This window comes from Mytilus galloprovincialis, chromosome 8 (genome assembly GCF_965363235.1).
Source record: "Mytilus galloprovincialis chromosome 8, xbMytGall1.hap1.1, whole genome shotgun sequence".
In the NCBI taxonomy this organism is placed as follows: domain Eukaryota; kingdom Metazoa; phylum Mollusca; class Bivalvia; order Mytilida; family Mytilidae; genus Mytilus; species Mytilus galloprovincialis.
In genome coordinates this window covers 94,686,967-94,831,145 of record NC_134845.1, presented here as the reverse complement: position 1 = coordinate 94,831,145, position 144,179 = coordinate 94,686,967, and the positions used below count along the sequence as shown (strand labels likewise).

The following is a 144,179-nucleotide window of genomic DNA, read 5'->3' as shown; positions in this document are numbered from 1 at the left end:
TATGTCGCAATTTTTCCTGTATATTTACACCTATACGTAAAAACTATTTTGCTAACATATTTTGTTTTGCCGTGCATATACTTATTTTGTGTCATGGATTAATACTCCATTATTGTTTGTGTTTCTGTGACAATAAACCTAAAGATAAATGTTCTATGTTTGTCTTTTTGTTTTATTTTTACTTCAATAAACGATAACTTTTAAAAAGATAATCATATAAAATGTACTAGGTAAATTCAGTGTCATATCTTTCCAAATATGTTATAGGCACAATTAACTGCATCTAAATTAATAAAGACGGTCAGTTAAAGATTTTTGTTTCGGTTTACATAAAAATTGTGTGTACCAATAGTATAACACTATATGTGCATTCAAGGGTCAAGTATAAGTTTGTTAGGAAAGGGATATTATTTTCAGGATTTTCTAAAGATTTGAAAGATTTATATCAATAATATGCTCTTCAACTTGGTACCTTATTTGGCCTTTTTAACTTTTTTGGATTTGAGCGTCACTGATGAGTCTTTTGTATACGAAACGCGAGTCTGGCATAACTACAAAATTTAATTCTGGTATCTATGATGAGTTTATCTATCCTTTCGAAGTCGTTTAATTGCATTTATATTGTTGCTGAATTGTACATGGTCGCCTATGGAAACTAGTATTATTCTCCGTAACATAGAAATATGAATGATTGAAAAGGTCGGTTATAATTGGACACCGATTATACTGGAAACCATGAACAAGGTCAGAGGTCAGACTATTTTGTTATAATAGACGACGTCCGACTCAGTATTCCATTAGAACTTTCATCGAAAATACTCATCTTAGCGAAACATAGCTTCGAGGATCAAATGAAAACTTTGCTGAGGTTTAGATAGTAAACAAGAGACTATAAATATATAATGGATCAACTAGATTATACATGAACAATAAGCATAAAGAACCAACAGGTCATATTTACTATTGCCACCAATGGGTCTTCAATGCATCGAGAAACTCTCGCACTTGGAGGCGTCCTTTAGCTGACCCCTAAACAAATATGTATAATGGTGTACTTTTTATCAAATTGCTATTTGGATGGAGAGTTGTCTCATTGGCACTCACACCACATCTTCCTATATCTAGTTCAGTGATAATGGTAGTCATATTAAACTCCAAATTATACACAAAAAAATAAAAAAAAAATTTAAAACAAGACTTACAAAGGCCAGAGGCTCCTGACTTGGGACTGGCGCAGCATTGCAGCCAGGTTAAGCATGTTTTATGAGATCTTAAATAATCTAGGTTTCAGCTTCGACTATTTGTCTTTAAGTTATTTGGGATTTGTGCGTCGATCCCATCTAGCTAGTTAATCCTTTATCAACTAGTTTTTACAATTTAATATCATATTGCGCTAATGCACAACTGAACAAGGTCAATCACAAGTATGTTTAACTAAGCCATATTTTTTATGCTCTTACATCAGAGAAGGAGCCTGCAATTTAGTGGTTGGCGTTGATATTGTTTGCTGTAGTTTTTGTCACTGATTATTTTAGTATACATATGATTGCTCAGATTTCTTATTCATATAACTTCACATTTTATAATCCTGGGATATTTAACAGTTAACAAAATGGTTCGGGATTTACCGTGCCTCAATCCTTTTTAAAGATTATAACTTTACTAGGGTTTTGTCATTTCTCCGATAGTGTATATACCGAGTGGGGCCCGGACAACCATAATACTTCAAAATTAGTATCAAAAAGTAAAAGCAAATACTTATTGACTCTAAGTCACAGTCATGTGTACATGTCCTCGTGCTGACTGCTGCATTGTGATCTAACATGTTAAAGACCAGGCTAAACGTGTGGGTCAAGTACAAATGTGGGTAAATATTCATATCACATTTGCATGTTCTTCTTTTAAATATGGATTTAATTTGATGCTCGGCATTAAACAGCCATCCATCATAATCATCATCTGGTGTACTTTTAGATACAGGTGTTTCAACTTTTTTATTATTACCTTGCTTTAAATGAAATATGATTTCAGTTTTCCAATTGAGATTATTTATTTTGATGCAGTAACATTCCAACAGAGACTGCATTTGGAGTATATAACTCCCAGTTGATACGATACTCCATGGTTTGTACGTCCTATCCTTGATATAAGGTTGCTGCAGACAAGGAAGCTAATACACCAAGAGTTTCAATTGTTGAAGTTCAAATCATATCTTCGTAAATTTTACGGATGCTATCACGAGTTGTTTGACCGTTACATAATATCCGTTTCACAGTTAATAGCGGATATATTACTTATGTCGTAACTACACTTATAACGGGTTAATATTAACGTTTACAACACGACAATGTCACATGTGGAGCAGGATCTGCTTACCCTTATGAGTCACATGATATAACTCCTCGGTTATGGTAGTGTTCCTGTTGCTCAATCTTAAGTTTTCTATCGTGTTTTGAGTACAAGTGTTAGGCTGTTTGACTTTTTCTTTTTTTAGCCATGGCGTTGTCAGTTTATTTCCGACCTAAGAATTCGAATGTCTCTTTAATATTTTTTGCCCCTCCCTAACACATATTGTTTGTAGATTCAAAATACAGAAACATATGTTTATCTATAAAAATGTTTATTAAGTATCTACGTATATTGGAAATCAATTTACAATACAATAATACAATAATACTGCCATATGTTTTATATAGTGTTTTGGCTGTCTTAACCACAGAATTGCATATGCATATTTTTGCACAACAAAAAAAAGGAGGAGAGGAATAAATGAAGAAAAAATTCCTCTTAAACAGACATCAAAATCAAATAACAAACAAGTCATTGTTGTTGCACATTAAAGAGTTTGTTTCGAAAAAAATAAAAATAATATTTTTTTTTAAATTTAAAAAAAAAGTTTAAACAAACAGAAAAAGTGGACATCATATAAGTTATCATTTAAACCAATATATATTTATATAGGCATCATTATTAAAACTAATTTGACTATACATTTATTTAATTTCAATGTGAATATTTAAATCAACTTAGTAATAAACACGAGTTACATGTATCTATTTATTATAAATGTGTTACTGAAGTTAAATCATGTTAAAGTGAATTCTCCAAACAATTTCTCAAAACGTATATGTATATCATGTTGTATTTTTCTGTCATATTCTGTTTAAAAAAAAAAAGATAGGTACCCAGTGACAAATAGAGCAATTGAAAATGTTTATGTTATTTATTAGGTTATATACATTGAATACACAAACTGTCTTCTAATTTGAGTTAAACGTATATAAACGAAATCGTTTACACGTTTTTGGAATTGACACATGAGATAAGAAAAGAAAATTTAAGTAAATTTCCTCTTTTCCTAATTAAATAAGTATATTATAACAAAAAAAAAGTACATTTAGTAAATGATGCTATTTTCGAATAACTTTGTATGAATCATACAAAATTTATGACATTATCAAATATTTGTTCTAATCTATAATAATGAACATAGTATGTACGTGAAGAAGACAACTCCTACATGACAATAAGCGAGATAGATCTTACGGTAAACGCTTAGAAATCTAAGTTATGTAGTTATTGCCTTATAATAAAGACACTATCCTTTGATGTTGAAGATTATATTTGAAGAAAATGTTGAAAGTATAAAATGTTGTATGATACATGTATATATCTTTTAAATCAGGATATGCATAACATTTAATAATAGTTTCATACAAAATAAAGTAATAACATTTACGTTACGAATTGTACGACATCTGACTCTCATTTCGACATTCATTTTTCTTTTGTGAACGCAAGACCTCAGTACTTAAAAATACAAAATGTAATACAAACATTGAAGACAAGGCGATAAGACAATATATATATATAACTCCTTGTAATACCTGCAAAGTGATATCTTGTCAAACATTTATAATTGTCATTCTGTATTACAGTTCACCAATCAGAGCATGCCACCGAGAGCATCTAAAATGATAAAAGTACAGAGATATATAAACAGAAATATGTTGTATTGGTGTCAATAATACAACTCTCCATCCAGTTCACAAAGTATAATAAGTTAAATAACAAAAATACTTAACTCGAGGAAAATTCAAACTGAAAGTTCGTAATCAAATGGCAAAATCAAAAGCTCTTACACATTAAACGAATGGATAACAACTGTCATATTCCTGACTTGGTACAGTATTTTCTAATACTTCCACTTGTATGACAGTCGCGTTAAATTCCGTTATATAGACAATGATGTGTGAACAAAACAAGCATACATGCAAAATGAGCATACCGTTGGTGGTCTTCGGCCATTGTCTGCTCTTTGGTCGGGTTGTCGTCTCTGTAATATATTCCCCATCTACATTCTCAATTTCATACACAATAGGAAAAAATGTCAAAAAATGTGGTACAACAGTCAACATTGTGGCATATAGAAAAAGCAAATAAGCAAAGAATAAAGTCAAGAGTACAAAAATATAACCATAGCTAAAAAAGCACATTTACGGAATATATATTACAGAGCCACATCAAAAAGTAAACAATTATAGGTCAAAGTACGGCTTTTAACACGGAGCATTAGCTCAAATCAAAAGAAAACTATAAAATACCCCAACATGACTAGAGTAAACTATTCAACAGGAAAACCAACGGTGTACTTTATATATATAAAAAAAAAGAAACGGGAAACCCATATAAATACCAACAACTGACGACTGAACAACAGGCTTCTGACTTGGAAAATCTCAGTGTGTTTTACGTTTTAACTGGCGCTAACCTTCCCTTAACTTTTAACAGTAGTGTAACATAACAAAATAAAAAGATACTAGGTTTAATTCACTATTTTATACTTACGAAAATGCCTGTGTAAAGTCAGGATTATGACTGTTGTTATCCATTTGTTTGATATGTTTGAGCTTTTGATTTTGTTATTTCGTTACGGACTTTTCGTTTTGAATTTTCCTCGAAGTTCGATATTATGTTTTTTTTTTACACAGGTGGACTTGCTATTATTCTGCATAGAAAATGTCATTGAACAATAGGTACTTACTGTGATGAAATAACATAAGCATTGTGACATAGGAAATGTACCAGAATGTTAACGATAGAGAACGTCGTCTACAGATCGTACGACACGACATTCGTATATATACCAATAGATGTAACGGAATTTAATGGTTGGTTCTGAAATCACTCTTATTTGGAGTTTTTTTTTTTTTTTTTTTTTTTTTTTTTTTTTTTTTTTTTTTCGACGACTCATTGGCACATGTGGAACAAATTCTGATCAACGGTTCGAAGCACCATAGACTACCTGAAGGGGCTCATGTAGTTCAGTCTTTTAACTTCGATGTTTTATAAACTGTTGTTTGTATTATTTATCATTTTCTTTTCTCTTCTTATTGCTAATGCGTAGTCAATTACTTATTTATAGGTTTGAATACCCTTTGGTATCTTTCTGTTCTCTTTCAAACCAGTTTGAAGTAAGATATGCGATATTTATGAAACCAAAATAAAAAAAAATCTCTCAGGTAAAATATACCATTGATGGTTCGGCTATACATGATTATACTTTAAATGCCAATATATTATGTATGTTCTCTACCGGAATATATACTAAGTTCTCCAAATGTTTCGTTGCGAACGTACATTATATACATTTTCCAAAAGTCATATATCAATGTTCTTACATAGTACTAATAATTTGTTAACCTATTTTTGTTGATATTAGTTGCAAAACACGAGGAAAATGAATAACAAAAAATTTCCTTAAATGTGCTTTCATGTCTTACAAGGGGCAGTGCTGTTGATCCAATTGATAAAATTGGGTTTCTACTTTGTATTATTATTTTTCTGTTCATATTGCAACTCTTTTTGTATCATGTTTATATTTGTTGTTAACTTTGAATCCCATTAAATCTGTTACGATTGATGTACAATACCAGACCAGTGTTTATGTTTGTCATATACAAGAAGTAATTTTGTAGAAAGATCCTTTGTTTACCTTTGCTTCAGTACATTTATATGTTATCAATGTTTATTCTGTTAAAAAAGAAGCCATTATGTTAATAGAATGTCTAGTTGAAATATTTTAAAAGGTTGATGTATCACGACTTTAACTAGCTGTAAAACCAGGTATAACCCACACTTTTCTTTTAAAAATACCTGTACCAAGTCAAGATTATTGTGTTGTTTTTCACTTGTTCCGTTGATTGATAGTTTGATTTTGTCAGTTGTTATGGACATCCCCTCTATCACGACTTAACTAGCTGTAAAACTTGTACCACGTCAAGATTATTGTGTTGTGTTTCACTTGTTCCGTTGATTGATAGTTTGATTTTGTCAGTTGTTATGGACATCCCCTCTATCACGACTTAACTAGCTGTAAAACCTGTACCAAGTCAAGATTATTGTGCTGTGTTTCACTTTTTCCGTTGATTGATAGTTTGATTGTGTCGGTTTGTATGGACTTCCTCTTTTAGAATGTTCTTAGGTGTCCAGTATATTGTGATACTTTTTAAACTCATACGATTTTGTTATATTTTCAATTATAGTTTATGACAAATTTTCATATCATTCTACATCTTCATAAAAAGAGCAACAAAAACTTACCCACAATTCTTACAATCACTGAAAATAAAAAATGATTAACAACAACTAATATAACTATACTGCACTGATACTAATATACATGTGCAATGTTTTTTGTGTATTTTAAAAGCAAAAGATATTGCAAGATACAAATATGTATATATATATAACGGTTTGATGAAAGACACCACAGGAAGAAAACATCAGCAGTTAAACAAACTATTTTGTGTTTCCTGAATCTAGTATTATATGTTTATCATTCACTGATTAAGTTATATTTTTTGTTTGCTATCTACATTTGGTGCTTCAATGATTTAAGAAATTTTAAGTTTGATGAACAAATTTGCTATTATTAAAAAGGCCAACATGCTTGATATTGTACAAAAGAAGTAAATAAAACAGTTTCGTTATAACAAATAAGTATAATTGTTTGTTTCAATATTTCAAAATATTTCTAACAGTTTGTCAGCCTGAAATCTATTACTGACGAATAAATAACATAAGTTGTTGGTATGTCCGTTAGTGTAAAGGCCGTTTAGAGAAAGAACACGAGTGTTAGAAAAGATCCGAAACATAACATGAAATACAAATACTTATTATAAATATATGTCATACCATAACAATACTTACAATCTTCCATCTCTGTAAAAGATTATAAGAGATAATAAATGAGTTTATAATTTAACGATTAACTCAATATTAAGAAAGAAGACTATCAATCTTTGATCTTAATTTAATAAAATAGCAGAAATTAAAACTCGACTTATGGTTTTCTATCTTTTTATTTGAATTACACTTTGAAATACATTACAATCACATTAATGTTATTTTTTTCCATGGAAATTCATTAACCTTAAACTTTTATTTAATAAAAACTTTCTGATCTTTAACTACTAATTGATAGTTAGATTTCTGATACATTACATAATAAAAGTATGTAAATATTATCTGATATTCCGCTGTCTATAAACCATTAACTTTAATATGAAGCAGTCTTAGTTACTATCACAACGGATATTTTATCATGTTTGTCTCATTTGTATTAAAAGCATTAATGGTACAAAATCTTTGGCACCATTTCAACATATCGACATTTCATAACGCTTCAGTAATGCTGGATTATTTTAAAAGAATTTAAAACTTTGAAGTGCTGATGAAACCAACAACAACAAGAACAACGTGTAAAAGTTAAACCCATATGGATATGATGTGTAATACTGTTGTCAGACAAACAAATATCCTACGTCACTGTTTATAGATAGAACTATACCAGTAATTCAGAATTAAAAAGTAAGTCTAAGAGAGAGTAAAACCGACAGAATTATTGAAAATAAAGGTTTCGTTGATTTTTCCAATTTCACCTGGAAAATCATGATAAAATTAATAATAATAGCAGGACTGCAAAACTAATTAAAGATACCACACATGATTTCTCAATGTATTATGCATGCCCAGTGGAGCTCAAATAACAATTGACATGACTTGTTTTAACACGAAGTTGAAAAGCATCAACAAAAAAACGAAGAATCATTAAGTTATATGACAACAAGGCTGTAATGTTACTGTACTTATTGTAGAATCGAACACAAAAATATCTTTCTTGTGAAACAGACGTAAACAAATGCGTGGTGATTGAAATAATACCAACCACTATATGCAGAATTCATAAAGTCAAATAAGACAACATAAAAGCATTGATTTTGTTCGGTTGTTGAACTTTGAACCTGAAAGTGATACGGGTTTAGATATATAGAACCTATCTTTGAGAGCCGCACAACATCAACACATTTTAGTGAAAGCGACTCAATAATGTACTGTACCACCTTACAACCATTGATATTTGTATTCAAAACAAGGGTTAAAATCACATCATTTAAAAACCATATACTCGTACTTTTTAATGCTAAGCTATTACACTTATAAGGCAAAGAGAACCATTGGTTTTGCTCTGTTGGATTGTGATATAATTTGTTTTGACGGACCTTATTACACAGTAAGGGATCTGTTCAAGTGTTGGAGTGCTGATAAAACCAACAAGAACAAACTTTAAAAGTTAAACCCAAATTGACACGATGTGTTGTTACTGTTGTCAGACAAACAAAACCCTTACATCACCGTTTATTTGATACAAATATACCAGTTCTTCAGATCCAAAAAGTAAGTTTTAAAAACAGCAAAACAAAAAGGATGATTTCGTTGAGTATTATTTTTTTTACCTGGTAATTCATGATAAAACTTAGTAATAATATCAGGACTGCAAAACTCATTAACGATACCAGACATGCTTTGCCAATGTATTAGGCATGCCGAGTGGAAAATAATTTTGATGTACACATGAATCAAATAATGGCTTTTTATTTTGTTCCGTTGTATGTTGAACTTTGAACCTGAGATTGATAAAGATTAATATTAAAACCTATGTTTGAGATTCGAACGTCATCAACATAATTTAGTGACAGCGACTGATTAATGTATAACAAACACCACCTGATGTTTGTATTTAAAGCAGTTAGTTCAAATAACATGATGGAAACACCATATACTCGTTAATTGTAATGTAAGGTTGAAACACTTATACGGCAAAGATAACCCTTGGTTCTGCTCTTTTGAATTGTATTATAATTTGTTATGACGGGCAGAATTACACAGTAGGGGATTTGCTAATTTACTTAATTAGATATCTGGTGGATAGTTGTCCAATTGTTAATCATACCACATTGTAATATCTATATATTAAGCACTTTCGTCGTTTTTTTGTTTTGTTTTTTTTGTTGTTTTTTTTTGTTAATCGAAAATTTGATGCAATTAAGCTTCATGTATTTTAAAAATCGCCGCGATATATCATGTTTGTGCTTATGCAACGTGAAGCAACCAACAATTAATCAATCTTTTTTTTATTTGTTAGTGTTATGATATTGTAATTTTCACGTTAATCATCTTGACCTAATGTGTTGTGTATGGCCCAAACAGACGTTACATAATTGGGTTGCTCACCATTAATATTTGCTTACAAGACATGTTTACAAATCAGTGGAGCAATTATTGATATTGATGGAATGATAAGAAATTTCTATTTATCTTAGCTTAATTTGTTGTATGCGGCCCAATTCGATTTTTCATGATTGGGCTGTTTATCATTTATACTTGTTCACAAAAGATCATATCAAATCACTAGACCAATCATTGAAATTGATGGAATGGTTACAACTTGATGATAATCTCTGGTTCAAAATTGACACTTTTACTGTGTTCTCAAAGTTTCAGTAGTGACCAGATATACAGACACAAAAGTTATTCAGACATCGATATCTTGGTGTTTATAGATGTTCTTTGGAGTTGTTGTATTCATAGTTTGAATTTATGAACAACATCATATTACTTTGTGAACTAATCTTAAATACTATTCGGTTTGATTTTCGAAACAGTAAGGAGAAAAATCCGGACAAAGAAAAAGACATTTAACAGTCTAGGTGGCATTTCAATTTGTATACTAGTTCTGGTAAAATTGTACAGTAAATCAGGTTAAAATTTATCATTGGTTCTTTTCATTGTTGGCTATAATCTAAAAGTTATTTATGACAATAATTATTGTCATGATGGAAACCTGAAGCAAAGGTCAATGTTGTAATCCAAAAAAAAAGTTGCTGGTAATCGTAGGATAACTAAAAAGACAATAATTAGGCAAAAAAATGGAATCAACCATGGTCAAATAAGGCCAATAGCGCTGACGACATAACTATCAACATGATTATATAAACTGGTCCTTACATGTTAACACTGCGTGGATTGATAATAATTTCTTAAATAGGTAACAGCTCTTTGTTGTATTCCTGCCGTGTAACTCATTAAATTACAGATGACAAAGAGTAACAAAACCTATACATTGATGTGTCAGAATGACACTTATAAACCCGTTTTCAAAAACGGTTGCAAGCTCAATATGGGTAGGACTTTAGAAAATAGTCTTAACAACTGTTATCATAACGAATGTGTTGAAGCTCAAATCATAGTTAAGATTTCGGCAAATATCAGAGGAATGGAACCTAAGGAAAACATGATCTTTAACTCGTTACTATTGACTCACAAACTAAAAATCTATTCAACATATTTAAATGCGTTTAGGAACCAAACGTATATACATGTTATTTTCAAGTTATTTTCCAGGTTTAGCGCTTAATTTCTGCCAAAATTAGCGGAGCGGAACCAAACGTTAATCAATCTGTAGCTTATCATATTAGATTCAAATACTAAAGACCAACAGTCTGTAAATGCGTTTAGGAAACATTCCGTTTGTTTGCACCTGTCCTAAGTCAGGAATCTGATGTACAGTAGTTGTCGTTTGTTTATGTAATATATACGTGTTTCTCGTTTCTCGTTTTGTTTATATAGATTAGACCGTTGGTTTTCCCGTTTGAATGGTTTTACACTAGTAATTTTGGGGCCCTTTATAGCTTGTTGTTAGGTGTGATCCAAGGCTCCGTGTTGAAGGCCGTACTTTAACCTATAATGGTTTACTTTTTAAATTGTTATTTGTATGGAGAGTTGTCTCTTTGGCACTCACACCACATCTTCCTATATCTACGTATATAGTTTGTTGTCGAATGATTGAATGATGGATTGCCAAAAGAAGGTTAAACTACATCGTCCCGATGTTTTTCAGTAGTACATGTATAAAGTAATTTATGATTTTAACATGAACAGTATTATTGAGGAACAATGTTATCCTTTCGGAGTCTGAAAATTATGGTGCCAAACATTTTGTGAAAATAACTTTTTTTCAGACCTAGTTACAAGCAGATAACAAACTAACTCAAATATAATTATATAACGAATGTCTTACGAAAGGCAAATTAAAATGTATACTTACTTATAACCTCTGCAATAAATAGAAAACATTGATTGTTATTAAATGTAAAAGATAATGCAATTACAATTTGGAAAAAGCAATATTTTGTCGAAAACTTCAGCAGGTAGGTTAAAAGTTATTAAACTTTAAATTTCAACATACAAGGTGTTTCCCATTAATGCGAACAAATCATGAAAAATATCTTCTTGTATTTTAATTTCTGTTCTGAACCTTGCGTTTCAACAATTTTTAGCTGTTTTATATAGCAATTATAAGTCGTTTACGCTTCCGATTTTTTACATCTAAAAAGGACTAAAGTTTTCAAAGTTACTGTATTCAATTTTTTTTGAACACGAATAGAACCCTAAAAACCTGTACCCGGACAAATTGTTGATACAGCATATGCATTGCCATATTGGCATATATAATGCTAATGAAATAGCTTCCGTTATGATAAGACAAAATGGCAGTTATGCAAATAAGCAAAATATCCCAAAATTTGCAATATGTTCCGCCTTCTTAAGTCAGTAGTTTACTCGGTAATGACAAAGGCTACAATGCCTCTATAGAATACTTATTTAGAAAAATTCACGTTAATGTCATCAAATTAATATATATTAGTGCAACGCCAGCAATAAAACTATTCTCAGTGATTTAAAGAGCCTTTTCGCTCTTCATTTCCTGTGATATAATATGAACATTTGATGCCTCATTTATTGGGTTTATCATACAATCAATGTGTGGTTACATAGAATTATGAAGATTAAGATATGTAGGACCGACGGGTTTAAGATATAAAGGACCAAGGGGGTTTAAGATATGTAGGACCAACGGGTAAATCTTACTTTGCTGAACATTATTGCTGTTTACAGTTTATCTCTATCTATAATAATATTCAAGATAATAAACAAAACACAAAATTTCCTTAAAATTAAAAACCAATTGTTCAGAGAACAATTGAAAGTCTTTCCACATCAAAGAAATTTGGATAAGAAGATAGTTTCTTCATACTGATGCGATTAATAATTGTTGTTTTTTGAGTGATATAAAGGAGATAATATGCTACCTCCGGTGAAATGAATGTCACTTCCGGTCTCATATGATAGCTTTTTTCACACTTATTCCAAAAAGATATAGTTTCTATGTACTTTTGTCTGTAGAATGGGAGATAATTGGCATTTTTAGTCTTCAGTAATCCGTTTATGTATCTATATGACGAAATACTTGGATTATGAGTACTTTTTTATATGGAAAATTGCAAATAATGCAACTTCGGGTTTTCTCAAGGTCACTTCCGGTAGTCATTTTTTTAAGGTCATTTGTCACCTTATCTTTTGAACAAGGTCAAATGTCTTTCTTCTTCTTCTTCTTTTTATGGTATCCAGTTATCCATAAGATTTTTGATGATTACTAACTGCTGCGTATGCGTAGGATAATAATAAATAAATATTTACAAAAGAAAAGTGCCAAAAATAAACAAATACTAACATGACATGTGGTTAAAACTATTAACATAACTACTAGGTTTACTGTTTTATATTGTAGAGAACAGTAGGTGTCAACTGTTCTCTAAAAATATTTAAGGTCGGAGAAAGTACTACCTTTGGAGGTAGTACATTCCATTGTGTAATAGTAAACGGAAAAAAGGAATATTTGTAACAGTCTTTAAATGTAAGTATGTGTCTGTAAGTTTGTGGATGGAATTGTCTGGTTCTATTGTCTGTTGGTATGAGTAAATCTGATGGTATGGTGACAATATGGTGAACAATTTTATAGAACATTATAAGTCTAGTTTTAAGTCTGCGTTGTTGTAAGGTAGGCCAATTTAAGGTATTGAGCATGTCTGTAACGCTACTGGTGTTGTGGTAACGATTGCAGGCATACCTAGCTGCCCGACGTTGAACCATCTCAAGTTTATTGCATTGTTCAGCAGTATGAGGGTTCCAAACCGAACAAGCATATTCTAGTTTTGGTCGGACAAGTGCTAGGTATGCCTGGGAATTAATGTTTGTGATTGATGTTTTTAGATTTCTTTTTAGAAATCCTAGACTTTTATTTGCATTGCCAATGATGTTGTTTGTATGCTGGTTCCATTTTAGGTCAGATTGCAGTGTTATACCAAGATATTTAGCTGCGGAGACAGATTCTAGGGTATGACTGTGAAGGATGTAGTCTTTTTTAATTGTATTTTTCTTATTTGAAGCTGTGAGAACTGTACATTTGTCTGGATGGAAAGCCATTAGCCAGTCTTCTTCCCACTTTGCAGCAGCATCAAGATCTTCCTGAAGGCTATCACAATCTTCTTTAGATTTGATGGTTTTGTAAATGATGCTGTCGTCGGCGAACAGTCTGAGTTTACTGGTTTTCAAATATTCTGGTAGGTCGTTTATGTAAACCAGAAAAAGAACTGGACCCAGAACTGTTCCCTGTGGGACACCAGAAGTAACCGGAGCAACGTCTGATGACTCTCCATCCAGGACAACTGTTTGTGTGCGGTTTGATAAAAAGGCAGAGATCCAGTTAAGTGTTTCATTTTGTATTCCATAGAAGTGTAGTTTGTATAGGAGTCTTTGATGTGGGACTTTGTCAAAGGCTTTGGCAAAGTCCATAATTACAAGGTCTGTTTGGGTGTTATTGTCTGAATTTGAAGCCAGTTCTTGTATAAAAGATAAAAGTTGTGTTTCACATGATCTAGAGTGTCTGAAGCCGTGCTGGAGGTCGTATAATAAGTTGTTTTTTCCAAGTGATTAATTAAATGTTTTGTTATGACATGTTCCATTAGTTTGCAACTGATACAAGTGAGAGAGATTGGTCTGTAGTTAACTGCGTTGTATTTTTCACCTTTTTTGTATGCTGGTACGACATTTGCATGTTTCCAGTCAGATGGTATACAGCCAGATGTAAGTGATTTCTGGAAAATAATGGTGAGGATAGGTGCCGTTATGTTTTGGAGTTGTTTTAGAACTCTGCCGCTGATGTTATCTGGGCCAGTGGCTTTGTGTGGATTGATGTTGTGTAAGAGTTTTTGTATGCCAAGTGTGGTAATTGTGAGTGATGGAATGACTGGATGGGGACTTGGTCCTTTATCAGGCATATTACTTGCTGTTTCGGTGGTAAAGACTGATTGGAATTGCTCATTTAAAATGTTGGCTTTTTGTTTTATATCAGTTGTTAATTGTCCCTCTTTTTTCAGGGGGGCAACTCCACTATTGTCAGTTCTGATGGATTTAATGTAAGAAAAGAGTTTTTTCGGTTTTGATTGGTTGCTGTAACTTTGGTCTGGGTCATTTGTTGGAAGGTCAAGGATCATTTTTTATATGTATGTACAATAGGCACGTCTCTGTTCTTGTTGGACTTGTTGTTTAAGTTTTTTGTATTTAAGTATATGCTTTTTGTCCTTTTTCATTTTAGAGTACATTTTATTCTTTTTATTTATCATTTTTCTGAGTTTGTTGTGCACCCAGGGAAGTCGGTGTTTATATGTTAACATTTTATGTGGGATGTTTGTATCTATTGATTTTGTGATGTTGTTTTTAAATAAATCCCACATTTCGTTTATAGTACTGTTGTTGTTGTTATTCATAACAGTAAGCTCTTCAAGTGTTTTTTGAAGGTCTGCTTCTATGTTTTCCCAGTTCGCTTTGTCGTATTTGAGTATTTTTCTAGGTTGTTGTCTGATTTTATGAAGCCAAGTGTCAATTTCTATGTAGACGATGTCATGGTCACTTAGTCCTAGTGGTGGAAGTGTGTTTACTTTGTTAACAGTTGTTGGATTGTTAACTAGGATTAAGTCTAATATTCTTTCTTTTCTAGTTGGTGGATTAACTATTTGTTGAAGGTTAAAATTTTCTAGTAATTCTAAAAGTTTATTATGATGTTCAGCATCCGGTTTACCCGGTATGACCTGAGGTATAGACCAGTCAATATGACCTAGGTTAAAGTCACCACCAATCATGATATTAGTATTTGATGATTGGTTGATTCTACTAAGTGATAGTTCTAGTTGTTGTAAAGATGTTCCTTTATCTGATGGTGGTCTGTAATATGCACCTATTAACAAGTTCTTACTACCAGTCATGTTTATTTGAGACCAAACTATTTCACAGTCAGTTTTAAGTTCGCTTACTTCTTTGCTTATAAGTTCTTTATTAATAGCAATAAGTACACCTCCATGACTTTGGTTATTTTTATTTGGTGGTCTGTCTGATCTATAGACATTAAATAGTTCTGATGGAAAGAATTCATATGATGATATATTTTTGTCTAGCCATGTTTCAGTGCCTATGATTATATCAGGTTTAGATGAATCAATTAACTGATTGAGATCTTCTTTTTTATTTCGTATCGAATGAACTTAGTTGAAGTTATAATCAAATAACCTCATATCAAGACATTTCAGGGGCACCAACTCCTATAAGATCCCATTAAATTGTATCAGACTAAATGTAGCATATCTTCATTACAATAAAGCAGAAATTTTGCACTTTTTTCTTTTATATGAATCTTTCAAAGTGTCGGAGAAAATGCAAAAACAAGCAAAAGTCCTAATTGAGAACTTGACCTCATTTTCTAAGTTAGGACCTAGGATCCTCAAATAAAAACATTCAAATGTTATAGGGTTAACTGTTAATGAGTCAAAAAAACATACCGACAAATTTATTTTGTAAAGGTAGATAACTCCTATAAAACATTCATCGAATCGCTTCGATCCAAAGAAGCCAAAAATTCCTGAGGATGGAACAAACAATTTGTAAAAAGAATTTTTTCGATATCTTTTTTTGTTATGAAGGAGATGCACTCTGATGATAAACAGTGAATAGGGAGATAACTCTTACACAGAAACGGTTCGCTTTAGCAGGGTAAAATTTAAAAGCGCATAAACTATACGATACAACATAAAAAATATCTAAGCGATATATTACGAAACAGATATTTACCGCAAGAACAAAATTAGGCGGAAGAAAAAAAAATAATAATCAGAAGAAAAACAATAAGTCTTTCCACAGAAAAGTGGAAAGTCTTAATTACCAATTCAGGGGCAGCGACCTAACAACGGGTTGTCCGATTCATCTCAAAATTACAGGGCAGATAGATCTGGACCTAATAAACAATTTTATCCCGTGTCAGATTTGCTCTAAATGCTTTGGTTTTTGAGTTATGAGCCAAAAACTGCATTTTACCCTCTATGTTCCATTTTTAGTTATGCCGGCCATCTTGATTGGTTGGCCGAGTGACCGGACACATTTTTTTAAACAAGATACCCCAATGATGAATGTGGCTAAGTTTGGATAAATTTGGCGCAGTAGTTTCAGAAGAGAAGATTTTTGTAAAAGTTTACGACGACGGACGACAGACGACGAACGACGACGGATGACGGACACCGGAAGCCGGACGCCGGACGCCGGACGTCAAGTGATGAGAAAAGCTCACTTGGCTCTTCGGGCCAGGTGAGCTAAAAAAAATCCGCTTTGAAACTGCGAACTGCGCGCAACTAGTTTTCTTTGTCTACACGAAAAAATATTAGGGATATTCGAATATCACATTTTGAAAATAGTTTAGACATGAATTTATAAAGTGACTTTTTTCGATATCTTTTCTTCTTCATAGATTGACAGGCATTTTACATATTCATCTATGTTTGCACACAATAAAGCTAGCCAGAGAAAATAAGCATAATCAAGCAAATAAGAGGGCAAAAAAACAATACGATACGACATTACAGATTAAACTATATAAGCATAACATTTTCACTGTTAATCTAGGAATTCCAGTAAATTCTGTGTTCATTTACACACATTATTTTTTTTGGCAAATATGCTTTTTTAAGTCAAATTGTCTTTTATAAAATATTAAGTCCCTCTATATGAGGTCGCATCTTTGATATGTACTTTGCTAGGGAAATGACTATTATAGATAAGTTTTCATATGGGCCAAAAATAACAATATCCATATTTATTGGAATATCAATATGTGTTGCCTAATAAATTCAAATATTGATTTCTACTACAATATGTACACCCACAGTAGGTGTTTTATAGTTCCTGATTGTTTCTTGCAAAATGTTCAGGACCTACACTGTACAAGGTTTATTTTTAAAAGTCAATATGAGAACATAACACCCGGTCAATCATTCGGTATTGAACTGAACAAAGCTTTTTTTGCTTTTGAAAAAAAATAATAATCTGGTTAAATCCATCCTTGGTTCTTGTCATTGTTGGTTGTAATCTAAAGGGGAATTCTAGCAATATTGTAATCTGTTTTAACACCTATGGGTATGAGGATGGAAACATTGTGCAAAGGTCAATGTTGTTGTCCAAAACAACTTGTGACGGCATTGGCAATCGTTGGTTAAATAAAAGGACAATTATAAGACCAAGCAATGAAATCAAACATTGTCAAAAAGCAGCAAATATCGCGGTAGAAATAACCATCTACATGATAAAATAAACTATCCTTCACACGTTAACACTGCGTGGGTTGATTGCGGTTTCTTAGATAGGTACTCCAGCTCAACTTGGTACTCCTGTCTTGTAACTCCTCAAAATGTAGATTACAAAGAGTAAAATGAAACAAAAACAATACCAAGATGTGGTGTCAGACACTTAATTATGGTTGCAAACTCATTATTAGAAGGATTTCACGAAAAGGTCTTTATAGCTGTTATAACTCGGATTTGTTGAAGTTTATTTCCCGTGATTTCTAAAAAAAATAGAGGAATGGAACCTAATGTAATAAATGATTTAAAGCTCATCACAATAGACTCACAAACTAAAAATCAACTCAAAATATTTCAATCCGTTAAGGAACAAAGTGTGTATGCATGTTATTTTCACGAAAAGTCCTAAGTGCCTACTTTCTGCCAAATTCAGCGGAGCGGAACCGAACGTGAACTCAATTTGTATCTCATAATATTAGGTTCACATTCTAAAGACCAACAGTCTGTAAATGCGTATATGAAAAAAAATCCGTACAGAGTTCGTTGTGAAATGATGGAATGATGGAATGACGAACAAGGATAAGTTACATGGTCCTGATGTTTCTCAGTAGTACATGTATCGATTCGTTTATGATTATACCATGAACAGTATTATAGAGGAACACTGTAATCCTTTTCGAGTCTGAAAATTACGGTCCAAAACATTTTGTGAAAATAATGGTTTTTCAGACCTAGTCACAAGTAGATGACCTCAGGTATAATTATACAACAAAAATCTAAAAAAGGCAAATAAAAATATATACTTAGGTTAAAGCCCTAAAGAAAACATTGATATTTAATCTATAGAATAGTTACCATGATTGGTATAAAATGTATAAGATCATGCCAATACAATAAAATGAAATGATACGGAAAAATGTAATGTAATTTGGAAAAAAAAGATGTAGATATAAGAACGTCAAATAATCTTTGAAATACTAAATTAAACAAAATTTCCTCGCACGCTTCAAGAAAAAAACGTTCATCAACGATAATCATTAAATATTTTCAAGAAAAAAATGTCTGTAATAAATCAATGATTGGATCATGTTTAATATTTTGAATACAGATATATAACTGTTTAAAATTTCACAATTGTTGTGATTAAATGAGTGTAGTACTTTGGACCTGTAATACAAATCTAGTCACTGCCATCAGCAGTGAGGTTTGAACCATTACCTTATAACCTGTGAACCTTTAACATGTTAAATTTCGATATTTTCGATACAGTTCACAATTGGACTTTGTTCACATACGATTCAACTAACAAATTAAAAAATGTATAATTCAATAATGACGTGAAATGTGACATTCTGATATTAAAGACTAAGACAACAAATTACGAAAACAAACAGAAGCGATAATACAAATAGACGAAAAAGATATACCATATCTTAACGAATATGATCAGTCTTATTGAACAGTATTCCAAACATAAGTTCAACTCAAGTCAATCGAATCATATGGCAAAATCAAGGGTACGTTATTCCTATGATTTGCACCACGTGAATTTGGCCCTTTTATTTAAATTACTTCCTTTAGTTTAAGATTAGAATTATAAATTATATCAAATTTGCGGATAATATAGTCCTTTTCCGCCATGTATCTAAACTAATGTGTTTTGGAAAACTTCCTTTGTCGGATATTTACAAAACTGTTGTGTATTTCTAAGGAAAAATGCTGAAAATTTAACTTTTTACAAATTATGAAGGTTGAAATAATCATGCTTTAAAAAAAAATTGACGAAAACGTAAGCAGGTAGGTTAAAAGTTATTCAGTTTTAAAATTCAACCTTCATGGTGTTTCCCTATATGCGGGCAAATCATGAACAATATTTTTTTATATCTTGATCTCTGTTATAAACCGTCCGTTTCTACGATTTGTAGCTATTTTATTTAGCAATTATCAATCGATTACGCCGATTTTCAAACAAAAAAGCCGAAAGTTTTTAAATTTGTAAATGTTCTTTTGAACACAAACAGAACCCTAAAAACTGTACAATTCACCTATATGCGGACAACTTGTTGATACAGCATATTAATTGGCATATTGGCAATTTTAATTAAGAGTCATAAAAAATCCTATTGTAATGGCTGCCGTCATGATAAGGCAAAATGGCAACTATACAAATTAGCAAAATACCCCAATTTTTGCCATATGCTCCACCTTATAAAGTCAGTAGTTTACTCGGTTATGACAAAGGATGCAATGCCTCTAAAGAAAGATCATTTAGAAAAATTCACGTTCATGTCATCAAATTAATATATGTCAGTGCATCGTCGACAATAATACTATACTTAGTGATTTGAAGAGCCTTTTCGCCCTTCATTTCCTGTGACATAATATAAAAATTTGATGCCTCATTTACTGTGTTTATCATCCAATCGAATGTGTGGGTTTAAGATATGTAGGACCAACCGGGTTTGTCAAGACATGTAGGACTAACAGGTTTAAGATATGTAGGACCAACGGGGTTTTGTTAAGATATGTAGGACCGACAGGGTTTAAGATATGTATGACCAACGAGGTTTAAGATATGTAGGACCAATAGGGTTTTGTTAAGATATATAGGACCAAAGGGTTTTGTTAATATATGTAGGACCAACAGGGTTTTGTTAAGATATGTAGTACCTACAGGGTTTTGCTAAGATATGTAGGACCAACGGGGTTTTGTTAAGATATGTAGGACCAACGGGGTAATGTTAACATAAGTAGGACCAACAAGGTTTTGTTAATATATGTAGGACCAACAGGGTTTTGTTAAGATATGTAGGACCAACGGGGTTTTGTTAAGATATGTAGTACCAACAGGGTTTTGCTAAGATATGTAGGACCAACGGGGTTTTGTTAAGATATGTAGGACCAACGGGGTGATGTTAACATAAGTAGGACCAACAAGGTTTTGTTAAGATTTGTAACGGGGTTTAAGATATGTAGGACGAACGGGCTTTAAGATATATAGGACCAACGGGGTTTAAGATATGTTGGACCAACAGGGTTTTGTTAACATATGTAGGACCAACGGGGTTTAAGATATGTAGGACCAATGGGGTTTTGTTAAGATATATAGGACCAAAGGGTTTTGTTAAGATATGTAGTACCTACAGGGTTTTGCTAAGATATGTAGGACCAACGGGGTTTTGTTAAGATATGTAGGACCAACGGGGTAATGTTAACATAAGTAGGACCAACAAAGTTTTGTTAAGATGTGTAGGACTAACGGGGTTTTGTTAAGATTTGTAACGGGGTTTAAGATATGTAGGACGAACGGGCTTTAAGATATATAGGACCAACGGGGTTTAAGATATGTTGGACCAACAGGGTTTTGTTAAGATATGTAGGACCAACGGGTTTTTGTTAAGTTATGTAGGACCAACGGGGTTTTGTTAATAAATGTAGGACCAACGGTGTTTTGTTAAGCGAACGTTTTAAATTGTTTAAATCATCCGACGAAAACATAAGAAGCCGCAAACACAATATTCAATTTAGAAATTCAAAATAATCAAACCGTTCACAAAAATCAACCACAATTTATGAAATTAATAAATAAAATAAATAACTTTCAAACTGCGAACAGCACACAACTTTTCACTTGGTCTACACGAAGAAATATTTGGGATATTCGAATATAACATTTTGAAAATAATTTAGAAATGAATAAAGTGGGTTTTTTCTATATTTTTTTCTCCTTTATGGATTGACAGGCGTTATACATATTCATGTATGGTTGCACACAATAAAGCTAGCCAAATGAGAGAGATAAAAACAATACTATACATTACAGAAAAAAATATATAAGTATAACATTTTCACTAAGTAAAGTTTATTATAATCACAATACAAGCATACCGATACATCTATAATTAAATTCATTCTGTGACTTTAACCTTGGAGTTCCAGAATATGATATGTTCATTTACACATTATTTCTTTTTTGGCAAATATGCTTTATAAAGTTAAATTGTCTTTTATAAGTCCCTCTTAATGAGTTTTTTTTTAATTTTGCATCATAAATTCAAACATTCAGATAGAATCAGATTGATTTCTACTAAAATATGAAACACCACCCACAGTAGGTATTGTATAGTCACTGGATCTTCCTCGCAAAAGTTTCATGAACGATACTGAACAAGCATGACAAGGTTCATTTATAAAAGTCAATGTAAGTACATAAAACCCGGTCTGTCATTCGGTATTGAAACGAACAAAACGCTATCTGTTTTTGAAAAACTTAAAATTACAATTTTGTATTTTGTTTTGCAATTTCAAATATTTTTATTTAATATATTCTTCACATTTTGATGTGTTTCACTAAGTTTTAGTTTGTAACCCGGATGTTTTTGTTTCCCTATCATAAAATCTGTCATTGATTCTTTTCATTATTGGCTATGATCTAAAAGTTATTTGTGACAATAACTATTGTTATGATGGAAACCTGATGCAAAGGTCATTGTTGATAATCGTAGGATAAATTAAAATCGCAATTGTAAGGCAAAGCAAAGGAATCACACAAAGTGAAAGTACAGCCAATAGCGCGGAAGACATAACTATCAACATGAATTAATAAACTGGTCCTTACATGTGAACACTGCGTGGATTTATACTTGTTTCATAAATAGATTTTTGGCTCTATTTTGTATTCCTGCTATGTAACTCATTAAACTACAGATGACAAAGGATAACAAAAACAATACATTGGTGTGTCAGCATGACATGTATGGCCTCGTTTTCAAAAACGATTGCAAGCTCAATATGGGAAGGACTTTAACAAATAGTGTTAATAACTGTTATTATATCGAATTTATTTATCTCAAATCATAGCTTTGATTTCGGCAAACATCAGAGGAATGGAGCCTTATGTATACATGATCTGTAACTCATCACAATAGACTCACAAACTAAAAATCAACTCAAAATATTTGAATGCGTTTAGAAACCAAACGTATATACATGCTATTTTCACGATATCTTAAGTATAGCGCTTAATTTCTGCTAAAATTAGCGGAGCGGAACCAAACGTTAATCAATCTGTAGCTTACCATATTAGATTCACATACTAAAGACCAACAGTCTGTAAATGCGTTTAGGAAACATTCCGTCTGTAGTGTGTTGTCGAATGATGGAACGGTGGAATGACGAACAAGGGTTAAACTACATAATCCGAATGTTTCGGAGTAGTAGATGTATCAATTTATCTATTATTATACCATGAACAGTATTATTGAGGAACACTGTAATCCTTTCGGAGTCTGAAAATTATGGTGCAAACATTTTGTGAAAATAATGTTTTTTCAGACTTAGTTACAAGCAGATAACAGACTAACTCAGATATGATTATATAACGCATATCTTACGAAAGGCAAATAAAAATTTATACTTACATATAATCTCTACAATAAATAGAAAAAAAATTGATTGTTATAAAATGTATAAGATAATGCAATTACAGTACAGTTAAATGATATGGACACATGTAAAAGATTTAGAAATAAGAATGTCAAATCATCTTTGAAATACTCAAACACAATTTTCCATCACGCTACAGGGAAAAACGTTTAACAACGATATTCATTAAATATTCTAAAAAAAATGTCTGTAATAAATCAGTGAATGGATCATGTTATCTTGAATACAGATAAATATAACTGGTTAAAATTTTACAATTGTTGTGATTAAATCAGTGTAGTACTTTGGACCTGTTATACAAATCTAGTCACTCTTATCAAATTTGAGGTTTGAATCATTTCCTTATAAACATGTTAACCTTCAACAGGTTGAATTTCGATATTTTCTATTCAGCTACAGCACACAATTGGACGTTGTTCAACATACGATTCAACTAACAAATAAACAAATGCATTATTCAATAATGACGTAAAATGTGACATTCTGATATTAAAGACTAAGACAACAAATGAGGAAAATGCAAAGAAGTGACAACACAAATTGATGAAAAAGATATACATCAGCTAAATGAATGTCCTCAGTCTTCCTAAACCGTATTTCAAGCATAAGTTCAACTGTAGTCAATCGAATCATAGGTACTTCATTCATATGATTTGCACCACGCGGATAATTAAGTCCATTTCCGTGATGGATCTAAGACTAATTAGTTTTGGAAAAGTTTCTTTGACGGATACTTACAAAAATGTTTTGTAAATCTGAGGGAAAATGCTGAAAATTTGACTTTTTACAAAATGGGAAGGTTGAAGTCATCATGTTTTAAAAGAATTTGGACGTAAACTTAAGAAGGCAGGTAGTTTTAAAGTTATTAAGCTTTAAAATTCAACACACAAGGTGTTTCCCCTTAATGCGAACAAATCATGAACAATATCTTCTTTTATCTTAATTTCTGTTCTGCACCTTGCGTTTCGACGATTTTTAGCTATTGTTTATAGCAATTATCAGTTGGTTACGGTTCCGATTCTTTACATCTAAAAAGGCTGTAAGTTTCAAAGTTAATGTATTCAATGTTTTTTTTTTAACACGAACAGAACCCTAAAAACCTGTACCCGGACAATATGTTGATACAGCATATAAATTAGACTATTGTTGTTTTTTTTTTAATTATGAGGCATATATAATGCTTATGTAATGGCTGCCGTTATGATAAGACAAAATGGCAGTTATGCAAATATGCAAAATATCCCAAAATTTGCTATATGTTCCGCCTTCTTAAGTCAGTAGTTTACTCGGTTATGACAAAGGATACAATGCCTCTATAGAATAATTATATAGAAAAATTCACGTTAATGTCATCAAATCAATATATATCAATGCAACGCCAGCAATAATACTATACTCAGTGATTTAAAGAGCCTTTTCGCTCTTCATTTCCTGTGATATAATATGAACATTTGATGCCTCATTTATTGTGTTTATCATCCAATCAATGTGTGGTTTAAGATATAAAGGACCAATGGGGTTTTTGTTAAGATATGTAGGACCAACGTGGTTTAAGATATGTAGGACCCATAGGGTTTGTTAAGATATGTAGGACAAAGGGGGTTTGTTAAGATATGTAGGACAAAGGTTTTTTTTGTTAAGATATGTAGGACCAACGGGGTTTTGTTAAGATATGTAGGACCAACGGGATTTAAGATATGTAGGACCAACGAGGTTTGTTAAGATAGGTAGGACCAACGGGGTTTAAGATATGTAGGACCAACCTCGTTTTGTTAAGATATGTAAGACCAACGGGGTTTTGTTCAGATATGTAGGACCAACGGGGTTTTGTTAAGATATGTAGGACCCACCGGGTTTTGTTGAGATATTTAGGACCAACGGGGTTTGTTAAGATATGTAGGACCAACGGGTTTAAGATATGTAGGACCAACGGGGTTTTAGATATGTAGGACCAACCGGGTTTTGTTAAGATAGGTGGACCAACGGGGTTTTGTTAAGATATGTAGGACCAACGGGGTTTAGTTAAGATATATAAGACCAACGGGGTTTTGTTAAGATATTGAGGATCAACGGGGTCTGTAAAGATATGTAGGACCAACGGGGTTTAAGATATGTAGGACCAACCGGGTTTTGTTAAGATATGTAGGACCAACGGGGTTTTGTAAAGATATGTAGGACCAACGGGGTTCAAGATAGGTAGGACCAACGCGGTTTAAGATATGTAGGACCAACCGGGTTTTGTTTAGATATGTAGGACCAACGGGGTTTTGTTAAGATTTGTAGGACCCACGGGGTTTTCCGAAGATATGCAGGACCAACGGGGTTTTGTTAAGCGAACGTTTTAAATTGTTTAAATAATCCGACGAAAACATAAGAAGCCAGAAATTCCAACCAATCAAACCGTTCACAAAAATAAACCACAATTAACGAAATTAATGATTAAAAAAATCAGCTTTGAAACTGCGAACAGCACGCAACTAGTTTACTTGGTTTACACGAATACATATTAGGGATATTCGAATTGAACATTTCGAAAATTATGTTAGAAATGAATAAAGTGTTTTTTTTTCTATATCTTTTTCTCCTTTATGGATTGACAGGCATTATGCATATTCATTTATGGTTGCACACAATAAAGCTAGCCAAATGAGAGAGATAAAAACAATACGATACGACATTACAGAAAAATATATAAGTAAAACATTTTCACTAAATAAAGTTAATTATAATCCCAGTACAAGCATATAGATACATCAATAATTAAATTCAATCAGTGACTTTAACCTTGGAGTTCAAGAATATGATATGTTCATTTACACATTATTTCTTTTTTGGCAAATATGCTTTATAAAGTTAAATTGTCTTTTAAAAGTCCATTTATATGAGTTTTTTTATTTTGCATCATAAATTCCAATATTCAGATGGAACCAGATTGATTTCTACATGTACTACAATATGAAACACCACCCACAGTAGGTGTTCTATAGTCTCTTGTTCTTCCTTGCAAAAGTTCCATGAATTATACTGAACAAGGTTTATTTTTAAAAGTCAATATACGTACATAAAACCCGGTCAGTCATTCGGTATTCGAACGAATAAAACGCTATTTGTTTTTGAAGAACTTAAAATTACAATTTTGTATTTTGTTTTGCAATTTCAAACATTTTTGTTTAATATATTCTTCACATTTTGATCTGCTGCAATGTCAACTGATTGTGTACCTTGGTTTATTATCAATGATTTTGAAGCTTTGTCTGACCTGAAAATGGCTATTGTTATCTTATAGTTCGATTCTGTTTATGTTGCATTTTAGTGTGTCTGTTCTGTTGTTGTTCTTGTCCTATAGTTGATGTGTTTGACTTAGTTTTAGTTTGTAACCCGGAGTTTCCTTCTCTATCATAAAATGTATCATTGGTTCTTTTAATTGTTGGCTATAATCTAAAAGTTATTGGTGGCAATAACTATTGACATGATGGTAATCGTAAGATAAATTAAAACGCAATTATAAGGCAAAGCAATGGAATCACAAAAGTTAAAATACAGCCAAATGCGCGGAAGACATAACTATCAACATGAATTAATAAACTGGTCCTTACATGTTAACACTGCCTGGATTGATACTAATTTCTTAAATAGGTTTTCTGCTCTATTTTGTATTCCTGCCGTGTAACTCATTAAATTACAGATGACAAAGGGTAACAAAAACAATACATTGATGTGTCAGAATGACATGTATGGACTCGTTTTTAAAAACGATTGCAAGCTCAATAGGGGAAGGACTTTAAAAAATAGCCTTTATAACTGTTATTATATCGAATTTATTAAAGCTCAAATCATAGCTTTGATTTTGGCAAAATTCAGAGGAATGGAACCTTATGTATACATGATCTGTACCTCATCACAATAGACTCACAAACTAAAAAACTCAAAATATTTGAACTCGTTTATAAACCAAACGTATATACATGTTATTTTCACGATATCTTAAGTATAGCGCTTAATTCCTGCCAAAATTAGCTGAGCGGAACCAAACGTTAATCAATCTGTAGCTTATCATGAGAGGGCGAAAAGGTAAAAGGGAGACGGGGAGAGAAGGGGCGGGAGAAATGAGAGAGGGGAGGGAGAAAGGAGAGAAGGGGCAGGAGAAAGGAGTAAAGGGATAAACAAGGAGACAACAATGTATATTTAAATTATTAAAATTTAGCAGGAAAACGATTATTTAATACACGAGTTAAGCAAAAGATTAAAGAAAGTGCAAATAAAAAGTAAAATGACCTAAAAAAAACGACTCTAAGGAAATTAAAATACAGAAAGTCCGAAATCAAACGGCAGAATAAAAAAATGGATAACAACTATTGTATTTCGAATCGTACAGGCATTTTCTTATGTAGAAAATGGTGAATTGAACCGGGTTTTATGGCTAGCCGAACCTCATTTGGGACAGTCGCAGAAAATTCCCCAAAATGGCATAGTAACAAAAAAATATTCCGAACGTCGTCACTAATTCATTACGATCTCTTATATATGGAAAAGACTAAAAACTAACAATTTTCTGGATTTAATTGTGAGCCCGCGTGCATGTAAAGAGACCGTGACACCCTCCTTGTTGTTTGTTTTTAGATGAAGTGTTTCAAAGTTGACCGATATGCATGGAATTTGGCAGAAAAAGGATGACATTACTTAATATAGAGTAACATTTTTTTTTTACTGCGATGTATTGAAAAATATGTAACGGGATTTGAATGGTGTTTGTTATTTTGTTTTCATTTAACCTGTCTGGTTTTCGTAAATTTCCTATTATAAATGCTGAGGTCACACGTAATTCGAATTCGATTCACATTAACTTGAGTTTTTTCCAACTTACAAGGTACACATCCAGCTTCAAAAAGTTGATTGAGTGAACAGTGATTTTTAAATACAATATGAATTGATTGATTTGAGGTTGAAAAATGTCCGGTGGCAAATATTTCAGGCATGTTCAGGACGATACATTACAATTTGAAATTAATGTGTCTAATGCAGCCATCAAAAAGGGAACTAATAAAACATCCCGTCAGATGTAAAAGTGAAAGATAAAACAATACATGTTTTAATATAGTATATTCTCTGTATAATATAAACGTTTGGGTAGTGTGCAAAGCTTGGATAACCTTGCAAGCTGTAAGTTCAACATTGCATTCGTGAAAATTGATATAATAAAAAAATCTGAGAACATACATGTCTCCTCTATAAGTTAAACACTCGATGCATTATAAAAGTTCCACCTTGAAATTGTACACTGTAGATGGAGGAAGTCAGACTCTTTATACTAAAGTTGACATAAAACAAATATAGCACTCCGCAATAAGTTGTATAAACCCTTAGCTACATCCTTTATACCGATAAAGTGAGGGACAGGCGGCCTAATGGGCACGGGTAAAACAGTATAATCGCGTCATTTTGTCTAGGGAACAAAATATATAATAAGCGTTTATGATTGTATTTGTATTTTATTTTTCAAAGAATTTGGTGATAACATTTATTTTGGAATAAGTAGTTCATAGTGGAATATAGTTCGGAAATCATCAATTGTACATCCTGTCAAACTCAACAACAAAACACACCAATCCCTGTACACCCAAGTGTAAATAAACATGAACCAAAATGATGTTAAAATGTTGTTTTTTTCAGTTGGTTTCTGCATTTGAAGAAATATAGGCAAATAATCATATCTCTTTAATTTTTTTATTTATTTTTGGCGTTCACGGCGCTTTTCTGTGTTCTCCTTCATCAAAGCACCGATTATTCATTTATTGTTGACCAATGGGTTTTATTTAATGAATCGTTGGATTGTAAAATTCAAGAAATGATTTGTTTTGTGTTAAAAAATAGGTAACGGGGTTTGAATGATCTAATTTTATTTCGCCCCAACAGGTGTACAATAATTAAGTGTTGACATCCCTAATAACAAGCCTTTGTTAACTTGTTTCTCATACCGATGTTGCTGTTCTGTGTAAACTGCGCTTATACGATTACAGTATTGGCAATCTATTTCTTACAAGCTTCCGGGACCATATTTGCTGTACATTCCAATAATATTTCAAAAAATGCTTACACTTGGAACATACAGGGAAAGTTGTGCGACAAAATAACTTTAATTCTAAAAATCATTTTCTGCCTGATTTTCAATGACTGCTAGTACTATGTATTTTCGATAAATTATATCTGTATTATTTTCCAAAAGAATTTTCTTTTTCTTTTTTGCAAGCAGCGTTTTTCGGCAACCATTTTAAACGAATTGGTTTCTTAACGAAATTGCACTAATAGTGTTACAAAAATTCCCCGTACTTTAACACATTATCCTGCGTTTCCATAGTTTGGATTTATACTTTAAAAAAAATCATCGAGAAATTGCGTGAGGCATCAGAATTACAAATTCAACGCAAACAGACAGCTTCACAGTCAGTGAAAAAGTAATAGAGGTTCTTGAATCAAAAGAAACAACACTTCTATCTTGTGAGAGTGCAAGACGTGGACGAACCATCAAAACAAAACATTCGGGAGAAAAGAGAAGAGGGGCGGGAGAAAGGAGAGAAGGGGTGGGAGAAAGGAGAAAGGTACTCCTTTCTGCCCTTCTATTATATTAAATTCACATAATAACGACCAACAGTCTGTTAATGCCTTTAGGAAACATCCCGTCTATAGTTAATTGTCGAATGATGGAACGATGGAATGATGAACAATGGTTAAACTACATGTTCCCAATGTTTCTCCGTAGTACATGTATCAATTTGTTTATGATTATAACATGACCAGTATTATTGAGGAACAATGTAATCCTTTCGAAGTTTGAAAATTATGATGCAAAACATTATGTGAAAATAATGTTTTTTCAGACCTATTTACAAGCAGATAATAGACTAACTCAGATATAATTCCATGTATATAACGAATATCTTACAAAGGGCAAATAAAAATGTATACTTACATAAGATCTCTACAATAAATGGAAAAACATTGATCGTTATAAAATGTATAAGATAATGCAAATACAGTAAAATTAAATGATATGGACAAATGTAATGTTCTTTGGAAAAAAAGATATAGAAATAAGAATGTCAAATCATCTTTGAAATACTAAATTAAACAAAATTTTCCAGCACGCTACAAGGAAAAACGTATTTCATTAAATATTCTAAAAAAATTGTCTGTAATAAATCAGTGAATGGATCATATTATCTTGAATACAGATAAATATAACCGGTTAAAATTTTGCAATTCTTGTGATTAAATCAGTGTAGTACTTTGGACCTGTTATACAAATCTAGTCACTCCCATCAACTTTGAGGTTTGAATCCTTTTCTTATCAACCTGTTAACCTTTACGATTACTATTTCGATATTTTCTATACAATTACAGCACACATTTAGGCGTTGCTAAACATACGATTGAACTAACAAATAAACAAATGTATAATTTCAATAATGGCGTAAAATGTGACATTCTGATATTAAAGACTAAGACAACAAATGAGGAACATACAAAGAAGTGACAATACGAATAGATGAAAAAGATATACAACAGCTAAACGAATATCCTCAGTCTTACTAAATCGTATTCCAAACAAAAGTTCAACTGTAGTCAATCGAATAATAGGTACTTTATTACTATGATTTGCACCACGTGACTTTTGCCCTTATGATTAAATTACTTCTCTTAGTCTAAGATTGTAATTATAAATTATATCAAATTTTCGGATAATCCACTCCATTTACGACATGGATCTAAGACTGAAGTGTTTTACAAAACTTCCTTTGACGGATATTTACAAAAATGTTTTGTAAATCTGAGGAAAAATGCTGACAATTTGACTTTTTAAAAAATGGGAAGGTCATCATGTTTTAAAACAATTAGAACGTAAACTTAAGAAAGCAGGTAGTTTTAAAGTTATTAAGCTTTAAAATTCAACATACAAAGTGTTTCCCCTTAATGCTGACAAATCATGAACAATATCTTCTTGTATCTTGATTTCTGTTCTGAATCTTGTGTTTCGACGATTTTTACTATTATAATCTTCAATCAATCCTATTTCTATCTTATTTTTTAGACATAATTTTTCAAATACGACGTCATTTTTGTGCTGTTTCAGCAATTCAAATGTTTGCACGACGTAATATTGTGCCTTTTCACCACTTCGTATGTGACGTCATTGATATGACTTTTTGCGTTCAGGCCTGGACTGAGTCGGGTGTGTCTATTTTCTGTGTTGGTCTTCAATGTATTATGTATTCGGGTTTTGTTTTCTGTAGTTAGTTAAAGACGTCAGTTTAACGTGTAAATCTTTTATATTCATTTGATAACATTTACTGTTTGCAATAGCATAAATTGTTCTATATAATAAGGATGTTCTTATCACAAGCAGAAAACCCTAGCCGTATTTGGCACAACTTTTTTCAACTTTTGGTCCTCAGAGCTGTACAACTTTGTACCCTTTTTTATATCTGGGCATCACTGGTAAGTCTTCTTTGGACGAGGCGCGTTTTTGACGTAATGAATTTTAAACCTGATGCCTTTTGTTATCTATTATTCATGTGTTTCTTTGCCTAATACGTTCTCCTATTTATTTGTATTGTAGTCCTGTATTATTATGTTGTCATGTTAATGTTATATGTAACAATGCCATCAAAGTGCGAGGTTTGGCATGCCACAAAACCAGGTTCAAGCCATCATTTTTTTTTCTTTAAAAATGTCCTGTACCAAGTCAAGAAAATGGACATTGTTATATCATAGTTCGTTTCTGTGTGTGTAACAATTTCACGTTGTGTTTCCTTGTTTCGTTTGTCTTCTCCTATATTTGAGTGTGAATTCACATTACTATAAGACGTGTCACGGTACTTTTCTATCCCAAATTCATGTATTTGGTTTTGATGTTATATTGGTTATTCTCATCGGATTTTATCTAATGCTTAGTCCGTTGCTGTGTGTGTTACATTTTAATGTTGTGTCGTTGTTCTCCTCTAATATTCAATGCGTTTTCCTCAGTTTTAGTTTCTTACCCCGATTTTGTTTTCGGTCCATAGATTTAAGAGTTTTGAACAGCGGTATACTACTGTTGTCTTTATTTAGCTATTTTATATAGCAATTATCAGTCGTTTACGCTTCCGATTTTAAAAACCAAAAAGGCTGAAAGTTTTTAAAGTTATATGTTTGTTTTGTTCATGCATCGTTGACAATGTAATTGAATTTGATGCGACTGTCATACAAGTGAGAGGTTTAGCTAGCTATAAAACCAGGTTCAATCCACCATTTTCTACATTATTTAGAAAATGCCTGTACCAAGTCAGGAATGTGACAGTTGTTATCCATTCGTTTGATGTGTTTGGACTTTTGATTTTGCCTTTTGATTTTTGATTTTCCTTTCTGAATTTTCCTCGGAGTTTAGTATTTTTGTGTTTTTACTTTTTACTGTAGTCAATGATCTTTTGAACACGAATAGAACCCTAAAAATCTGTACCCGGACACATTGTTGATACAGCATATGAATTGGCATTTTGGCCTTTTTGATTTAGAGGCATATAAAATGCTAATGTAATGGCTGCCTTTATGATAAGATAAAATGGCCGTTATGCAAATAAGCAAAATTCCCAACATTTTGCCATATGCTCCGCCTTCTAAAGTCAGTAGTTTACTCGGTTATGACAAAGGACGCAATGCCTCTATAAAAAGATTATTTAGAAAAAATTACGTTTATGTCATCAAATCAATATATGTCAGTACATCGCCGGCAGTAATACTATTCTCAGTGATTTAGAGCGCTTTTTCTCTCTTCATTTCCTGTGACATAATATACAAAATTGATGCCTCATTTATTGTGTTTATCATCCAATCAATGTGTGGTTAAAGATATGTAGGACAAACGGGGTTTAAGATATGTAGGACCAACCGGGGTTTAAGATATGTAGGACTAACGGGGTTTTGTTAAGATATGTAGGACTAACGGGGTTTGTGTTAAGATATGTATGACCAACCGCGTTTTGTTAAGATATGTAGGACCGACGGGGTTTGTTAAGATATGTAGGACCAACGAGGTTTTGTTAAGATATGTAGGACCAACGGGGTTTTGTTAAGATATGTAGGACCAACGGGGTTTTGTTAAAATATGTAGGACCAACGGGGTCTGTGTTAAGATATGTAGGACCAACGGGGTTTAAGATATGTATGACCAACAGGGTTTTAAATATGTAGGACCAACCGGGTTCTGTTAAGATATGTAGGACAAACTGGGTTTTGTTAAGACATATAGGACCAACGGGGTTTTGTTAAGCGAACGTTTTAAATTGTGTATCATCCGAAGAAAACATAAGAAGCCACAAAAACAAAACTCGATTTAGAAATACCAACCAATCAAATCGTTCAGAAAAATAAACAACTATGAAATTAATGAACTAAAATCAAATCAGCTTTGAAACTGCGAACTGCACGCATCTAGTTTCCTCGGTTTACACGAAGAAATGTTAGGGACATTCGAATATCACATTTTGAAAATAATTTAGAAATTAATAAAGTGTTTTTTTTTCTATATCTTTTTCTTCTTCATGGATTGATAGGCATTATATATATTAATAGATGGTTGCACACAATAAAGCTAGCCATAGAAAAAATCACAATCAAACAATTGAGAGAGAAAAAACAATACAATACGACATTACAGAATAACTTATATAAGTATTACATTTTCACTGAGTAAAGATATTTGTAATTACAGTACAAGCATATCGATACATCAATACGTAATTTCATTAAGTGACTTTAACCTAATAGTTCGAGTATATGTTTTGTTCATTTACACACATTATTTGTTTTGGCAAATATGTTATATAAAGTCAAATTGTCTTTTATTAAATTTAAGTCCCTCTATATGAGTCTTTTTGTTTTGCATATTTGATATATTCTTTGCTAGTAAAATTACTATTATAGATTATAGTTTTAATATGGGCCAAACGTAACAATATCCATATTCATTGGAACATCAATATGTGTTGCTTCGTAAATTCAAACATTCAGATGGAACCCGATTGATTTCTACTACAATATGACAAACCACCCACAGTAGGTGTTCTAAAGTTTCTGGTTCTTCCTTGCATTGTAAAAGCTTCATTCTTAAAAGTCAATATTAGTAGATAAAACCTGGTCAATCATTTGGTATTGAAATTAACAGAGTTTGTATTGCTTTTGAAAAACATAATACAGTACTTGCAACCTTAGGCGTTACTGTTTGACGTGAACTTGACTGATCGCTGAATGATCGGAGACGGATGTTTGACTGATCGATGAGTGATCGGTGATCGGTAACCCATAGGATCCGTCAGATAAGTCAAATAACCTATGTGAGAGTTACCGTGACAACGGTCATCGATCGATCAGTAAATCAAATTTATGCACGGATCGGACGGATACGTATATATTTCAAATTCTTATGTTAACCAAACTCAACAGTATTTACAATCCATGAACGCCGACCTCTACGAAGACACCATAATTCACACGTTAATTTGTAATAAAATTGGTTGCAATAAAAAAGTAAAAATAGTATTACAGTATAAGATGCTTAATTAGAGCGTTAAATTGTTTGTGTTGATTAATAGTGTTGTATTATTAACATCAGATACATATATAATACATAATTGTATTATGCATGTTACATGTCTCAGTCAACATAAACTTCCTCCTACGAAAATGGTAATTTTCCGTTATTGGAGTTTTGAGCATTTTCTACTTTAGAAAAGGTTGTTTTTCATAAAATTAAAAGAATGTTGTAGAAATCATATTAAAATTGTGTTCGCATTTTTAAAAACTAACAAAAATTAATCTCCATTTTATTAAAAATTACACTATTTTATTTGAAATCAGTTATTTCAAACAACTCGAGATAAGTCTTTTAATAAGAATCGAGATATAATAAGAATTAAAATACTTAAACTTTTATTTTTGTGGAATAAGAATGCAGTTATTGCTTTATTTTGATATAAATTAGTAACTGCCATATGATTTCAGTATTTTTTTGTTCATCAGGATTGGTTGCTCTTCGTGAATTATGTTGACTTTAAGGAAAAAGATGTTAAATTTTTGAACGCGTTGCGTAACATGCAAATATTTCTTCTCATATTTGAAAATATTGTAACTTCATTTGCAATCAGTTGTTATAAATTCCTTTTTATGACTAATTTTGTAAAAAAAAAACGTGAATATTTGAGGGATAAGTATCTGTTTACTTTTGATTTTGTTGAACCAGAATGCAATCATTTCTTTATTGGAATGGAAATTATTGACCACAATTTAAATTTTTTACTGTATATAGTTTAGAATTGGTAGTTTTTTCATAAAATTAAAAGAAAATCTGTGAAGTTATACTAACATTTTATTCGCGTTATTTAAATATCAAAATCATTCTTCTTTTTATTAAAAATGATACAATTTTATTTGAATTTAATTAGAATAGGATATAACAAGATTTAAAATACTTAATCTTTTATTTTTGCGGAATAGGAATGCAGATATTACTTTATTTTGATACAAATTATTAACCGCCAAATGATTTCAGTACTTTTTGTACATTCGAATTGTCTGTTTTTCATAATATATGCTTACTGTAAGGAAAATGATACTAAATTTTCGTACGCTTTGCATAAAATGCAAATATTTCTTCATTTTACTGAAATTATTGACCATAATTGGATTTTTGTACTTTTTATAGTTTAGAGTAGGTTGTTGTTCATAGAATTAAAGGAATGTCAGAAAAATCGTACTAAAATTTTGTTCTCAATAGTTTTAAAATTATCCAAACTATTCTTGATTTTATTAAAAATGATACTTTTTTTTTAAATCAGTTATTTTTAAAATCTCAAGACGAGTCTTTTAATAAGAATCGAGATATAATAAGAATTAAAATTCTTAAACTTTTATTTTTTTTGGAATAAGAATGCAGTCATTGTTTATTTTGATATAAATTAACAACCGCCACATGATTTCAGGATTTTTTGTTCATCAGGATTGGTTGTTCTTTTAAATTATGTTTACTTTAAGGAAAAATATGTTAAATTTTTGTACGCGTTGCGTAAAATGCAAATATTTCTTATAATATTTGAAATTATTGTAACTTCAATTGCAATCAGTTGCTTAAAATTCCTTTTTATGACTAATTTTGTATAAAATGTGAATATTTGAAGGGTAAGTATCTGTTTACTTTTGATTTTTTTGAACCAGAATGCAATCATTTCTTCATTTGAATGGAAATTATTGACCACAATTTGATTTTTTTACTGTATATAGTTTTAAATTGGTAGTTTTTTCAAAAAGTTAAAGGAATGTCATAGAATTCATACTTAAATTTTATTCGCATTATTTAACATATCCAAAATTGTTCTTCTTTTTATTAGAAATGATACTATTTATTTGAAATCAGTTATTTTTAACATCTCGAGACAAGTCTTTTAATTAGAATTGAGATATAATGAAAATTAAAAGACTTTAACTTCTCTTTTTGTGGAAAAGAATGCAGTTAATACTTTATTTTGAAACAAATTATTAACCGCCATATGATTTCAATACTTTTTGTTCGTCGGGATTGGTTGTTCTTCATAAATTATGTTTACTCTGAGGAAAAACATCTAAATTTTTGTACGCGTTGACTAAAAGGCAAACATTTCTTCTGATATTTGAAAATATTGTAGCTTCAATTGCAATGAGTTGTTATAAATTTATAAATTTGTAGGTACTTTGTACAAAATGTGAATAATTTAAGAATAAATCTGCTTAAAGGTTTGTTTTTGTTGAACAAATATGAAATTATTCTTCATTTTCATGGAATATATTGACCGCCTTTGGATTTTTGTACTTTTAATTGTTTAAGAATGGTTATTTTTTTAAATAAGGCAAAAAACACTATCAGTAAAATATAATGTAATGTTGTTTGCATTGCTCAAAATTACTCATAGTTTTTTGTTTAAATAAAACCAGCATTTTTTGTAATATGTAGTTTTAAAGGCTTTGATTGTGACAAGAATATAGAAAGGCCGTGCTTGTGATAAAATAAGTTTACAGAATTGTATGATGATAAGGATACAAAATTTGAAATATTGAAAACAATAGACTAAAATTTTCAATAACTGATCCTTTCATTTCGTTTTCCTCCAGTATTTTTTGAAAATGATAAAATCAAAATCGCCATAATAAGACACCGTTTTAGAACTCGCTGGGTTTGAAATATTATAACCTAAATGAAAACGGAAAAGACCATTCTTTAATGATGATATTTTAATTTAGGTTTTATCTGTACATTTTTTTTCATTTGAATTCATAAAACTTTGTTAAATTATTAATAAAGAATGTATCAGTTGTACTTGAACTTTCGTATTTCACGGGTCGCCATTTTAATTAAATTAAACGAAACTAAGATTCCGTAATTTGTATTAGTTTGTCATGTGAAGTATTAAAGTTCAATCCGTCAGCAAGGTCGATCGGTACTATCCGTCGATCAGTCCGATCAGTCAATTACTTTTACTATAAGTCTGACGGATTGGTGACGCGAGTTTGACGCGAACTTGACTTGATCGGTGACTGATGGATGACCGCTGTTTGAACGCTAAAACAGTAACACCTAAGACTGCAAGTACTGTAACACATTGTGTATTGTTTTTGCAATTTCAAACGTTTTATCTTAAAATTTTGATCATTTTACCTTGGTTTAAAATTGTATTATACTTGACTTTTGAACCTTTGTCTGACTTCTAGAAAATGGCTATTGTTATCTTAAAGTTCGTTTCTGTGTTTGTTGCATTTTAGTGTTTCTGTTGTGTCGTTGTCCTCCTCTTATATAAAAAAAAGATGTGGTATGAAAGAGGGACGAAAGATACCGAAGGGACAGTCAAACTCATATTGTCAATAAGACAACTCTCCACAAGAGACCGAAAAAACACAGAAATAAACACATAATGGTCACCGTACGGCATTCAACAATAAGCAAAGCCCATACCGCTATAAAAAGCCCCGAAATGATAATGTAAAACAATTTAACCGAGAAAACTAACAGCTTAATTTATGTACAAAAAATGAACGAAAAACAAATATGTAACATATAAGCAAACGACAACCACTGAATTACAGGCTCCTGACTTGTCACAGGCACGTACATACATAATATGACGGGGTTTACTATAGTTGATGTGTTTCCCTCAATTTAGTTTGTAACCCGGATTTGTTTTTTTTTCTAAATCGATTTATTAATTCCGAAAAGCGGTGTACTACTGCTGTCTTTATTTGTAGAATAAAGGCAACAGTAGTATGCCGCTGATAGAAATTCATAAATCGATAGAGAAAAAATAAATCCGTGTTACAAACTAAAACTGAGAGAAACACACTAAGAGGAGAATTGCAACTTGTTAAAATGTATCACACACAGAAACGAATTATAATATAACAATGACCATTTTCTTGACTTGATTCACGACATTTTAAGAAAAAAAATGATAGGTTGGACCTGGGTTTTTGGCCTTCCAAACCTTCCGCTGTTATAACAATGTTAATCATACCAGTAAAATGACAACATTACACGATAGGACTACAATACAAATAAATGGGAGAGCATATAGAACAGAGAAACACACGAATAATAGCTAACAATAGTCGCCAGGTTTAAAATTTAATACGCCAGACGCGCACCTCGTCTACACAAGACCAACCAGTGTTGCTCTGATGAAAAAAGTTCGAAAGCCAAAAAAAAAAGCTACAGAAATGAAAAGCATTGATGACATAAAGTTCTAAAAAGTTGTGCTAAATATAAGGTTTTCTGCCTAAGATAAGAACATTCTTATCATTTAGAATAATCATACTTTTGAAAACAGTATTTTTTTTATAAAACAAATATACATGTACATGTATAATAGATATTAATGATAAAACCAGTGACTAACTACAAAATGAAAACTGATAGATACATATCCTATCACAAGCAAATATTCGCAGCCGCGTTAGCCAAATCGATAAAAGCACAAATTTAAGTGACGTCACAGTGGAATTTCAAAAAAATCTTAAACAATAGGATAGAATTCAGATAGAATTCAAGATTGGTTTTGTAATGTTGATATCACATTTATTAATAACAATAAAAAATATAATACTAATAAATATCAAAGTGTGATAGTAATTAGATAAACAATTTAATATCTAGCTATGTCGGTATTTCTCTTAATCAAACTGCAAACCAAATATATCATATAAATTTAGTTGAACCAAATGAACTGGATGATTAATTATCTCTACCATAACACACAAAAACAGAAGAAAAATAAGATTTACAACTACAAACGATAAAACATTTGACAAAATCAGAAGAGAATAATAAATATTACATCAAAACTAAATGCATGGATTTCGGAGAGAAAAGTACCGTGACACGTCTTATAGCAATGCGAATTCACACTCAGCAAAACAGTCACAATCGGGTATAAGTCACGTTCGGTAATTAAAAGATGTAGAAAATATGAATATCAAAAAGAAAAACAGCTGGTATTTTTTTCTTCTTTCAGTCTTGATTCCTATAGATTGTAAACTTTTTAGTGATATTTCAATCTCATAAAATTGTAAGAATGTCGGTTTAGAATACTTAACATTTACCAAATATCACCATTCCCATCACCCTCTTCGTCATGCTGCTAACCGTCTTTGCTTTAATTCATTTTCTCAACCAAAATATGTCTCAAGGAGTTAATTTTCCTAAATTCTACAGTACCGTATACAGATTATCCTGCATGGTCATTGGGTTGTTATTATGTGGGAACTTTACATAAATAAATTTTATAATGTGTCTTCTTACGACAGTGTTTACAAGACGTTAATACTATTATTTCTAGTGGAATCTTATACTAGTTGTATAACCATTGTTTCTCTTAGTTTGGTGTACCATAGTTCGTGTACACAACGGAAGAGTGTCCCATTATGCACAGAGGTTTCAGACTTTGACAAGTATCCTCTAACAGTGATAGGTCTCACTCATGAACTCAATGATTGATTGTTGATCATTTGTCATATTTCTGGTATAATTAAGTGTTCTTATACAATATGAAGCTTATACTTACAGAGGTTTTTCTCTGAAAAAAAAATCATTTAATGAAAAATGAAACTGCATAAAATTATAATCTATTAAAACATAATGAATAAAAATAAATAAATTTGTCAAAGTTTTTGCCACTTACAACTATGAATAAAATGAATTGTAAAACTACAGTATACGGTTCAGCAAATGATAAACTATGTCTTACATCTATGATCAGTCCCTGGAGTGGGTGTCTACTCTTAATATAAAAAATGATAGGACATGCCGCTGGAATAGGTCATCTTTTCAAGCTTTATAATATGTGAATAGGTCGAAAAAACAATCAGAAATATATTATAAGGTCAATAAAGTTCCCATAGCTTTGTCTTTCATCTTTATTGGTGTTCCTGGCTGTGTTTAAACAACCATTATTTTTTTGATCTTTTGGCACCTTGGTTTTCCACTGTCACATTATACACCAAACAAAACCCAAATAATATGGGAAAAGGTAACATTTTTACCTACTCAATATACGAAAAGGTAACAATTTTACCTACTCAGTATATGAAAATGTAACATTTTTACCTACTCAGTATATGAAAATTTGTACCTACTCAGTATATGAAAAGGTAACATTTTTGAAATTTGAATTATATAAAAAGGTTGGGGTTACAGAAACCAAGCGGCACCCCTATCAACTAAGTATTGAATCGGTCATATTGCTCCTTAAACTCCAGATCTGTTGTGAATACATTTGTGTTTATGTCAGATGATCAAATATATTAGTATGTACTGTTGTTAATAATGTTTTCGTGTACAAGTGAAAATGTTAATGCAAGATATTCTTTGTGTTCATCAGATAATCATTGTCTGTTCATACTACGTTCGAGAACAAATTTTATGAAAAAAAAAACTTTTCAATATTCCAGTAGAGTTCTTTGGAACAGTATTCCTGTAGAAATCAAAATAATAGAAACGATAGAACAGTTCAAACAAAGTTATTATAATTTCTTGTATCTAAACTAAAAATGTAATTATCAGATGAAGTTTGACTACGGTCTTGTATATCTGAAATTAACAAAATATGTTCATGAACCATTTCTGTATGTTTTTCGCCATTTGTTTTTGAATTAAAAGTTTTGTGTATGTCAACGTATATATTATATTATTGTTAAATTTTGAGTTATTCAGAGGGCATCGGGGGAGATTAGTAATGTTCTTACTGATTTTACCCTCTTTAGATAAAGTGTTTATTATTATTATATTATATCACATTTCTGTATCAATTCAATATTTAAATAGAAGTACTTACTCAGAAAATCTTTCTGTCCTGAAATGTACACAATTTAGAGTTGAAATTCTATTTGTAAATCAAAAGACATATCAACGAACCCAACACAAAAATATAAATAATAGGCACACATATGTTTGTTTTGTAAAAGTATGGCACATTGCTATTTATACACACCGATGTTATCATATCATTTATAGTTTTTCTTACCGAGTTACAGGTAAAAGAATTTAAAAATACAAAACATTCGGATAATACATCCTTCTCCTTTATTAATAAACATAAAAAGATTAGATAAATAAAATAAAATTTTGGATTGAAACATCTACAAGTAGCTCATGTGGAAAGCACCAAATAATACTTTGCAGTTTATCATGAAAAATGGATCAACAACCAGTCTTTGATGTCAGTTAAGTCTACAAAAAAAATAATTGTTATGCACACAATTCAAAATGAAATGTGCAATAACAAAACTTGTTTAAAATCATTGCATTGAGAGTAGAAAATTTAAGAAAAGTAAACATGAACCATCATATAGAAATAAAAGGGTGTGTTATGTTTGTTAATAAATCAACTATTCATCATAGTTTAAATGATGGAGACAAAATCCCCATGTTGTTGTTCAATGTTTCTGTTATAATGATGGAGACAAAATCCCCATGCTGTTCAATGTTTCTCTTATAATGATGGAGACAAAATCTCCATGTTGTTCAATGTTTCTGTTATAATGATGGAGACACAATCTCCATGTTGTTCAATGTTTCTGTTATAATGATGGAGACAAAATCCCCATAATGTTCAATATTTCTGTTATAATGATGGAGACAAAATCCCCACATTGTTCAATGTTTCTGTTATAATGATGGAGACACAATCTCCATGTTGTTCAATGTTTCTGTTATAATGATAGAGACAAAATCCCCATAATATTCAATGTTTCTGTTAAAATGATGGAGACAAAATTTCCATGTTGTTCAATGTTTCTGTTATAATGATGGAGACAAAATCCCCATGTTGTTCAATGTGTCTGTTATAATGATTGAGACAAAATCTCCATGTTGTTCAATGTTTCTCTTATAATGATGGAGACAAAATCCCCATGTTGTTCAATCTTTCTGTTATAATGATGGAGACAAAATCTCCATAATGTTCAATGTTTCTGTTATAATGATGGAGACAAAATACCAATGTTGTTCAATGTTTCCGTTATAATGATGGATACAAAATCCCCATATTATTCAATGTTTCTGTTATATTGATGGAGACAAAATACCAATGTTGTTCAATGTAACTATTATATGATGGACACGAAATCCCCATGTTGTGCAATGTTTCTGTTATAATGATGGAGACAAAATCGCAATGTTGTTCAATGTTTCTGTTATAATGATGGAGACAAAATCCCCATGTTGTTCAATGTGTCTGTTATAATGATTGAGACAAAATCTCCATGTTGTTCAATGTTTCTCTTATAATGATGGAGACAAAATCCCCATGTTGTTCAATCTTTCTGTTATAATGATGGAGACAAAATCTCCATAATGTTCAATGTTTCTGTTATAATGATGGAGACAAAATACCAATGTTGTTCAATGTTTCCGTTATAATGATGGATACAAAATCCCCATATTATTCAATGTTTCTGTTATATTGATGGAGACAAAATACCAATGTTGTTCAATGTAACTATTATATGATGGAGACGAAATCCCCATGTTGTTCAATGTTTCTGTTAAAATGATGGAGACAAAATCGCAATGTTGTTCAATGTTTCTGTTATAATGATGGAGAAAAAATCCCCGTGTTGTTCAATGTTTCTGTTATAATGATGGAGACAAAACCCCCATGTTGTTCAATGTTTCTGTTATAATGATGGAGACAAAATCCCCATGTTTATCAATGTTTATTTTATAATGATGGAAACAAAATCCCCATGTTTGTCAATGTTTCTGTTATAATGATGGAGACAAAATCCCCATAATGTTCAATATTTCTGTTATAATGATGGAGACAAAATCCCCATATTATTCAATGTTTCTGTTATATTGATGGAGACAAAATACCAATGTTGTTCAATGTAACTATTATATGATGGAGACGAAATCCCCATGTTGTTCAATGTTTCTGTTATAATGATGGAGACAAAATCGCAATGTTGTTCAATGCTTCTGTTATAATGATGGAGAAAAAATCCCCGTGTTGTTCAAAGTTTCTGTTATAATGATGGAGACAAAACGCCCATGTTGTTCAATGTTTCTGTTATAATGATGGAGACAAAATCCCCATGTTTATCAATGTTTATTTTATAATGATGGAAACAAAATCCCGATGTTTGTCAATGTTTCTGTTATAATGATGGAGACAAAATCCCCATAATGTTCAATATTTCTGTTATAATGATGGTGACAAAATCCCTATGTTGTTCAATGTTTCCGTTATAATGATGGATACATAATCCCATGTTGTTTAATATTTACGTTATAATGATGGAGACAAAATCCCCATGTTGTTCAGACAAAATCCCCATGTTGTTCAATGTTTCTGTTATAATGATGGAGACAAAATCCCCATGTTGTTCAATGTTTCTGTTATAATGATGCAGACAAAATCCCCATGTTGTTCAATGTTTCTGTTATAATGATGCAGACAAAATCCCCATGTTGTTCAATGTTTCTGTTATAATGATGTAGACACAATTCCCATGTTGTTCAATGTTTCTGTTATAATGATGGAGACAAAATCCCCATGTTGTTCTATGTTACTCTTATAATGATGGAGACAAAATCCCCATGTTGTTCAATTTTTCCGTTATAATGATGGAGACATAATCCCCATGTTGTTCAATGTTTCTGTTATAATGATAGAGACAAAATCTCCATGTTGTTCAATGTTTCCGTTATAATGATGGAGACAAAATCCCCATGTTGTCCATGTTTCTGTTATAATGATGGAGACAAAATCCCCATGTTGTTCAATGTTTCCGTTATAATTATGGAGACAAAATCCCCTTGTTGTTCAATGTTTCCGTTATAATGATGGAGACAAAATCCCCATGTTGTTCAATGCTTCTGTTATAATGATGCAGACAAGATCCCTATGTTGTTCAATGTTTCTGTTATATGATAAAGACATAATCCCCATGTTGTTCAATGTTTCCGTTATAATGATGGAGACAAAATCTCTATGTTGTTCAATGTGTCTGCTATAATGATGGAGACAAAATCTCCATGTTGTTCAATGTTTCTGTTATAATGATGAAGACATAATCTCCATGTTGTTCAATGTTTCTGTTAAAATGGTGGAGACAAAATCCCCATGTCGTTCAATGTTTCTGTAATATGATGAAGACAAACTCCATATGTTGTTCAATGTTTCTGTTATAATGATGGAGACAAAATCCCCATGTTGTTTAATATTTCCGTTATAATGATGGAGACAAAACCCCCACGTTGTTCAATGTTTCTGTTATATTGATGGAGACAAAATCCCCATGTTGTTCAATGTTTCTGTTATATGATGGAGACGAAATCCCCATGTTGTTCAATGTTTCTGTTATAATGATGGAGACAAAATCCCCATGTTGTTCAATGTTTCTTGTATAATGATGGAGACAAAATCCCCATGTTGTTTAATGTTTCTGTTATATTGATGGAGACAAAATCTACATGTTGTTCAATGTTACAGTTATATGATGGAGACGAATTCCCTATGTTGTTCAATGTTTCTGTTATAATGATGGAGACAAAATCGCCATGTTGTTCAATGTTTCTGTTATAATGATGGAGAAAAAATCCCCGTTTTGTTCAATGTTTCTGTTATAATGATAGAAACAAAACCCCCATGTTGTTCAATGTTTCTGTTATAATAATAGAGACATAATCCCCATGCTGTTCAATGTTTCCGTTATAATGATGGAGACAAAATACCCATGTTGTTCAATGTTTCCGTTATAATGATGGAGACAAAATCCCCATGTTGTTCAATGTTTCTGTTATAATGATGGAGACAAAATCCCCATGTTGTTCAATGTTTCTGTTATAATGATGGAGACAAAATCCCCATGTTGTTCAATGTTTCTGTTATAATGATGGAGACAGAATCCTCATGTTGTTAAATATTTCTGTTATAATGATGGAGACAAAATCCCCATGTTGTTCAATGTTTCTGTTATAATGATGGAGACAAAATCCCCATGTTGTTCAATGTTTCTGTTATAATGATGGAGACAAAATCCCCATGTTGTTCAATGTTTCTGTTATAATGATGAAGACAAAATCCCTATGTTGTTCAATGTTTCTGTTATAATGATGTAGACACAATTCCCATGTTGTTCAATGTTTCTGTTATAACGATGGAGACAAAATCCCCATGTTGTTCTATGTTTCTCTTATAATGATGGAGAAAAAATCCCCATGTTGTTCAATATTTCCGTTATAATGATGGAGACATAATCCCCATGTTGTTCATTGTTTCTGTTATAATGATAGAGACAAAATCCCCATGTTGTTCAATGTTTCCGTTATAATGATGGAGACAAAATCCCCATGTTGTCCATGTTTCTGTTATAATGATGGAGACAGAATCCCCATGTTGTTCAATGTTTCCGTTATAATGATGGAGACAAAATCCCCTTGTTGTTCAATGTTTCCGTTATAATGATGGAGACAAAATCCCCATGTTGTTCAATGTTTCTGTTATAAGGATGCAGACAAGATCCCTATGTTGTTCAATGTTTCTGTTATATGATAAAGACATAATCCCCATGTTGTTCAATGTTTCCGTTATAATGATGGAGACAAAATCTTTATGTTGTTCAATGCGTCTGCTATAATGATGGAGACAAAATCTCCATGTTGTTCAATGTTTCTGTTATAATGATGAAGACATAATCTCCATGTTGTTCAATGTTTCTGTTAAAATGATGGAGACAAAATCCCCATGTCGTTCAATGTTTCTGTAATATGATGAAGACAAAATCCATATGTTGTTCAATGTTTCTGTCATAATGATGGAGACAAAATCCCCATGTTGTTTAATAATTCCGTTATAATGATGGAGACAAAACCCCCACGTTGTTCAATGTTTCTGTTATATTGATGGAGACAAAATCCTCATGTTGTTCAATGTTTCTGTTATATGATGGAGACGAAATCCCCATGTTGTTCAATGTTTCTGTTATAATGATGGAGACAAAATCCCCATGTTGTTCAATGTTTCTTGTATAATGATGGAGACAAAATCCCCATGTTGTTCAATGTTTCTATTATATTGATGGAGACAAAATCTCCATGTTGTTCAATGTTACAGTTATATGATGGAGACGAATTCCCTATGTTGTTCAATGTTTCTGTTATAATGATGGAGACAAAATCGCCATGTTGTTCAATGTTTCTGTTATAATGATGGAGAAAAAATCCCCGTTTTGTTCAATGTTTCTGTTATAATGATAGAAACAAAACCCCCATGTTGTTCAATGTTTCTGTTATAATAATGGAGACATAATCCCCATGCTGTTCAATGTTTCCGTTATAATGATGGAGACAAAATACCCATGTTGTTCAATGTTTCCGTTATAATGATGGAGACAAAATCCCCATGTTGTTCAATGTTTCTGTTATAATGATGGAGACAAAATCCCCATGTTGTTCAATGTTTCTGTTATAATGATGGAGACAAAATCCCCATGTTGTTCAATGTTTCTGTTATAATGATGGAGACAGAATCCGCATGTTGTTAAATATTTCTGTTATAATGATGGAGACAAAATCCCCATTTTGTTTAATGTTTCTGTTAAAATGACGCAGACAAAATCCCCATGTTGTTCAATGTTTCTGTTATATTGATGGAGACAAAATCCCTATGTTGTTCAATGTTTCCGTTATATTGATGGAGACATTATCCCCATGTTGTTCAATGTTTCCGTTATAATGATGGAGACAAAATCCCCATGTTCTTCAATGTTTCTGTTATAATGATGGAGACAAAATCCTTATGTTGTTTAAAGTTTCTGTTGTAAAGATTGAGACAAAATCCCCGATGTTGTTCAATGTTTCTGTTATAATGATGCTGACAAAACCCCCATGTTGTTCAATGTGTCTGTTATAATGATAGAGACAAAATCTCCATGTTGTTCAATGTTTCTGTTATATGATGAAGAAAAAATCACCATGCTGTTCAATGTTTCCGTTATAATGATGGAGACAAAATCCCCATGTTGTTCAATGTTTCTGTTATATTGATGGAGACAACATCACCATGTTGTTCAATGTTACTGTTATATGAAGGAGACGAAATCCCCATGTTGTTCAATGTTGCTGTTATAATAATGGAGAAAAAATCCGTATGTTGTTTGAAGTTTCTGTTATAGTGATTGAGACAAAATCCATGATGTTGTTCAATGATTCTGGTATAATGATGGAAACAAAATCCCCATGTTGTTCAATATTTCTGTTATAATGATGGTTACAAAATCCCCATGTTGTTCAATGTTTCCGTTTTAATGATGAAGACAAAATCCCCATGTTGTTCAATGTTTCAGTTATAATGATGCAGACAAAATCCCCATGTTGTTCAATGTTTCTGTTAAAATGATGGAGACAAAATCCCCATGTTGTTCAATGTTTCTGTTATAATGATGGAGACAAAATCCCAGATGTTGTTCAATGTTTCTGGTATAATGATGGAGACAAAATCCCCATGTTGTTCAATATTTCTGTTATAATGATGGTTACAAAATCCCCATGTTGTTCAATGTTTCCGTTATAATGATGGAGACATAATCCCCATGTTGTTTAATGTTTCTGTTATAATGATGGAGACAAAATCCCCATGTTGTTCAATGTTTCTGTTATAATGATGGAGACAAAATCCCCATATTGTTCAATGTTTCCGTTATAATGATGGAGACAAAATCCCCATGTTGTTCAATGTTTCTGTTATAATGATGGAGACATAATCCCCATGTTGTTCAATGTTTCTGTTATAATGATGGAGACAAAATCCCTTATGTTGTTCAATGTTTCTGTTATAATGATGGAGAAAAAATCCCCGTTTTGTTCAATGTTTCTGTTATTATAATGGAAACAAAACCCCCATGTTGTTCAATGTTTCTGGTATAATGATGAAGAAAAAATCCCCATGTTAAATATTTCTGTTATAATTATTGAGACAAAATCCCCATGTTGTTCAATGTTTCTGTTATAATGATGGAGACATAATCCCCATGTTGTTCAATGTTTCTGTTATAATGATGGAGACAAAATCCCTATGTTGTTTAAAGTTTCTGTTATAATGATTGCGACAAAATCCCCGATGTTGTTCAATGTTTCTGTTATAATGATGGTGACAAAATCCCCATGTTGTTCAATGTTTCTGTTATAATGATGGAGACAAAATCCCCATGTTGTTCAATGTTTCTGTTATAATGATGGAGACAAAATCTCCATGTTGTTCAATGGTTCTGTTATAATGATGGAGACAAATCCTTATGTTGTTCAATGTTTCTGTTATAATGATGGAGAAAAATCACCGATGTTGTTCAATGTTTCTGTTATAATTATGGAGACAAAATCCCCATGTTGTTCAATGTTTCTGTTATAATGATGGAGACAAATCCCCATGTTGTTCAATGTTTCTGTTATAATGCAGGAGACAAAATCCCCATGTTGTTCAATGTTTCTGTTATAATTATGGAGACAAAATCCCCATGTTGTTCAATGTTTCTGTTATAATGATGGAGACAAATCCCCATGTTGTTCAATGTTTCTGTTATAATGATGAAGACAAAATCCCCATGTTGTTTAAAGTTTCTGTGATAATGATTGAGACAAAATCCTCGATGTTGTTCAATGTTTCTGCTATAATGATGGTGACAAAATCTCCATGTTGTTCAATGTTTCCGTTATAATAATGGAGACATAATCCCCATGTTGTTTAATATTTCCGTTGTAATGATGGAGACAAGATCCTAATGTTGTTCAATGTTTCTGTTATAATGATGGAGACAAAATCCCGATGTTGTTCAATGTTTCTCTTATAATGATGGAGACTAAATCCCCGATGTTGTTCAATGTTTCTGTTATAATGATGGAGACAAAATCCCCATGTTGTTCAACGTTTCTGTTATAATGATGGAGACAAAATCCCCATGTTGTTCAATGTTTCTGTTATAATGATGGAGACAAAATATCCGTGTTGTTCAATGTTTCTGTTATATTGATGGAGACAAAATCCCCATGTTGTTCAATGTTACTGTTATAATGATGGAGACGAAATCCCACAGTTGTTCAATGTTTCTGTTATAATGATGGAGACAAACTCCCTATGTTGTTCAATGTTTCTGTTATAATGATGGAGACAAAATCCCCATGTTGTTCAATGTTTCTGTTATAATGATGGAGACAAAATCCCCATGTTGTTCAATGTTTCTGTTATAATGATAGAGACAAAATCCTTCAGTTGTTCAATGTTTCCGTGATAATAATGGAGACAAAATCTCGATGTTATTCAATGTTTCTGTTTAAATGATGGAGGCAAAATCCCTATGTTGTTCAATGTTTCTGTTATAATGATTGAGACAAAATCCCAATGTTGTTCAATGTTTCCGTTATAATGATGGAGACAAAATCCCATGTTGTTCAATGTTTCTGTTATAATGATGGAGGCAAAATCCCTATGTTGTTCAATGTTTCTGTTATAATGATTGAGACAAAATCCCCATGTTGTTCAATGTTTCTGTTTAAATAATGGAGGCAAAATCCCTATGTTGTTCAATGTTTCTGTTATAATGATGAAGACAAAATCCCTATGTTGTTCAATGTTTCCGTTATAAAGATGAAGACAAAATCCCCATGTTGTTCAATGTTTCTGTTATAATGATAGAGACAACATCCCTCTGTTGTTCAATGTTTCCGTTATAATGATGAAGACAAAATCCCCATGTTGTTCAATGTTTCCATTATAATGATGGAGACAAAATCCCCATGTGTTCAATGTTTCCGTTATAATGATGGAGACAAAATCCCCATGTTGTTCAATGTTTCCGTTATAATGATTGAGACAAAATCCCCATGTTGTTCAATGTTTCTGTTATAATGATGAAGACAAAATCCCCATGTTGTTCAATGTTTCTGTTTTAATGATGGAGACAAAATCCCTATGTTGTTCAATGTTTCTGTTATAATGATGGAGACATAATCCCCATGTTGTTCAATTTTTTTTCTGTTATAATGATGGAGACAAAATCCCCATGTTGTTCAATGTTTCTGTTATAATGATGGAGACAAAATCTCCATGTTGTTCAATGTTTCTGTTTTAATGATGGAGACAAAATCCCTATGTTGTTCAATGTTTCTATTATAATGATGGAGACAAAATCCCTCTGTTGTTCAATTTTTTTTCTGTTATAATGATGGAGACAAAATCCCCATGTTGTTCAATGTTTCTGTTATAATGATGGAGACAAAATCTCCATGTTGTTCAATGTTACTGTTATAATGATGGAGACAAAATCCCAATGTTGTTCAATGTTTCCGTTATAATGATGGAGACAAAATCCCCATGTTGTTCAATGTTTCCGTTATAATGATGAAGACAAAATCCCTATGTTGTTAAATGTTACTGTTATAATGATGGAGACAAAATCCCAATTTTGTTCAATGTTTCCGTTATAATGATGGAGACAAAATCCCCATGTTGTTCAATATTTCTGTTATAATGATGGTTACAAAATCCCCATGTTGTTCAATGTTTCCGTTATAATGATGGAGACATAATCCCCATGTTGTTTAATGTTTCTGTTATAATGATGGAGACAAAATCCCCATGTTGTTCAATGTTTCTGTTATAATGATGGAGAAAAAATCCCCATGTTGTTCAATGTTTCCGTTATAATGATGGAGACAAAATCCCCATGTTGTTCAATGTTTCTGTTATAATGATGGAGACATAATCCCCATGTTGTTCAATGTTTCTGTTATAATGATGGAGACAAAATCCCTTATGTTGTTCAATGTTTCTGTTATAATGATGGAGAAAAAATCCCCGTTTTGTTCAATGTTTCTGTTATAATAATGGAAACAAAACCCCCATGTTGTTCAATGTTTCTGGTATAATGATGAAGAAAAAATCCCTATGTTAAATATTTCTGTTATAATTATTGAGACAAAATCCCCATGTTGTTCAATGTTTCTGTTATAATGATGGAGACAAAATCCCTATGTTGTTTAAAGTTTCTGTTATAATGATTGCGACAAAATCCCCGATGTTGTTAAATATTTCTGTTATAATGATGGTGACAAAATCCCCATGTTGTTCAATGTTTCTGTTATAATGATGGAGACAAAATACCCATGTTGTTCAATGTTTCTGTTATAATTATGGAGACAAAATCCCCATGTTGTTCAATGTTTCTGTTATAATGATGGAGACAAAATCTCCATGTTGTTCAATGGTTCTGTTATAATGATGGAGACAAATCCTTATGTTGTTCAATGTTTCTGTTATAATGATGGAGAAAAATCACCGATGTTGTTCAATGTTTCTGTTATAATGATGGAGACAAAATCCCCATGTTGTTCAATGTTTCTGTTATAATGATGGAGACAAAATCCCCATGTTGTTCAATGTTTCTGTTATAATGATGGAGACAAAATCCCCATGTTGTTCAATGTTTCTGTTATAATTATGGAGACAAAATCCCCATGTTGTTCAATGTTTCTGTTATAATGATGGAGACAAATCCCCATGTTGTTCAATGTTTCTGTTATAATGATGGAGACAAAATCCCTTATGTTGTTCAATGTTTCTGTTATAATGATGGAGAAAAAATCCCCGTTTTGTTCAATGTTTCTGTTATAATAATGGAAACAAAACCCCCATGTTGTTCAATGTTTCTGGTATAATGATGAAGAAAAAATCCCCATGTTAAATATTTCTGTTATAATTATTGAGACAAAATCCCCATGTTGTTCAATGTTTCTGTTATAATGATGGAGACAAAATCCCTATGTTGTTTAAAGTTTCTGTTATAATGATTGCGACAAAATCCCCGATGTTGTTCAATGTTTCTGTTATAATGATGGTGACAAAATCCCCATGTTGTTCAATGTTTCTTTTATAATGATGGAGACAAAATACCCATGTTGTTCAATGTTTCTGTTATAATGATGGAGACAAAATCCCTCTTTTGTTCAATGTTTCCGTTATAATGATGGAGACAAAATCCCCATGTTGTTCAATGTTTCTGTTTAAATGATGGAGGCAAAATCCCTATGTTGTTCAATGTTTCTGTTATAATGATGGAGACAAAATCCCTATGTTGTTCAATGTTTCCGTTATAATGATGGAGACAAAATCCCCATGTTGTTCAATGTTTCCGTTATAATGATGGAGACAAAATTCCAATGTTGTTTAATGTTTCCGTTATAATGATGGAGACAAAATCCCAATGTTGTTTAATGTTTCTGTTATAATGATGGAGACAAAATCCCCATGTTGTTCAATGTTTCTGTTATAATGATGAAGACAAAATCTTCATGTTCTTCAATGTTTCTGTTATAATGATGGAGAGAAAATCCCCATGTTGTTCAATGTTTTCGTTATAATGATGGAGACATAATCCCCATGTTGTTCAATGTTTCTGTTATAATGATGGAGACAAAATCCCCATGTTGTTCAATGTTTCTGTTATAATGATGGAGACAAAATTCCCATGTTGTTCAATGTTTCTTTTATAATGATGGAGACAAAATCCCCATGTTGTTCAATGTTTCTTTTATAATGATGGAGTCAGAACCCCAATGTTGTTCAATGTTTCTTTTATAATGATGGAGACAAAATCCCCATGTTGTTCAATGTTTCTTTTATAATGATGGAGACAAAATCCCCATGTTGTTCAATGTTTCTGTTATAATGATGGAAACAAAATCCCCATGTTGTTCAATGTTTCTGTTATAATGATGGAGACAAAATCCCCATGTAGTTCAATGTTTCCGTTATAATGATTGAGACAAAATCCCCATGTTCTTCAATGTTTCTGTTATAATGATGGAGACAAAATCCCCATTTTGTTCATTGTTTCCGTTATAATGATGGAGACAAAATCCCCATGTTGTTCAATGTTTCCGTTATAATGATGGAGACAAAATCCCAATGTTGTTTAATGTTTCTGTTATAATGATGGAGACAAAATCCCTATGTTGTTCAATGTTTCTGTTATAATGATGAAGACAAGATCTTCATGTTCTTCAATGTTTCTGTTATAATGATGGAGACAAAATCCCCATGTTGTTCAATGTTTCTGTTATAATGATGGAGAGAAAATCCCCATGTTGTTCAATGTTTTCGTTATAATGATGGAGACATAATCCCCATGTTGTTCAATGTTTCTGTTATAATGATGGAGACAAAATCCCCATGTTGTTCAATGTTTCTGTTATAATGATGGAGACAAAATTCCCATGTTGTTCAATGTTTCTTTTATAATGATGGAGACAAAATCCCTATGTTGTTCAATGTTTCTGTTATAATGATGGAGACAAAATCCCTCTGTTGTTCAATGTTTCCGTTATAATGATGGAGACAAAATCCCCATGTTGTTCAATGTTTCTGTTTAAATGATGGAGGCAAAATCCCTATGTTGTTCAATGTTTCTGTTATAATGATGGAGACAAAATCACTATGTTGTTCAATGTTTCCGTTATAATGATGGAGACAAAATCCCCATGTTGTTCAATGTTTCCGTTATAATGATGGAGACAAAATCCCAATGTTGTTTAATGTTTCCGTTATAATGATGGAGACAAAATCCCAATGTTGTTTAATGTTTCTGTTATAATGATGGAGACAAAATCCCCATGTTGTTCAATGTTTCTGTTATAATGATGAAGACAAAATCTTCATGTTCTTCAATGTTTCTGTTATAATGATGGAGAGAAAATCCCCATGTTGTTCAATGTTTTCGTTATAATGATGGAGACATAATCCCCATGTTGTTCAATGTTTCTGTTATAATGATGGAGACAAAATCCCCATGTTGTTCAATGTTTCTGTTATAATGATGGAGACAAAATTCCCATGTTGTTCAATGTTTCTTTTATAATGATGGAGACAAAATCCCCATGTTGTTCAATGTTTCTTTTATAATGATGGAGTCAGAACCCCAATGTTGTTCAATGTTTCTTTTATAATGATGGAGACAAAATCCCCATGTTGTTCAATGTTTCTTTTATAATGATGGAGACAAAATCCCCATGTTGTTCAATGTTTCTGTTATAATGATGGAAACAAAATCCCCATGTTGTTCAATGTTTCTGTTATAATGATGGAGACAAAATCCCCATGTAGTTCAATGTTTCCGTTATAATGATTGAGACAAAATCCCCATGTTCTTCAATGTTTCTGTTATAATGATGGAGACAAAATCCCCATTTTGTTCAATGTTTCCGTTATAATGATGGAGACAAAATCCCCATGTTGTTCAATGTTTCCGTTATAATGATTGAGACAAAATCCCCATGGTGTTCAACGTTTCCGTTATAATGATGGAGACAAAATCCCCAATGTTGTTCTATGTTTCTGTTATAATGATGGAGACAAAATCCCCATGTTGTTCAATGTTTCTATTATAATGATGGAGACAAAATCTCCATGTTCTTCAATGTTTCTGTTATAATGATTGAGACAAAATCCCCATGTTGTTCAATGTTTCTGTTATAATGATGGAGAGAAAATCCCCATGTTGTTCAATGTTTCCGTTATAATGATGGAGACATAATCCCCATGTTGTTCCATGTTTCTGTTATCATGATGGAGACAAAATCCCCATGTTGTTCAATGTTTCTGTTATAATGATGGAGACAAAATCCCCATGTTGTTCAATGTTTCTTTTATAATGATGGAGTCAGAATCCCAATGTTGTTCAATGTTTCTTTTATAATGATGGAGACAAAATCCCCATGTTGTTCAATGTTTCTTTTATAATGATGGAGACAAAATCCCCATGTTGTTCAATGTTTTCGTTATAATGATGGAGACATAATCCCCATGTTGTTCAATGTTTCTGTTATAATGATGGAGACAAAATCCCCATGTTGTTCAATGTTTCTGTTATAATGATGGAGACAAAATTCCCATGTTGTTCAATGTTTCTTTTATAATGATGGAGACAAAATCCCTATGTTGTTCAATGTTTCTGTTATAATGATGGAGACAAAATCCCTCTGTTGTTCAATGTTTCCGTTATAATGATGGAGACAAAATCCCCATGTTGTTCAATGTTTCTGTTTAAATGATGGAGGCAAAATCCCTATGTTGTTCAATGTTTCTGTTATAATGATGGAGACAAAATCACTATGTTGTTCAATGTTTCCGTTATAATGATGGAGACAAAATCCCCATGTTGTTCAATGTTTCCGTTATAATGATGGAGACAAAATCCCAATGTTGTTTAATGTTTCCGTTATAATGATGGAGACAAAATCCCAATGTTGTTTAATGTTTCTGTTATAATGATGGAGACAAAATCCCCATGTTGTTCAATGTTTCTGTTATAATGATGAAGACAAAATCTTCATGTTCTTCAATGTTTCTGTTATAATGATGGAGACAAAATCCCCATGTAGTTCAATGTTTCCGTTATAATGATTGAGACAAAATCCCCATGTTCTTCAATGTTTCTGTTATAATGATGGAGACAAAATCCCCATTTTGTTCAATGTTTCCGTTATAATGATGGAGACAAAATCCCCATGTTGTTCAATGTTTCCGTTATAATGATTGAGACAAAATCCCCATGGTGTTCAACGTTTCCGTTATAATGATGGAGACAAAATCCCCAATGTTGTTCTATGTTTCTGTTATAATGATGGAGACAAAATCCCCATGTTGTTCAATGTTTCTATTATAATGATGGAGACAAAATCTCCATGTTCTTCAATGTTTCTGTTATAATGATTGAGACAAAATCCCCATGTTGTTCAATGTTTCTGTTATAATGATGGAGAGAAAATCCCCATGTTGTTCAATGTTTCCGTTATAATGATGGAGACATAATCCCCATGTTGTTCCATGTTTCTGTTATCATGATGGAGACAAAATCCCCATGTTGTTCAATGTTTCTGTTATAATGATGGAGACAAAATCCCCATGTTGTTCAATGTTTCTTTTATAATGATGGAGTCAGAATCCCAATGTTGTTCAATGTTTCTTTTATAATGATGGAGACAAAATCCCCATGTTGTTCAATGTTTCTTTTATAATGATGGAGAGAAAATCCCCATGTTGTTCAATGTTTTCGTTATAATGATGGAGACATAATCCCCATGTTGTTCAATGTTTCTGTTATAATGATGGAGACAAAATCCCCATGTTGTTCAATGTTTCTGTTATAATGATGGAGACAAAATTCCCATGTTGTTCAATGTTTCTTTTATAATGATGGAGACAAAATCCCTATGTTGTTCAATGTTTCTGTTATAATGATGGAGACAAAATCCCTCTGTTGTTCAATGTTTCCGTTATAATGATGGAGACAAAATCCCCATGTTGTTCAATGTTTCTGTTTAAATGATGGAGGCAAAATCCCTATGTTGTTCAATGTTTCTGTTATAATGATGGAGACAAAATCACTATGTTGTTCAATGTTTCCGTTATAATGATGGAGACAAAATCCCCATGTTGTTCAATGTTTCCGTTATAATGATGGAGACAAAATCCCAATGTTGTTTAATGTTTCCGTTATAATGATGGAGACAAAATCCCAATGTTGTTTAATGTTTCTGTTATAATGATGGAGACAAAATCCCCATGTTGTTCAATGTTTCTGTTATAATGATGAAGACAAAATCTTCATGTTCTTCAATGTTTCTGTTATAATGATGGAGAGAAAATCCCCATGTTGTTCAATGTTTTCGTTATAATGATGGAGACATAATCCCCATGTTGTTCAATGTTTCTGTTATAATGATGGAGACAAAATCCCCATGTTGTTCAATGTTTCTGTTATAATGATGGAGACAAAATTCCCATGTTGTTCAATGTTTCTTTTATAATGATGGAGACAAAATCCCCATGTTGTTCAATGTTTCTTTTATAATGATGGAGTCAGAACCCCAATGTTGTTCAATGTTTCTTTTATAATGATGGAGACAAAATCCCCATGTTGTTCAATGTTTCTTTTATAATGATGGAGACAAAATCCCCATGTTGTTCAATGTTTCTGTTATAATGATGGAAACAAAATCCCCATGTTGTTCAATGTTTCTGTTATAATGATGGAGACAAAATCCCCATGTAGTTCAATGTTTCCGTTATAATGATTGAGACAAAATCCCCATGTTCTTCAATGTTTCTGTTATAATGATGGAGACAAAATCCCCATTTTGTTCAATGTTTCCGTTATAATGATGGAGACAAAATCCCCATGTTGTTCAATGTTTCCGTTATAATGATTGAGACAAAATCCCCATGGTGTTCAACGTTTCCGTTATAATGATGGAGACAAAATCCCCAATGTTGTTCTATGTTTCTGTTATAATGATGGAGACAAAATCCCCATGTTGTTCAATGTTTCTATTATAATGATGGAGACAAAATCTCCATGTTCTTCAATGTTTCTGTTATAATGATTGAGACAAAATCCCCATGTTGTTCAATGTTTCTGTTATAATGATGGAGAGAAAATCCCCATGTTGTTCAATGTTTCCGTTATAATGATGGAGACATAATCCCCATGTTGTTCCATGTTTCTGTTATCATGATGGAGACAAAATCCCCATGTTGTTCAATGTTTCTGTTATAATGATGGAGACAAAATCCCCATGTTGTTCAATGTTTCTTTTATAATGATGGAGTCAGAATCCCAATGTTGTTCAATGTTTCTTTTATAATGATGGAGACAAAATCCCCATGTTGTTCAATGTTTCTTTTATAATGATGGAGACAAAATCCCCATGTTGTTCAATGTTTCTTTTATAATGATGGAGTCAGAATCCCAATGTTGTTCAATGTTTCTTTTATAATGATGGAGACAAAATCCCCATGTTGTTCAATGTTTCTTTTATAATGATGGAGACAAAATCCCCATGTTTTTTCAATGTTTCTGTTATAATGATGGAAACAAAATCCCCATGTTGTTCAATGTTTCTGTTATAATGATGGAGACAAAATCCCCATATTGTTCAATGTTTCCGTTATAATGATTGAGACAAAATCCCCATGTTCTTCAATGTTTCTGTTATAATGATGGGGACAAAATCCCCATTTTGTTCAATGTTTCTGTTATAATGATGGAGACAAAATCCCCATGTTGTTCAATGTTTCTGTTATAATGATGAAGACAAAATCCCCATGTTGTTCAATGTTTCCGTTATAATGATGGAGACAAAATCCCCATGTTGTTCAATGTTTCTGTTATAATGATGGAGACAAAATCCCCATGTTGTTCAGTGTTTCTGTTATAATGATGGGGACAAAATCCCCATGTTGTTCAATGTTTCTGTTATAATGATGGAGACAAAATCCCTATGTTGTTCAATGTTTCTATTATAATGATGGAGACAAAATCCCCATGTTGTTCAATGTTTCTGTTATAATGATGGAGACAAAATCCCCATGTTGTTCAATGTTTCTGTTATAATGATGGAGACAAAATCCCCATGTTGTTCAATGTTTCCGTTATAATGATGAAGACAAAATCCCCATGTTGTTCAATGTTTCCGTTATAATGATGGAGACAAAATCCCCATGTTATTCAATGTTTCTGTTATAATGATAAAGACAAAATCCCCATGTTGTTCAATGTTTCCGTTTTAATGATGGAGACAAAATCCCCATTTTGTTCAATGTTTCCGTTATAATGATGGAGACAAAATCCCCATGTTGTTCAATGTTTCCGTTATAATGATTGAGACAAAATCCCCATGGTGTTCAATGTTTCCGTTATAATGATGGAGACAAAATCCCCAATGTTGTTCTATGTTTCTGTTATAATGATGGAGACAAAATCCCCATGTTGTTCAATGTTTCTGTTATAATGATGGAGACAAAATCTCCATGTTCTTCAATGTTTCTGTTATAATGATTGAGACAAAATCCCCATGTTGTTCAATGTTTCTGTTATAATGATGGAGAGAAAATCCCCATGTTGTTCAATGTTTCCGTTATAATGATGGAGACATAATCCCCATGTTGTTCCATGTTTCTGTTATAATGATGGAGACAAAATCCCCATGTTGTTCAATGTTTACGTTATAATGATTGAGACAAAATCCCCATGTTGTTCAATGTTTCTGTTATAATGATGGAGACAAAATCCCCATGTTTTTTCAATGTTTCTGTTATAATGATGGAAACAAAATCCCCATGTTGTTCAATGTTTCTGTTATAATGATGGAGACAAAATCCCCATATTGTTCAATGTTTCCGTTATAATGATTGAGACAAAATCCCCATGTTCTTCAATGTTTCTGTTATAATGATGGAGACAAAATCCCCATTTTGTTCAATGTTTCCGTTATAATGATGGAGACAAAATCCCCATGTTGTTCAATGTTTCCGTTATAATGATTGAGACAAAATCCCCATGGTGTTCAATGATTCCGTTATAATGATGGAGACAAAATCCCCATGTTGTTCAATGTTTCTGTTATAATGATGAAGACAAAATCCCCATGTTGTTCAATGTTTCCGTTATAATGATAGAGACAAAATCCCCATGTTGTTTAATGTTTCTGTTATAATGATGGAGACAAAATCCCCATGTTGTTCAGTGTTTCTGTTATAATGATGGGGACAAAATCCCCATGTTGTTCAATGTTTCTGTTATAATGATGGAGACAAAATCCCTATCTTGTTCAATGTTTCTATTATAATGATGGAGACAAAATCCCCATGTTGTTCAATGTTTCTGTTATAATGATGGAGACAAAATCCCCATGTTGTTCAATGTTTCTGTTATAATGATGGAGACAAAATCCCCATGTTGTTCAATGTTTCTGTTATAATGATGAAGACAAAATCCCCATGTTGTTCAATGTTTCCGTTATAATGATGGAGACAAAATCCCCATGTTATTCAATGTTTCTGTTATAATGATCAAGACAAAATCCCCATGTTGTTCAATGTTTCCGTTTTAATGATGGAGACAAAATCCCCATGTGTTCAATGTTTCCGTTATAATAATGGAGACAAAATCCCCATGTTGTTCAATGTTTCCGTTATAATGATTGAGACAAAATCCCCATGTTGTTCAATGTTTCTGTTTTAATGATGGAGACAAAATCCCCTTGTTGTTCAATGTTTCTGTTATAATGAGGGAGACAAAATCCCCATGTTGTTCAATGTTTCTGTTATAATGATGGAGACAAAATCTCCATGTTGTTCAATGTTACTGTTATAATGATGGAGACAAAATCCCAATGTTGTTCAATGTTTCCGTTATAATGATGGAGACAACATCTCCATGTTGTTCAATGTTTCTGTTATAATGATGGAGACAAAATCTCCATATTGTTCAATGTTTCCGTTATAATGATGAAGACAAAATCCCCATGTTGTTCAATGTTTCCGTTATAATGATTGAGACAAAATCCCCATGTTGTTCAATGTTGCTGTTATAATGATGGAGACAAAATCCCCATGTTTTTTCAATGTTTCTGTTATAATGATGGAAACAAAATCCCCATGTTGTTCAATGTTTCTGTTATAATGATGGAGACAAAATCCCCATATTGTTCAATGTTTCCGTTATAATGATTGAGACAAAATCCCCATGTTCTTCAATGTTTCTGTTATAATGATGGAGACAAAATCCCCATTTTGTTCAATGTTTCCGTTATAATGATGGAGACAAAATCCCCATGTTGTTCAATGTTTCCGTTATAATGATTGAGACAAAATCCCCATGGTGTTCAATGATTCCGTTATAATGATGGAGACAAAATCCCCATGTTGTTCAATGTTTCTGTTATAATGATGAAGACAAAATCCCCATGTTGTTCAATGTTTCCGTTATAATGATAGAGACAAAATCCCCATGTTGTTTAATGTTTCTGTTATAATGATGGAGACAAAATCCCCATGTTGTTCAGTGTTTCTGTTATAATGATGGGGACAAAATCCCCATGTTGTTCAATGTTTCTGTTATAATGATGGAGACAAAATCCCTATCTTGTTCAATGTTTCTATTATAATGATGGAGACAAAATCCCCATGTTGTTCAATGTTTCTGTTATAATGATGGAGACAAAATCCCCATGTTGTTCAATGTTTCTGTTATAATGATGGAGACAAAATCCCCATGTTGTTCAATGTTTCTGTTATAATGATGAAGACAAAATCCCCATGTTGTTCAATGTTTCCGTTATAATGATGGAGACAAAATCCCCATGTTATTCAATGTTTCTGTTATAATGATCAAGACAAAATCCCCATGTTGTTCAATGTTTCCGTTTTAATGATGGAGACAAAATCCCCATGTGTTCAATGTTTCCGTTATAATAATGGAGACAAAATCCCCATGTTGTTCAATGTTTCCGTTATAATGATTGAGACAAAATCCCCATGTTGTTCAATGTTTCTGTTTTAATGATGGAGACAAAATCCCCTTGTTGTTCAATGTTTCTGTTATAATGAGGGAGACAAAATCCCCATGTTGTTCAATGTTTCTGTTATAATGATGGAGACAAAATCTCCATGTTGTTCAATGTTACTGTTATAATGATGGAGACAAAATCCCAATGTTGTTCAATGTTTCCGTTATAATGATGGAGACAACATCTCCATGTTGTTCAATGTTTCTGTTATAATGATGGAGACAAAATCTCCATATAGTTCAATGTTTCTGTTATAATGATGGAGACAACATCTCCATGTGTTCAATGTTTCCGTTATAATAATGGAGACAAAATCCCCATGTTGTTCAATGTTTCTGTTATAATGATGGAGACAAAATCTCCATGTTGTTCAATGTTTCTGTTATAATGATAGAGACAATATCCCCATGTTGTTCAATGTTTCTGTTATAATGATGAAGACAAAATCCCCATGTTGTTCAATGTTTCCGTTATAATGATGGAGACAAAATCCCCATGTTATTCAATGTTTCTGTTATAATGATGAAGACAAAATCCTCATGTTGTTCAATGTTTCCGTTATAATGATGGAGACAAAATCCCCATGTGTTCAATGTTTCCGTTATAATGATGGAGACAACATCCCAATGTTGTTCAATGGTTCCGTTATAATGATGGAGACAAAATCCCCATGTTGTTCAATGTTTCCGTTATAATGATGGAGACAAAATCCCCATGTTGTTCAATGTTTCTGTTTAAATGATGGAGGCAAAATCCCTATGTTGTTCAATGTTTCTGTTATAATGAAGGAGACAAAATCCCTATGTTGTTCAATGTTTCCGTTATAAAGATGGAGACAAAATCCCCATGTTGTTCAATGTTTCTGTTATAATGATGAAGACAAAATCCCTCTGTTGTTCAATGTTTCCGTCATAATGATGGAGACAAAATCCCCATGTTGTTAAATGTTTCTGTTTAAATGATGGAGGCAAAATCCCTATGTTGTTCAATGTTTCTGTTATAATGATGGAGACAACATCCCTATGTTGTTCAATGTTTCCGTTATAATGATGGAGACAAAATCCCCATGTTGTTAAATGTTTCTGTTTAAATGATGGAGGCAAAATCCCTATGTTGTTCAATGTTTCTGTTATAATGATAAAGACAAAATCCCCATGTTGTTCAATGTTTCCGTTTTAATGATGGAGACAAAATCCCCATTTTGTTCAATGTTTCCGTTATAATGATGGAGACAAAATCCCCATGTTGTTCAATGTTTCCGTTATAATGATTGAGACAAAATCCCCATGGTGTTCAATGTTTCCGTTATAATGATGGAGACAAAATCCCCAATGTTGTTCTATGTTTCTGTTATAATGATGGAGACAAAATCCCCATGTTGTTCAATGTTTCTGTTATAATGATGGAGACAAAATCTCCATGTTCTTCAATGTTTCTGTTATAATGATTGAGACAAAATCCCCATGTTGTTCAATGTTTCTGTTATAATGATGGAGAGAAAATCCCCATGTTGTTCAATGTTTCCGTTATAATGATGGAGACATAATCCCCATGTTGTTCCATGTTTCTGTTATAATGATGGAGACAAAATCCCCATGTTGTTCAATGTTTACGTTATAATGATTGAGACAAAATCCCCATGTTGTTCAATGTTTCTGTTATAATGATGGAGACAAAATCCCCATGTTTTTTCAATGTTTCTGTTATAATGATGGAAACAAAATCCCCATGTTGTTCAATGTTTCTGTTATAATGATGGAGACAAAATCCCCATATTGTTCAATGTTTCCGTTATAATGATTGAGACAAAATCCCCATGTTCTTCAATGTTTCTGTTATAATGATGGAGACAAAATCCCCATTTTGTTCAATGTTTCCGTTATAATGATGGAGACAAAATCCCCATGTTGTTCAATGTTTCCGTTATAATGATTGAGACAAAATCCCCATGGTGTTCAATGATTCCGTTATAATGATGGAGACAAAATCCCCATGTTGTTCAATGTTTCTGTTATAATGATGAAGACAAAATCCCCATGTTGTTCAATGTTTCCGTTATAATGATAGAGACAAAATCCCCATGTTGTTTAATGTTTCTGTTATAATGATGGAGACAAAATCCCCATGTTGTTCAGTGTTTCTGTTATAATGATGGGGACAAAATCCCCATGTTGTTCAATGTTTCTGTTATAATGATGGAGACAAAATCCCTATCTTGTTCAATGTTTCTATTATAATGATGGAGACAAAATCCCCATGTTGTTCAATGTTTCTGTTATAATGATGGAGACAAAATCCCCATGTTGTTCAATGTTTCTGTTATAATGATGGAGACAAAATCCCCATGTTGTTCAATGTTTCTGTTATAATGATGAAGACAAAATCCCCATGTTGTTCAATGTTTCCGTTATAATGATGGAGACAAAATCCCCATGTTATTCAATGTTTCTGTTATAATGATCAAGACAAAATCCCCATGTTGTTCAATGTTTCCGTTTTAATGATGGAGACAAAATCCCCATGTGTTCAATGTTTCCGTTATAATAATGGAGACAAAATCCCCATGTTGTTCAATGTTTCCGTTATAATGATTGAGACAAAATCCCCATGTTGTTCAATGTTTCTGTTTTAATGATGGAGACAAAATCCCCTTGTTGTTCAATGTTTCTGTTATAATGAGGGAGACAAAATCCCCATGTTGTTCAATGTTTCTGTTATAATGATGGAGACAAAATCTCCATGTTGTTCAATGTTACTGTTATAATGATGGAGACAAAATCCCAATGTTGTTCAATGTTTCCGTTATAATGATGGAGACAACATCTCCATGTTGTTCAATGTTTCTGTTATAATGATGGAGACAAAATCTCCATATTGTTCAATGTTTCCGTTATAATGATGAAGACAAAATCCCCATGTTGTTCAATGTTTCCGTTATAATGATTGAGACAAAATCCCCATGTTGTTCAATGTTGCTGTTATAATGATGGAGACAAAATCCCCATGTTTTTTCAATGTTTCTGTTATAATGATGGAAACAAAATCCCCATGTTGTTCAATGTTTCTGTTATAATGATGGAGACAAAATCCCCATATTGTTCAATGTTTCCGTTATAATGATTGAGACAAAATCCCCATGTTCTTCAATGTTTCTGTTATAATGATGGAGACAAAATCCCCATTTTGTTCAATGTTTCCGTTATAATGATGGAGACAAAATCCCCATGTTGTTCAATGTTTCCGTTATAATGATTGAGACAAAATCCCCATGGTGTTCAATGATTCCGTTATAATGATGGAGACAAAATCCCCATGTTGTTCAATGTTTCTGTTATAATGATGAAGACAAAATCCCCATGTTGTTCAATGTTTCCGTTATAATGATAGAGACAAAATCCCCATGTTGTTTAATGTTTCTGTTATAATGATGGAGACAAAATCCCCATGTTGTTCAGTGTTTCTGTTATAATGATGGGGACAAAATCCCCATGTTGTTCAATGTTTCTGTTATAATGATGGAGACAAAATCCCTATCTTGTTCAATGTTTCTATTATAATGATGGAGACAAAATCCCCATGTTGTTCAATGTTTCTGTTATAATGATGGAGACAAAATCCCCATGTTGTTCAATGTTTCTGTTATAATGATGGAGACAAAATCCCCATGTTGTTCAATGTTTCTGTTATAATGATGAAGACAAAATCCCCATGTTGTTCAATGTTTCCGTTATAATGATGGAGACAAAATCCCCATGTTATTCAATGTTTCTGTTATAATGATCAAGACAAAATCCCCATGTTGTTCAATGTTTCCGTTTTAATGATGGAGACAAAATCCCCATGTGTTCAATGTTTCCGTTATAATAATGGAGACAAAATCCCCATGTTGTTCAATGTTTCCGTTATAATGATTGAGACAAAATCCCCATGTTGTTCAATGTTTCTGTTTTAATGATGGAGACAAAATCCCCTTGTTGTTCAATGTTTCTGTTATAATGAGGGAGACAAAATCCCCATGTTGTTCAATGTTTCTGTTATAATGATGGAGACAAAATCTCCATGTTGTTCAATGTTACTGTTATAATGATGGAGACAAAATCCCAATGTTGTTCAATGTTTCCGTTATAATGATGGAGACAACATCTCCATGTTGTTCAATGTTTCTGTTATAATGATGGAGACAAAATCTCCATATTGTTCAATGTTTCTGTTATAATGATGGAGACAACATCTCCATGTGTTCAATGTTTCCGTTATAATAATGGAGACAAAATCCCCATGTTGTTCAATGTTTCTGTTATAATGATGGAGACAAAATCTCCATGTTGTTCAATGTTTCTGTTATAATGATAGAGACAATATCCCCATGTTGTTCAATGTTTCTGTTATAATGATGAAGACAAAATCCCCATGTTGTTCAATGTTTCCGTTATAATGATGGAGACAAAATCCCCATGTTATTCAATGTTTCTGTTATAATGATGAAGACAAAATCCTCATGTTGTTCAATGTTTCCGTTATAATGATGGAGACAAAATCCCCATGTGTTCAATGTTTCCGTTATAATGATGGAGACAACATCCCAATGTTGTTCAATGGTTCCGTTATAATGATGGAGACAAAATCCCCATGTTGTTCAATGTTTCCGTTATAATGATGGAGACAAAATCCCCATGTTGTTCAATGTTTCTGTTTAAATGATGGAGGCAAAATCCCTATGTTGTTCAATGTTTCTGTTATAATGAAGGAGACAAAATCCCTATGTTGTTCAATGTTTCCGTTATAAAGATGGAGACAAAATCCCCATGTTGTTCAATGTTTCTGTTATAATGATGAAGACAAAATCCCTCTGTTGTTCAATGTTTCCGTCATAATGATGGAGACAAAATCCCCATGTTGTTAAATGTTTCTGTTTAAATGATGGAGGCAAAATCCCTATGTTGTTCAATGTTTCTGTTATAATGATGGAGACAACATCCCTATGTTGTTCAATGTTTCCGTTATAATGATGGAGACAAAATTCCCATGTTGTTCAATGTTTCCGTTATAATGATGGAGACAAAATCCCCTTGTTGTTCAATGTTTCTGTTATAATGATGGAGACAAAATCCCCATGTTGTTCAATGTTTCTATTATAATGATGGAGACAAAATCACCATGTTGTTCAATTTTTCTGTTATAATGATGGAGACAAAATCCCCATGTTGTTCAATATTTCTGTTTAAATGATGGAGGCAAAATCCCTATGTTGTTCAATTTTTCTGTTATAATGATGGAGACAAAATCCCTATGTTGTTCAATGTTTCCGTTATAATGATGGAGACTAAATCCCCATGTTGTTCAATTTTTCTGATTTATTCATTTACACGTTTACATTGATATATGTGTACTTATGTAACATAATCCAAATTGAAGCAAACCAATCGGACAGAACAAAAGAAAAGGTATCATGAATATATTGGGTTAAGATGATTAAAAAACGGACATACATCGATATCATTAATCAACAGTCATCTAGATCCCAATCATATGTTCGTCTATCAATGATCGTAGCCCCATTCTCGGATTTTCATTAAGAAGACAAATTTAAGTGACTAACCAGATCAGCACATTACTTCCAGTACGGAGAGTTGACGGGGTATGCTTCTCCTGATATACATGTATTACCATCCATTTATACCCAGTAAAATATGTCACTATAGTTCAAATTGCTTTTGAAACATTTATTCTCCTATACAGAGATCTAAAACTGCGATAACATGGCACATATACGGAAAATTGAGACAAAAGCAAATCGGGATCGTAAAACATGTATAATTTAAAACACACTCTCAACATTTTTGTGTTAGGAACATAGGATCGCCACCTCCTCTCTTCACACTTATAATGACCTTTAAATGGGACTAGCGTGGCATATAAATTACGACAGACAAGTATCAATATTTAAATTGATCAGCTGTAATTAGTCCCGAGGTAGGGAAAAGAGGATATGAATAAATTAATAGATTTTAATATAATGCAACCACTGACTAAGTCACTGAATGAGGACATGTATTTTTTATGTCTTACATATTTGAGGTTCATTATTAACAATAAACAGGGCTTAACATATTTTAAAATGATGTCTGCTATTATCACAATGCTTTTTTTTCCAAAAGTTAAAAAAAAGTTCTACGGCTCTACATTGTTGAATTAACTAATGTGTCCTCTTTATCATGGTGGTATATTTGTTTACTCAGGAACAGTCTTTTATATGTATTTATCAAAGTTGTACAAAATCGAACATGTAAAAATGTTGTTGGTTTATAGTTGACACGTGTTTGGTTAATAATAGTAATGTCGGTTCAAACAGGATATTGAGTTCATGCACGAGTGAACTCAGGTGGTTTAAAGTCATTCCAGCAATTGAAGTCAAAAAGTACAGTAGCATTTTGCTAAAATAATAATACTTTTAATTATATTACTTATTTTCAGTTTTGTAAACCACTAGTATGGTGAAACCAGTACAAGCTACTTAATACCTGTGTATTTTACGAACTATCCATACTCATATTTATAATAAAATGTGCGCTTGTCTCTGCAAGTGGCGTCTCCCATGTTACAGTTTGTGGTTATTTGATAAATATTTTATATTCGTTTGAGTTTACGAATTAGAATTTAACAGTAAAAACATAAGCGTAGAATACATATTTCCGAATATATCATATCACTTAAAATAGGTAAAGGTCAGAGTACTAGTCTGATGATAAATAACTAATTAAGAATGAGAAGTGGAAATGGTTTTAATTATAAATACTCAAAGATATAATATTTGGACCTATGACTGATAAAGGGTCTAAAATAAAATATGCCATGTTGTAATCCATATACACTTTACGCGCGTTTTGATAATATCATTTTAAGAAAGTTGAATCAATGTGTATGGCATTGACAATAAAGGTTATAAATTGATAGCAATTGAAGTCAAAAAGTACAGTAGCATTTTGCTAAAATAATAATACTTTTAATTATATTACTTATTTTCAGTTTTGTAAACCACTAGTATGGTGAAACCAGTACAAGCTACTTAATACCTGTGTATTTTACGAACTATTCATACTCATATTTATAATAAAATGTGCGCTTGTCTCTGCAAGTGGCGTCTCCAATGTTACAGTTTGTGGTTATTTGATAAATATTTTATATTCGTTTGAGTTTACGAATTAGAATTTAACAGTAAAAACATAAGCGTAGAATACATATTCCCGAATATATCATATCACTTAAAATAGGTAAAGGTCAGAGTACTAGTCTGATGATAAATAACTAATTAAGAATGAGAAGTGGAAATGGTTTTAATTATAAATACTCAAAGATATAATATTTGGACCTATGACTGATAAAGGGTCTAAAATAAAATATGCCATGTTGTAATCCATATACACTTTACGCGCGTTTTGATAATATCATGTTAAGAAAGTTGAATCAATGTGTATGGCATTGACAATAAAGGTTATAAATTGATAGCAATTGAAGTCAAAAAGTACAGTAGCATTTTGCTAAAATAATAATACTTTTAATTCTATTACTTATTTTCAGTTTTGTAAACCACTAGTATGGTGAAACCAGTACAAGCTACTTAATACCTGTGTATTTTACGAACTATTCATACTCATATTTATAATAAAATGTGCGCTTGTCTCTGCAAGTGGCGTCTCCAATGTTACAGTTTGTGGTTATTTGATAAATATTTTATATTCGTTTGAGTTTACGAATTAGAATTTAACAGTAAAAACATAAGCGTAGAATACATATTCCCGAGTATATCATATCACTTAAAATAGGTAAAGGTCAGAGTACTAGTCTGATGATAAATAACTAATTAAGAATGAGAAGTGGAAATGGTTTTAATTATAAATACTCAAAGATATAATATTTGGACCTATGACTGATAAAGGGTCTAAAATAAAATATGCCATGTTGTAATCCATATACACTTTACGCGCGTTTTGATAATATCATTTTAAGAAAGTTGAATCAATGTGTATGGCATTGACAATAAAGGTTATAAATTGATAGACTCAGATCTGTTTCAATAATTGTTTATAACATCTTTAACATAAAATGAAATTTTATTAAAAGGGAAAACTTGCTTTGTGCTTTACATATCTATGTTTTTCAAATTTGCATATCTGATTTCATAATGAACTGTGCAATTGTACTTAGTCTTTTGTACTCTTCCGAAAGACAACTACATAACATCACACTTACCTGCATTCACGGCATCTGTATCTGTATTGTTTAGCTGTTCTTGTAACTCTATAAAAGATATCATATTTAGATATCCTCAAGGGAGATGTCAAACTTTCATAGAATTTGATTGTATATAAATATTCGAACGTAATTATTATTTGAATACTCACCTTTCATTTTGCTCAGATATTTGAATCTCATATCAAAAAGTAAAATCACAAAAATCCTAAACTCAGAGGATAATTTAATCGGAAAGTCCATAATCACATAGCAAAATCAAATGACAAAACACATCAAAAACGAATGGAAAAGAATTGTCAAGTTCCTGACTTGCTACAGGCATTTTCAAATGTAGAAAACGGTGGATTGAACCTGGTTTTATGCTCTTCAACTTTGTATTGATTTGGTTTTTTTTAACTATTTTGATATGAGCGTCGCTGATGAGTCTTATGTAGACGAAACGCGCGTCTGGCGTATAAAATTATAATCCTGGTACTTTTGATAACTATTTATATTGCTAAACATCTCACTTGTGTCAAAATTATGCGCCATAATTAGTCAATTTTTCAAAAGTGTAATGTTATGTCTTTGATCTCTTTTCTGGACAAATTTGTATCATGAATACTTTCAGGTATGATATTTTGGAAAGCTAAACTGAACGAATAACATATATTTACATTGTTTATATATGTCGTGCAACCCTTTAGTCTGATCTATCAAAAGTAAACCATATGTATATTCTAAAACCAACGTCGCTAAAATTAGTTGATTACGTGCAAAAAGAGACACAATTTAAAGCAATTTATGGTACTGATAATCATTGATTAGTGTTTAGGGTTTGCTATATAATAATAACATGTCTACAAGAGAAAGAACCATTATTTAACATATAATAACTTAGTATTACCTTAGCCGTATTTGGCAAAACTTTTTGGAATTTCGGGTCTTCAATGCTCTTTAACTTTGTACTTGTTTGACTATACAGCTATTTTGATTTGAGCGTCACTGATGAGTCTTATGTGGATGAAACGCACCTGGCGTACTAAATTATAATCCTGGTACCTTTGATAACTATTTACACCACTGGGTCGATGCCACTGCTGGTGGACGTTTCGTCCCTGATGGCACCAACAGCCCAGTAGTCACTCATCGGTGTTGACATGAATATCAATTATGTGGTCATTTTTATAAATTTCCTGTCACAAAATATTGAAGTTTTTGAAAATCTAAGGATTTTCTTATCCGAAGAATAGATAACCTTAGCCGTATAAGGCACATCATTTCGGAATTTTAAGTCCTCAATGCTCTTTAACTTTGTACTTGTTTGGCTTTATAACTATTTTGATCTGAGCGTCGCTGATGAGTCTTATGTAGACGAAACGCGCGTCTGGCGTATTGAATTATAATCATGGTACTTTTGATAACCAATAAGTATACGTGCGAATTGTTAATAGCATACTCATCGGTTCCATTGGAATCAAAACCAATTGAACAAAGGATAAGTATAGAGATCACGAACAGTATACCGCAATGTTATATGTAAATATAACTTACAATGACAAACCTAGGTATTTTGATTGGTTTTATTATTGTAGCAAAAGTCAAATCAACAGAAGAGATGAACATGAGAACGGGAATAATAGAAACAACTTTGTTAAATGTCTATTATAAATACAAACCTGACGTTCTCCTTAGATATAGGGTTTTCTTCTTTTTTGACAGTTTCTCTGCGTAAAAATAATGATATTATCAACAATTTCATTCACATCTTAAATGTGCGTTAAAATTATAAATTATTATGAAATCAAATAAAACAGTGCATTTCTAAATATAAACAAATCGAATTACCTGTGTTGAGATAATCCAAAAATATCGCAAATCGGTTTCCAAATTGCATTTAAAGTACTGTTTTCTTTTCTTCTTTCACTTTTTCAGGTGCAAAAAGTGGGTTATAGTAAACACAGTCTTTTGAAATAGCTGTTTTTCTTGTGTAGGCCCTGCTGGGATGTTTCCCTTGTGATTGATGTGATAAAATTTTGATAATAATTGTTAAAAAAAGTTTGAGCTACCACTTTTTAATTGAAAACTGCAGGTTCAAGTATGTCTATTATTAGTTTGTACTAACACTTCATATGTATGTCTATTATTAGTTTGTAATAACACTGCATATATATGTCTATTATTATTTTGTACTAACACTTCATATATATGTCTATTATTAGTTTGTACTAACACTTCATTTATATGTCTATTATTAGTTTGTACTAACACTTCATATGTATGTCTATTGTTAGTTTGTACTAACACTTCATATATATGTCTATTATTAGTTTGTACTAACACTTCATATATATATCTATTAATAGTTTGTACTAACACTTCATATATATGTCTATTATTAGTTTGTACTAACACTTCATATATATGTCTCTTATTAAAGACCGTTTAGTTTTTCTTTGGTTGCTGACTTCTTGGCGTGAATCCCAAAGTCTTTTGATAAAACTTCAACTAGAAAGGTCAATGACACAATGAAACCTAAACACCTAATACAGTCTATATTATGTATACGGAATGAAATAATGTATAGGTCTTAGTCATAATAATTTTAAAAAAATCAGTTTTGAGATGTCTATATTACGGTACAACAGGATTCAGAAGGAGCCCAAAACAACCTTTTTATAAATTCGAGTTACAGTTTCCTATCAATTCATTTAAAAGCAAAGCTGGATTTTAATTACTTAAAGTATAAATCTGAATTCCAATTTCTATTAGTAGATATTGAAATTCAAATGTGTACTAGGAGGATTTTGAATCCTACTGAATTCCAATTTAAACTGTAAACATATATTTTGGATTTTCTAAAGTCAACGCATAAATTTGCTTGTTTTGTAACTCATGAAATGCTGATTATTTTAATCAATGATCTGAGAACACTGATTATTTTAATCAATGATCCGAGAACACTGATAATTTTGAATAACAGCGTATACTGGCATTGCATTATCGCATATTCTATTAAATCTGGAAAACTTTGATTATCTGAGATACTAATACATAATATAACTAAAAGAAGAACCGGAAATGCCATAATTATTCAACCCTTTGCAGTCGAAAAGAGACTGCTTATATGCCAAAGTTCATATGAAAAAAAGAGAAAAAGACAATAAGAGTTTTCAAAGCAATTTCATAGAATCAATAACTAAGAACAAACTTACCCAAATGTTAGTTCCCCAAACAGTTTTCCTATTTCTCCCTCTCCTACTGTCTTTTTGGCATATTTGACTGATGGCATAATAGGAATCTTCATTTCTTCTATTTGATCGATTTGTGACTTTATTTGTTTTAGCTTTTGTAACAACTTCGTAGTATCTTTTATACCCTGGGTGTCTTGATAAAATTTCTGCTGCTCCTTTGCCCTATCCAAAGCTGTTTTTAACTCACTGCCAACAGACTGTAAGGTTTGAACATTCCTTCTATCTTTCTCCTTTACAGTATTAATAAGACCTTCGACTTTCTTATCAATCATCTCTTTCAAGTGTCTGCCTTCTTCTTTTATAGCCTGGATAACTTTCTGTACATCAGCTTGATATGTATGGGTACCTTGGTTAATATCTGCTATCTTTGACTGCAGGTTTTTCATCTTGATGTCGATCACTGTTTTGATCTCAGCTTTGATTCCTTCAGTTGATTCCTTGATTTCAGCAAAGTCATGTGATTTGTGTTTTTTAATCACACATATTTTGCAAATCGGCGAATTACATTCTTTGCAGTAATATATAAAGTTTTCATCATGTTCTTTACAATATTGTTTAACTTCCGGGTTTATATTTGGACCACTTAGAAATGTGTGATTCTTTGTCATCTTTGTCCGTAGATGAGATATTTTACATCCATCACAAAAGAGCTGGTCACACTGTTCACAATAGTTATGCCCAGGTCCGGAAACACAAATTTCACACGTTTTAGAAGCAGCCTGGGCCATTTTGATTTTTGTTTGCAAGTTGTTATGACAAGGTTATTTAAATCCCGACCATATACGGAGATAGAATAGCTTTTTTCCGGATCATCAATGAATTTTCGTTTAATAAAAGGTAAAAGTCTTAATTATTCCTATCATTAATCATTATTGTCATTATTGTTTTTTAAAAGGATTAACTGTCATTTGTTAGAAGGATAAATGTAGTTGATACTGTTATTAAAATTATATATTATATTAAATTATCACTGAAATCCAATAATTTAATATAACAAGTAACAATTAGTGGTTATCCTATATTTAATATGTTTTAATAGTAAAATGGCAATTGATATATTTGGAATTAGGCTACATTAAAAATAAGACACTGGTTTTAAATTTTGACTGAAAGACAAAATTTTGTTGTTTTGTTTACTCCACATTTATTTTAATTCAACGTAATTTTTGAATATCGTGTAATTTACAGTGTGGCATAAAGGAAGTAAAAAAGCAACGAAGTTTTGTCGATGCCCCGATGGTACACTTTGCCAACATTTTGTCATATGTATATTTATTTGGGCATCAAAGCTTTTCGCTTATGAAGTTCTTGTTCCATTAAAAAAAACGACTAAAAATATTCTTTTTATAGAAAATTTGACCGACTTCAACTGTTTCTTTGTAACCATGTACACATGAAATAGGTAAACATTTCTTGTGATAAAATAGTCAAATATAAATGGTTTATTTACTGAGGTCAACAACATTGAATATATTGATGTATTTAGCTACTCCAAAACAAACATGTATGCTTCTTTCGAAGGCAGATTGTGAAGGTAAAACATTTCTTGTGATAAAATAGTCAGATATAAATAGTCGATTAACAGTTTATTTGCATTTGAGGTCAACAACATTGAATATGTTGATTTATTTAACTAATCCATTATGTGTATTTGTTAAAGGGATAATACAGTAAATAAAATAACGACGATTACATTTCTATAGCATATCAGGCGATACACTAGTCAGATATAAATAAATGTATGTAACAGGTATTATCGATGTTATACATGTTAAGACATTACACATGGCTATGTATTTAACTATCCCTATATATGTAACTGTTAAATGCTAAATATGGTGATAATAGTTAACACATTTTCATATCTAATATAAATCAATTAGAAAGAGACAAACTAAAGTAAACACAAAAAGTAATTGAATTGCATACGCTCTTGGTATTAAACAAGTATAATATAGTTGCATAGTAAATTTACAAATGACGCGGACAAAATGACTTTCCTTAGAAGATTGAAATGGACCATTATAGCAAAAAGTTGTTGTGATATAATAACTGAGTTATGTCATATATCAGGATATATGATTATATGCATTTGTTACTTTTTTATACTTTTATTTTGCACTAATGATGTCGACAAGTTTACGGTAGGTATAGTGTCCGGCTAGGATCGTGGTTTTTCTAGTGATTCGGTTAATTTTTTTTTAGTATAGTTCTGGCATTTTCGAGAGATAATACATGTGATAAGTTTAATTAACTGCTATTTTGTAATGATTGTAGTTTTTTACATTACTACCCATCTTATATTGAATACTATCCATGTTTTGTTCAACAAAGTAGCACAATTTCCTTGAATTTAATCACAGAAATCAGAGTTTGGTATTGTCCGGTTTTTTTAGAGTAGCCGTGGAATCGTCCTGGTTTTTAAACAAATGGTCCGGGTTTTTTTATCCAAAATTTGAATAAGAAAACAGATATCATAGACTTCAAAAAAATACTTTTTCTAGTTTATAATTGTAATTAAGTGAAGAACAATATCATACTTTCAAAATAAATCAAGAAAAACATATTACTACGTTAAGCAAAATGAAGATTTTTTTCAATTTAATGCAATATTTTCTGTTCGAAGAGCGTTCTACAACTACTTCCCAGTGTTCATTTAGAAATAACTTTATCTTTTAGTAAATGGTGTTTAGAACATAGTTCAGTGAAATCATATTCATTGTAACTTCAATTTCATGTTACTTTTGATTTTACAATTAATATTTCCATTGGTGAACCCTGGAGATTAACTAAAAAGAAGTAAAAAGCATAACAGACACCAGTAAAGAATCAGAAAAATTCTAAGATATAAAAGATATTCTACTAAAAGGGTCATGCCCCCGCTCCAATCAAAAAAATCCATTAAAAATAATATTTAAAAAAACACACATACGTTATCCACCCCATTGTTATTGCCATTGAAAATAAAGTTTGAATAAAATTTCATATATAATCAACAATGAAATTAATAGTGCATTAGCCTGAATATGATCCTTTAGACATGTTAGTAAAAAAACAAAATGTGTATATTATATGCTTTCACCAGCTAGATTTTCCAGTGCTTCGAACGACATCAGGAACAACATTGTAATGTCTTGATATATATATCCATATTTTCCATTTTTAAGCACTTTTCTTTTATTGAAAGGAAGTTATCATGGTGTTTAGTTGGTGTATGGCCAATTATTACATATACATAATCAGACTCCTCCTCACAGTAGTAGCATTTACACACTTTCAGTTTCCATTTCTTAAACAATAAGATAAATAATACAAGACAAATAGTTAATGAAATATTTCGAATGTATACTCTTTTTAAAACAAACATATATTTCACCTTACACAATATGATTAGGTATGTACGTCTCAATCCGAATTGTCTTTGCTTACATTTGATTGTTGACATCACGAATAAATTCTCTACATGCAATTTATAGGATGTGAGGAGAAGAATATATTTAAATATACGCACTCGAAATAGCCCGGACTGCTATCGAAAAAGCCCTGACATGAAGAAATGAATGTTGTCTCAAAATGTCGTTTTCAATGCAATAACAATATTTTGTAAATTGTCTGTATATCTAAGGATATATAGATTCCATGTATGCATTTCCGTCGACATTTACATTGGTATGTGTACGAAAATGACTTTATTCTGTATTTTGGAATAAAAGTATTGTAAGGCTAAATCTAATTTAATTAACTAAAAACAATGTCAGAATGATAATATCTTTTTATCTCAAATACTAACATATCTTGTATAACCTTGTTTATTAAACTAAAGCTCCTATGTTACGTCTTGTCAGAAAGGAAGTCTGTTTGTTTATATTTTAGATCATATTCACTCGAAAAATAGTGGTCACACTCGAAAATCCCGATCAAATTCCTCGAAAAACCACGATCCTAGCCGGACACTATAACTACTGTGAAGTCGCTTAGTGTACAGAATTGCACTAAATATCTCTGATTTACCATTTTATTCTATATTCAGGAAAAAAATATATATTAAAGTAAATTGATATATTACATTTAAATAATAATGATTTCATGTTTACAGGAGTAGGTTATTTTATCCGATGACGGTTTGTCTTTTGTGATTTATATTCAGCATGTTTGCCTTAAACAGCTATAATTAAATGTTCTGGGTTGAGTTCAATATCGTAGCAGCTACGTGGCTGCTATCAATATCTATGTTACAACTAGTCTATAGCTACACGTTCAGTAGTCAAAATCTACGTAGCACTACGTAGCAGCTATGATATTGAACGCAACGCGGCCCTGGATAATTTGAATAGCTACGAAATAAAATATATAGAAAAGTCAATTTATCAGGTAGGTAAGTCATAATCTTCTTGATGTTTGTAGCATAGGCTGAGTTTGCACTTATTTGAACTCTGAAGAATTAGTTAGTAAAGTTCTGACTCATAAGAACAACAGTAGTATACAGCTGTTCAATAGTAAACAAATTTAGCGATAACAAATCTGGGTTGCAAACAAAAACCGAGGGAATCATATCAACTACAAGAGGATTCATCATACTAAACCACATATTTAAGACAAATGAATTGGAAATTGTACTTCAATCCAAATAATAATAACTTCCTTGCAATTTCCCTATTCCCTGAAAACGTGCTGTCTGATTCTAGAGGGAAACTATGTCAATGTTTATAACTAGAATAGAGTTTGTTTTAATGTTTAATGTTGAATATCATCCCTCTAATACACCACCTTGTCAAACTTTAGACTTAAGAGTAAAATCATTATGTAGGTTTGTTCGTTCTCTCTTCGTTCGTCTATCGATTTTTGTGATTAAACAATCTTGTCGCGTCAATACAACTGGAAAATCCTTAAAAGTACAAAGAATCTAAATAAAAAACGCCAGTATTTTTTTGTCTTCATGATCCTCTTCAATGACACTCAAATCTCAACTTGGTAGCCAATTGAATCACAAAGATTGATCAAAACTTTACATGCTTTGCTACAAAAATAATAATAGAAGTCGGAGACACAAGGTATACAACTAGTACCACTACATCAGCCTTATATTATAGAAGCAAATTGAATCACAAAGATTGATCAAAACTTTCCAAGCTTTGCCACAAAAATAAAAAATAGAAGTCGGAGACACAAGGTATACAACTAGTACCACTAGATCAGCCTTCTATTATAGAAGCCAATTGAATCACAAAGATTGATCAAAACTTTCCAAGCTTTGCCACAAAAATAAAAAATAGAAGTCGGAGACACAAGGTATACAACAAGTAGCACTACATCAGCCTTCTATTATAGAAGCCAATTGAATCACAAAGATTGATCAAAACTTTACAAGCTTTGCCACAAAAATAAAAAAACAATAGAAGTCGGAGACACAAGGTATACAACAAGTACTACTACATCAGCCATCTATTATAGAAGCAAATGCATTTCAGTGAAGATCAAATCGCATGGATCCATTTTGGATGGATAAGAGCAATGTAATTGACATCAACTTGGGGTAATTCATGAATGTAGAAAGTAATATGTACGTGGTGGTATACAGGGTACAACATGTAAGTGTTTCTTACAATGCATGCATTTATAATTAGTGGTTGAAAAAGAAACTATTAACTACTTATTATTTGATAACATATACTTTGTTTTACTTGTAAATGCATTAGGAACACATTTGTAGCAATATGGTAAAAATTAAGAAATTTGAATTTTAATAACACTGATACAGCCTCTACTTGCTTTTAAAACTCGTACACTTACCATAGACCCGGTTTCGTCTGAAAAGGCAGATATTCATTTATGAACAGACATATTGTATACCCAAAAATTCGTTTTGTATGGTCATTCTAAACAAATTTAGGCAATATTCTACGACTCATAACTTAAAAAAACCACGGTGACCTATCCTTTTTATTATATTTTTGAAAAGGGAATAGTAAAATCCTCATGTTGGCAAAGTATAAGTAAATTCAATCTCGGGGAACATATACCGATGATATACCTTACGCCATTTCAATTGCTATTTTATAGTGTGGCTTTCTATGTTTTGATGTAACACTATTGTTTCAGATGAGGGTGAATGTTGGTACCCGTTTAGATGTTAAAACCAGTTGCATTTGTTTGCACCACTTCTTAGTCGTCAGGAGCCTGATGTTCAGTTGTTGTCGTGTATTGATGTAGATCATACGTATTTTTTACTACAGATACAGTTAAGTCGGCTTCATATCTTGACTTAGATCTAAAAATTGACAATGAGGGTCGGTTGAAAACAAACCTTTACGACAAAAAGAGATGATTTCAGCTTTCCAATTGTGAACTTTCCATTTCTAAGTAGCAACATTCCAGCAGCACCTGCATACGGGTATATATCTCCCAATTGATACGATATTTCCGTGATTGCATTTCCTATCATGATTTTCTTGATAGAGGGTTACTGCTCACAAGAAAGCTATTAAACCAAGAGTTCCAAATGGTGAAGTTGAAATCATCCTTTCGTAAATTTTACGGACGCCATCACGAGTTGGTTGACCGTTATGGAATAACCGTTTCACAAATGATATAGGATATATTCCTTACGTCGTAACTACAATCCCCTTCCCTTTCATGAATGTGACCTACCGAATTAAACTATTTACCGGATTTGTAATCACATAAGCAACACGACGGGTGCCACATGTAGAGCAGGATCTGCTTACTCTTTCGGAGCACCTGAGATCACCCCTAGTTTTTGGTGGGGTTCGTGTTGTTTATTCTTTCGTTTTCTATGTTGTGTCATGTGTACTATTGTTTTTCTGTTTGTCTTTTACATTTTTAGCCATGGCGTTGTCAGTTTATTTTAGATTTATGAGTTTGACTGTCCCTTTCGTATCTTTCCTCCCTCTTTTCTGGTTTCTTGTTTTTTTTTTATTTAGATAAGATTGTTTGTTTTTCACGTTTGAATTATTTTACTCGAGTCATTTTTGGCTACACATGAAATTATTATCGAGAGCATGCATTTTAAAATGATTATTTGTTATTTTTTGTAACTTGGATATAAGTTTGAGAAGCTTATGAATTAAATTTTAGAAATTGCGTCAAATCAATAAATATGAATTTGACAGATTATGCCCCTTGAAATAAAGAATTGAGCATTATATTTATTTTTGAAAAAAAAGTAGGAAAGAACAAAGCAAAAAAAACAACAACAATATCAAAATAGCACACACAAACAGAAATAGTGGATGTTATCTAAATTATTGGACTATACATTTCATTTCATTTTAATGTAAATATTTGATCAAATGAAAAATTAACATTAGTTATTAGTTTAGTATACCCATGCACCTTTATAAAATCAAAGGCATACATGTTAATCATTATACTCTATGCACTATAATTTCTCAAAAAGTTTATGTATAACATTATGTATTGTACTGTCGTGTTCTGTTTACAAGAAAAAAGGTACACAGAGATAAATACAGTAATTGAAAGTTTTATTTCATTCATTAGGTAATATTCCAGGTAAATAAAGGCAACAGTAGTATACCGCTGTTCAAAACTCATAAATCTATGGACAAAAAACAAAAACGGGGTAATAAACTAAAACTGAGGGAAACGCATTAAATATTAGAGGAGAACAACGACAGAACATTAAAATGTAACACACACAACAACAGACTAAGCATTAGACAACATCCGATGAGAATAACCAATATAACATCAGAACTAAATACATGAATTTGGGATAGAAAAGTAAACACTAAGTAAACACAAAATGACTTCTTATCTGACTTATACGTACATTAACGACAACGTTTACATGTTTTAGTAATTGACACACGAGAATTAAACTTAAAATTTAGGTAGATTTCCCCCTTTGTTTTATTTTATTCATTAAGTAATATTCCAGGTAACCCAAATGACTTCTAATCTGACTTATACGTACATTAACGACATCCTTTACATGTTTTAGTAATTGACACACGAGATTTAAACTTAAAATTTAGGTAGATTTCTTCTTTTTTTTATTGAAAAAAACAGCAAAAATACATTAAGTCAATGACTCCACTTCTCAAATAACTTCGTATGAATCATAACAAAATAATAAAGTTATCAAATATCTGTTCTAATACACCAAGAAGATAACCCAACAAAAAAAAAAAAAGCGAAATACATGTCGAGGGTAACGCTCATAGCGAAATGCATGTCGAGGCTTACGCTCATAGAGAAATTCAAGTTCTCAAATAGTTGACATATGACAAAGACACTATTTGAATGTTGAAGATTATAAATCGACTTCAATGGACATTTTAGACACAAGGCTGCTGTTACATGGCTGTACACTTTATTGCGATCCATTTTCTCTAATGGCTTCTTACGAATATTCGATCTCTTATCGAACATGCAAACTTAAGCATTTGCAAACTGTAATATGATGTTTGTTTTAAATATATTTATCAAATTTGTGAGCATATTAACGTGCTTGCTTTTATATGTTAATGACAAACAGTACAATACTAAAAGTACAATTTGGTATTTGTACTGTCTTGTTATAGGTTGACAACATGTATTAAGTGATTATAATAGTTCACAAACATTAGGATTATAGGAAAACAAAAGATATTAAATTGAAGAAAAACTTGAAAGTACAAAATGTCGTATAATATAAATCTGTCAAATATAGATTTGCAAAATAATTAACAATCATTTCATGATGTAATAACAATTACATAACTAATTGTACAGCACATAGGACTTACTTCTTCAATTCATTTCTCGTTGTTTGATACCCCAGTGCTTTATATTTGAACATCTTAATCACAATACAAACACAGAAGATCTGATGAATAACAATCTATAGATAACTACTCGTTAGTCTGTCAAAGTAATTTCAGCTGAAATACTTCGCAGGGTCATTCTGTATTACTGTTCGCCAATAAATGTATGAACAGTAGAACGTCTAGAAGTAAAAATTAACCGAATAAAGTACATTTAGCAATATAGGCATGCCATAATATATTTCTCTATGAAATAATTATAGTTATGTAATCAAACCCATAATTTTGCGGTGGAATATAATATTTATAACACTAAAACTTGCTCGCTATGATAAATATATCAAAAAATAAAATATAGTCGATCTCGATTTGTTTTTGTGAATACGTTACACCAGGTTTAATCCACTATTTTCTACATACGAAAATGTCTGGACCAAGTCAGGATTATTACAGTTGGTATCCATCTGTTTGGTATTTATGAGGTAATGATTTTGTTATTTGATACGGATTTTCCGTTTTAAATTTTCGTCGAAGTTCGGTATTTTTGTTATCTTATTTCTACGAAGTTGGGCCTGGTGTCCTTCTGCTTACTATGATGTAGAAACATAAGCATTGTGACACATGAAATGTTACAGAATGTTCATGATAGAAATCGTCGTCTACAGAATGTACGAGACGACATTCATATATGTACGACTAGATGTAAGAGAATATAAAGTTTGTCTGTTTTATTTCATTTTTGTTTCTTTGTTTTCGACAACTAATTTGCATATCTGATCCACCGTCCAAAGCACCAGTAACTACCAATAGGGGTTCATGCAGTTCAGTCTCTTAACTTCGATGTTTTGTAAACTGTTGTTTGTATCATTTATCATTTTCTTTTCTCTTCTCATTGCTAATGCGTAGTCAATTACTTATGTATAGGTTTGAATACCCTTTGGTATCTTTAGGTTCTCTTTCAAACCGGTTTGAAGTAAGATATGCGATAGTTATGAAACCAAAATAAAAAATCTCTCAGGTTAAGGTATACCATTGCTGGATTTGGCTATAAATGATTCTACTTTAAATGCCCATATATTATATATGTTGTCTACCAGAATATATACTAAGTTCTCCAAATGTTTCGTTGCGAACGTACATCATATACGTTTTCCAAAAGTGATATATCAGTGTTCTCACATAGTACAAATAATTTGTTCAATTTTTGGTAGATATTAGTTGCAAAACACCAAGAAAATCTTCGTTAAACGAATAACAAAAAATATCCTTAAATGTGCTTTCATTTCTTACAAGGGGCAATTATGTTGTTCCAATTGATAAAATTGGGTTTCTTCTTTGTATTATTATTTTTCTGTTCAGATTGCAACTGTTTTTTTATGATGTTTATATTTGTCTTTAACTTTGAATCCCATTTAATCTGTTACGATTTCTGTACAATACCAGACCAGTGTTTATGTTTGTCATATGCAAGAAGTAATTTTGTAGAAAGATCCTTTGTTTTCCTTTGCCTCAGCACATTCATATGTTTTCAATGCTTATTCTGTTAAAAAAAGCAGCGATTATGTTAATAGAATTTCTAGTTAAAAATATGTTAAAAGGTTGATGTATTACGACTTTAACTAGCTGTAAAACCAGGTATAGCCCACACTTTTCTTTTAAAAAAAACCTGTACCAAGTCAAGATTATTGTGTTGTGTTTCACTTGTTCCGTTGATTGATAGTTTGATTTTGTCAGTTGTTATGGACCTCCCCTCTATCACGACTTAACTAGATGTAAAACCTGTACCAAGTCAAGATTATTGTATTGTGTTTCACTTGTTCCGTTGATTGATAGTTTGATTTTATCAGTTGTTATAGACCTCCCCTCTATCACGACTTAACTAGCTGTAAAACCTGTACCAAGTCAAGATTATTGTATTGTGTTTCACTTGTTCCGTTGAATGATAGTTTGATTTTGTCAGTTGTTATAGACCTCCCCTCTATCACGACTTAACTAGCTGTAAAACCTGTACCAAGTCAAGATTATTGTATTGTGTTTCACTTGTTCCGTTGATTGATAGTTTGATGTTGTCGGTTTGTATGGACCTCCCCTCTATCACGACTTAACTAGCTGTAAAACCTGTATCAAGTCAAGATTATTGTTTTGTGTTTCACTTGTTCCGTTGATTGATAGTTTGATTTTGTCGGTTTGTATGGACCTCCCCTCTATCACGACTTAACTAGCTGTAAAACCTGTACCAAGTCAAGATTATTGTATTGTGTTTCACTTGTTCCGTTGATTGATAGTTTGATTTTGTCGGTTTGTATGGACCTCCCCTCTATCACGACTTAACTAGCTGTAAAACCTGTATCAAGTCAAGATTATTGTGTTGTGTTTCACTTGTTCCGTTGGTTGATAGTTTGATTTTGTCGGTTGTTATGGACTTCCCCTCTATCACGACTTAACTAGCTGTAAAACCTGTATCAAGTCAAGATTATTGTGTTGTGTTTCACTTGTTCCGTTGATTGATAGTTTGGTTTTGTCAGTTGTTATGGACCTCCCCTCTATCACGACTTAACTAGCTGTAAAACCTGTACCAAGTCAAGATTATTGTATTGTGTTTCACTTGTTCCGTTGATTGATAGTTTGATTTTGTCGGTTGTTATGGACATCCCCTCTATCACGACTTAACTAGCTGTAATACCTGTACCAAGTCAAGATTATTGTGTTGTGTTTCACTTGTTCCGTTGATTGATAGTTTGATTTTGTCGGTTGTTATAGACCTCCCCTCTATCACGACTTAACTAGCTGTAAAACCTGTACCAAGTCAAGATTATTGTATTTTGTTTCACTTGTTCCGTTGATTGATAGTTTGATTTTGTCGGTTGTTATAGACCTCCCCTCTATCACGACTTAACTAGCTGTAATACCTGTACCAAGTCAAGATTATTGTATTGTGTTTCACTTGTTACGTTGATTGATAGTTTGATTTTATCAGTTGTTATAGACCTCCCCTCTATCACTACTTAACTAACTGTAAAACCTGTACCAAGTCAAGATTATTGTGTTGTGTTTCACTTGTTCCGTTGTTTGATAGTTTGATTTTGTCGGTTGTTATGGACCTCCCCTCTATCACGACTTAACTACCTGTAAAACCTGTACCAAGTCAAGATTATTGTATTGTGTTTCACTTGTTCCGTTGATTGATAGTTTGATTTTGTCGGTTGTTATGGACCTCCCCTCTATCACGACTTAACTAGCTGTAAAACCTGTACCAAGTCAAGATTATTGTGTTGTGTTTCACTTGTTCCGTTGATTGATAGTTTGATTTTGTCAGTTGTTATGGACCTCCCCTCTATCACGACTTAACTAGCTGTAAAACCTGTACCAAGTCAAGATTATTGTATTGTGTTTCACTTGTTCCGTTGATTGATAGTTTGATTTTGTCGGTTGTTATGGACCTCCCCTCTATCACGACTTAACTAGCTGTAAAACCTGTACCAAGTCAAGATTATTGTGTTGTGTTTCACTTGTTCCGTTGATTGATGGTTTGATTTTGTCAGTTGTTATAGGCCTCCCCTCTATCACGACTTAGCTAGCTGTAATACCTGTACCAAGTCAAGATTATTGTATTGTGTTTCACTTGTTCCGTTGATTGATAGTTTGATTTTATCGGTTGTTATGGACCTCCCCTCTATCACGACTTAACTACCTGTAAAACCTGTACCAAGTCAAGATTATTGTATTGTGTTTCACTTGTTCCGTTGATTGATAGTTTGATTTTGTCGGTTGTTATGGACCTCCCCTCTATCACGACTTAACTACCTGTAAAACCTGTACCAAGTCAAGATTATTGTGTTGTGTTTCACTTGTTCCGTTGATTGATAGTTTGATTTTGTCAGTTGTTATAGACCTCCCCTCTATTTCGACTTAACTAGCTGTAAAACCTGTACCAAGTCAAGATTATTGTGTTGTGTTTCACTTGTTCCGTTGATTGATGGTTTGATTTTGTCAGTTGTTATAGGCCTCCCCTCTATCACGACTTAGCTAGCTGTAATACCTGTACCAAGTCAAGATTATTGTATTGTGTTTCACTTGTTCCGTTGATTGATAGTTTGATTTTGTCAGTTGTTATGGACCTCCCCTCTATCACGACTTAACTAGCTGTAAAACCTGTATCAAGTCAAGATTATTGTGTTTTGTTTCACTTGTTCCGTTGATTGATAGTTTGATTTTGTCGGTTTGTATGGACCTCCCCTCTATCACGACTTAACTAGCTGTAAAACCTGTACCAAGTCAAGATTATTGTATTGTTTTTCACTTGTTCCGTTGATTGATAGTTTGATTTTGTCGGTTTGTATGGACCTCCCCTCTATCACGACTTAACTAGCTGTAAAACCTGTACCAAGTCAAGATTATTGTGTTGTGTTTCACTTGTTCCGTTGATTGATTGTTTGATTTTGTCGGTTGTTATGGACCTCCCCTCTATCACGACTTAACTATCTGTAAAACCTGTACCAAGTCAAGATTATTGTATTGTGTTTCACTTGTTCCGTTGATTGATAGTTTGATTTTGTCAGTTGTTATAGGCCTCCCCTCTATCACGACTTAACTAGCTGTAAAACCTGTACCAAGTCAAGATTATTGTGTTGTGTTTCACTTGTTCCGTTGATTGATAGTTTGATTTTGTCGGTTGTTAAGGACCTCCCCTCTATCACGACTTAACTAGCTGTAAAACCTGTACCAAGTCAAGATTATTGTATTGTGTTTCACTTGTTCCGTTGATTGATAGTTTGATTTTGTCGGTTTGTATGGACCTCCCTTCTATCACGACTAAACTAGCTGTAAAACCTGTACCAAGTCAAGATTATTGTGTTGTGTTTCACTTGTTCCGTTGATTGATAGTTTGATTTTGTCAGTTGTTATGGACCTCCCCTCTATCACGACTTAACTAGCTGTAAAACCTGTACCAAGTCAAGATTATTGTGTTGTGTTTCACTTGTTCCGTCGATTGATAGTTTGATTTTGTCGGTTGTTAAGGACCTCCCCTCTATCACGACTTAACTAGCTGTAAAACCTGTACCAAGTCAAGATTATTGTATTGTGTTTCACTTGTTCCGTTGATTGATAGTTTGATTTTGTCAGTTGTTATGGACCTCCCCTCTATCACGACTTAACTAGCTGTAATACCTGTACCAAGTCAAGATTATTGTATTGTGTTTCACTTGTTCCGTTGATTGATAGTTTGATTTTGTCGGTTTGTATGGACATCCCCTCTATCACGACTTAACTAGCTGTAAAACCTGTACCAAGTCAAGATTATTGTATTGTTTTTCACTTGTTCCGTTGATTGATAGTTTGATTTTGTCAGTTGTTATAGACCTCCCCTCTATCACGACTTAACTAGCTGTAAAACCTGTACCAAGTCAAGATTATTGTATTGTGTTTCACTTGTTCCGTTGATTGATAGTTTGATTTTGTCAGTTTGTATGGACCTCCCCTCTATCACGACTTAACTAGCTGTAAAACCTGTACCAAGTCAAGATTATTGTATTGTGTTTCACTTGTTCCGTTGATTGATAGTTTGATTTTGTCGGTTTGTATGGACATCCCCTCTATCACGACTTAACTAGCTGTAAAACCTGTACCAAGTCAAGATTATTGTGTTGTGTTTCACTTGTTCCGTTGATTGATAGTTTGATTTTGTCAGTTGTTAGGGACCTCCCCTCTATCACGACTTAACTAGCTGTAAAACCTGTACCAAGTCAAGATTATTGTATTGTGTTTCACTTGTTCCGTTGATTGATAGTTTGATTTTGTCAGTTGTTATAGACCTCCCCTCTGTCACGACTTAACTAGCTGTAAAACTTGTACCAAGTCAAGATTATTGTATTGTTTTTCACTTGTTCCGTTGATTGATAGTTTGATTTTGTCAGTTGTTATGGACTTCCCCTTTTACAATGTACTCAGGTGTCCAGTATATTGTGATAATTTTTAACCACATACGATTTAGTTATATTTTCAATTAAAGTTGATGACACATTTTAATATCATTTTACATCTTCAAAAAAAAGGAGCAACAAAAACTTACCCACAATTCTTACAATATCTGAAAATGACAAATGATTAAGAACAACTAATATAACTATACTGCACTGATACTAATATACATGTGCAATGTTTTTTGTGTCTTTTAAAAGCAAAATATATTACAAGATACAAATATGTATATATATATAACGGTTTGATGAAAGACACCAAAGGCAGAAAACATTAGCAGTTAAAAAAAATATTTTGTGTTTTCTTAATCTAGTATTATATGTTTATTATTCACTGATTAAGTTATATATTGTGTTTGCTATCTTCATTTGTTTTCTATCTTTAGCCATGGCGTTGTCAGTTTGTTTTAGATTTATGAGTTTGACTGTCCTTTGGTATCTTTCGTCCCTCTTTCATTTGGTGCTTCAATAATTTAAGAAATGTTAAGATTGATGAACCAATTTGTTATTATTCAAAAGTCCAACATGCTTGATATTGTACAAAAGAAGTAAATAAAACAGTTTCGTTATAACAAATACATATCATTGTTTGTTTCAATATTTCAAAATAGTTCTAACAGTTTGTCAACCTGTAATCTATTATTGACGAATATATAACATAAGTTGTTATGCTCTTTAGTGAAAAGGCCGTTTAGAGAAAGAACACGACCGTAAGAAAAGGTCCAAGACAAAACATGAAATACAAATATTTATCATAATTATATGCCATACTATAACAATACTAAGTTTAAGGTCAATGAGTTCCCAGGGAAAAATACCATGAATGTGGTTGTATGGTACTACACGTATGTACTCATTTTAAAGTGTTAGAATTAGATAGAAAACCAAAAGTTATTTGGAACCAAGTTTTAATTTCTGCTAATATTTTTTATATTAAAATCATAGACTGGTCCGTCACCTTTCTAATGTTGAGTTAATTTGTTAAGCTATAAACTCATTTATTATCTCTTATAATCTTTTTTTACAGAGGTCCATTTCTCTGTATATAAACCATAAAATTTAATCTGAAACAGTCTGAGTTTCTGTTGCAATATCTTATTTGTATTTAACAGCGTTAATGGTACAACATTTATTGTACCAGATCTACATTTCGACATTTATTATCTCGTAAGTAATACATGTACTGGAGTATTAAGTATTTCAAATGTTTTTCGAAAACCGTTGAAGTGCTGATAAAACCAACAAGAACAAGATGTAAAAGTGAAACCCGGATTGACATGATGTGTTGATGCCGTTGTCAGACGAACATATACTCTACGTCACTGTTTATTTGATAGAAATATGCCAGTATTTTAGAACCAAAAGTAAAACTAAAAAAACTAGTAAAACTGAAATAATTATTGAAAATGAGTTTGAGTATTCAAACTTTTACCGGGTAAATCATGATAAAATTTTAAACAAATATCAGGACTGCTACACTCATTAAAGATACCAGACATACTTCGTCAATTTGTTACGCATGCCCAATACAGTTCAAAAAACAATTTACATGACTAATTTTAATAAGAAGCTGAACAGAATAAAAAGAAAAAATTAAAAACCAATTGTTCAAAGAACAATTGAAGGTCTTTCCACCAATAAGGATCTATTTTGATATGAAAATATTAAAATTCAGTTGAAAATGTCAGTTCCTATGGCTAAATGATATATAAATATGAATTTCAAGCAAAGGTCAAAATCTAGAACGTCCAATTAACCTATGACCTTGACCTCAATTTCAAGGTCATAAACCAAGGATCCCAAATTAAAAGACCCTAGGTCTGTATTATGTAAGGTTCATGAGTAATATCACTTTACGCATAATTCCAAATATAACAGGGGCAAAAATCCCATTTATTCTCTTCGCACCCTTCCAATCAAAATTTATAATTTACGACATGTCGCAACTAACAATTTAGTAAAAATAATTTGTTGAAATCTTATAAGGTTAATGAAAAAGAGTGAAAATAAGCAAAAATCAAAATTTAGAATTTGACCTTGACCTTTGACCTTGACCTAATTTTCATTTTTTTGGACCAAGGATCTTAAATCAAAAGACCCTAAGCCTTTACTTTATAATGATAATGAGTTATATTACCATACAACTAATATAAGATATAAAAGGGGGAAAAGTCGCATCAAATGTTTACGTACCCTTTTAACTAAAATTTACGTGTTACGCCATGTCGTAACACACATTTTGTGAAAATATTTTGTCGATATCTTATAGGATTTCTGAAAATAAGAGATAACAAGCCAAAATCATATTTTTGAACATGACCTTGACCTTTGACCTTGACCTCATTTTCATTTTTTTGGACCAAGGACCTCAAATCAAAAGACCCTAGGCCTCTATCACTAATGGTTTTCCAGTAACAAATTTATTTCATTTATTTCATTACAAAAGGGGAAATAACTCTCATATGGAGTCTTCGTAAAGCTTTGGTGAAAATAAAACGTAACATCCTGAGGATATAACGAGCAATTTGGAAAAATAAATTTGTCGCTTTCCTTTACGGTTGCGGAGGAGATATGATAACAAGAAAAACAGTGTTTGGGGAGATAACTCTTACAAAGAAAAGTGTTCGGTTAAACAGGGTCAGTTTCAAAAGCGTATAGACTGAATGATATCATATACAAAAAAACTAAGCGACATCTTGTGAAACATTTTTACACCGCAAGAAAAAAATTAGGTGGAAGAAAACAAAAATAATCAGAACAAATACAATAGGTCTTTCCACAAGAAAGGTGGAAAGACCTAATAAGAATCATCAAGTAATATGACCGCAAGGCTGTCCTGTGACTGTACTTATTGTAGAAATGTAATAAAGATACATTTACTGTTACAAAGAGGTAACACAACGCGTGGTGATTGAAAGAATATCAACCCCTATATGCAGAAATGATCAAGTCAAAGAAGACCACACAAAAGATTAATGACAAATAACCTTGATTTACACATGCATTGAATAATGGCGTTTAATCTTGTTCCTTTGTCTGTCGAGCTTTGAACCTGACTGTGATAAAGATTTAGAAAACTATCTTTGAGAGCGGCTCATCATCAACATATTTAAGTGAAAGCGAGTAATTAATGTACTGCACCACCTAGCAAAATTTGATGTTTGTATATAAAACAAGGGTTAAAATCATATTATGTAAACACCATATACTCATAAATTTTAATGTAAGCTGAAACACCCATACGGCAAAGAGAATCCTTGGTTTTGCTCCTTTTTTGTATTATAATTTATTATGACGGGCCTTATTACACAGTAAGAATTTGCTCTTTGGCCTATAGTTGCGTACATTGACTGAATTTGGTATCTGGTGAACAGTTGTCCAATTGTCAATCATACTATATTGTTTTATCTAAAGTTTATAATAAGAACTTTCATCGATTGTTCTCTTTTTTTCAATTGAAAATTTTGCAGTGTTTTTATGATGCAATTCAGCGTCATGTGTTTTGCCTTTCTGAAATTTGGTAGTGCTATGATATTGTAATTGTCAAGTTATTTATCTTGATCTAGTTTGTTGTATGCGGTCCAATAAGATGTTTCCATGATTGGGTTGTTCATTATTTTTATTTGTTTACAAAAATGTTTACAAATCAGTTGAGCAATCATTGATATTGATGGAATTATCAGAACCTTGTATTTGACTTGCATAGTGATTTAAGAACGATCACAATCTACGGTGCGAAATTTAAACTTTTATGGTGTTCTAGAAGTTGCAGTAGTAACCATATGTACAGACACAAACATTATTCAAACAAGGATGTATTATAGGCTTTCTTTTCACTGAATAAGTTATAGTGAAACAAGAATGACATTGTTTTTGCGAATCTTTTATTTTTGTTTGTTATATTGATTTGGCGCTTCAATGTTCTAAGAATGTAAAGATTGATGAGCCACGCTTGCTTTCATTTAACAAGCCCATTAATGTTGTAGTACGTAAAAAGTAAATCAAACAGTTTTCTTATTACAGATAACAATCATTCTTTGTTTCAAATTTCAAAATAGTTTTAACAGTTTGTCAGCCTTCAATCTATTATTGCCGAATATATAACATTAGTTCTTGGTATGCCCTTTAGTGTAAATGCCGTTTAGAGAAAGAACACGATCGTCTGAAAAGATCCAAGATATAACATGGTATGCAGATACTTATTATAAATATATGTCATACCATAGTAATACTTACAGGACTTGGCATCCTCTGTAAAAGATTATAAGAGATAATAAATGAGTTTATAACGAATGAACTCAATATTAAAAAAGAAGACGGATCAGTCTATCATTTTGATATAAAAAAAAAATTGCAGAAATTAAAATTCGGTTCCAAATAACTTTTTCTATCTGATTCTTTGTATTAAATAACTCTTTAGAATTGATATATAATTGTAGTATCTTACAATCACATTCATGTTTACCAGTCATCAGAACCAAAAAGTAAGACTTAAAAATAGCAAAATCGTCAGAATTTTTGAAAAAAAGAAGATTTCGTTAAGTATCCAAATTTTTACCTGGATCATCATGATAAAACTTAATAATAATATCAGGACTGCAAAACTCATCAAAGATACCCGACATGCTTCGTCAATTTGTTACGCATGCCAAATGGAGCTCAAATAACAATTTACATGACTTTTTTTGACACAAAGTTGAAAAGCATAAACAGAAGAAAAAAAGAAGATTCATTAAGTTATATGGCCACAAGGCTGGCATGTGACTGTATTTATTGCAGAATTATAATAAAAGTACCTTTTCTTGTTATACAGAGGTAAAACAAAGTATGGTGATTCAAGGAATACCAACCACTATATGCAATTTGATCAAGTCGAATGAGAGCACACAAAAGCATTGATTAGTGACAAATAATGTTGATGGACACATGAATCGATTAATGGCGATTTATTTTGTTTGTATGTTGAACTTTGAACCTGAGTGTGATAAAGATTTAGACATATAGAAACCTATCTTTGAGAGTCGCACATCATCAACAGATTTAAGTGAAAAATACTAATTATTGTGTACTGCACCACCTTAGCAACATTTGATGTTTGTTTTTAAAACAAGGGTTAAAATCATATGATCTAAACATTGCTCATTGACCTATAATTGTGTGCATTTCCTTAATTTGATATCTGGTGGACAGTTGTCCAATTGTCAATCATACCACATTGTTTTATCTAAAGTTTATATTAATCATTCTCATCGTTTGTTTTCTTTTTGTCAATTGAAAATTTGATGCAGTTAAGCGTCATGTGTTTTGCCTTTCTGAAATTTGGTAGTGTTATGACATTGTAATTGTCAAGTTATTTATCTTGACCTAATTTGTTGTATGTGGTCCAATTAGTTAATATCTACATGATTGGATTGTTCATTATTCATATTTGTTTCCACAAAATATTTACAAATCAGTTGATCAATCGTTGATACTGATGGAATGTTCAGAATCTTGTATTTGACTTGCATAATGTTTCAAGAACGATCACAATCTACGGTAAGAAATTTAAACTTCTACGGTGTTCTAGAAGTTTCAGTAGTATGAGACACAAACATTATTCAGACATGGATGTATTCGTATTCTTAGAAGTTCTCTGGAGTTGTTGGATTGACACTTTCAAATTATAAACAAAAGCTTTCTAGTTTGTAAACTAATTTTAGATAATATTCCGATTGGATTCCGAAAAAAGGTCAACGACATAACATGAATCATAATTATGTGTTTCCTCAATCTAGTAGTACAGGTTTATTATTTTCTGATTAAGTTGAAGGGAAAAATCAATGACATCTATTTTACAATTCTTTCATTTTTGTTTGTTATCTTGTTTCGGGGCTTCAATGATCTAAGAAATGTAAAAAGATTGATGAACCACTTTTGCTTTCATTTAACAAGCACATTGATGTTATGTTTATGTATGTACTTACGAAAGAAGTAAATCACACAATTTTCTTATAACAAAAAATAATCATTGTTGGTTTCAATATTTCAAAATAGTTCTAACAGTTTGTCAGCCTAAAATCTAATACTGAGGAATATAAAACATAAGTTGTTGGTATGTCCTTTAGTGTAAATGCCGTTTAGAGAAAGAACACGAGCCTTAGAAAAGATCCAAGACATAACATGAAATGCAAATACTTATTATAAATATATATATACCATTACAATACTTACAATCCTTGATAGCTGTAAAAGATTATAAGATATAATAAATGAGTTTATAATTTAACGAATTAACTTAATATTAAGAAAACGAATCAATATTTGATCTTAAAAAAAAATAGCAGAAATTAAAACTCGGTTCTAAATAGACGACTTATGGTTTTCTATCTTTTTATTTGAATTACACTTTGAAATACATTACAATCACATTCGTGTTATTTTTTCCATGGGAATTCATTAACCTTAAACTTTTATTTAATAAAAACTTTCTGATCTTTAACTACTAATTGATAGTTAGATTTCTGATATATTACATTATAAAAGTATATAAATATTATCTGATATTCCTCTGTCTATAAACCATCAACTTTAATATGAAGCAGTCTTAGTTTCTATCACAACGGAGATTTTATCATTTTTTTCTCATTTGTATTAACAGCATTAATGGTACAAAATATTTTGCACCATTTCAACATTTCGACATTTCATAGCGCTTCAGTAATGCTGGATTATTTTTAAAAGTATTTAAAAAGATTTCGTAAAACGTTGAAGTGCTGATGAAACCAACAAGAACAACGTGTAAAAGTTAAACCCATATGGATATGATGTGCTATTACTGTTGTCAGACAAACAAATATCCTACGTCACTGTTTATTGATAGAAATATACCAGTAGTTCAGAATTAAAAAGTAAGACTAAGAAAGAGTAAAACCGACAGAATTATTGAAAATAAAGATTTCGTTGATTTTTCAAATTTCACAGGGAAAATCATGATAAACTTAATACTAATATCAGGACTGCAAAACTCATTAAAGATACCAGACATACGTTGTCAATGTATTACGCATGCCCAGTGGAGCTCAACTAACAATTGACATGACTTATTTTAACACGAAGTTGAAGAGCATAAACCGGAAAAAGAAAAATCATTAAGTGTTATGGCTACAAGGCTGTCCTGTGACTGTACTTAATGTAGATTGTAATAAAAATACCATTCTTGTTACACTGAGGTAAAAACAACTCGTGGTGATTCAAGGAACCAACCACTATATGCAGAATTGATAAAGTCAAATGACACCATACCAAAGCATAGATAAGAGGAAATAATTTTGATGTACACATGAATCAAATAATGGCTTTTTTATTTTTTTCTGTTCTATGTTGAACTTTGAACCTGAGTTTGATAAAGATTAAGACATATATAAACCTATGTTTGAGAGTAGAACGTCATCAACATAATTTAGTGAAAGCGACTGATTAATGTATAACAAACACCACCTGATGTTTGTATTTAAAGCAGTTAGTTCAAATCACATGATGGAAACACCATATACTCGTTAATTGCAACGTTAGTCTTAAATACTTATACGGCAAAAATGATCCTTGGTTCTGCTACTTTGAATTGTGTTATAATTTGTTATGACGGGCCAAATTATGCAGTAAGGGATTTGCTCATTTCCTTAATCAGATATCTGATTGATAATTGTCCAATTGTCAATCATACCACATTGTTATATTTTTACATTAAGCACTCTCGTCGTTTTTTTTTTTTGTTAATCGAAAATTTGATGCAATTAAGCTCTATGTCTTTTTAAAATCGCCGCCATATAGCATTTTTGTGCTATTGCGACGTGAGGCAACCAACAATTAATAAATCTGTTTTTTAATTTGTTAATGTTATGATATTTTAATTTTCACGTTAATCATCTTTACCTAATGTGTTGTGTATGGCTCAAACAGACGTCACATAATTGGGTTGTTCACCATTTATATTTGTTTACAAGAAATGTTTACAAATCAGTGTAGCAATTTTGATATTGATGGAATGATAAGAAATTTCTATTTATCGTAGCCTAATTTGTTGTATGCGACCCAATACGATTTTTCATGATTGGGCTGTTTATCATTTATACTTGTTCGCAAAAAATGTTATCAAATCACTAGATCAATCATTGAAAATGATTTAAATGGATACAACTGGATCATAATCTACTGTTCGAAATTTAAATTTTGACTGTGTTCTTCAAGTTTCAGTAGTAACCAGATATACAGACAAAAAGTTATTCAGACATCGATATATTGGTGTTTATAGATGTTCCTTTGAGTTGTTGTATTCATACTTTGTAAACTAATCTTAAATAATATTCGGTTTGATTTTCAAAAGAGTTAGGAGAAAAGTCCGGACAAAGAAAAGACATTGCTATTCTCGTGGTGTTTTGTCTGTTGCTTGGTCCGTTTCTGTGTGTGTTGCGTTTCGGTGTTGTGTCGTTGTTCTCCTCTTATATTTAATGCGTTTCCCTCGGTTTTAGTTTGTTACCCTGATTTTGTTTTTTGTCCATGGATTTATGAGTTTTGAACAGCGGTATACTACTGTTGCCTTTATTTAACAGTCTATGTGGCATTTAAATTTGTATACTATTTTTGGAAAATTTGTACAATAAATCACGACAGGTCAAAATATTGTCATGATGAGTTATTGTCATGATGGAAACCTGATGCAAAGGTCATTGTTGTTATCCAAAAACATTGTGACTGCATTGGTAATCGTAGGATAAATAAAAAACGCAATTATAAGGCAAAGCAATGGAATCACACAAAATACAGCCAATAGCGCGGAAGACATAACTATCAACATGATAAAATAAACTGGTCCTTACATGTTAACACTGCCTGGATTTATACTAGTGTTTTAAATAGGTTTTCAGCTCTATTTTGTATTCCTGCCGTGCAACTCATTAAATTACAGATGACAAAGGGTAACAAAAACAATACATTGATGTGTCAGAATGACATGTATGGCCTTGTTTTCAAAAACGATTGCAAGCTCAATATGGGAAAGACTTTAAACAATAGTCTTAATAACTGTTATTATATCGATTTTATTAAAGCTCAAATCATTGCTTTGATTTCGGCAAAAATCAGAGGAATGGAACCTAATGTATATATGACCTGTAACTCATCACAATAGACTCACAAACTAAATATCAACTCAAAATATTCGAATGCGTTTAAAAACCAAACGTATATACATGTTATTTTCACGATATCTTAAGTATAGCGCTTAATTTCTGCCAAAATAAGTGGAGCAGAACCGAACGATTATCAATCTGTAGCTTAACATATTAGATTGACATACTAAAGACCAACAGTCTGTAAATGCGTTTTGGAAACATTCCGTCTATAGTGGGTTGTTGAATGATCGAACGATGGAATGACGAACAAGGGTTAAACTACATGGTCCCAATGTTTCGCAGTAGTGCATGTATCAATTTATTTATGATTATAACATGAACAGTATTATTGAGGAACAATGTAATCCTTTCGGATTCTAAAAATTATGGTGCAAAACATTTTGTGAAAATAATGTTTTTTCAGACCTAGTTACAAGCAGATAACAGACTAACTCAGATATTATGATATAACGAATATTTTACGAAAGGCAAATGAAAATGTATACTTACTTATAATTAACTCTACAATAAATAGAAAAACATTGATTGTTGTAACATGTATCAGATAATGCAATTACAGTAAAATTGAATGATATGGACAAATGCAATGTTATTTGGAAAAATAAATATAGAAATAGGAATGTCAAATCATCTTTGAAATACTAAATTAAACAAAATTTTCCAGCACGCTACAATGAAAAACGTTTATTAACGATATTCATTCCCCTCAGTTTTAGTTTGTTACCCCAATTTTGTTTCTTGTCCATAGATTTACGAGTGTTGAACAGCGGTATACTACTGTTGCCTTTATTTAACAACGATATTCATCAAATATTCTAAAACAAAATGTCTGTAATAAATCAGTGAATGGATCATGTTATCTTGAATACAGATCAGATAAATATAACTGGTTAACATTTTACAATTGTTGTGAAGTAGTACTTTCGACCTGTCATACAAATCTAGTCACTCCCATCAACTTTGAGGTTTTAATCATTTCCTTATAAACCTGTCAACCTTTGCGATTACAATTTCGATATTTCCGATTAAACTACAGCTCACAATTGGACGTTGTTAAACATACGATTCAACTAACAAATCAACAAATGTACTATTCAATAATGACGTAAAATGTGACATTCTGATATTAAAGACTAAAACAACAAATGACGAAAATAAAAAGAAGTGACAATACAAATAGATGAACAAGATATACAACAGCTAAACGAATATCCTCAGTCTTACTGAACGGTATCTCAAACATAACTTCAACTGTAGTCAATCGAATCATAGGTATTTTATTCATATGATTTTCACCACGTGACTTTTGCCCTTTTGATTAAATTACTTCTCTTAGTCGAAGATTGAAATTATAAATTATATCAAATTTTCGGATACTCCACTCCATTTCCGCCATGGATCTAAGACTAATGTGTTTTAGAAAACTTCCTTTGACGGATTTTTACAAAAATGTTTTGTAAATCTGAGGGAAAATGCTGAAAATTTGACTTCTTACAAAATGGGAAGGTCATCATGTTTTAAAAGAATTAGAACGTAAACTTAAGAAAGCAGGTAGTTTTAAAGTTATTAAGCTTTAAAATTCAACATACAAAGTGTTTCCCCTTAATGCTGGTCTCAACCAGGTGATAGTACAGTAAATCAACTAGCAGAAATATATAATACTATTATTTCCAATCTTGATCAAGGAAAAGATATTCGCTTTATTTTTTGCGATATTTCCAAAGCTTTTGACAAAGTTTGGCATGATGGTTTACTATATAAATTGAAAGCTTTTGGTATCCATAGTAATAATTGATTGGGTAGGGGATTACCTAGGTGACAGATGCCAGAAAGTTGTTTTGGATGGGTTTTATTCATCTCAAAAAGGTACCAGTGCTGGGGTACCCCAAGGCTCGGTTCTGGGTCCATTCCTTTTTTTTACTTATATTAATGATAAAGTGGAAAATATGAGTAATCATATTAGATTATTTGCAGATGACACCTCTTTATATGCCATTATTGATGATGACTATGATACTGTTTCTATGTCTTTGACTGATGATCTTGGGAGAATCAAAACATGGGCTGAAAACTGGGCTGTAACCTTTAATCCTTCCAAAACAGAAACCCTTTTATTTTCTAGAAAAGATATCAATCCTCCCCCTTAATACTTTGGCATTGAAGGGGGCCAAATAAAAGAAGTTAAAAGTCACTGTCACCTAGGTCTCAACTTTGAGATTAAGGCTAATTGGAAATTACATATAAATGTAATTTATAAAAAAAGCATGTTCTAGATTACATTTATTAAGACAAGTAAAATATAGTTTGGATCGAAATGTACTTATTATAATTTATACAGCATTTATTCGCCCTATTCTAGAATATGCAAACATTATATGGGATGATTGTACTTTACAAGAAGCTAACTTATTAGAAAGTGTTCAAATTGAAGCTGCTCGTATTATTACTGGTCTCCGACGTACAACTTCTCTTAAGAAATTATACACTGAAATAGGTCTTGAAAAATTATCAGACAGAAGGAAGAAGCATAAACTTGCTACATTTTATAAAATAAAAAATGGATTTTCTCCAAGTTATATGATAGATTTATTAGAACCTTGTTTTCCCACACCGAATGATTACAATCTTAGGAGAGACACTCAGAATTATACCATCCCAATGTGCAGAACAGTTTCATATTATAAAAGTTTCATACCTTCTGTTGTTAAACTCTGGAATGAATTAGATGCTAATGCTAAAAATGCTTTGTCGATTAACCAGTTCAAATCTGTACTTGATAAAATATATAAATATAAACCAGAGATTCCTCCTAAATATTTTTGTTCAGGTATAAGAAAATTTAATATTATTCATTGTCAATTACGAAACGATGCAAGTAATTTAAATTCTCACTTGTTTCATGATTTTTTGACAGAAGAACCTTCCTGTCCTAAATGTTTATATCAATGTGAAGACAACCAACATAATTTTTTTGATTGTCCATCATACACTATTAACAGGTTCACACTCCTTGATAAACTGTATGCTTATGGAGTTGATATTGATTTAAACTTGATACTGTTTGGTGATCAATCTATGAGTATTGAAGACAATGTGCAAATAGTTAAGGCTGTTCATGAATATATAAAAAAATCAGAGAGATTTGTATAATGAAATGTATTTTATAGTCCAAAACCAAATTAACTTTTACTTTGTATGTCTGTATTTTATATTATATTAAGCTCTTAGACCCGAACCAGCGGAAAAATAATTAAAATTGAAACAAAAGTTATAAGGAAACGACAGTACTTTGAAATTAATATTATTAATTTCTTAATTTTTTTTTTCTTTTATTATTAACATTCTAAATTCTTTTTATATTATTATAATTCTTTAATGTATCAATATGGTTACTACTCGCTGTCGTTTTTCTTCAGGTGCAATAATTTAGTAAAAATAAGTACATGATATCAAACATGTGGTTTTAAAAATGAGTTATTAAATTTATTATTTTAGATAGCTGACTTGAGACCATTTAATTTAATTTGAGACCTCTAAATCAATGTTGGAGTTTATAACCTAGAACAGTAGAATACTAACACTTTTTTTCATAATTTATTTTTGTATTAATTTTCTGAGTTAACATTTGAAGCATTTTAAAATAGTCATACTTTTGATTTGAGTTAACTATTTGAAACATCATTCCAGTCAGCTAAGAGTTATTTTTGAAAAATTAATTCTGTTTTGTCTTTATGTTTGTGTATGTGTTGCTTTGTTTGAATGTAATATATTGTACCTTGTTTTGTGGAGAGGGCTTACATAGGCTATGCCTGTTGCCCAATCCAATTCAATTTATTTGAATAAAATATTGATTAAACTAAACTCCCCTTAATGCTGACAAATCATGAACAATATCTTCTTGTATCTTGATTTCTGTTCTGAATCTTGCGTTTTGGCGATTTTTACTATTATAATCTTCAATCAATCCTATTTCTATCTTATTTTTTTAGACATCATTTTTCAAATATGACGTCATTTTTGTGCTGTTTCTGCAATTCAAATGTCTGCACGACGTTATATTGTGCCTTTTCACCACTTCATATGTGACGTCATTGTTATGACTTTTTGAGTTCAGGCCTGGACTGAGTCGGGTGTGTCTACTTTCTGTGTTGGTCTTCAATGTATTATGTATTCGGGTTTTGTTTCTGTAATTAGTTAAGACGTCAGTTTAACATGTAAATCTTTGATATTCATTTGATAAAATTTACTGTTTGCAGTAGCATGAATTGTTTTACATAATAATGATGTTCTTATCACAAGCAGAAAACCCTAGCCGTATTTGGCACAACTTTTTTTCAACTTTTGATCCTCATAGCTGTACGGGCATCACTGGTAAGTCTTGTTTGGACAAGGCGCGTTTTTGACGTAATAAATTTTAAACCTGATGCCTTTTGTTATCTATTATTCATGTGTTTCTTTGCCTTATACGTTCTCCTAGTTATGTGTATTGTAGTCCTGTATTATTATGTTGTCATTTTAATATTATATTTAACAATGCCATCAAAGTGTGAGGTTTGGCATGCCACAAAACTAGGTTCAACCCACCATTTTTTTTCTTTAAAAATGTCCTGTACCAAGTCAGGAAAAGGATTTTGTTTTTTGTCTATAGATTTATGAGTTTTGAACAGCGGTATACTACTGTTGCCTTTATTTAGCTATTTTATATAGAAATTATCAGTCGTTTGCGCTTCCGATTTTAAAAACTAAAAAGGCTGAAAATTCTCAAAGTTACTGTAGTCAATGATCTTTTGAACACGAATAGAACCCTAAAAATCTGTACCCGGACAAATTGTTGATACAGCATATGAATTGGCATATTTGCCTTTTTGATTTAGAGGCATATAAAATGCTAATGTAATGGCTGCCTTTATGATAAGATAAAATGGCCATTATGCAAATAAGCAAAATACCCCAACTTTTGCCATATGTGCCGCCTTCTAAAGTCAGTAGCTTACTCGGTTGTGACAAAAGATGCAATGCATCTTTAAAAAGATTATTTAGACAAAATTACGTTAATGTCATCATTTGTTAAAGTATGTAGGACCAACGGTGTTTTGTTAAGATATTTAGGACTAGCGGGTTTAGTTAAGATATGTAGGACCAATGGGGTTTAAGATATGTAGGACCAACGCGGTTTTGTTAGGATATGTAGGACCAACGGGGTTTTGTTAAGATATGTAGGACCAACGGGGTTTGTGTTATAATATGTAGGACCAACGGGTTTTAAGATATGTATGACCAACAGGGTTTAAAATATGTAGGACCAACCGGGTTTTGTTAAACGAACGTTTTAAATTGTGTATCATCCGAAGGAAACATTAGAAGCCACAAAAACAAAACTCAATTTAGAAATACCAACCAATCAAATCGTTCAGAAAAATAAATGACTATGAAATTAATGAACTAAAATCAAATCAGCTTTGAAACTGCGAACTGCATGCAACTAGTTTCTTCGGTCTACACGAAGAAATATTAGGGATATTCGAATATCACATTTTGAAAATAATTTAGAAATTGATAAAGTGTTTTTTTTCTATATCTTTTTCTTCTTCATGGATTGACAGGCATTATATATATTAATAGATGGTTGCACACAATAAAGCTAGCCATAGAAAAAATCACAATCAAACAATTGAGAGAGAAAAAAAACAATACGATACGACATTACCTAATTACAGAATAACTTATATAAGTATTACATTTTCACTGAGTAAAGATATTTGTAATTACAGTACAAGCATATCGATACATCAATACTTAATTTCATTAAGTGACTTTAACCTAATAGTTCCAGTATATCTTTTGTTCATTTACACATTATTTGTTTTGGCAAATATGCTATATAAAGTCAAATTTTTGTTTTGCATATTTGATATATTTTTTGCTAGTAAAATGACTATTATAGATTATAGTTTTAATATGGGCCAAAAGTAACAATATCCATATTCATTGGAACATCAATATGTGTTGCTTCATAAATTCAAACATTTAGATGGAACCAGATTGATTTCTACTACAGTATGACAAACAACCAACAGTAGGTGTTCTAAAGTGTCTGGTTCTTCCTTGCACTGTAAACAGTCAAGGGCATTACTTAAACAAGTAATTTTTTTTAGTTACTTATATAGGTAATTTTTGTTTTAAAAAATTATAAAATAACTCAATAGAGTTATTTTAAATTTCAATAGAAGCATGGACTAAATGTAGATTTCATGAATTTTTACAGCATTTTATATCATAAAATGAAGAATTTATTAGATTTAAGAGGAGTATAAGGTGAAGGGTTACTTTTAAAATAATGACAAAAATATTACTTGAATAAGTTATTTTATACATCTTTGAACGAATTAGTAATAACACTTATTTAAGGAACATATGTAGTTGTTTTGGGTTAAAAATTATAAATAACTTCAAGTCTTACTTAATTCACAATTTTCTATCTATTTATATCTGTCTACCTTCGAGATTTTTGAGGAAAATGATATTGTAATAGTCTCAAGGGACCAATCCTTGACCCAAAAGCGTCGATATGAAAGATAAGTGCGTCAGAAAGGCAATTAGTGTTTCAGAAAGATTAGATTTTATATTTCATGGGAAAAATAACCAGATGACCGTGAAAATTTGTTGAAGCTAGTAAAATCTGTGTAGTTGTACACCTATAAAAATAATATTTAGAAAAGTTACTTATATAAGTTATATTTAAAATAGCCTCGTTCTCAACATTACTTGTATAGGTAATTGTAAATGTTACTTGTTTAAGTAATGCCCCTGACTGGTAAAAGCTTCATTCTTAAAAGTCAATATTAGTAGATAAAACCTGGTCAATCATTTGGTATTGAAATTAACAGAGTTTGTATTGCTTTTGAAAAATATAATACAGTACTTGCAACCTTAGGCGTTACTGTTTGACGTGAACTTGACTGATCGGTGAATGATCGAAGACGGATGTTTGGCTGATCGATAAGTGATCGGTGATCGGTAACTAATAGGATCCGACAGATAAGTCAAATAACCTATGTACGAGTTACCGTGACAACGGTCATCGATCGATCAGTAAATCAAATTTATGCACGGATCGGACGGACACGTATATATTTCAAATTCTTATGTAAACCAAACTCAACAGTATTTACAATCCATGAACGCCGACCTCTACGAAGACACCATCATTTACACGTTAATTTGTAATAAAATTGGTTGCAATAAAAAAAGTAAAAAATAGTATTACAGTATAAGATGCTTAATTAGAGCGTTAAATTGTTTGTGTTGATTAATAGTTTTGTATTATTAACATCAGAGACATATATAATACATAATTGTGTTATACATGATATATGTCTCAGTCAACATAACTTTCTTCCTTCGAAAATGGTAATTTTCCGCCATTGGAGTTTTGAGCATTTTCTACCTTAGAAAAGGTTGTTTTTCATAAAATTAAAATAATGTCGTATAAATCATATCAAAATTGTGTTTGCATTGTTAAAAACTAACAAAAATAAATCTCCTTTTTATTAAAAATTCCACTATTTTATTAGAAATCAGTTATTTCTAACAACTCGAGTTAAGTCTTTTAATAAGAATCGAGATATAATAAGAATTAAAATACTTAAACTTTTATTTTTGTGGAAAAAGAATGCAGTTATTGCTTTATTTTGATATAAATTATTAACCGCTATATGATTTCAGTACTTTTTTTTCGTCAGGATTGGTTGTTCTTCTTAAATTATGTTTACTGTAAGAAAAAGGTGTTAAATATTTGTACGCGTTGCGTAAAATGCAAATAGTTCTTCTCATATTTGAAAATATTGTAACTTCATTTGCAATCAGTTGTTATAAATTCCTTTTTATGACTAATTTTGTAAAAAAACGTGAATATTTGAGGGATCTGTATCTGTTTACTTTTGATTTTTGTTGAACCAGAATGCAATCATTTCTTTATTTGAATGGAAATTATTGACCACAATTTATGTTTTTTACTGTATATAGTTTAGAATTGGTAGTTTTTTCATAAAGTTAAAAGAAAATCAGAGAAATTATACTAACATTTTATTCGCGTTATTTAAAATAACCAAAATAATTTTTTTTAAAAATGATACAATTTAATATGAATTTAATTAGAATAGGATATAATAACATTTAAAATACTTTACCTTTTATTTTTGTGGAATAGGAATGCAGATATTACTTTATTTTGATACACATTATTCACCGCCAAATGATTTCAGTACTTTTTGTACATTCGGATTGTCTGTTCTTCATAATATATGCTTACTGTAAGGAAAATGATACTAAATTTTCGTACGCTTTGCCTTAAATGCAAAGATTTCTTCATTTTACTGAAATTATTGACCGCCATTGGATTGTTGTACTCTAAAGGTTTTTTTCATATAATTAAAGGAATGTCAGAGAAATCATACAAAAACTTTATTCTCAATTGTGTAAAATAACCAAAATCATTTATCTTTTTATTAAAAATGATACTATTTTATTTAAAATCAGTTATTTTTTAAATCTCAAGACAAGTCTTTTAATAAGAATCGAGATATGATAAAAATTAGAATACTTAAACTTGTTTGGAATAAGAATGCAGTTATTGTTTTATTTTGATATAAATTATTAACCGCCATATGATTTCAGTACTTTTTGTTCATAAGGATTGGTTGTTCTTCATGAATTATGTTTACTTTAAGGTAAAAGATGTTAATTTGTTGTACGCGTTGCGTAAAATGCAAATATTTTTTTCTCATATTTGAAAATATTGTAACTTCAATTGCAATCAGTTGCTTTCAATTCCTTTTTATGACTAATTTTGTATACAATGTGAATATTTGAAGGATAAGTATCTGTTTACTTTTGATTTTGTTGAACCAGAATGCAATAATTTCTTCGTTTGAGTGGAAATTATTGACCACAATTTAATTTTTTTACTGTATATAGTTTAAAATTGGTAGTTTTTTCATAAAATTAAAAGAATGTCATAGAAATCATACTAAAATTTTATTCGCAATATTTAAAATTTCCAAAATTGTTCTTCTTTTTATTAAAAATGATACTATTTATTTGAAATCAGTTATTTTTAACACCTCGAGACAAGTCTTTTAATTAGAACTGAGATATAATGATAATTAAAAGACTTAAACTTCTTTTTTTGTGGAATAAGAATGGAATTAATACTTTATTTTGATACAAATTATCAACCGCCATATGATTTCAGTACTTTTTATTCGTCAGGATTGGTTGTTCTTCATAAATTATGTTTACTCTCAGGAAAATGATCTACATTTTTGTACGTGTTGCCTAAAAGCCAAAAATTTCTTCTCATATTTGAAAATATTGTAGCTTCAATTGCAATGAGTATATATAATATGTAGGTACTGTGTACAAAATGTGAATAAATCTACTTAAAGGTTTGTTTTTGTTGAACAAATATGAAATTATTCTTCATTTTCATGGAATATATTGACCGCCTTTGGATTTTTGTACTTTTAATTGTTTAAGAATGGTTATTTTTTAAATAAGGCAAAAAACACTATCAGTAAAATATAATGTAATGTTGTTTGCATTGCTCAAAATTACTCGTAGTTTTTTGTTTAAAAAAAACCAGCCTTTTTTGTAATTTGTTGTTATAAAGGCTTCGATTGTGACAAGAATATAGAAAGTCCGTGATTGTGATAAAATAAATTTACAGAATTTTATAATGATAAGGATACAAAAATGTAAAATATTGAAAACAATAGACTAACATTTTCAATAACTGATTCTTTCAATTCGTTTTCCCTGAGTATTTTTTGAAAATGATAAAATCAAAATCGCGATAATAAGACACTGTTTTAGGACTCACCGGGTTTGAAATATTATAACCTAAATAAAACGGAAAAGACCATTCATTAATGATGATATTTTAATTTAGGTTTTATCTGTACATGTCTTTTCATTTGAATTCATCAAACTTTGTTAAATAATTAATAAAGAATGTATCAGTTGTACATGAAGTTCGTATTTCACGGGTCGTCATTTTAATTAAATTAAACGAAACTAAGATTCCGTAATTTGTATTAGTTTGTCATGTGAAGTATTAAAGTTCAATCCGTCAGCAAGGTCGATCGGTACTATCCGTCCGATCAGTCCGATCAGTCAATTACTTTTACTATAATTCTGACTGATTGCTGACGCGAGTTTGACGCGAACTTGACTGATTGGTGACTGATCGATGACCGCTGTTTGAACGCTAAAACAATAACGCCTAAGATTGCAAGTACTGTAACACATTGTGTATTGTTTTTGCAATTTCAAACATTTTATCTTAAAATTTTGATCATCTTATCTTAAAATTTTGATCATTTTACCTTGGTTTAAAATTGTATTATACTTGACTTTTAAACCTTTGTCTGACTTATAGAAAATGGCTATTGTTATCTTAAAGTTCGTTTCTATGTTTGTTGCATTTTAGTGTTTCTGTTGTGTCGTTGTCCTCCTCTTACACAAAAAAAAGATGCGGTATGAAAGAGGGACGAAAGATACCAAAGGGACAGTAAAACTCATATTGTCAATTTGACAACTCTCCACAAGAGACCGAAAAAAACACAGAAATAAACCCCTAATGGTCACCGTACGACATTCAACAATAAGCAAAGCCCATACCGCTATAAAAGGCCTCGAAATGATAATGTAAAACAATTTAACCGAGAAAACTAAAGGCCTAATTTATGTACAAAAAATGAACGAAAAACAAATATGTAACATATAAACAAACGACAACCACTTAATTACAGGCTCCTGTGTTGTCACAGGCACGTACATACATAATATGACGGGGTTTACTATAGTTGATTTGTTTCCCTCAGTTTTAGTTTGTAACCCGGATTTGTTTTTTTTTTCTAAATCTATTTATTAATTCCGAAAAGCGGTGTACTACTCCTATACCGCTGATAGAAATTCATAAATCAATAGAGAAAAAATAAATCCGTGTTACAAACTAAAACTGAAAGAAACACACTAAGAGGAGAATTACAACATGTTAAAATGTATCACACACAGAAACGAATTATAATATAACAATGGCCATTTTCTTGACTTGATTCACGACATTTTAAGAAAAAAAATGGTAGGTTAGACCTGGGTTTTTGGCCTTCCAAACCTTCCTCTGTTAGAACAATGTTAATCATAACAGTAAAATGACAACATTACACGATAGGACTACAATACAAATAAATGGGAGAGCATATAGAACAGAGAAACACACGAATAATAGCTAACATTAGTCGCCAGGTTTAAAATTTAATACGCCAGACGCGCACCTCGTCTACACAAGACCAACTAGTGTTGCTCTGATGAGAAAAGTTCGAAAGCCAAACAAAAGCTACAAAATTGAAAAGCATTGAGGACAAAAAGTTCCAAAATGTTGTGCCAAATATAGGGTTTTCTGCCTAAGATTAGAACATCCTTATCATTTAGAATAATTCATACTTTTGAAAACAGTATTTTTTTTATAAAATAACTATACATGTACATGTATAATAGATATCAATGATAAAACCAGTGACTAACTACAAAATGAAAACTGATAGATACATATCCTATCACAAGCATATAAAACTTCGCAGCCGCGTTGGCCAAATCGATAAAAGCACAAATTTAAGTGACGTCACAGTGGAATTTCGAAAAAATTCCTAAAAAATAGGATAGAATTCAGATAGAATTCGGGATTGGGTTTGTAATGTTGATATAACATTTATTAATAACCATAAAAATTACAATACTAATTAATATCAAAGTGTGATAGTAATTAGATAAACAATTTAATATCTAGCTATGTCGGTATTTCTCTTAATCAAACTGTAAACCAAATATATCGTATAAATTTAGTTGAACCAAATGAACTGGATGATTAATTATCTCTACCATAACACACGAAAACAGAAGACAAATAAGATTTACTACTACAAACGATAAAACATTTGACAAAATCCGAAGAGAATAATAAATATTACATCAAAACTAAATGCATGGATTTCGGAGAGAAAAGTACCGTGACACGTCTTATAGTAATGCGAATTCAAACTCAAGAAAACAGTCACAATCGGGTATAAGTCACGTTCGGTAATTAAAAGATGTAGAAAATATGAATATCAAAAAGAAAAACAGCTGGTATTTTTTTCCTCTTTCAGTGTTGATTCCTATAGATTGTAAACTTTTAAGTGATATTTCAATCTCATAAAATTGTAAGAATGTCGGTTTAGAATATTTAACATTTTTCAAAAATATTACGATTCCCATCACTCTCTTCGTTATGCTGCCTACCGTCTTTTCTTTAATTCATGTATTCAACCAAAATATGTGTCAAGGAGTTCATTTACCACCAAGAAAGCTACCTCAATTCTACAGTACCGTATACAGATTATCTTGCATGATCATTGGGTTGTTATTATGTGGGAACTTTACATAAATAAATTTTTTAACGTGCCTTCTTACGACAGTGTTTACAAAAAATATACCAATATTGCTAGAACCTTATATAACCATTGTTTCTCTTAACTTTGTGTACCATGGTTCGTTTACACAAAGGAAGAGTGTCCCATTATACACAGAGGTTTCAGACTTTGACAAGTATCCTCTAACAGTGATAGGTCTCACTCATGAACTCAATGACTGATTGTTGACCATTTGTTATATTTCTAGTAAAATTAAATGTTCGAATATAATATGAATCTTATACTTACGAAGGTTTTTCTCTGAAAAAAAAATCATTTAATGAAAAATGAAACTGCATAAAATTATAAAATATTAAAACATAATGAATAAAAATAAATAAATTTGTCATAGTTTTTGCCACTTACAACTATGAATAAAATGAATTGTAAAACTACAGTATACGGTTCAGCAAATGATAAACTATGTCTTACATCTATGATCGGTCCCTGGAGTGGGTGTCCACTCTTAATAAAAAAGATGATAGGACATGCCGCTGGAATAGGTCACCTTTTCAAGCTTTATAATATGTGAATAGGTCGGGAAAACAATCAGAAATATATGATAAGGTCAATAAACTTCCTATAGCTTTGTCTTTCATCTTTAGTGGTGTTCCTGGCTGTGTTTAAACAACCATTATTTTTTTTTATCTTTTGACACCTTGGTTTTCCACTGTCACATTATACACCAAACAAAACCCAAATAATATGGGAAAAGGTAACAGTTTTACCTACTCAGTATATGAAAAGGTAACAATTTTACCTACTCAGTATATGAAAATGTAACATTTTTACCTACTCAGTATATGAAAAGGTAACATTTTTACCTACTCAGTATATGAAAAGGTTACATTTTTACCTACTCAGTATATGAAAAGGTAACAATTTTACCTACTCAGTATATGAAAATGTAACATTTTTACCTACTCAGTATATGAAAAGGTAACATTTTTTTAATTTGAATTATATAAAAAGGTTGGAATTACAGAATCCAAGCGGCACCCCTATCAACTAAGTATTGAATTGTGCACCAGCCCTCGAGGATCGGTCGGTCATATTGCTCCTTTAACTCCAAAGTTGTTGTGTTTATAAACATTATTTCAACTATAAGATATGATGAATACATTTGTGTTTATGTCAGATACTCAAATACATTAGTATGTACTGGTGTTAGTAATGTTTTTGTGAGAAAATGTTAATGCAATATATTCTTTGCGTTCATCAGATAATCATTTTTTTATACCACGTTTGAGAACAAATTTCATGGAAAAAAAACAATTCAATATTCCGGTACAGATCTTCGGAACAGTATTCCTGTAGAAATCAAAATGATAGAAACGATAGAACAGTTCAAACAAAGTTATTATAATTTCTTGTTTCTAAACTAAAAACGTAATTATCAGATGAAGTTTGTCTACTTTTAAAAAATCAATACATATATTTGTCTTGTATATCTGACATTTACAAAATATGTTCATGAAACGATTCTGTATGTTTTTCGCCATTTGTTTTTGCATAAAAAGTTGTATATATGTCAACGTGTATATTATGTTATTGTAACATTTTGAGTTATTCAGAGGGCATCGGGGGAGATTAATAATGTTCTTACTGATTTTACCCTCTTTAGATAAAGTATGTATTATTATATTATTATATCACATGTATGTATCCATGCAATATGACTTTTTCAGTATATTTTTGTTAATAAATTTGAATATGAGTACTTACTCAGAAATTATTTCTGTCCTGAAATGTACACAATTTAGAGTTAAAATTATGTTTGTACATCAAAACACATATCAAAGAACCTAAGACAAAACAATAAATAATAGACACACATATGTTTGTTTTGTAAAAGTATGGTCTATTGCTATTTATACACACCGATGTGATCTTACCATTTATAGTTTACTTAAGGAACGACATCAAAAGGTCGATGTAAGATAAAAAAAACTTAAATCAAATTCTGCAGGTTTTGTATATCTAAAATCGATTTTTACATATATCCCTATTGTTAAATCAATATTTCCAAAATTAAGTTAAGAGGAGGTTGGGGGGTTCAGTGAAAAAACTATGTGAATAAAGTTTCTTTTCCTACATTGAACTTTTGATGTCGTTCGTTACGAGTAACAGGTAAATAAGTTTAAAAATACAAAGCATTCGGATAATACATCCTTCTCCTTAATTAATAAACATTAATAAACATAATAAGATTAGATAACTAAAATAAAATTTTGAATTGAAACAGTTACTAGTAGCTCATGTGGAAAGCACCAAATAATACTTTGCAGTTTATAATGAAAAATGGATCAAGAGCCAGTCTTTAATGTCATTTAAGTCTACCAAAAACTTAAGATGTCTGTTATGCACACAATCCAAAATGTAATGTGCAATAACAAAACTTGTTTAAAATCATTGTATTGAGACTAAAAAATTTAAGAAAAGTCAACGTGAACCATCATATAGAAATAAAAGGATGTGTTATGCTTGTCAATAAAACAGCTATTCATCATAGTTAAAATGATGGAGACAAAATCCCCATGTTGTTCAATGTTTCTTTTATAATGATGGAGACAAAATCCCCGTGTTGTTCAATGTTTCTGTTATAAAGATGGAGACAAAATCCCTATGTTGTTCAATGTTACTGTTATAATGATGGAGACATAATCCTAATGTTGTTCAATGTTTCTGTCATAATGATGGAGACGAAATCTCCATGTTGTTCAATGTTTCTGTTATAATAATGGAGACAAAATCCCCATGTTGTTCAATGTTTCCGTTATAATGATGGAGAGAAAATATCCATGTTGTTCAATGTTTCCGGTTTAATGATTGAGACAAAATCCCCATGTTGTTCAATGTTTCTGTTATAATGATGGAGACAAAATCCCCATGTTGTTCAATGTTACTGTTATAATGATGAAGACAAAATCCCCATGTTGTTCAATGTTACTGTTATAATGATGGAGACAAAATCCCCATGTTGTTCAATGTTTCCGTTATAATGATGGAGACATAATCCCCATATTGTACAATGTTTCTGTTATAATGATGGAGACAAAATCCCCATGTTGTTCAATGTTTCTGTTATAGTGATGGAGACAAAATCCCCATGTTGTTCAATGTTTCTGTTATAATGATGGAGACAAAATCCCCATGTTGTTCAATGTTTCTGTTATAATGATGGAGACAAAATCCCCATGTTGTTCAATGTTTCTGTTTTAAGTATTTAAACGGGTACATTGATATGTGTATACTTATTCAACATAATCCAAATTAAAGCAACACAATCGGAGAGAACAAAAGAAAAGGTCAACATGAAATATCATATAAGATGATTAAAACGGAAATACATCGATATCATTAATCAACAGCCATCTAGATATCTAGATCACAATCATAGGTTCGTCTGTCATTGATCGTAGCCCCATTCTCGGAATGTCATTAAGAAGACAAATTGAAGTGACTAACAAGATCAACACATTACTTCCAGTATGGAGAGTTGACGTGGTATGCTTCTTCTGATATACATGTATTACCCTCCATTCATACCCAGTAAAGTATGTCACAAAAGTTCACATTGCATTTGAGACATTTATTCTCCCATTCAAAGATCTAAAACTGCAATATCATGGCACTTATACGGAAAATTGAGACGAAAACAAGTCATCGCAGTTAACCCGTTTGTGATCGGGATCGTAAAACATGTATATCTTAAAACACTGTCTCAACGTTTTGTGTTAGGAGCATCGCCACCTCCTCTTTTCAAACTAATAAGGACCTTTAAATTGGAACATGTACAAGCATGACATATAAATTGCGACAGACAAGTATCGATATTTAAATTGATAAGCGGGGTAGGGAAAAGAGGATATAAATAAATCAATACATTATAATATAAAACAACCACTGACTAAGTTACTGAATGAGGACATGTATATTTTATGTCTTACATATTTGAGGTTCAGTATTCACATAAACAGGGCTTAACATATTAATGCTGTCTGCTATAATCACAATGCTTTTTTTCCAAAAGTTAAAACAAGTTCTACCGCTCTACATTGTTGAATTAACTATTGTGTCCTCTTGATCATGGTGGTATATTTGTTTACTCAGGAACAGTCTTTTATATTTATTTATCAAAGTTGTACAAAATCGAACATGTAAAAATGATGTGTGTTTATAGTTGACACGTGTTTTGTTAATTATAGTAATGTCGGTTCAATTGGGATAATGAGTTCACGCACGAGTGAACTCAGATGGTTTAAAGTCATTCGAGCCATTGAAGTCAAAGTGTACAGTAGCATTTTGCCTTATAAAAAATATAATTAATTATATTATTAATTGTCCGGTTTGTAGGCCACTAGTATGGGGAAACCAGTACAAGCTATCTAATACATGTGTATTTTTACGAACTTTCCACAATATTATACTCATAGTTTTGCCATGTGATTATGATGTCCGTTCGTTTTTGATGCGTTTTGTTATTTGATTTTTCAATGTGAGTATGGACTTTCCGAATTATTTTTCCGCTGAGTTCAGTATTTTTGTGATTTTACTTTTTATTATGAAATGTGCGCTTGTCTCTTCAAGTGGCGTCTCCCATGTTCGAGTTTGTGGTTATTTGATAAATATCTTATGTTCGTTTGAGTTTACGAATTAGACTTTAAGCGTAGAAAACATATTCCCGAATATATCATATCACTTTAAATAGGCAAAAGTCCGAGTCTGAAGATAAATAACTAATTAAGAATGAGAAGTCGAAATGAGTTTTATCATAAATACTCAAAGATATAATATTTGGACCTATGACTAATAAAGGGTCTAAAACAAAATATGCCATGTTATAATCTATATATACTTTACGCGTGTTTTGATAATATAATTTAGGAAAGTTAATCAATGTATATTGTATTGACAATGAAGGTTATAAATTGATACACACAGATCTGTTTCAATATTTTTTTATAACATCTTTAACATAAATGAAATTTTATGAAAAGGGAAAAACTTGCTTTGTGCTTTACTTATCTGTTTTTCAAATTTGCATATCTGATTTCATAATGATCGGTGCACTTGTACTTTGTCTTTTGTACTCCTCCGAAAGCGAACTACATAACATCACACTTACCCGCAATCAATGCATCTGTATCTGTATTGTTTAGCTGTACATGTAACTCTATAAAAGACATCATGTTTAGATATTCTCAAGGGAGATGTCTAACTTTAATAGCATTTGATTTTATATAAATATTTGAACGTAACTTATTTTTTGAATAGTCACCTTTAATTTTGCTAAGAGATTTTAATCCCATATCACAAAATAAAATTACAAAAATTTTGAACTCAGAGGAAAATTTAATCGGAAAGTTCATAATCACATGGCGAAATCAAATGACAAAACACATCCAAATTGAATTGACAAGAACTGTCATATTCCTGACTTGGTACAGGCATTTTTAAAATGTAGAAACTGTAGATTGAACCTGGTTTTATAGCGACAAACCTCTCACTTGTATCAAAGTTATGCTCCCTAATTAGGCAATATTTAAAAAAAATCGTTTTATGTCTTTGATCTCTTTTCTGGATGAATTTTTATCATGAATACTTTAAGGTGGTATCTAACACTACAGGGAGATAACTCTGTAAAATCAGCTAAACGTTTTAATTAAGTTGTGTTGTTAAGAGAATATTAATCTTCTCAATGATAAAAATAAGTGTTTGTCAAACTGCTATATAACCAGCCGTGTAATTTTTCTGATAAAACGGTTGGTTCAAATTTTTTGAAATTTTTATATTTTTGTAAAAGGGTCAAAGTAAATACTTTGTCAAAATTTTAAGAAAATTAAACGAGCCAAATTAATTTTAGTTAAAGTATTGAGTACCACCTTAAGGTATAATATTTTAGAAACGAAACTGAACGAATTACATATACTTACATTACTTATGTATGTCGTGCAACCCATTAGCTAAACTGAACGAATTACATATATTTACATTACTTATGTATGTCGTGCAACCCATTAGCTAAACTGAACGATTTACATATATTTAAATTACTTATGTATGTCGTGCAACCCATTAGCTAAGCTGAACGAATTACATATATTTACATTACTTATGTATGTCGTGCAACCCATTAGCTAAACTGAACGAATTACATATATTTACATTACTTATGTATGTCGTGCAACCCCTTAGTCTAACAATCAAAAGTAAACCATATGTATATTCTTAAACCAACGTCACTAAAATTAGTTGATAACGTGCAAAAAGAGATAAATTTAAAACAATTAACGGTACTGCCAAATCACTGATTAGATTGTAGGGTTTATTATAATATAATGTCTACAAGAGAAAGAACCATTATTTAAAATATAATAATTAAGTGTATTATTCGCGCGTTTTGTTTATATCATAATCATCGGTTCCAGAGGAATCAAAACCAATTGAACAAAAGATAACAATAGAGATTAAGAACACTACAACGTAATGTCAAATATTACTTAGGTAGAGACAAACCTAGGTATTTACATTGGTTTTATTATTGTAGCAAAAGTCAAATTTACAGAAGAGTTGAACATGGAAACGGAAACAATGGAAACAACTTTGTTAAATGTCTATTATAAAAACAAACCTGACATTCTCCTGAGGTTTTGGGTTTTCTTCTTTTTTGACAGTTTCTCTGAGAAAAAATGAATATCTTATTAACAATTTCATTCCCATCTAATATCTCAAAATTCTAAATTATCTTAAGATAAAATAAAACTGTGTATTTATAAATATAAAAAAACCGAATTAGATGTGTTAAGATACCCCAAAAATAACGCAAACGAGTTTCCACATTGCATTGAAATTACTGCTTTTTTTTTTTTTCCTATTTCACTTATCCAGGTGCAAAAGGGTTAGTATAATATACACAGTCATATGAAATAGTGGTTTTCTTTGTGTATGCCCTGCCGGAATGTTTTCCTTGTGATTGATGTGATAAGATTTTGATAATAATTGTTATATTAAGTTTGAACTACCACTTTTTAAGTATGTCTATTAATAGTTTGTACTAACACTTCATATATATGTCTATTATTAGTTTGTACTAACACTTCATATATATGTCTATTAATAGTTTGTACTAACACTTCGTATATATGTCTATTATTAGTTTGTACTAACACTTCATATATATGTCTATTAATAGTTTGTACTAACACTTCATATATATGTCTATTATTAGTTTGTACTAACACTTCATATATATGTCTATTATTAGTTTGTATTAACACTTCATATATATGTCTATTATTAGTTTGTACTAACACTTCATATATATGTCTATTATTAGTTTGTACTAACACTCCATATATATGTCTATTATTAGTTTGTACTAACACTTCATATATATGTCTATAATTATTTTGTACTAACACTTTGTATATATGTCTATTATTAAAGACCGTTTAGTTTGTCTGTGGTATCTGACTTCTTGGCGAAAATTCCAAAGTCTTTTAATAAAACTTCAACTAGAAAGGCCAATAATTCAATGAAACGTAAACACCTAATACAGTCTATACGGAATTAAATTAGGTTTAAGTCTTCGTCATAATGATTTAAAAAAAAACAGGTTTTGAGATGTTTATATTACGGTACAACAGGATTCAGAAGGAGCCCAAAACAACCTTTTTTATAAATTTTAGTTACAGTTTACTATGAACTCATTTAACAGCAAAGCTTTTTTTTTAAAAGTCCGTCATTTTTCCAAAATGCGGTATATCATTAGTTTATAGAAGGTCCTTTATGGTTTTGAAATCTCTTTAGAGTACAGGTATGTCGTAACTTTTAATCAAATTATAACTTCATTTTTGGACTATAACTTAATTTGCTGGTCAATTGTGAGTAATTTTAATGACAATATTAACAATAACCAAAATGAATTCAACGTATTTGACATTTTGTCTTTAAGATAATAAAAAAAAATATCGTTATTATAGTATAACGACGTCTTCTTTGTTTTAGTAGCTATCCTTGATCCTACTAGAAATTTACTACACATTTAGAATTATTCTTTTGCACATTTGGATATTTAATTTCCAATAGTAGATATAGGAATCCTGATTTGTACTGGGTTTTAATTACTTAAAGTATAAATCGGAATTCTAATTAGTAGATATTGAAATTGAAATGTGTACTAGGAGTATTTTGAATCCTACTAAATTCCAATTTAAACTGTAAACATATATTTAGGATTCTATTAAGTCAACGCATAAATTTGCTTGTTTTGTAACTCATGAAATGCTGGTTATTTTAATCAATGATCTGAGAACACTGACAATATTGAATAACAGTGCATATATAGGCATTGCAGTATCGCATATTCTATTAAACTGGAGAACTTTGATTATCTGAGATACAAATACATAATGTAATTGAAACATGACGCGGAAGATGCCATATTTATTCAACCCTATGCAGTGGAAAAGAGATATCCAAAGTATATTAAAAGACAATATTAAAGAGTTTTCAAAGCAATTCATAGAATCAATAACTAAGAACAAACTTACTCAAATGTTAGTTCCCCAAACAGGTTCCCTATTTCACTCTCTGCTACTGTCGTTTTGGCATATTTGACTGATGGCATAAGAAGAACCTTTATTTCTTCTATTTGATAGATTTGTGACTTTATTTGTTTAAGCTTTTGTAACAATTTCGTAGTATCTTTTATCCCCTGAGTGTCTTGATAAAACTTCTGCTGCTCCTTTGTCGTATCCAAAGCTGTTTTTAACTCATTGCCAACAGACAGTAAGGTTTGAACATTCCTTGTGTCTTTCTCCTTCAGGATGTTAATAATACCTTCAACTTTCTTATCAATCATTTCTTTTAAGTGTCTGCCTTCTTCTCTTATAGCCTGGATAACTTGCTGTACATCAGTTTGATGTGTATGGATTCCTTGATCGATTTCTATTATCTTTGACTGGAGCTTTCTAATCTTCGTTTCGATGTCCTTGTTTACCTCCGCGTTGACACTTTCCAAGTATTCCTTAATCTCCGATAGATCATGTTTTTTATGATTTTTAATAGCACATATCTTACAGACTGGTAAACTACATTCCATGCAATAATATATAAAGTTTTCATCATGTTCTTTACAATATAGTTTAACTTCCGGGTTTATATTTGGGCCACTTAGAAATGTGTGATTCTTGCTCATCTTTGTCCGTAAATGAGATATTTTACATCCACCACAAAACAGCTGGTCACACTGTTCACAATAGTTATGCCCAGGTCCGGAAACACAAATTTCACACGTTTTAGAAGCAGCCTGGGCCATTTTGATTTTTTGTTTGCAAGTTGTTATGACAAGGTTATTTAAATCCTGGCCATATACGGAGATAGAATAACTTTTTTCCGGATCATCAATGAATTTTTTTTTAATGAAAGGTAAAAGTCTTCATTATTCCTATCATAAATCATTATTGTCATTATTGTTTTTAAAGGATTAACTGTCATTTGTTAGAAGGATAAGATTAATGTCATCAGTTGATACTGTTGTAAATTATCACTTCAATCCCATAATTTAATATACAAGTAACAATTAGTGGTTATCGTATATTTAATATGTTTTAAATAGTAACATGGCAATTGATATATTTAGAATTGGGCTACATTAAAAATAAGACACTGGTTTTAAATTTTGACTAAAAGATAAAATTTTGTTGCTTCGTTTACCTTACATTTATTTTAATTCAAAGTAATTTTTGAATATCGTGTAATTTACAGTGTGACATAAAGGAATTGAAAAAGCATCGAAGTTTTGTCGATGCCCCGATGGTACACTTGGCCAACATTTTGTCATATGTATATATATTTGGGCACCAAAGCTTTTCGCTTATTCCATTAAAAAAAATGACTACAAATTATTCTTTTTATAGGAAATTTGACCGACTTCAACTGTTTCTTTGTAACCATGTACACATGAAATAGGTAAAACATTTCTTGTGATAAAATAGTCCGATATAAATAGTCGATAAATAGTTGATTTACCTTAGAGGTCAACAACATTGAATCTGTTGATTTATTTAACTACACCATTATGTGTATTTGTTAAAGGGATAATACAGTAAATAAAATAACAAAGATTACATTTCTATAGCATATCAGGCGATACACTAGTCAGATATAAATAAATGTATATAACAGGTATTATCGATGTTATACATGTTAAGACATTACACATGACTATGTATTCAACTATCCCTATATTTGTTACTGTTAAATGCTAAATATGGTGATAATAGTGAACATATTTTCATACCTAATATATATCGATTAGGAAGAGACAATCAAAAGTAAACACAAAAAAGTAATTGAATTGCATAAACTCTTGATATTAAAAAGGTATAATATAGTTGCATAGTAAATTGACAAATGACGCGGTAAAATGTCCTTAGAAGATTGAAATTTACCATCATAGCAATAAGTTGTTGTGATATAATTACTGAGTTATGTCATATATCAGGATATATGATTATATGCATTTGTTACTTTTTGTTACTTTTATTTTGCACTACTGATGTCGACAAGTTGGTCCGAGTACACAGTAATCAGATTTCAAGACCCCCTTCACATACAATTGTCCATATTTTGAGTTAGAGCTGATGAAGTTTTCTATAATTTGGATATAATTTGTCCCAAAAGTAGTACAACACACTGTAAAATTATTATGGAGAAAGCGCAGGTGGGATTTTTTTTATTTTCATTTATTGTCTCAAGGAAATGCACTACAAGAATGAAATTCATTTTCTTCTTCAGTGCCACAAACTTTCAAATATTCGTTTCAACTTTTTAAATGAAATAAAACAACGGTTTAAAAATTTTAGTGGTTTAGATATTAAATCACAATTTATTTGGCTAATGTCCTCTGAAGATACTTTCATACTCCAGAAACTCGGAGAATTATTGGAAAATTTATCCTCATATAGGAAAGTTATCTTAAATGATATATAGATATAGAAATGCCCAGTGACCCACTTATATTATTAAACACTGTGCTTGTTGTATTCTTGTACTTGTCTTAATAAATATTTTTTGGTTTGTTTGTTTTTGTTTTTTTTTTTATAACATTGTGTCTTAATCATATTGAATCACTTGTAATCATTTGTATGTAATTAATGTTGATTGTTCTGCTCCTTGTGGGCGCTTTGATTAGCAATAAAATATATTTGATTTGATTTTGTTTGGGCTAAAATTGCATGCAAGTTTTTCACTAAAAATTGAAAAATCTTTGCATTTGACCATACTGTCTGCACAAAAAGTTGAACTAAAGAGTCCTTATGTGCTCAGATTTATTGTATCATGTAACTTGAGTATAGAAATGATGAATAAGACACAAATTTTTATTTCCTATAGCTTTAGTATGCATTTTTAAATGTATATATGTGCTACGGCCTAAATTGACCCTAAACTATTTTCAGACTTACTTGGCCTAAGACCCTTTTTAACTAATATGATATGCTATTTGTAATTTTTCTTTCCATTTAAATTACAATAAATACATATGTAAAGATTATTTATAACCAAAAAACTTTACAAATTTAAAATTGCTGGAAAATATTACATCTTCATGTAAGGCTCCCCTTCATTGGAAAACCTTCATTTTTAGGCACAGTCTCATATAAATTTGACTTTTGAATAATTATGCTAAGTCTGATATATTAAATGAGTTTGATACATGATATATTATATATTAAGGCATTTAAAAAGTGTTTTTTGCGATATTTTGATTTTTAAAGCCCCAAATGTTAATAATTGAAATTTTTCAATTTTAACATCAAATTTTAACACGTAATGTTGAATATAGAATTTATCATACTGTCTATAATATATAGCATATTGCCATGAAACTTTGTAAGCAGTCTAATAGTTTATAAAGCTTAAGTCATACCAAGTTTTATTAAGATTGGTCAATTTTTTCTATCCTATTAGGTCCGAGTACACAGTTATCGTCCCTTGATTTTCGTTGTCCACGAATATAGTCCCTAATGTAGACAGTGTGTTACTTGTCAATTTTGTTTATACCCCTTCCAAATTTATTTATTCATGTGTAATGCCTCTAGTTGCAAGAAGGGGGATAAAATTACACTGTAGATAAATGTGATTCATGAATTATAATGTAAAGTAGTGATTTGGTCCAGTTGAAAAAGGTCAAAAATTAACATTTCGGAAGCTGTCAAAAGATTGCAAGACCCCCTTCACATAAAATTGTCCATATTTTGAGTTAGAGCTGATAGCTGATGAAGTTTTCTATAATTTTGATATAATTTGTCCCAAAAGTAGTACAACACACTGTAAAAATATTATGGAGAAAGCGCAGGTGGGATTTTTTATCATTTTCATTTATTGTCTAAAGGAAATGCACTACGAAATAACTGTGTACTCGGACCAGTTCACGGTAGGTATAGTGGTTTTTCGAGTGATTCGGTTCATTTATTTTTAGTGTAGTTCTGGCATTTTCGAGAGATAAAACATGGGATCAGTTCAATTAACTGCTATTTTGTAATTATTGTAGTTTTTTACATTACTACCCATCTTATATTGAATACTATACATGTTTTGTTCAACAAAGAAGCACAATTTCCTCGAATTTAATCACAGAAATCAGAGTTTGGTATTGTCCGTGTATTTCGTGAGCAGCTGTGAAATCGTCCAGGTTTTTAAACAAATTGTCCGGTTTTTTTTTATTGAACATTTGAATAAGAAAACATGTATCATAGACTTAAAAAAAATACTTTTTTAGTTTAGAACTGTAATTAAGTGAAGGACAATATTATATATTCCCAATAAATCATCAAAAACATATGACTACGTTAATCAAAATGAAGCTTTTTTTTCAATTTAATGCAATATTTTCTGTTCGAAGGGCGTTCTACAACTACTTCAAAGTGTTCATTAAGAAATTACCTTATCCTTTAGTAAACGGTGTTCAGGAATATAGTTCAGTGAACTCATATCTATTTTACCTTCATTTCATGTTACTTTTGATTTTACAATTAATAATATTTTCTATGGTGAAACCTGGAAATTAACTAAAAAGGAGTAAAAAGCATAACAGACAGCAGTAAAGAATAAGAAAAATGCGACGATAATAAAGATATTCTACTAAAGGGGGCATGTCCCGCCCCAAGAAAAAAAATCCATTAAAAATAATATTTAAAAAAAACACACACGTAATCCACTCAATTGTTACTGCCATTGAAAATAAAGTTTGAATAAAATTTCATATATAATCAACAATAAAATGATTGGTGCATTAGCCTAGATATGATCCTTTCGAAATGATAGCAAAAACAAAATGTGTATATTATATGCTTTCACCAGCTAGATTTCCCAGTGCTTTAGTAGTAGCATTTACACATTTTCATTTTCCATTTCTTAAACAATCAAATAAATAATACAAGACAAATAGTGAATGAAATATTTCGAATGTATACTCTTTTGAAAACAAACATATATCTCACCTTACACAATATAATTAGGAATGTACTTCTCAATCCGAATTGTCTATGCTTACATTTGATTGTTGGTATTACGAATAAATTCTGTACATGCAATTTATAGGATGTGAGAAAAAAAATATACAATTATACGCACTCGAAATAGCCCGTACTACTCTCGAAAAAGCCCGGACATGAAGAAATGAATTTAGTCTCAAAATGTCGTTTTCAATGCAATAACAATATTTTGTAAATTGTCTGTATATCTAAGGATATATAGATTCCATGTATGCAATTCTGTCGACATTTACATTGGTAGGTGTACGAAAATATCTTTATTCTGTATTTTGGAATAAAATCATTGTAAGGCTAAATCTAATTTAATCAACTAAAAACAATGTCAGAATGATGATATCTTTTGATCTCAAATACTAACATATCTTGTATAACCTTGTTTATCATATACTTAGACTAAATAACATATGATTTTTACTGTATGATAATAGCAATACTGAATTAATGTTAATTCCATATTTTTCGAATTGGTGCTTAGCGGGCTGATATGAAAAGTTTATCTCATGCTTCGATTGTTATCGCATGCCTTTCCGCAACGTTCTCACATGGCATTCCGGTGATACTCGGCAAATTCCGGAAAATACACCTCAATGCTACGTTTTCAGTGAAAAATATTGCGAAATAGTGTACAAAACAATTATTTAGATACTGAAAAGTATATTGTGTAAAATAATAACAAAAAAAAAAAATAAAAATAAAAAACAAACAAGTTATTAAACAAATGGATTCTTTACATGTATAAGTTTCAAACATAATTTAGAAAGTTACTTTGAAAAAGGTTGACTTTTCCAAACAGTATTCATTATGTATATCGTTGGGTTTTTTTGTTTTTTTTTTTTTTGGTTTGTCGAGTCGTCCATATTAAAAATGTTTTCTCCTCTGTTGAGGCATATGGTTGAAAGATTTGATACCGAATGTACTAAATCTGGTTCCGACATCCGTGAACTTATCAATCTTTGAACTACGTAAAAGGGTCAATATATTAATCTGTTCTTTTTCTCCATTGTTGAAGCATATGATAAAAGATCATAACATGTCATTTTTCATATCGCATGTATTATCAGCCCTCGGTCAATATCAACCCTCGAGCCATGCGGAGTCATCATACTAAACCTCATAATTAAGATAAATGAATTGGAAATTGTACTTCAATCCAAATAATGCGACAAAACTTTTAACTTCCTTGCAATTTCCCTATTCCCTGAAAACGTGCTGTCTGATTTTAGAGGGATTCTATGTCAATGTCTATAACTAGAATAGCGTTTGTTTTAATCTAAAGTGTTGAATATCATCCCTCTATTACACCATCTTGTCAAACTTTACACTTAAGAGTGAAATCATTGTGTAGGTTTGTTCGTTCTCTCTTCCTTCGTCTATCGCTTTTTGTGATTAAACAATCTTGTCGCGTCAATACAACTGGAAAATCCTTAAAAGTACGAAGAATCTAAAGCAAAAACGACAGTATTTTTTTGTCTTCATGATCCTCTTCAATGACACTCAAATATCAACTTGGTAGCCAATTGAATCACAAAGATTGATCAAAACTTTCCAAGCTTTGCAACAAAAAAAAAAAAAAAAAAAAAGAAGTCGGAGACACAAGGTATACAACTAGTACAACTACATCAGCCTTATATTATAGAAGCAAATGCATTTCAGTGAGGATCACATCGCATTGATCCATTTTAAAAGGATCAAAGCAATGTAATTGACATTGAATTGGGGTAATTCATGAATGTAGAAAGTAACATGTTCGTGGTGGTATATAGGGTACAACATGTAACTGTTTCTTACAGTGCATGCATTAAGTAGTTGGAAAATAAAATTATTAACTACTTCTTATTTGATAACATATACTTTGTTTCACTTGTAAATGTGTTACGAACACATTTGTAGTAACATGGTAAAAATTAAGAAATTTGAATTTTAATAACACTGATACAGCCTCTACTTGCTTTCAAAACTCGTACACTTACCATAGACCCGGTTTCGTCTGAAATGGCAGGTATTCCTTGATGAACAGACATATCAAATACCTCGAAAACGGCACATCAAGATTTTCGTACTTATGAATAGCCTTAGTCTTTTTGCTCTGCCAATTTTATTAAGAGATGTTTAATTTATTAGTAATTGAAAATCTCATTTACCAGAAGATACCGAAATCTCTATATTGCGAGATTCTGAATTTCTAGACTAGTTCGCAATTAAAGAGATTATAATGATATACGGCCCTGTCTAAATCTTTTTGTCTTTTCCATGCAATATTTTAAACAATATCATTCAACATGAATCAATAACTCATTGATATTACAATTAGTCTCAACCGTTCATTTCTTATACTTTTCAATTAAAAATACGTGCTACAGGATCATGACTTATATCACGTTAGTACTCGTGACTACAAATCACCAATAAATAAAGGCAACAGTAGTATACCGCTGTTCAAAACTCATAAATCCATGGACAAAAAACAAAATCGGGGTAACAAACCAAAACCGAGCGAAACGCATTAAATATAAGAGAACAACGACACAACACCGAAACGCAACACGCACAGAAACTGACCAATCATCAGACAAAACACCACGAGAATAACAAATATAACATGAAAACCAAATACAAGAATTTGGGATAGACAAGTACCGTGCCACGTCTTATCTCAATATCTCAAAAACAAGAGAAAACACAAAAGACTCAACGTTAAAATACAACACACAGAGAAACGAACAATAATATAACAATGACCATCTTCCTGACTTGGTACAGGACACTTTTAAAGGGGAATAAAAGTGGTGGGTTGAACCTGGTTTTATGGCATGCCAAACCTCGCACTTTAATGGCAAAGTTAAATATAACATTGAAATGACAACATAATATTACAGGACTACAATACAAATAAATAGGAGAACATATTAGACAAAGAAAAACATGATTAATAGATAACAAAAAGCATCAGGTTTAAAATTCAATACGCCAAAAACGCGCCTTGTCCACACAAGACTCACCAGTGACGCCCAGATATAAAAGAAATTTTTCAACGAAATGTTTATCTAAAGATCTAAATATCGTGAGTATAAATCCAACAATCGGAATGACCACTTCAAATTACAGATTGATTTAATCACTGACATGAAAAGGTTAAAAAACACAAGAAGACGTAAGTACTCTTTCCGAATGGATTAAGACTGTGAGGTCGTTTAAACAAATCAGAACTATAAAAAACAATGCATATACGAATATAATAGATATAAGAACATGATGCATGAGTGGCAATAAGAGAACACTCAATCACATATTCTAAATCTTCAATAATTCTAACAAAATAAATCCTTTAAACTGACATTATCAAGATGCTGAATACATATCTTGTTTAACAATGACTTAGTAACATTAGGAGGACGTATTTCTTTTCAACATGCAATCGTCATGTTCATGTGAAGCAACTGTGCTCCTCTTCTTCAATGTTCTTGTCGTTTTGTTCCTTTATTCATATGAGGTTGACGTCATACAGGAGCTTCTTATGAATCTTTCACTTTAACGTCATGTCCCGCTATATAAAGGATGTCTTATCACAAAATATTTTTTTTACTTTATTGAAACATCCGACATGAAACAAAGGATATAACTGACAAAGTTAAGTCTGTATTATATATTGACTTACACCAATCAATTGACAATAAGTGTTGGTTGGGAAGATGATGAAAAACACTTTACGACAAAAGAGATGATATTAGTTTCCTAATTTCAAATTAAACATTCTATGTAGCAATATTCAAGCAGGGCATCTGAAATACTAGTATATATCTCAAGTTAATGTAGCATTATATAGTTTGCATTTCATATTATGATTTTTTGATAGATGATTGAAAGTGAAGTTAAAATCATCAATTGGAAAATTTTGCGGACGTCATAACGACTTGGTTAAAGTTTTCAGTTTCACAAATTAGAAATTTTTAATTGATGTTTATATTAATGTTTCATGTTCTGTCCGACTCGGCTTCTGTTAAAATCATTATTTATTTAGGTGGACGATACACATTTTATTACTAGATTTATGATGTCTGTGGTAGAGACGGCAATGTTTTCTTAACCGTCTCATGACTTGGTGCACGTGTTAATTTTTCAATCTTTGTCAGGTTTATTCAGTCAGTTGCATTGATAGTTAGTAGCAGTATAGAAGTGCAAAATTCAAATCTATACTGCTACTAACTATCAATGCAACTGACTGAATAAACCTGACAAAGATTGAAAAATTAACACGTGCACCAAGTCATGAGACGGTTAAGAAAACATTGCCGTCTCTACCACAGACATCATAAATCTAGTAATAAAATGTGTATCGTCCACCTAAATAAATAATGATTTTAACAGAAGCCGAGTCGGACAGAACATGAAACATTAATATAAACATCAATTAAAAATTTCTAATTTATACAACATGTTTCAAACATAATAAATACACATCAAGCGTATGATCCAAAGTTAATACCGACACAGCAGACCAAAGCCAATTAACTAATAAAACCTCAATGCGTTGACCTTAATAGACCTTTGATAAGAGAATTACAGCGTGAACAATGATTAGAGATGTACAAATAAATATAAATTAACCTTGACCGCAGATAAGTGATAGCTTTTAATGACCGTCTATAAGAACGATCACAGACAATATACCATAATTACGAAAGTAGTTATTGTTGATATAAAGCCTGTAAACGTCCAGCAGAAAGTATTTCAAGATACCCAGTCTGATTGTTCGAGTACTGAAAAAATATAAAACATAATAAAATAATTATTTTTATTATACAAATATTTGGGCTTAAGGGCAACACGTTATGTTACAGAAAACTTCCTTGGCGTCAGTGAATAAAAAGCGATGAATGTAAACTAACTGACGCCAACATTATACTTAACTATCCGAGCAGTGTGCGCGGCACACTGTGTGAATGCTTGAGGATATTTTTTCTCTAGTATCATGTAATTCACTCAGTTCTGTCATATTGTAAATCAAGAACAAAACAAATTACATGCTACCTGCAGTTGACACAAAACACACAGTATGTACATAAAATGATAGTGTATTCTCAGATAATTAAGGATAATTTGCCGCTAAAATACTGTGCCTGAGCTAGCCACATATCTTTGACAGAAATGCGTCACCATAGGGGTATTTGCATACACGTGTGTGTACGACTACCAGTCTACTTGTCTCAGAGTACTTTAGCAAGCCGTTCCCGAGCGGTATAGCCTTACTTGATTTTCCACGTGGTACCGCATAAGAGTAAATCTTTGTGGGCATAGACCGACGTGAAATAGAGCTGTTGAGCAATCAAGATGAGACTATTCCTCGTTAAGGCACGTAGGCACCCTAACTACTCAGAAATGTTTTGGGGAAACGATATTATATTTGGCCAAAATAAAATATCATAGCCCAAAACGAAATATGTAACGTTATGTTGCCTGCCCAAGTTGCATATTGAGTAACCCCAAAAAATTGAAGATGTTGTGCCTGATGAAGCCTTGTGTCTTGTTAAAATTAAAGTTGATTTAGAGAAAAATTAATGTCAATATAAAATTCCTTAACCACAATATTGAGATCAACGTGAGAAGAAAAGACACAAGGCTAGGATGGAGGACAAGTTACAAAGTTATAACCGATTGTAAAAAACGTTTTCTGCATTGTATCTTGTTATTTAATCTTTTCCAGCGCGGATTTAATATCCAATTTAGAAGTTCTAATGTAACGTTTAAAACAATCTGATTTCCAACGTCCCAGTGTTTGTATCATGCTGTCCTCAATACCTTGAGAACTAGCACTTGTGGCCGCACCTGATCGAAAAGAATGTCCGCTATAATCCTTGTCACTATATCCTAATGCTATGAGTATTGTTTTCAGCTTGCTTATAAAATAGTTCCGGGAAAGTGGTTTTCCGGTTTCTTCAACGAAAAACGAATCATTCTGCTTTGCGTTTAGGTTTAATCTTACACTCATCAGCTGGGATAGCAATTTATACGGACAAACGACGCCCTCTATCTTGAACAAGGAAATCATAATACCTAGTCGGAATATATCTGTCTTTGTAGCTTTTAAATTAACAGTTACTTCGGATTCTGAAACGAAATTTATGTCAGAAACGCATAAATTTGAATCTGGATCAAACACAGTTCTACATGTAAACTCATTGGCAACAGAAATGTTTAATTCGTCGTGACTAAAGTACAGTCCTCTTTAACCCGAATCTGACCTACCGAATAAGACTTGACACCATGTGTGTACTTACATTAATAACACAGCATGCGCCACACATAGAACAGTATCTGTTTACCCTTTAGGAGCACCTATCGTCACTCCAAGTTTTTGTTTGAGTTGCTCGATTTTCCAAATTGCTGTGTTATATTTCGTGTACTGAAATCGTTCCAACGGATTGCAAATATCGTAAAAATAAGCCATAGTAGATCACATTTACCAATTAATAATTGGAGAACAAACAGTAGATATCAAGCACTATATAAGGCTATGACATAAGAAAAATCAAAATAATTCATACACAAAACTAGATCTAAATGCACAAATGTAACGCAAACGACAACATATAAAAGTTATCAAAGGTATCATTGTCCGCTCAGATCAAAATAAGCCAAACAAATACAAAGTTTAAAAGCTTTGATGAGCCAACATTCTAAAAAAGTTATGCTAAATACGGCTCTTGTTATCTATGCCTTGGATAAGAAAATCCTTAGTTTTCATGTATTTCAAATAATTCATACTTATTGGTATAACTGTTTATTTATATTATGAAAAATTGCTGAATAAAGGCAACTGTTATATACCGCTGTTCGAAATTCATAAATCGATTGAGGAAAAAACAAATTCGGGTTACACAACACAACATTAAAATGCAACACACACAGAAACGAATTATAATAAAAAGAAGTGGCCATTTTCCGGACTTGTAGCAGGCCGTTTTAAGAAAAAATGGTGGGTTGAACCTGGTTTTGGGGGCTAGTTAAACTTCGTGCTTTTATTGGAATGTTAAATATAACACTAAACGATAACACTTCGTGACAGGACTACAATACACATCAATGCAAGAACATTACGGGCAGAGAAATACACAAATAATAGTTATAATTCAATAGGCCAGATGCGCGTTTCGTATACATAAGACTCATCAGTAACGCTCAGACAAAAAAAGTTCGAAAGCCAAAACATGTACAAAGATAAAGAGCTTTGAGGACCAAATGTTGCAAAAGGTTGATTCATAGCATTATCCAAAATATTTAAACAAATATCAAACATTTGTATTTTAGAAACAATATTTTCAATGATACTGGAATGAAGGGAAATTCTAATTGCTAAGTTCAGTGACACCATTTTTTTAATTTTTATTTTCTTAGAACATATTATAAAACCTATCTTCTCACAAATTATATTTGTATACCCAAAAATTCGTTTTGTATGCTCATTCTAAACAAATTTAGGCAATATTCTACGACTCATAACTTTAAAAAACTACGGTGATCCATCCTTTTTATTATATCTTTCAAAAGAGAATAGTAAAATCCTCATGTTGGCAAAGTATAAGAAAATGAAATCTCGGGGAACATATACCGATGATATACCTTACGCCATTTCAATTGCTATTTTATAGTGTGTCTTTCTATGTTTTGATGTAACACTATTGTTTCAGATGAGGGTGAATGTTGGTACCTATTTAAATGTTAAAACCAGTTGCATTTGTTTGCACCACTTCTTAGTCAGGAGCCTGATGTTCAGTGGCTGTCGTGTATTGATGTAGATCATACGTTTTCTGGTTTCTTGTTTTTTTTTATTTAGATAAGACCGTTTGTTTTTCTCGTTTGAATAGTTTTACTCTGGTCATTTTTGGTTACACATCAAATTATTATCGAGAGCATGCATTTTAAAATGATTATTTGTTATTTTTTGTAACTTGGATATAAGTTTGAGTAGCTTATGAATTAAATATGAGAAATTGAGTCAAATCAATGAATATGGATTTGACAGATTATGCCCCTTGAAACAAAGAATTGAGCATTATATTTAGTCTTGCAAAAAAAAAAGTAGGGAACGAACAAAGCAAAAAAAAAACAACAATATTAAAATAGCACACACAAACAGAAATAGTGGATGTTATAGATTATTATCTAAATTATTGGACTATACATTTATTTCATTTTAATGTAAATATTTGATCAAATGAAAAAATACTATTAGTTATCAGTTTAGTATACACATGTACCTTAATAAAATCAAATGCATACATGTTATTCATTATACTCTATGCACTATAATTTCTCAAAAAGTTTATGTATAACATTATGTATTGTACTGTCTTGTTCTGTTTACAAGAAAAAAGGTACACAGAGATAAATACAGTAATTGAAAGTTTTATTTTATTCATTAGGTAATATTCCAGGTAAATAAAAGCAACAGTATTATACCGCTGTTCAAAACTCATAAATCTATGGACAAAAAACAAAATCGGGGTAACAAACTAAAACTGAGGGAAACGCATTAAATATTAGAGGAGAATAACGACACAACATTAAAATGTAACACACACAGCAACGGACTAAGCATTAGACAACATCCGATGAAAATAACCAATATAACATCAAAACCAAATACATGAATTTGGGATAGAAAAGTAATCACAAAGTAAACACAAAATGACTTCTAATCTGACTTATACGTACATTAACGACATCCTTTACGTGTTTTAGTAATTGACACACGACACTTAAACTTAACATTTAGGTAGATTTCTTCTTTTTTTTTATTGAAAACAATTTTAACAGCAAAATACATTTAGTCAATGATTCCTCTTCTCAAATAACTTCGTATGAATCATAACTTATTAATAAAGTTTTCAAATATTTGTTCTAATACACCAAGAAGACAACCCAACAACAAAAATAAGCGAAATGCATGTCGAGTATAACTCTCATAGAGAAATTGAAGTTCTTGAATAGTTGACATATGACAAAGACACTATTTGAATGTTGAAGATTATAAATCGACTTCAATGGACTTTGTAGACACAAGGCTGCTGTTACATGGCTGTACACTTTATTTCGATCCATTTTCTCTAATGGCTACTTACGAATATCCGATCTATTATCGAACATGCAAACTTAAGCCTTTGGAAGCTATAATATGATGTTTGTTTTAAATATATTGATCAAATTTGTGAGCATATTAACGTGCTTGTTTTTATATGTTAATGACAAACAGTGCAATACTATCAGTACAGATGAATGCAGTCCTAACCTGTACAGCAAGTTAACTTGATGACCAGTCATTTTGACTGGTCAAAGTTAACCTGTGACCAGATTTAGGACTGCTCTGACCAGTCCTAGGACCAAAATCTAGTTAACTTGAAAAGCGGACATGGTCCTAGGACTGTTTTTTTGTCTGCCAAAAAGTTTACTTGGAAACAGGTCCGCTATTGATATAAGTTAACTTCGAACCAGTCCTGTCATAAGTTAACATAAGTTAACTTCGGAACCAGTCTTGTCATAAAGTTAACATAAGTTAACTTCGAAACCAGTCCTGCCACAAAGTTAACAAAAGTTAACTTTTGCTTTGACAAATCCGATCAAAACCCGACCTGTTCCCAAGCTAACTTTTCAATGTTCTGCTGAACACTAAGTAAAGTTGTAACCAGGACCGCTCTACATCGATTTTTTAAAAATAATTTTCATATCTTTGTTTCGTAGTATAAACATCGAAAATAAAGTAAAATTAATAATTCCGATTTATAAACCGGATTAAATACAAATATTTGAAAATTAAGAACGCATATAAACATGTTGCTTTTAACACAAATTTATCTGTGATCTGACAATCTATCTATTATAAAAACGATCTTGGTTACAACGATAACGGGCACTGAATATATATTCCTATACCTATCAAATTCAATCATATATGCACTTTATTATGTATATCTTTGAAAAGAAGTATATTTGATGTTAGTTGTATACGTCCTTGTTAGTTATATGTGCACTATAATTATAAATCTATATACCCGCATAGTAAATAAGCCATATTTTTATGTCAGGATTAAATGTATGATACAATGGACAGCAATATTGCAATATAGTAACAACAAATGTTTGGTCGCAAAAATTTAGGGTGCCAGCATGTCCTCTTTTTACTCAAAATACTGATACGTAACAAAATTTCAGTAGTTTTGATACCTCATGCTGACTTGTACAACTAAATCATTTGACCGCATTGTCCAAAACTGACCATATGTGCACTATAATTTGTAAATCTATATACCCGCATAGTAAATCAGCCATATTTTTTATGTCAAGATTCAATGTATAATACAATGGACAGCAATATTGCAATATAATAACAACAAATTTTTTTTGCATAAATTTAGGGTGCCAGCATGTCCTCTTTTGACTCAAAATACTGATACGTAACAAAATTTCAGCAGTTTTGATACGTCATGCTGATTTGTACAACAAAATTATTTGACTGCATCCACCAAAACTGACCATATGTGCACTTATATTTGTAAATCTATATTCCCGCATAGTAAATCAGCCATATTTTTTATGTCAGGATTCAATGTATAATACAATGGACAGCAATATTGCAATATAATAACAACAAATTTTTTTGGCATAAATTTAGGGTGCCAGCATGTCCTCTTTTGACTCAAAATACTGATACGTAACAAAATTTCAGTAGTTTTGATACCTCATGCTGATTTGTACAACAAAATTATTTGACCACATCCACCAAAACTGACCATATGTGCACTTATATTTGTAAATCTATGTACCCGCATAGTAAATCAGGCATATGTTTTATGTCAGGATTCAATGTATAATACAATGGACAGCAAAATTGCAATATAATAACAACAATTTTTTTTTCGCATAAATTTAGGGTGCCAGCATGTCCTCATTTTACTCAAAATACTGATACATTACAAAATTTCAATAGTTTCAATACCTCATGCTGACTTGTACAACAAAATTCTTTGACTGCATTGACCAAAACTGACCATATGTGCACTTTAATTTGTAAATCTATATACCTGCATAGTAAATCAGCCATACTTTTTAAGTCAGGATTCAATGTATAATACAATGGACAGCCATGACAGCAATATTGCAATATAATAACAACAATTTTTTTTCGCATAAATTTAGGGTGCCAGCATGTCCTCTGTTTACTCAAAATACTGATACGTAACAAAACTTCAGTAGCATTGTCCAAAACTGACCATATGTGCACTATAATTTGTAAATCTATATACCGCATAGTAAATTAGCCATATTTTTATGTCAGGATTCAATGTATAATACAATGGACAGCAATATTGCAATATAATAACAACAAATATTTTTTTCGCATAAATTTAGGGTGCCAGCATGTCCACTTTCTACTTTAAATACTGATACGTAACAACAAAATTCTTTGACCGCATCCACCAAAACTGACCATATGTGCACTTTTATTTGTTAATCTATATATATGTACCCACATAGTATATCAGCAATATTTTTTATATCAGGATTCAATGTATTTAATGAATGGCTATTATCTATCTTGAATTTATTGAACCATAAAACTAATTTTTGACTCTTCATATTGAATAATCCGCGAAGCGGATTATGTAAAATGTGAAGAGTCAAAAATTAGTTTTATGGTTCAATAAAATCAAAATAAATTATTGCCATTTATTATAAATAAATTTCTATCAAAAATAAGGCTCAAAGAACTTTTGATATTATCGATATTAACAATAACAACGTACACACATGTTGGCGTATGAATACACAACGTCAGAGTGGGCGTGTCGCCATCAAAATTGAAAACAATGAAAATAAAACTAATAATTTTAACCAATCAGAAGATAAAAAACACCAAATGTATTTTTATTACAATGGACAACAATATTGCAATACAATGACAACGAATTTTTGTTCACTTAAATTTAGGGTGCCAGCATGTCCTCTTTTTACTCAAAATACTGATACGTAACAAAATTTCAGTAGTTTTGATACCTCATGCTGACTTGTACAACACAGTTATTTGAACGGATTGACCAAAACTGACTATATGTGCACTTTAATTTGTAAATCTATATATACCAGCATAGTATATCAGTCATATTTTTTATGTCAGGATTCAATGTATAATACAATCTACAGAAATATTGCAATATAATAACTACAATTTTTTGTTCGCATTGATACGTAACAAAATTTCAGTAGTTTTGATACCCCATGCTGACTTGTACAGCAAAATTATTTAATCATAACTGACCATATGTGCACCTTTATTTGCAAATCTTTATACCAGTATAGTAGTGTACCGAGCGCCTTAATGTTCTCTCTTTGCACTCTTGGGCACATTTGAGTAGGACCCAAAATGTACACGTAATCAATATATTGGAAAACTATTTAATTAATGCAAAAAAAATTCTGAATAAATTGAGAGTGTCAGCATTTCATCTCTTTATTCATAACAAAGGCGCTTGGGTCTATGATACAGATTTTTATTTTTTTTTTTTTATTAAAATATTCAATTTTCTATATTTATAATACATATCTATCACTTCTGTACATGTCTCACCTAGTTTCGAGTGATTTAAATGACCCAGAGAAAATACAAAATTTTACTATCCATACTAAGAAACAGTATGGTTATTAAATTTGGGTATGCACAGAAGTGATAGATATGTATTATAAATATAGAAAATTGAATATTTTAATAAAGAAAAAAAAAAAAATCTGTATCATAGACCCAAGCGCCTGTGATTCATAATAAAAGTCACTACATATATAGTAGTTCATGATGGTGTGTAAAACAACACTATTATGCCGCATCATCAAAGTACCAACACTGACATAACTGACATGTCTAAATTCATTTGTACTATTTACAATGATTTTTAAATAAAAAACAAAGTATATGAGGTTCTCTGCTGGGAATAGTATACTGTTTATCTGTTTTGTCGGTTGATTGATTTTATTTATAGTTAAACGTCAAGTGACAACTATTTCAGTAACTTAAGTTCGCATTGAGTATAATTTTGGGAAGTCCCATAATATATCAATATTATAATCGGCAAAGACAAATCTCTCGATAAATCTGACGAATTTGGCGAGATTGTTGATAGTTTTACCACACCGTATGCTTACGGACACTGTACAATTTCTGTTAGAATGTTCTGCGGAAAATAGAATAGTAAATCCAAGGAAAACAAGTTGAATAACAATGAAATATCCATGCATGTATAAATTATGCATAAAATTTTAAGGAAGGGACAGGTAAAAAACGGGGAACGAAGCAACGTCGACAATGTTGTTGATATCCCGTGATATAAGAATATTGTTCTGATGCGTTGGATAACCTTTCTATCCGCCTTCTAATAAAAAAACTCTCTGTGTGATTGTATAGCCATTTATTATTTATATAAGAATACATGTATATCAAATAAAAAAAAGAGAATTTGTATAATAGACTATTAGAGTCTTGCGAGTAAATAATAAATTATATCTGTGGAAAAACAATGCGAATGTTGTTTACATATTTTAATTAAAGCCCAAGTCTGTCTGATATGAAAACTCTTATACACGATAATATGTCATAAGCAGACCTGTCCTTAAGTCTGGTCAATAGCAGACTTGTCCACAGGTCTGGTCAGGAGCAGACCTGTCCACAGGTCTGGTCTGAGGCAGACCTGTCCCCAGGACTGGTTAAAAGCAGACTTGTCCACAGGTCTGGTCTAGAGCAGACCTGTCGATAGGTCTGCAGCAGGCCTAAAAAAGCAGACAGTAGGTCTGGTCCACAAACGACGAAGTTAACTTGCTTGACTGCTTAAAAATTCTCAAGTTAACTTAGAAAGCAGTCAATAAGTTAACTCCAAGTTAACTTTTGTCAAGGTTAGGACCGCACACATCTGTACAATTTTGTATTTGTACTGTCTTGTTCTATATTGACCAAATGTATCAAGTGATTATAAAAGTTCACAAACTTTAGGATTATAGGATAACACAAGATATTAAATTGAAGAAAAACTTGAAAGTACAAAATGCCGTATAATATATATTTGTCAAATATGGATTTGCAAAATAATTAACAATCATTTCATGATTAAATAACATTTACGTAACTAATTGTACAGCACCTAGGGCTTACTTCTTCAATTCATTTCTCATTTTTTATACCCAAGTGCTCTATATTTGAACATCCTAAATGCAATACAAACACATAAGATCTGAGGATTAACAATACTTATGTGTCTTTTAAATGCACAAGATATTGAAATATACAAAAGTCTGTTTCTATACGACGGTTTGATGAAAGACACCAGATGATGAAAACATCATCAGTTTTAAAAATAGGTTTATCTTACAGTTAAAGACAAGCATAACAGTAAACATTGTTTCAAAGACATATGTATCAATGGTAGTGGATACTTAATCAATATATACAACAACATGAAGTCATTATTTGTCTATCACCGTTCTGGTCGATGATTTTATTTTCATAATTATGTGTTTCATCAATCTAGAATTATATGTTTGTTAATTACTGATTAAGTTACAGGGGAAAAAAATTACATGGATTGTAGATTCTTTTTTTTTTTTGTTATCTTGATTTGGCGCTGCAACAATCTAAGAAATATAAAGATTGATAAACCAATTTTGGTTTTATCTAACTGGGCGACATTGGTGTTTTTGTACAAAAGAAGTAAATCAAATAGTTTCGTTATAACAAATAATTATTATATTTGTTTCAATATTTCAAAACAATTCGAACAGTTTGTCAGCCTTAAATCTATTCTATACAACTATAAAATGTATATGACACAAGTTGTTGTTTTGCTCCTTAGTGAAAAAGTCATTTAGATGAAGATTACGATCATTAGAAAAGGTCCAAGACATAACATGAAATGCGAATACTTATTATAAATATATGCCATAACATAACAATACTTACAGGTATTGGCTTCTGTAAAAGATTATAAGAGATAATAAATGAGCATATGATTTAACGAATTAACTCAATATTAAAAACGAAGACGGACTAATCTTTGATTTTAAGATAAACAAAAAAGAATAGACGAAATTATAACTCGGTTCTAAATAGACAACTTATGGTTTTATATTTAATTCTGTTTATTTGAATAGCACTTTGAAATAAGTATATAATTGTAGTACCATACAATCACGTTCATGTTATTTTTTCCTGGGAATTCATTGACCTTTACCATTTCTTTTGATCAAAACTTTCTGATAGACTATATAATAGAGTCCATCGTTTATTCCAAGACAATGGAACATTGTAAAGACAGGGGCCCTTTTGTATACTTCTCCGGGTCATACAAGGTAAATTAACTTCAGGTAATTTTCAATGAATGTATTTCAAGTCTTTAAAAAAACATCTATACGTTAAGGAAAAAAACAAAAAAAAACTTTCCTATTTTTTAAGCGCTTTTCTGGATTTACCTTCATCAGGAACAAGTTACAATATACAAAATTCTCAGATAGACATGATTATGCATAAAATACTGAACAACACAAAGTAAACAAAAGAAAAGTTTGGGAAAGTATAGAAAAAAGTCACTCGGTTGAAAACTTTAACTTTAAACTTCTTCATCGTTGACCAGATATCCTTTGTATTATGTAAAACATTGATATAGCATTTATTTCCTTCCAATACCCTAACACGGTCCATGGACACCATGGACACCGCGTGTCGTCTAAATTGGCAGTTGTTCCTTGATCAACAGACATTACAAATACCTCGATTACAACACATTTAGATCATCGTACTAATGAATAGCAGTAAAATCTGTACACAGCTGTGTTCTGACTGTTCTACTACAAGACAATTTGGACTGTAATGACTCATTTCTCAAGGATAACCAAAAAATACAAAACCTGCAAATTTGAATAACAGATGTACTAACTTCAATTTACAAGCAATTGCAATTTAAAACAAAATCTCTTTAGCAGAATTTACGATGATCTGATTTGTAAATCTTAAAATCCCGTCCCGACTAGAGTGTAACCTTTGTGGATTGGTAAAAGAGGGACGAAAGATACCAGAGGGACAGTCAAACTCATAAATCGACAATAAACTGACAACGCCATGGCTAAAAATGTAAAGGACAAACAGACAAACAATAGTACACATAACACAACATAGAAAACTAAAGAATGAGCAAGACGAACCCCACCAAAAACTAGGGATGATCTCATGTGCTCCGGAAGGGTAAGCAGAATCTGCTCCACATGTGTTTCTTATGATATAACAAATCCGGTAAATAGTCTCATTCGGTAGGTCACATTTATGAAAGGGAAGGGAACTGTAGTTACGACGTAATGAACATATCCGATATCATTTGTGAAACGGTTATTCCATAACGGTCAACCAAATCGTGATGGCGTCCGTTAAATTTACGAAGAGATGATTTCAACTTCACCATTTGGAACTCTTGATTCAATAGCTTCCTTGAGAGCAACAGCCCTATATCAAGAAAATCATGATAGGAAATGCAAGCACGGTAATATCGTATCAATTGGTAGATTTATACACCGTATGCAGGTGCTGCTGAAATGTTGCTACTTAGAAATGGAAAGTTCACAATTGGAAAGCTGAAATCACATTTCTAGATGTAATGCAAGATATGAGGCCGACTTAACTAAATCTGTTGTATCCTTTATCTCTAGTGCAATGGGGTAGATGTACTCGACATAGTCACCACATTTTGAATTATTTAGTGAAAGAACATTATCTATATAGCGGAAATTAGAGTTAAAGGATACTGCTAACTTCTTATCTTTCTTCCTAAGAAGTTCCTGTATGAAGTCAGCCTCATAATAATAAAGAAACAAGTCGGCAAGAAGAGAGGCACAATTCGTTCCCATTGGAATGTCGACAGTCTGTTGAAAAACACGTCCTAAGTACGTAACACTTATTTCGTCAATCAAGAAATCAGGCCTCTTGATAATGTCAGTTTCAGAGAATTTTTTGCTTGAATCAGAATGATCCTTTACAAAGTATGATTTATCCCTTCCTAAGACAAGATACTTGTATCTTCGTTGGCCATTCTCTTTTATGAAACAAGGCAATACCAACTCTTTCAATTTGTCTTTTAGTTTGGAATGTGGAATACTTGTATAAAGTGTAGATAAGTCAAAAGTTTTAATACTATTACAAGATGAAAGAGAGTTAGATTGTATGTACTCTAAAAGATCTTTGGAATATTTAAGTATCCACATCTGATGCACGCCACCTCTAAAATAGGCAGTTTCAAAATAACTTTGAAACCCGTCTTTGCTTGCTGATAACATAGATGTTAATAATTTAGAAAGATGTTTCGTGGAGCACTTGAAAGATCCAGCAATATACCGTTGTTTGTAAGGAAACTTATGCAGTTTAGGTATCCACTACAGTGATGGAAGATCCAGTTCATTATCTTTGGTTGAAATTCCAAAGGAACATAGAACAGACCTATGATTATCCAGGATTTCCTCTTTCGTCAGTATCGTGAGGATAATGCTGGGTTTCCAAGTGAATTGGTAATACCTAATTCGTTTATCAAGCAGTTAATGTAGTGAGTTTTACACACAAAAACGATGTTGTTTTGGGCTTTATCTGCGTGGACAACAACATATTTGTCATGAAGGTAGGATAAGTGTTTTGCAACATTAGGGTCTTTAAAGATTGACGTAGCATGGGCATTGATAGAACCATTCAGTTTTTTAATTCTGATTTGTATCAAAAGTGTCCACGTCTTCCTTCTCATGCTTAGCCCATAGCCTGGCATAATCCTCGACTGAATCCATCAAAATTTTAAGTTGTTTTTCCAATTGATGGATTTCAGCTCACGATTTTTTGGACCTTTCGATAACACATTTCGTAGAGAAGTGTTATGAACAATGTTGAGGTCACCGGTAATAACGTGGCCAGCCGGATTATATGTGAATTGGGAACTAGCACAAGTGCAATCAAAAATGTCTGTGAAACCAAAAGAAATCTGTATAAACGCATGAGAGGCCATAAATCAGACATAAACAACAATGCAATAATTTTAGTAAAGATGATCAATCAATTCTTTGTTTGCAAGTTCGCTCCATCGAAACAATTTACCACATGACCAACAAAAATATTTATGCTATATTCAAAATTTAAGACTACTAGATTCGTGAATCGCGAACTGTGACACTATATTTTACACCATTGAAAGTATAAGTATAGTATATAGTCCTTCCTTAACTCGTTGATTGGGATGATCATGTTCACTCTACTCCTCGACGCAGACGCAATCCTGGTCATCGTCATTAATCACATTTTCTCTATTAGGTAAATCTTGTCAGATTTATTAGTGACCTTCTGCGATTGATAAAAAAAAAATATGCATACCCTCAATAATTTACAACCATCATCTCGTATATTGCAAGATACAGAATTTGCAGACTTGTTGATTAAAAAAATATACTGCCCTGTCTAAATCTTTCTTTTTTCTCCAGGCAACAACTTGAGCGATATCCATCACAATGATATCAATACCTCCCTTCTATAAAACATTGTCTCAACCTATCATTTCTTATACTTATACCAAACCAATTGCAACTTAAATTGTCAACTAAACACACGTGCTTGACTAGCATGACTCATATCAAAATAGTACCGGGGACTACATATTACCAATTAAATTTTTCCATGAAATATATATCCGAAGACCCAAAATAAATCCAACAATTGGAAACGACACTTCGAAATACTGATTGTGTAAGTCTATGACATGAAAGGCAAAGCGCGCTAGAAGAAATAATCATTTCGAATTGACGAAGACTGTGCGGTCGTTGATATAAAACAGAATTACAAAACTGAATGGATAAATGAATAGAAATACATGTTCACATGTTACATAAGTCTTTTAGACTAAAGTGTTGCACTTGTCTTACTTCCGTGACAAATACGATATTGTCACCATAGCGTAAGCCTTAACACATACATTGTACTTAGTGAAAAATCACTTTGTTTCGATAATCCAAAATACTTCAAACTGACATTATCAAGATGCTCAATTAATATCTTGATTGACAACGTATTAGTTCAGTTTGGTCTAAAAGAAGATGTGTTTTTTTTTCAACAAGCAATCGAATGAAATGTCTGTGTCACAGATAGCAACGGACATGTTCAAATTGTCGTGATTAAAATACTATAAAGTTCAGCCCGAATGTGGCCTTCCGAATTATACTTGTCACCATGTTTGTAATTACACGAACAACACAACGTGTACCACACGAGGAACAGGATCTGCTATTTTTTTTTTGGATCATCTGAGATCACTCCTAGTTATTGGCGGGGTTCGAGTTTCTAGGTTGCTATGTTATATTTTTTGTACTGACATCTTTCCACTAAATTCCAAATATTTCAGAAATAAGCCACTGAACTTGTAGAGCAATTAACAATTGGAAAACCATACTTTATTGCATTCGTATTCATTTGGCAGTTTATTCAACTTCCTAGCTAGAGATAGTTTACGCATGAATCATTTAATTGACTGATTTAATCTACACAAATCATTCTTATACAGTCAGGTAAAAACTATGATTAATATTAATATGAAATCAAACAAACCTAGAATAATGTGATATAATGGAATTTGAAGCGTCTGTCATACAAATGAGATTAGCTATCTTTAAAATAAGGTTTAATCCACCATTTTCTGCATAAGAAAATGTCTTTACCAAGTAAGGAATATGACAGTTATTATCCACCTGTTTATGTGTTTGAGTTTTTGTTTGTTTGGCATTTTATCATAACTTTTCTTTTTGAATTTTCCTGAGAGTTTAATATTTTTGTGATTTTAATTTTTACTAAATGTTTTCTATCCGATGTTATCTGTACTTATGTTTATATCGGGTTATATGACTATAAACAGTTTTCAGAAGTCACCTTGATCGTAAGATAGATGGCGTCGAGACTCCAATACACATGAAATACTGATACATTTTATCGAGTGCATGTATTTTAAAATGATTATTTTTCTATGTTTGTAACTGGGATATATGTAGTAGGGTAATAAATTAAATATGAGAAGTTGAATCAAATCGATGGACACGAATTTAACAGCTTAAGCCCATTGAAACATAGAACTGATCATGTATATATTGTGGAAAAAAAAGTAGGAAAGGAACAAAGCAACAAAAAAATCACAATAACACAAACAGACAGAATAAGTGGATGTTATAGGTTAATATCTACACTAATCGGACTATACGTTTTTGTTCATTTCAATGCAAATATTGAATCACTCCCTAAGCAATTAACATTAGCTATCAATTTGCCGTTTCAGAATCTATTGCATCCTGAGTAATATTTTCCAAAACGTACACTAAAACGTTGTGATTGGTTT

The 144,179-nt window shown here is 31.5% G+C and overlaps 1 protein-coding gene across 1 annotated transcript; it reads right to left on the bottom strand.

Annotated features, from left to right (window-relative positions):
- Positions 1–70,097: 70,097 nt before the first annotated feature.
- Positions 70,098–119,556, bottom strand: LOC143043841 (uncharacterized). The gene is made up of 4 exons (XM_076216022.1): positions 118,747–119,556; positions 116,826–116,873; positions 70,510–70,557; positions 70,098–70,116 (listed from the first exon to the last, which is right to left on the bottom strand). The coding sequence occupies exons 1-4, from the start codon at positions 119,511–119,513 to the stop codon at positions 70,098–70,100; spliced, it is 882 nt and encodes a 293-aa protein (XP_076072137.1). The 5' UTR covers positions 119,514–119,556.
- Between the last annotated feature and the right edge of the window lie 24,623 nt (positions 119,557–144,179).

What these genes read in the sequence shown, in the direction of transcription:
- LOC143043841 (XM_076216022.1), bottom strand. Translation starts at nt 119,513, where the DNA reads ATGGCCCAGGCTGCTTCTAAAACGTGTGAAATTTGTGTTTCCGGACCT. An exon ending in TTTGGGGAACTAACATTTGA is followed by an intron (nt 116,874 to 118,746) that starts GTAAGTTTGTTC and finishes ATTTTTTCTCAG; the next exon opens with AGAAACTGTCAAAAAAGAAG. An exon ending in AAACCTCAGGAGAATGTCAG is followed by an intron (nt 70,558 to 116,825) that starts GTTTGTTTTTAT and finishes TATCTTTTATAG; the next exon opens with AGTTACAAGAACAGCTAAAC.